This window comes from Dipteris shenzhenensis, chromosome 15 (assembly GCF_047967505.1).
Source record: "Dipteris shenzhenensis isolate YYH24624 ecotype China chromosome 15, Dip_SZ_1.0, whole genome shotgun sequence".
Lineage (NCBI taxonomy): Eukaryota > Viridiplantae > Streptophyta > Polypodiopsida > Gleicheniales > Dipteridaceae > Dipteris > Dipteris shenzhenensis.
The window spans coordinates 8,902,331-9,046,509 of NC_141610.1; the positions used below are offsets into that span (position 1 = coordinate 8,902,331).

Below are 144,179 nucleotides of genomic sequence, written 5' to 3' on the forward strand. Positions count from 1 at the left end.
TAATAGGATTGCTATCAAAACTAAACCATGAACTTTGGGACATTATAGAGGATTAGGATTTCCCGATAGTTTAGGCACTTGTATCCTCATACAGATGGGATTTGGCCTTGACACTTTTGCATGTGGCACAAATGTGGGTTGTTGTACATCAAGATCATGCTTGTTGATACTATTGTAGCCTAGGTTGTACAACTCTCAGGTTTTAGAAACATGTGCTTACATCATTGCCCTTAGCATTACAATAGGACACCATAGCCTTGAGTTTACACCTCGGGATTAGGCAGCCATTTGTTGTATGTTTGGTGATATAACAAGGGCATCACACATTTGACCTTTGTGGATATGTAGGCATTGCGGATTGGGACACTCCGAGCTTTTATTCAATGGATTGCATCATTTTTTCTTATAGCTTTATAGACATTTCTTTCACTCGATCTTTATTTGTATGATCCTTGTGTGTAATTCTTCCCCTTTAAAAGACTTATCTTCATGTTTGCTAGAATTATTATCATGAGTACCCATGTTAGAGTTGGTCCTATCATCCTCAATATCTATTGGTACCTTGTGAGCATCATTATATGGTTGCCTCAAGAGCATCAGTACAATGCTCATAGTTGCTTACCATTTTCATTTCTTTTTTACGGGCTTTTTTAGGCTAGAGATGAACTAGTCTAGTAAGGGGTTGGGGATCACACTGTGAAGAGAGTGGGAGAGAAGGAAGGAGTCTCACTTGCAGCTTTCTCACATACACAATGGGGAATATACACAAAGGTGGAGGCTGAAAATAGTTTTTCTCTTCTTAGTTGTGAAAGCCAAAAGAACTCTAAGTACAAAAGAATAGGTGAACCCTATATGTGGGTCTCAAACCAAACTAAACTAACTAAGGTGGCATACTAACTAGAGTACATAAAGATAGTTGTCATCCACCTATTATTCATGGGCGGTGTACCAACTGCATCTACAGCTAACAAGTCGGTGACATGAATGCACAACAGTCACCCTGGCATATCATGAGTGGAGCTCGATATCTCAACACTCACCCTCGAGCTCAATCCCAATTCCTGCACACACCAAGCAGGTCTCTGAACTTGCGCAGCTTCTCTGCATCCAATGCCTTCGTGAATATGTATGTCAGCTACCTGATCCTCTGTGCTGACATAAACTAGATTAATAAAACCTACTAAAACCTTCTCTCGCATATAGTGATAATGCACCTCAATGTGCTTTGTTCTAGCATGATAGACTGGGTTATTTGCCAAGTGTATGCTGCTCATGTTGTCACAATAAATGACAACTAGCCCATCTGTAGACTGATGCATATCATAAAGTAGCTTATGCAACCAAGCTACCTCACATGCAGCCATTGCTGCACCCCTGTACTCAGCCTCTGTGCTTGACAAGGCAACTGTAGGCTCTTTCTTGCTGCTCCAAGTGAGTGCAGCACTCCCAAAAGAGAACATATATCCACTTGTAGATCATCTATCAGAAATACTACCAGTCCAATCAGCATCAGTATATCCATGCAACTGTATCTGAAGCCTAGTCTCATAAAATAGTCCATATTGCAATGTGGACTTCACATACATCCATATGCGTCTAGCTGCATCCAAATGCGGTTTCCTTGGGCATAAATTGACTTACCAACCCAACAACATAGCTCAAATCTGGCCTGGTAGTAGTCATATAAATCAAACTTCCTACTATGCGTCTGTACATAGTAGGGTCTTCCAGAAGCTCACCTGCATCTACGCTCAACTTCACATTCTACTCCAAAGGAACTGAAATAGGCTTACAGCCTGTCATCCCATATTTGGATAGCATGTCCAATCCATACTGCCTCTGCAAGAGCCATATCCCACTTGTGGATCTAATCACCTCAATGCCCAAGAAGTAACGCCGCTCTCCCAAATCCTTTATCTCAAACTTCTGCTTCAATAGCATTTTCATATGAAGGATATCTTCATCACTATCACCTGTAATGATCAAATCATCAACATAAATGACAAGCAGCATAATACCTTTCTCTGTTTTTCTCACATAAAGTGAGAAATCTGCCTTGAAAATCTGAAAGCCAATAGTGACAAGATACTGCCCTATCTTGTCAGACCATGCTCCGGGTGCTTGCTTCAAGCCATACAATGCTTTCTTCAACCTGCAAACAAACTCAGGATGAACAGCATGAACATAACTTGGTGGCTGCTCCATATAGACCTCTTCTTGCAAATCACCATGCAAGAAGGCATTCTTTACATCCATCTGATGTAAAGACCATCCCTTTGATGCAGCCATAGCAATGACTGCTCTTATGGTTGCCATCCTTGCAACCGGACTGAATGTTTCTTCATACTCAATGCCATATGTCTGTGCATACCCCTTGACAATTAATCTTGCCTTGTCTCTGTTCACAAAACCATCTGCATTGTGCTTCACCTTATAAACCCACTTGCAGCCAATTGCATTCTTGTATTTAGGCAAAGGCACCAATTCCCATGTAGCATTTGCTTCCAAGGCATCCATGGCTTTCTCCCATTTTTCATTTCCCATGGCTTGCTCAAAAGAAGTGGGTTCTGGTTCATGTATCACTTTAACCATATAGGCATAGTGAATGGTTGTAAATCCATCATATTTCAACCTATCCACAAGATACCTAGCTCTGGTAGACCTGCGCAAAATAGGCTCTCTACTAGGTGCTCTCAAAACATCCCTTGTCTTCCTTACTCCAGGTGTAACAACAAAAGGAATACCCAACTCATCATCAAGGCTCTGTTCTGAGCCACTGGATTCACCATCCACATAAGAGTGACCTACATTCACATCAACCACGGGCTGATCTACTTTCTCTTTTCCTTTTCGTGATACTTGCATACCACTATCTGCATTGCTTTGAGGAGATCCTCCTGATCTCAATCTGCCTGTCCATGGCAAAGTATGTGAACTACTGCTAGAGGACACTACAGGTCCACTAATATTTTGTGATTAATGCTGTGAATTCTGTGCAGCATTACCATTTTCTGCATCTACATCATCAATCACATTTATTGGTTTATACCAGCTGCTCATCTCATAAAAAACAACATCTATGCTCACTGTAAACTTACGAGTAGAAGGGTTATAGCATCTATACCCTTTCTGCTGCAGAGAATAACCAATAAAGATGCTCTTCTCAGCTTTTGGATCCAACTTGGATCTTAACTCATCTGGTACATGAACATAGGAAATGCAACAAAAAACTTTCAAATGAGAAATATCTGGTTTCCTACCAGCATACTTCTCCTCTGGCGTCATGCCATGTATTGCTATAGTGGGAGTCCTGTTCATTATGTAGACTGCTGTAGCAACTGCTTCAACCCAATAATAATATGGCAAGTCTTTTTCGTTGAGCATGGCACGAGATACCTCTCCAATCTGCCTGTTTTTCCTTTTTGCAAGTCTATTTTGTTGTGGGGTATGACTGCATGAATATTGCTGCTATATGCCATGCTCCTACAGGAAACTTACAAACTCATTTGAGAGGTACTCTCCCCCTCCATCTGACCTTAGATATTTTATTTGCAGGCCTGTTTCTTTTTCAACCATATCTTTAAAAGCTTTGAAATGCCCAAACCCTTCACTTTTCTTTTTCATAAAATACACCCAAACTTTTCTACTGTAGTCATCAATAAAAGTGACAAAATAATGACAGCCTCCAATAGATGCAGCTTTAGTAGTCCACACATCAGAGTGGATTAATTCCAATGGCCTCTTACTCTCTTGAACATGTCTAGGAAATGGTTTCCTTGCCTGTTTTCCAAATTGACAGGCTTCACATACCTTATGCATTTCTGCAACCTTGAACTTAGGCAATCCTGCAACAATGTTTTGGGCCTGCATTAATTTAAGTCGCTGTACATTAACATGACCAATGCGTTTATGCCAGATATTAATATTTGCAACTACACCGGTCCCATGTGCAAACATTGCTGCACTCAATTCAAGCATGTCCGCATCCAACGTAAACATCCTGCCCTTCTTCTTCCCTTTTGCTATCAAGTGACCTTTATTTTTCATATCCTCAACAAATCATCCATGAGGATTTAATCTGACCTGCAAGCCCTGCTCAACCATTTGATCAACAGAAACGAGATTCTTGGTGATATTCGGGACATGAAATACATCAGACAGGTATTTCTTTTTTCCATCCTGCATAGACAAAGGAATTTTACCAATCTTCACAATAGGATGTGCAGTATCATCACCAGTCTCCACAAATCCTGGTCTTTCCATTTTTCTTGCATCCCACATCCATTCTGCATGACCTGTCATGTGGTTTGACACACCTGAGTCAACATACCACACATCATTGCTTTCTTTTGCACTTGTCACAGAATTGGTCATGTGCTGCACCATAAACAAATGCTTATTTCTGTCATCACCTTGTCTACTAGAGGATGCATAATTGCCTTGCTACAATTTTTCAGTCATGATGTCATTCTACTTTTTATAGCAGTCCTTAACCATATGACCCATTTTACCACAGTAGTGGCATTCAACATTGCTGTTTGCATTTTGGCCTCTCTGCCATCCACCATGACCTCTTTGGCTCCCCCTGCCTCTAAAGTTACCACGTCCTCCTCCATATAAGTGGTTTTCTTGAATTTGCTGCATATTCTAATTTCTGCCATGACCTCCAAATCGGCCTGCTCTACCTCTGCCTCTATCTCTTCCAGCATTTGAGTAGAAGACAACTTCTTTTGAAGTTCCTCCTAAAGAAGATGCACCACCATTTCTCTGCTCTTTAGAAATTAGAAGAGCAATCAACTCCTCAAAATCAGGAGAATTCTCACAAACGGCAATGGATGTCCGAAATTGTGCATAATCCTTTCCTAGACCATTCAAGGTCATAGAAACTAAATCATCATCTTCCACTAGCGACCCAAGAGAAGCAAGTGCATCTGCAATCTTCTTCACCTTCATGTGGTAGTCATTGATGCTCATATTTTCTCTTTGCACATTATGCAACTCCTGCTTGAGCTGCATTTTCGTGGCTTGCGTATTTAAAGTATCCCATGCCTCCTTCGGCGTGCTTGCATCCTGAATATGCACAATCATAGAATCTGAAATACTAATAGACAGCTAGTACAGAACTTTTCTGGCTCTCTCATGTCAGCCTTTAAATGCCTGCAACTCCTGTTGATTGGGAACATTAGGAATAACTGGTTCTTGTTTAGCTCCACTAATGAACTCCCAATAGCCTTTTCCCTTAAGGAAATTCGTCATTCTAAACTTCCATGCTTGGAAGTTGTTCTTGTCAAGCTTTTCAGTGACAATTTGTGAAAGAGCATCAGACACCATTATAGAACAGTGCAAAATATTCTGTCACTGCAAAAAAAAACACAACTTCTGCCTCACAAGGGCAAATCTGCAAAACTGACGAGAGTGGTATTTGACCACACAGTCACTTCCTAGTGATGATTATGCATCAACAGGCAATAAGAATGATTCTGTCATTTCCCAATATCTCTGCGCACAGGCATACAATGTACTTTCTGTGATAACTTTTCACTAACCTGCAGAACAGTGGTCGCACAACAAAAACAGGGCACTTTCTTGAGTGCCTGCGGAAAACTTCTGCCACCAAAATGGGCCCCGAAATGGCCTCAAATCAAAAAAATAATTTCACTAAGGGCTTCGCCTTTGCCCGTAGCATATACTGCCCTCTTGCCACACCGTGAAGGGCGTCCTAATATGAGAGTGCACTCTTGCACTTTTCGGCCGTGCTACCTGTAGAGATTTGGTCCCAAACTCGAAAAAAAAGGAAAGCAACACTGATCCTCTTACTAGGACACCGCGAACTTGGTTTGCTCCCTTGAGCTCCTTACCACGAACGAGCTCTGATACCACGTGAACAGAGTGGGAGAGAAGGAAGGAGTCTCACTTGCAGCTTTCTCACATACACAATGGGAAATATACACAAAGGTGGAGGCTGAAAATAGTTTTTCTCTTCTTAGTTGTGAAAGCCAAAAGAACTCTAAGTACAAAAGAATAGGTGAACCCTATATGTGGGTCTCAAACCAAACTCAGCTAACTAAGGTGGCATACTAACTGAGCCACTATCTAGAGTACATAAAGATAGTTGTCATCCAACTATTATTCATGGGTGGTGTACCAACCACATCTGCAGCTAACAAGTCGGTGACATAAATGCACAACGGTCACCCTGGCATATCATGGGTGGAACTCGATATCTCAACACACACTTGGCTATCACACACTTCATTTTCCCAACATATATTATCACCTTTCATTTTTTCCCATTCATAATCTTTTATAGTTGTATCTTCCAATCTTTTTGTTTGAAATCTCCACTTAAAATGATTATAGAGGAGACTTTGGGAAGCTCTCCCATCTACCAATACATCTAGATACCATTTGAAAGCCTCATTCACACTAAGGTATTGTGAACCAAGCTACTTTGGTGTCTTTTATGTTAAAGAGTCATGGCCACCTTCTCGAGTCTCATCATCCATTATATTTTGGAAATTTGAATTTGATAAAATCTCCTCCCATTGATGTTGTGATTTTTGTGCAGTCGTCAAAAGCATCTTCATGTATTTTATCTTCATCTAGTTTTGATCTACCAGTAATTTGTCTTCATCCCCATTTTGATCTGCCACTTTGTTGCTAGTAGACGGAGAGACCTTATAATATTTTATAGTGCCAAGTGTACAAGGAATTCCTAAAAAAGAAACAAGATCTAGTATTTCACCTAATCACAAGTGCATGAACGATATTGAAAGGTTCCCTAAGTCCTTTGCTCATGTAAAGTTTATTGATATTATTCTTTGAACCAAGGTATATGAGATCCTAGGTTGTGACTAACCTATCATTTGGAGGTTGTATGTAGTATTAATTCATGTGGAGCAGATCTACCTCTCAGATTTTAACATTTAGATTTCATGATATTATCTTTTTAAGTGATGTGGCTCTTAAACTGTTCTCTTTAGATTCCTACGCAAATTTGGACCTAAACATATGTTCAACATTATCCAAGTTTTTACATAATTTGTCAAGATTTCAATGAAACTAGGTAGGAATTCCAACCTTGATGGACCAAGTTATGGTCCAAAATGTGAGATTTTTGGGTGGCTAGAACTAGCTTTTTCATGTGGATGACTAATGGAGTTCAAAATATAGGATTTTGAGCCATGAAAAATGAGATATAGTAGTGTGCAAATTTTGGGTCTATTACAGCCTCTACAAAAAAGGTTAAAATTTGTCAAAATTTTGCCAAATAGATTCCTAACTTTTTTCCATTTATTTTTATAGTTATAATTTTTAAAAGAGTGCATATTAGGTTAGGGCTAGTTTATGTTAGAGGCATTAGTGGGCACCCTTGCATCACTTGTTGGGGAAGGGGAGGGGAAGGGTGGTGCTGGGTACAATGATGAGTCACAAAGTGAAGCAGAAGTAGAGGGAATTAAAAACAAATAGGTAGGGCCGAAAACATAGGAAGGAAGGAAAAAAAAAGGGGAGGAGAAGCATACATGAATAGGGAAAAGAATCACAAGGGGGACACAAAAAAAGGAGGGGAAGGAGTGAAACACAAGGAGGGGGAAGCCAAAATAGAAGGGTATGGATCGAAACATAAAGGAAACAACGAACACAAGGGGGTAAAAATGAAGGAAGGGAGGGTGAGATACGAGAAAGGAAATGGAAAAGGGGGCATGGGATGAGAAGGGGAGGATATAGATAAGTAGCCAAGAGTGGGTGACATTGCCAAGTAGGAATTCAGGGGGGTGGGGAAGAGAGGGTTGATGGGGATGCCCCTAGCTAGCTATGCTAGCCGCCTCACCAAGAGGAAACGGAGAGGGAATAAAGAGGGACTAAGAAAAGAGGGCCGGGGGGGGGGGGGGGGGGATTCAAGGGGGCAGAGAAGAGATGAGTGAAGGGAAGGTTAACTGACTACCGACTAAGGGAAAAGGGGCATGGAGTGAATTAAGTGGTTGGGAAAAGCAAGCTAGGTGGTTGCTTGGAGAGGGGGGGGGCATAAGGGAATGTAAGGGGGTAGGGGGGAGAAAAGAGGAATAAGGGATTACCTTGATTGCAAGAGGGCAGAGAAAAAAGAAATAGCAAGAGGAATGGTGGTGAGATGGTGGAGGAATAAGGAGGAGGCAGCACTAGATCACTCGATTTAAGTCTAGACTCATGCACATCTAGTCCTTCATGGATTGCTATAATGGGAACAACCAAGTGATGGTCAGGTAAGAAGATCAATCCACAACCACGTTTGTCCATGGCGGGGAGCTTATACATATTGGATGATGCCATTTGGTCTATGGAATGCCCTTGACAATCTTGCAATGTCTAGTTACATAACTCTTTGAATAAATCTTGGGGAGATTCATTGAATCTTTCAATTTTACACTATGGGAACCTTGCACTTCAATCTTAAAGTGCATCTAGATCATCTTTTGAGATGGGTTTTTGTGAAGTATAGGGAGGCAAGGTGGTTCCTTAATCCAAGCAATTTATTTTTCTTAGCACTCATAAGGATTCTTGTTTGACGACTTATGTTTGCAAATGGTATTCCTATAGATCTAACTAAATTAGAGGTGATTATCAACCTCTTGAATATATGTGTACTACTTGGGATGCTAAGTCATTCTTAGGGTGTGGGGAACTAGAGAGTTTATGCTGAACACTCATAGAATTGCTTCACTAAGAGAGATCCTTTGTTAGAAAGGGCCCACAATAAATATCATTTGAAAGGTTGATAAAATCATGGATTCTATGTCAAACCAATCGTGATATCATCTTTCATGCCCATTCATAATGTGAGTGGTCTTGCCATTGGTGGAGTTTAACCCCAGCCTAATTTTACCATAAGGCTGACTTGCCATATACTTTGTGAGTAGACAACTTGTATAGTTTGGAACTATAATACCATAGGTTGAGAGGGCCTAGCAATGGTATATGCCATAATAAAAATAGGCAACAACTCCATCATCATTGCTTACAATTATGCCCTAAGTACGTATTGAATCAGCCCACACAATCAGCTCTGATGGAATCTTTGCTCCACAACTTTGATTTTGAGATCTTAGTGCATCCTAGGAGGTTACATCAACTAGTGGATCAATTGTCATGAGTATCTTTGGTGTGAATGGTGCATTGCTAGTGGATATATTTTCTAGGTAATACTAGAACAGGATACATGTTTGTTTACTATGGAGTGCTCTCCACCTTGGTAAAAGACATAGTTCTCAACCTTGTCTACTAAATAACATATAGATGAATTGTCTACAAAGCAAGAAGCAAAAATTCATTATTTGCACTATTATGCCCTTCAATTTGGTTGTTAAACAACTATACAAGCTAGGAAAGAATGACCTTTTCCATAGGTGTGGTTTGCCAGTAATCCTTGAGGAATCTCATGGTGTAGGCAGAGGAAATGCAACCCCTAAAGTGACTATCATAATAGCAATATTTGGTGGACCGACCTATTTTGAGATCCTTATCGATATGTGCATAGCTACAATGGATGCCAACATGGGGCTCTCAAACTCACAAAATGGGAGTTCTTGCCCTATCGATACGTGCATAAGTGTGCATTGATGTAGTGGATGCTAACATGGGGCTCTCAAACTCACAAAATGGGTGTTCTTGCCTCTCAAACCCTTCATCCCATTTCTAGCCTTTAATCATCAAGGTCTACACTCTATGGGACCAATTAATCTCGCTAAAATTAGTACATGTTGGTGGTGATAGACTATGCTAACAAGTGGGTGGAGGCTCAAGCAGTTATAACACGTTTTGCAAAAATGGTGATTGCATTTCTATATGACCAAATCATTTCTAGGTCTGAATGTCTAGTAGAATTTATGATAAATAGAGGGACAACTTTCTCTATGGAGATGATTGAGTTAGCTCATCAACATGAAATAGTTAATAAGACATCTATACCATATTATCAGGGTACTAGATTGGTTAAACCATTTTCAATGTCTTGACCGAGTTCTACATTACACATTCAACATGTGTCTCAAGGATTTGCATGTGTTACTATGCCTTTTTTGCATATCAAACAATGGAATCGAGCTCTCTGTCGCTTTCTCATTGATGCCACCACCATTTTGCTCCTATAATATGTATTTTTTCCTCATCCCATCACATATTCTACTTGTTTATTTACATTTTACCTCTTCCATTGTCACCACTTCCTACTACCTTGCATATTCCTACTCCACTCTTGGGATCTTCCTCTTCCATACTTCATTTATTATTACTTCCTTGATGCAAATTGTTAATTCGATGTTGTGTCCATGGTTTGTGCCATCTCTTCCCATTGATCCAAGCTATCCTCATGTTGGCTATCTCCTGCTCCTCTACTTCACACTGTATAGGGGTTGACTCAAATGCACAGAAGTGTGTGACACATTGTTGCGCATGGTCTGCCTTTTGTGGCAATGCGGGGGCACCATCACCTCCTACTGTCTAATAAATCATAATAAAGTCTCTCTATGTTGCCACATCTCCATCAAATAGAGGCCAACACAAAGCTGGTCATGAAATGGATCGGCCAACATGAGAGTGTCCCAAACCCGCGCCCCTCCTGAAAAAGGTAGTGGTATTGTCATTGGGGATCATTGTGGACAAGACATGTGCATAAGAAGTGCTCCTCTGTCTCTACCTCTACCAGTGCACATAGCCTACATGTCCTCTACTTCCTGGGCATGCTCATGGCCCTCCTTGCCTCGATCATCAGCTAATGGCATGAGACCTGCATCTATTCGATGGCAACCCTCAATGTGTGTGAGATCATCTATCCTCTTGATACTAGGGTCTGACAATCACCCCATCCTCTGATGCTAGTAGAACTAGACCTCGGTGCAGAACTCTTGGTCCACCCCCCCCCCAGTTTGTGATGTGTAGAGTTGGAGTAGATCCAACTGTATGATATGATTGATCTCATCTCTGAGATCTGGATGGGGCATCCAAGTTGTATTGGAAGGGGGGTAGGTAGTCCACCTTGACTATTAAACCATGTGGATTTGCGTGCATACCAAGCCATGCGAGCCCCACTCTCAACCAGTCTACTAGATGACTTTAGGGCCACCCTTTATTGTCTCCAGCTAGGCAAGGCCCACACCCTATGGAGATATGTCTTGGTCTGGAGGATGGAATCAATCTAGAGTGGTGTCATAACAAACAATCTAGAGTGGTGTCATAGCAAACTTTTCCTATATGATATGATGAGAAAACGAGGGCTTACTCCAAATCATCCAAGATCCCATAATCATTTGTAGACACTCGAATCTTTGCCACTTAGTTTTGCAAAATGGTTAGTCCCCCAGAAGGGTGCCGCAACATGGTTGTCGGCCTCACAAGTGTATCAGATAGCCATCCCTTTGTAGGAGGGTCCTTGAAGCATGCGGCATGCCTAAAAGCGTTGTTAATTTAACCGAGCCAAATCTCCTTAGCCGTGTGTGAGTCATGGCCTAGCTGCATGAGTCATTGTGAAAATTAAACCTATAAAGGTTGCCCCTGTAAAGATGTACGACTGCACGATCTTGACTAGCTCCCCTTGGTAAGTGAAGTAGTACAGCTTGTGAGGTGTTGAATATCATAACCTTGGTCTTGCCAAGGTTGGCTGTCAAGTATCTATCTCTGCAAAATACGTCTAGGGCCCTTAGGTGTCTGTGTAAGCCTACTGCTGTGCTGGGGAGGATAAGAGGACTATGTCATCTACATACAACAATGTCTGGAGTATCGAGTTAGCAAGCAATGATCCCTGAGAGAGAGAGAGAGAGAGAGAGAGAGAGAGAGAGAAAGGAGCTTTTGAGTTGAATTGAAATAGAATTGAGCTTCTATGTAGAAGGGAAATAAGAGATTGAGGTCATGGAATGGAAGATTGGGCATGTTACTACACCTTGGTTTTTTAAAGCAAGCATCGTTAAGTAACAAATGCAACATGGCATCACTCTAAGCTCTATAACTAAGGTCTAATTCTTACAATCTTAGTGATGCTACAACCGTACTCTACATGTGCATGTTTTGATGAGATGCCAAAACCATAGATACATTGCTTGAGAAAGCAAAGTAAATCATGGTGAAGATTGTTCTATTTTGCCAAGACATTTAGGGGTGCCACAAATAATTATTTGTTAGGACTCATTAGGAAGTATAGTTAGTGTGCATGATGAACATCTTTCTATTTTTTCGAGACATTTAGGGGTGGGACATAGAATTATTTCAAACCATTTATTGAGCATTTAATAGGAAGTTTACTTTCTAGTTGGTGTGTTGGATTAACCTAAATTATAAACCCTTAAAACTTAAACCCTAAACCCTTAAACCCTAAAACCACAAACCCTCAACCAGTTTGTAGATGCCATTAGAGCTCCACCTCATGCTTCTATGAATGAAACTTACATGGTAGGTTGAAAAAATGTATGGATTGTACAAGTCTTTCCATATCTAACATTTTGTATGAATGAACTAGGGTAAGGGGAGATTGATCCTTGTGTAGGGTGTTATTGTAGGTCTTAACCCAAAACATCTTGCTACACTTACGAGAATGTCTTTACAAATGAACTATGATAAGGGCAGGTTGATCATTTGTGTAGGGTATGTCTTTACAAATGAACTATGATAAGGGCATGTTGATCATTTGTGTAGGGTGCAATCATAGGTCTTAACCCAAAACCCTATCCTACATTAGATAGATAGACAGACAGACAGATAGAGAGAGAGAGAGAGAGAGAGAGAGAGAGAGAGAGAGAGAGAGAGAGCGAAGGGGGGGGGGACAGAGGAAGTGCTATTTGAAAATAGTTGAAAGACTAGGGAGAGAGGGAGGGGAGTCAAGGAATCAATGGATTTTCGAAAATAGTTGGAAAATTAGGATGGAGGGAAGTAACTCAACAATGATATGATCTTTTGGTCGACTTTAGGATTCCTCAATTACTCCCCAGTGTTGTAGTTGCAATGAGTTTATATTTTGACCACCAACTTCAGATTACTCCACATATCTATGAATGTTGTCCAAAGAACAAAACGAGTAGTGGCATTGGGACTCTACTTGGTCTCCTTAACACCGTTCTTGCTTGTAAGGTGGCCTTCAACTCGCTAGTTTGGTGCGGAAGCTGTAGCATTTTGTAGGGAGGATTTGGTAGGTGGGCAAAAAGTCAATTGGGCCTTCTCTAATAAAAATTACCTCCATCTTTATCAACGAGCCTTCAACGCTAGAGGTGCATTTTGATTGTTACTTTGGGCAAGGGCGTATTTTGAGCACCAGAGTTGCGCTAGCTTGTTCCAAGCACCACACCAAACGGTGCACATGGTGCATATGGGGCTCTATCAATTTTGATGCTGCTCTTAGATGCGCTTTGTAGACATAGTTACCACATGGTAAGAATGCTATGAATATGTGATGACCGAGGACTATAGTTCTACTTAGACGCATTGGGGTACAGGTGCTCTTGGATGTGGTGAATATTATGTGTTTGCCTTTGCTTGTCCTATAAGCTATCTTTAATGTTGCAATTGGCTATTACCATAGTCATGTGGATACCTTGGTGTCAAGGTGTCCATAAGTTTGTCTTTAATTCTACATATCATGATGGGGGTTTGCCCCAAAGTGGGGGGGAGTTCTTACCTTTAGGACTACCATTGTGTAAATGGAGTCTAGGACATCTCATTTTTCTTGAATAGATAGTATACAAAAAACAGAATTTTGAAGATCCACTATGCCCATTGTTATTAATTGACAATTATTTGACTGAACAATATAATAGATTGGGCCTTGAAAATAGCGATAGAAATCCACTATAGGAGTTGGTATTGGAATTGGATATGATAGTGTGCTTTGTATACATTTGCAAAACATTAACACTTTTAGAAAAAAACAATATGTATAGGGGAAAAATAGAATGGGAAGTCGCTTTCACATACATTTTTGAGGAAGCTTATAGAAAAATTGATATGGGCATTGATTTCAAGTAAAAAAGAGAGAACCACTATAGTTTAGAATTGTCATTTAGAGTTTCTATCAAGAAATTCATAATAAAAAAAAAAGGTCCAAGGAAAATTTTATTTTACAAATGGAAGCTACGTTATTGGAAGTTCATATCGAACTTGTTTCCATAATAAGAAAAATTTCCTAAGATCAGTATCTTTTAAAAGTACAAGACTCAATTATTGTGGTTTTATTGAATTTTAATTACACAAAAGTGGACCAAAATCATGATTCATAGTCCATGGCCAAAAGGCGAATTTGTGTTGGTTCCATGACGTATCCTATAATGCGCATGGAATTTAGGAGCTACTTTGAGGTCATAATTTTGGTGAGCTAGTTGCAAAGATAGATTGAGCTTCCATTACTCTCGGGCAGCTCCTCTTTATTGGAGTCAGGCAACCTTCCTTGACAAAGGAAGACACGGTGGATTTGTAGGGGAACACAATACAATTGGGAAAACACTTGAGAGAGTTTCCCCATAGAACGTACTCCTAGGATGCTATTAAGTGGTGCCACCTTCCGGTTGCAAGATCTCACATTAAAGAATATCAAAATAATCGCATTCCTCACAAGCAATTCTTTGGGAGTGAGGGGTAGTGGATCAACCATCAAGCCAATGGCCATGCTTGCAATTGAAGTGTTCCCTTTGCATGTCATGGCTACCACCTTGAACCCAAAGAGACACACCCACGGGCTACCGGCATCGGGGTTGTAACACCCTCGACCTGGAAGGCGTTAGTAAAGGCACGGCCCGTTGCATTTCGTTTTTGTGTCAACTTATGCCATAACGCGCGCTGGGTAACGGCTGTTTTTTCTTGCGTTGTCAAATCATCACAAATGGAACGACTCTAGCTTCCCTGGGAAGCAGGCTCCGGTTAAAGGTTCTGAGAGGTTAGGGGGAGGCCACGTCTTTGTGCAGGGTTTATGAAGTGCAGCTGCAGGGTTTATGAACCCAAAACCTTTGCTACATTTACGAGAGAGAGAGAGAGAGAGAGAATCTTCAGTGAGGAATCAGAGGGTTCGCGAAAATAGCTGTAGCATTAGGAGGGAAATGGCTTGGCAGCATGCTAACTGTGGCTTTTGATGCTGAAGATTTAATCGTTCAAACAACAAGAGAAGCAGACTTACAGAATTATCAGATCATCCAATCAAACTCACAGAATTATAATATCATCCAAATGGCTTTCGAGGAACCTCTCCATGGCATGTATGATCCGCGCTTGAAGCCTCGACTGCTCTCCTCCATCATGGCCAATCATCTTCCTGACGACAGGCAACCACCGAAATCCCCAGCAGAGCTGTCTCTAGCTGTCTCTATGATCCGCAGCAGCCACCTCTTGTTCGAACCTGCCACAAACGACAGCACTGCAGCACGAACTTCAGGGAAGAGCTTGGATGTTTACAAGGCTACTGTCGATACGTGGATCGAGCGCTTGACGGTTCTGATCTCAAGCGCTACGGTATAGTTCAGTTTTCTATCTCGCAGATATTTTGGAAGTCGTCGCTGTTGCTGAAGATTACCAAGGAAGACTTACACGTTTCTTTCTGCTAATAGACAGCGTCGATTTCTTGATCACTTATGCTCGTTCTCATTCAAAGTTTTTATGCTTTCGGCTCGCAGCAGACAGAAAAGTGCTGGGCGGGAATTTGTCTTCTTGGAGTAACTTGCCAAGAATGTACTCGTCAAAGATTTTTGGAGTCATATTCTTCATGGTTTCAGAAGCTTTTAGTGCATATGAAGGTCACTTACTAACCGTTGGGCACCTATTCTGCTTTTATAGTATGCTCTACTCCAGTCCTACTATCACAAGGCAATGGGAACCTTGATTTAGAGTTGAGGTTTCGTGCCGTTATGCCAGTTATCCAGTTATTCAGAATCTCTTTCATATTTACAAGTGAACAGATGAAAGTAGAAAGCTGGGTTTTATACCATTGATTGACTTTATTTTGGAATGGCTTCAGCCAACTGGTGCATTGTTTGTCCGCGGAGCAGCCTGCGCCTCTCTTACAGACCTTCTAATAAGGTATGGCCTTCTGCATATGTGTAACGCCGTGGACCTTTTTGCAAGTTTTCTGACATGACCAAAATCTGCATGTATTGTACAGTCAATATTGCCTTGTACGGCTTTATAACCAAAGGTACCTCCTCCTGCATGTCAGTAATGCGGTGGGGGTTTTTGCAAGCTGTTCTATTCAATATTGCTTAGATTTTCATTGTGTGTGATTACTAAGCCTGGTGACAACCCAACGTAACAAGAGTAGCAAGAGACAAGTCCACTATAACTTGTCCTGGCTGTGACAAGGAGGGTCACTATGATTGAGTGCCCCAAGCATTCTCACAAATATTGTCCTTTGCAGAAGAATATTGTGAAACACAGAAAAATGCAATGACAGAGTGAATGCAGAGATAGGCAAATGCCCCTCCAAATTAAGAGCGTAACGTGGCTTGACTCCAGGGAATCCTTCTTGGATTTATTAAGGGGATTGAGGCATGCCCCATGCGGCACTAAATGCAGCCCACTCTCGTGTGTGGAGTCCATGTAGGGTTGCCCTTGGATGCCCAACCATGGGCTATGAACGAGCTGCAATATAGGCACCATGGCGACTGCCATTTGGGCAGCAAGGGTGCCTGCCACATCAGTGTAATATATCCCCAGCTGGATGGTCTGGGCCAATGCCCCACATGTGAGCCTCCAAATTAAGAGTTCAATGTGGCTTGAGACCACGGGATCCTTCTTAAATTTATTAGGGAATTGATGCATGTGCATTGTGCCCCATGGCACTCAATGCAGCCCGTACATGAGTGTGGAGTTCATGTGGACAGTGGGATTGCCCATGGATGCCCAACCACGTGCTATGATTAAGTTGCAATATAGGCAAAGCACAGGGTCCAGATACAAAAAAGAATAGCTCACAAGATGGGAAAGGTTACATATGTTTTTTAACACTTCAAAACATTTACTTCCAACCTTTTATGGCTGGTATAAAATGATGCAACAACAGTGCACTCAATCTGAAGTTCTTTTCATGTTTGGAATGCTTGCATAGGTGCTTAACTGTATAGAAGCATGGAGACAGCCATTTGGGCAGCAAGAGTGGCTGCCAGATTGGCATAATAGATGCCCAGCCTTGATCCAAATTTGTGCTTCACTATTCCATACGTTGTGGAGCATGGTAATGACATTTTAGAGTTGCCTAACTTGCTGTGTATTATTCCAGATCCGAGTGTGCAGATGTGAGATCTGAGAGTACTTGAGACCACATATTCTGCTGCACTTTGAGAGGATGCTTTGACACTTAGTCCATAGCGTCAATTCTCTCTCAACGTAATGTAGAAATCCACTCTCATACGACAGGCAATATTCGCAGCCAGATGAGTCTCATACAAAGTCCCCTGCTCCCCCTGAAATAGGCCCAAGGGCCTAAATTATGGGGCCAAGGACCAGCCAACCAGGTTAGTTCTAGCCAACCTGTCAGTTGGCCTATGGCTGGCTGGTTGACTGGCCCTTTACCCCGTCATTTTCTCATTCAATCCCAGCCTTCAGCAGCTCCTCTCCAGCCCTCTGTGGAGCCCCTGTCCTCCCCTGTACAGCAGCAGTAAATCAGCACTGCAGATCAGCCTCTCTAGGAGGGTGTACACGCAGCACTTCAGCAGGGTTTGGACCAGGAAACGGAGGGAGGTTTTGTGTCTGTTTCTGCAGCTCTTTTCAGTTTTATTTTACAGTTTTCTCAGCTCTCATCTCTCAGCGTTCACTCAGCTCATCTCAGCTCTTTTCGTCCTCATATTGTAGGGATTTAACTAGGCCAGGAGTTGCTCTACAAGAGACTTCATACCTTAATGAAATTAACCTTAAAAAATTGGGATTCTTTGATATAATGTTACTAAAGATGATTAAGAAAACCTTGTAAGTGGTCACAATTACTTGGTCTTTTGGTGTATATTTAAAAATCCTTGGAAGAATGTTGTTTTTACTAAGCTCCTCCTTTTCTAGAAGAATTGGTATGCTTTACTGCATTCATTCTCCTTTCACTAATCCATGTTGTACTGCAGACTCACAATGCAGAGTTATCAGAATAGCTTTGTCTCTAGTTGGAATTACATTAATATTGAACCATTCACAGGTGATACTCTTGAGAATGGTTTTGACATGGATGTCATTGATTGCATTTGCTTGATTTTCATACACTATATAGTCTGGATCGTTCACACCTCTCACTCACGCAGTTCTACTGCCTGCCCATGGACAGCACTAGCCTCTTTGATAGCCTCGCACGGTGGTCTACAATGTTAGTGTGGGCAGCATTGAGGCCTTGGTTGTCGCTCGTGCTTTGTGGGTCAGCTCTCCATGTTCAAGGTGTCAGCCTCAAAGTTGCATTCCGTGAGGAGTGTCTTTTGTATTGTCAAGTTCTTCAAGTCTAAAGCAAATTCTCCCCTATATTGGGGGAGGGAGCCCTCATTGGGCACAGGATCCCAATTGGTTGTTGACTTCATTTCTCTAATCCTAAACTCTCTCTCTCTTCCTCTTTGTGGTGCATACACAAATATGCCTCGCACTAAGGTTTAAAGGTGGTCTCGTTGCGATTACACGATCATTAACCGTTGCATGTTACACTCCAAGAGCTTTGAGTAATCAAGTCAGCCACCTCAATAGCCTGAGAAATACTCATCAAGACTTAACTTTGGCCCAAAAATGCTTAGACACTTTTGCTTACCCTCTGGCTCAATTATGAATCACTCCAAAATAGGGTATACAATGTTTTCAGGAAATGACAAGATCTTATTAAATTATCTAGGATGTTAAAAATTTCCTAAAGGCAAAATCTTTAGGTTGTTGGGTATACCTATGGCTTTTGATGTCACAATGAAGGAGAGGTGGGGACTGGTTCCTTAAAAGATTTAAAAGTTAAACTTGAAGATGGAGGAGCTTCCAAGCTAATTTAGCTAGAAGAAGGGTGCTCATTATGAGGGGGACAGCTGGAAGATTGTGGCGTTTGGATTGCTCAAGTTCGAAGGTGGGAACGTGATTGAAGGTGGTGGTGCCAACGGGTGCTACTGTGGATGGACCTGTGTACTAGAACAGTTTGCTCTTGCAGGACCGGACCTGGAGGAGCAGGAGCCACTGGTTGAAAAGCCAGGAACTGGAATTGACACTAGATTGTGCCAAAGGGTTTCATCATTGGAGCTACTGGGTCAACGTCATCGACGTGTAGGCATTGGGCCGAGATGTGTTGGTGAGAGGGGGTGTTGGAAAGGTCACCTCCCCATCTGTAAGCCCCCATATGAGGAAAGAGTGGGGGAGGGAAACCTAGGGAAGGATGTGCCCAAGAGAAAAGAAAGAGTTGGGGCTGCCTGATTGGCAGCACTTCATCAAAGAGAGTAAGGTACCTGGAGGGACCACCAGCATGGTTGCAATAGACAACCTCTGTAGAAGGAACAGATGTCGGGGACAGAAAACCCTAGATCTAGCCTGGCCGGAGGCAGATCTGGAGCAGCAGCATGGCGTGGTAATCGAGGAGAAGAGGCGCCTATTTGCTGCAGGTCTGGAGGGCCAGATCCAGGAGAAGAGGTGCCTATTTGCTGCAGGTCTGGAGGGCCAGATAGAAGGTGCTACAGGATAGAGAGAAGAATAGGAGTGGTGGCCATGGCAGGCCAGCCACCTGGCCTTGGAACGGCCCAAGGAGAGGCAGTATATAGGCCTCCCTTGGGCCCAGCAGCAGCCAACTAAAAGTTGGCCAACCAGGGCCTGCAAGTTGGCCAGCAAGAAAGGCATAAAGTGAAAGTTGTCAAACTCATGTATCATCATAAATTCTGTCGTCGTGAAGGCTTGACAGAATGCTGCCCAAGTACGGAGCGTAGAAGGCTTCACCTTCAAACCTTTCCACCTTCTCTTGGTGATACATCTCTACAAGGGTAGCATGAATATGATTATTATGGCAAAATGATGAACACATTTTTAATTCAGTTTCGTACTTTTTTCGGAGTCCACGCAGCGCGCTTGCAGGCTGTATACAATGTATATTTGCCTTTTTTTGTGTGTGTGGGTAAAATTAGGGTCATGTATGATTCATCCCTAGGGGCTGAACCACACTTTAATCATACTTCCCTACTTGTACGTGTTAGATATCAATGCTCCACTCTCATGTAACTACGCGGGAACCAGCTAACTCTACTTGTAAGCCCCCCATATGAGGAGAAGGCATTTGAGTAGCTCGGTTATCCGTAGGTCCTCGTTTGGACACCAGATGGGGGCCATGTGTGGCCTGATGGCTGGACGGCTTCAGATAGAGTTGGCACACCGCCAACTAGGCTACATGGAAGTGCGGGAAGGCATCCCTTGACTGACCGCACTGAGGGTAGACGAAGCATTTTCCAGGGCAGCCCACTTTCGGGTTGCGGGGCCCGTTTGGAGCCTCAGATGATCCCGGATGGCTGTGGGCCAAACGGAAACCGTACGTTAGTTGCTCTGTTTTGCGCACCGGTTCTATCGTATGGTCGGTGGCCTATTTTGGGACCGACCCCCAGTCGACCGTTTTGGGCGGACTGGGTCGGCCACCCAATTGAGCCTAACCGACTACGTCTGGTGGCTATATAAGAGCAAGTCGGTGAAGCCCATTTCATCACTGGCTACAGCAACCCTGATTCCTTAGCATCCAGCCTCCGTCTTCTACTGTTTCCGGCATGCCATCGAAGCTTCTTTCACAAGAGCGCACGGTTGGGAGGCAGCGCCATCTATTGTATCAGTTCTACAGTAATCAAATTTTTGATTCTTCATACTATCTTGTTTTCTCTCTTGCGTACGAGATCCTGTTATCTGTTGAGCACAGACGTTGTATTATTTTCTTACATGGTATCAGAGCGTGGACTCTAGCAAGAAGATTTGGTAGTGTGTTTTTGTTTGCGAGCAGATTGTGAGAGATGGCCCAGCCCGCAAGACTGCGAATCCCACCGTTCGGCGAAAGCGAAAAGTTAGACGGCTCTAACTATCCTCTCTGGAAGTTCAAGATGAAGACCATCCTAAGCGCATATGAGCTTGGGACATTGCTACTGGGGTGGACGTGAGGCCGGTTCTGAGACAGGATCCAGCCAATGCAGGACAACAGATAGTACCAACTGCGGATGAGATTCTCGCGTGGACAAGAAGAAATGCAGATGCGCTGTGTTCTATTGTCTGCAGTGTTAGTGATTCTGTCATGGCGTTAATTCAACATGTCACCACAGCGGAGGAGGCATGGACGGTCTTGAAAAATTAGTACGAGACCATGAATCAGACGCGGATTCAGAATCTAGAGACTCAACTCGCGAATGAGAAGTTGTCTGAGTCTGAAGCGGCAGAGAAGTTCATCATAAGGGTGAAGAATCTGCGCGATCAGATGACTGCGATTGGCATCACCATCACCAGCGAGAATCTAGCACGAAGGTGCATACGGATTCTCCCACCAAAGTACGACGGTCTTGTTACGGCGTTGAATACGGAGAACAGAAATCCATCCCTCAACTTTGAGAATTTTAACGCGATGCTTCTGGAGGAGGAGATGCGTCAAAAGACGAGGATTGGAAAAGACTCGGCTTTCTGGACCGGATCAAAGAAAGGTAAGGGTAAGGACTCTGGTAACCCATCTTCTTCTGATGATAAAAAGAGAAAGAAGAAGATCAAGTGCTTCTATTGCAACAAGGTAGGACACAAGCAGAATGAGTGCCGAAAGAAGATTGCAGATGAGAAGAACGGAGTAAAGAAAGAGTCGAGCAACAGCGCGCAGGCAGTACCTATAGAGCTGTTCATGGCAATTGAGGAGATTTGCACGGAGGCAGTTCATGTACCTGCGGATGAACCTTGGATCATTGACAGTGGTGCATCGCGCCACATAACTCTGTCCCTCAACTTTGAGAATTTCAGCGCGATGCTTCTGAAGGAGGAGATGCGTCAAAAGACGAGGATTGTAAAAGACTCGGCTTTCTGGACCGGATCAAAGAAAGGTAAGGGTAAGGACTCTGGTAACCCATCTTCTTCTGATGATAAAAAGAGAAAGAAGAAGATCAAGTGCTTCTATTGCAACAAGGTAGACACAAGCAGAATGAGTGCCGAAAGAAGATTGCAGATGAGAAGAACGGAGTAAAGAAAGAGTCGAGCAACAACGCGCAGGCAATACCTATAGAGCTGTTCATCGCAATTGAGGAGATTTGCACGGAGGCAGTTCATGTACTTGCGGATGAATCTTGGATCATTGACAGTGGTGCATCGCGCCACATGACCAGTCGGAAGGATTGGTATACCTCTCTACAGTCGGTAGGGAATGACATCATGATAGCAGTCGGCAATGATGCAAAATGTCCAGCAAAAGGAAAAGGTACGATTGCTCTCAAGTCAGATGGAGTTGTAAAACAATTGTCCGATGTTCTTTATGTGTCAGATATCAAGAGGAACTTGTTGTCTGTTTCTGCGATCACGGATCGGGACCTCAAAGTTCAATTCGATAAGAATGGTGCATAGATCCTGGATCTTCAAGGGAAGGTCGTTGGTAAAGGTACACGGCGCAACAACATTTACGAACTCTCAGCTTTCAGTGCTCGAGCGGATGTGAAGAATACTAAGCTGTGGCATGAGAGATTTGGTCATCTAAACCTTAGTTCTTTGAAGGAGATGCATAATAGTGGAATGATTGCAGACCTACCAGAAATTTCAGATCTGCCCGATGTATGTGAAGCTTGCATGATGGGCAAAGAGCATCGACAGTCCTTTCTTAAAGAGGCCAGCAAAGCAAAGGTTCCTCTAGAGCTCGTTCACACGGACCTCTGCGGAAAGATGGAGACGGAAGCTTTGGGTGGTTCCTTCTACTTCATGACGCTGATCGACGATTACATAAATTTTAGATCTGCCCGATGTATGTGAAGCTTGCATGATGGGCAAGCAGCATCGACAGTCCTTTCTTAAAGAGGCCAGCAGAGCAAAGGCTCCTCTAGAGCTCGTTCACACGGACCTCTGCGAAAAGATGGAGACGGAAGCTTTGGGTGGTTCCTTCTACTTCATGACGCTGATCGACGACTACAGTAGAAGGATATGGATATACTTCCTGAAGACGAAAGACGAGGCTTTCAGTAGGTTCAAGGAATGGCATGTAATGGTCGAGAAAGAATCGGGGAGGAAGGTGAAGAAGCTGAGAACAGACAGATGTGGAGAGTTCACATCGATTGAATTCGAAAGTTACTGCAAAAGTCACGGAATCAAGAGGCAGAAACCCTCTGCAGAAAGATGGAGACGGAAGCTTTGGGTGGTTCCTTCTACTTCATGACGCTGATCGATGACTACAGTAGAAGGATATGGATATACTTCTTGAAGACGAAAGACGAGGCTTTCAGTAGGTTCAAGGAATGGCATGTAATGGTCGAGAAAGAATCGGGGAGGAAGGTGAAGAAGCTGAGAACAGACAGATGTGGAGAGTTCACATCGACTGAATTCGAAAGTTACTGCAAAAGTCACGGAATCAAGAGGCAGAAACCCTCGTCACATACATCACAATATAATGGAGTAGCAGAACGCAAGATGCGCGTCATCTGCGAAATGGACCGATGTATGTGAAGCTTGCATGATGGGCAAGCAGCATCGAGAGTCCTTTCTTAAAGAGGCCAGCAGAGCAAAGGCTCCTCTAGAGCTCGTTCACACGGACCTCTGCGGAAAGATGGAGACGGAAGCTTTGGGTGGTTCCTTCTACTTCATGACGCTGATCGACGACTACAGTAGAAGGATATGGATATACTTCCTGAAGACGAAAGACGAGGCTTTCAGTAGGTTCAAGGAACGGCATGTAATGGTCGAGAAAGAATCGGGGAGGAAGGTTAAGAAGCTGAGAACAGACAGATGTGGAGAGTTCACATCGATTGAATTCGAAAGTTACTGTAAAAGTCACGGAATCAAGAGGCAGAAACCCCCGTCACATACATCACAACATAATGGAGTAGCAGAACGCAAGATGCGCGTCATCTGCGAAATGGGTTGGAGTATGATGAAAGGAAAAGATTTGCCAAAGACTTTCTGGGCTGAAGCATGTAACACTGCAGTTTACATCCTCAATCGTAGCTACACGAAGGCTGTGAACGGGATGACTCCACTGCAAGCCTTTTCTGGTAAGAAACCTTCATCTGCACATTTCAGAGTTTTTGAATGTGACTGTTTTGTGCATGTCCCTGATGCTACCAGGACCAAATGGGAACCGAAGAGCCGGAAGTGTTTTTTCTTGGGCTACAGTAAAGAGGCGAAGGGTTACCGTCTCTATAATCTTGTTACCAAGAAGGTAATTGTAAGTCGCGATATGTGGTCTTCTCAGAACAGCTGCATCAATTGGAGGAGGATGCTTCCTTCCCAGACAACCAGGACTAGGATATCCATCCAGTGCCGCCACCAACAGCAGACCGAACTCCCCCAACGGTGCTTGGGAGGATTCAAGACAAAGAAGTCGAAGAAGAGCCTACAGTAAAGAGGCGAAGGGTTATCGTCTCTATAATCTTGTTACCAAGAAGGTAATTGTAAGTCGCAATGTGGTCTTCTCAGAACAGCTGCATCAATTGGAGGAGGATGCTTCCTTCCCAGACAACCAGGACTAGGATATCCATCCAGTACCGCCACCAACAGCAGACCGAACTCCCCCAACGGTGCTTGGGAGGATTCAAGACAAAGAAGTCGAAGAAGAGCCTACAGAATCACAACGGCAATGGCCATTCCCGAAGTGGGTAAAGCAGCTTTTGGACGGCAGAGAACCTCCAGCCATTGAGGAGGAACCATTCGAACACCGTTGGTCCAAGAGATTAGAGGAGCAAAGAAGGGCACAGTAACACTTGGTCAACTATGCTTTGATGACAGAAGTGATCCGTGTTGATGAACCCAAGTGTCTTGAAGAGGCACAGGGCGATGATAGGTGGATGGAGGCTATGCAGTCGGAGTATGGCTCCATAATGAACACCACTTGGGACCTTGTGGATCGACCACCGAAGCGCAAGATAATCGGAACCAAGTGGGTGTACAAGATCAAGTACAAGTCCGACGGTACGTTGGATAAGTACAAGGCTCGGCTCGTGGCAAAAGGATTTGCACATGTACATGGTTTTGATTATCAGGATACTTTTGCTTCCACAGCTTGACTAACCACAATTCGCAGTGTTTTGGCTTTAGCTGCCCAGGGAAGTTGGCCCGTGTTTCAGATGGATGTGAAATCCGCCTTTTTGAATGGAGATCTCAAGGAGGAGGTATACGTGGAACAACCACCAGGTTTTGAGATCCCCGGTTCAAAAGGTAAAGTCTGCAAACTGAAGAAGGTACTTTACGGGCTGAAAGAGGTCCCACGAGCGTGGTACCAGCGAATTGATACCTACTTTCTGCAAAACGGGTTCAGGAGGAGCCCATCTGATGCAAATTTGTATATCTTCAAAGAAAGAGGCAGGTGTATGATCGTAGTCGTTTATGTGGACGACCTTGTCATAACAGGGAACCATGAAGAGAAGATCTCGTAGACGAAGCATTTGCTAGGAAGAGAGTTTGAAATGACAGACCTCAGATTGATGCATTTTTGTTTGGGGATTGAAGATCTCGCAGACGAAGCATTTCTGATGCAAATTTGTATATCTTCAAAGAAAGAGGCAGGTGTATGATCGTAGTCGTTTATGTGGACGACCTTGTCATAACAGGGAACCATGAAGAGAAGATCTCGTAGACGAAGCATTTGCTAGGAAGAGAGTTTGAAATGACAGACCTCAGATTGATGCATTTTTGTTTGGGGATTGAAGATCTCGCAGACGAAGCATTTGCTAGGAAGAGAGTTTGAAATGACAGACCTCAGACTGATGCATTTTTGTTTGGGGATTGAAGTTTGACAGGAGCCGAAACAGATCTTCATTTCACAGTTGAAGTATGCTGTGGAGAGATACTGAAGGCATTTGGCATGGCTGAGTGCAAGACAGTTGGTGCGAAGCTCTCGAACGAGGATTCATCACCACTGGTGGACGAAGCGAAGTACAAAAGGCTTGTGGGCAGCTTAATTTACCTGTGCAACACACGGCTGGATATCAGCTTTGCGACTGGTGTACTTAGCAGGTTTTTCAATAAGCCCCGGGAGAACCATTGGAGGGTAGGGATGCGGGTGCTGAAATACATCAAAGGCACACTTGATTATGGCATCACCTATACCAAGGGCAACATCTTGACCGGATTTCAATAAGCCCCGGGAGAACCATTGGAGGGCAGGGATGCGGGTGTTGAAATACATCAAAGGCACACTTGATTATGGCATCACCTATACCAAGGGCAACATCTTGACCGGATTCTGTGACTCAGATTGGGCAGGAGACGTGGACAGCAGGAGATCAGTGACATCGAAGTTGGCTCGTGTTTCAGATGGATGTGAAATCCGCCTTTTTGAATGGAGATCTCAAGGAGGAGGTATACGTGGAACAACCACCAGGTTTTGAGATCTCCGGTTCAAAAGGTAAAGTCTGCAAATTGAAGAAGGCACTTTACGGGCTGAAACAGGTCCCACGAGCGTGGTACCAGCGAATTGATACCTACTTTTTGCAAAACGGGTTCAGGAGGAGCCCATCTGATGCAAATTTGTATATTTTCAAAGAAGGAGGCAGGTGTATGATCGTAGTCCTTTATGTGGACGACCTTGTCATAACAAGGAACCATGAAGAGAAGATCTCGCAGACAAAGCATTTGCTAGGAAGAGAGTTTGAAATGACAGACCTCGGACTGATGCATTTTTGTTTGGGGATTGAAGTTTAGCAGGAGCCGAAACATATCTTCATTTCACAGCTGAAGTATGTTGGAGAGATACTGAAGGCATTTGGCATGGTTGAGTGTAAGACAATTGGTACTCGAAGCTCTCAAACGAGGATTCATCACCACTGGTGGACGAAGCGAAGTACAGAAGGCTTGTGGGCAGCTTAATTTACCTGTGCAACACACGGCTGGACATCAGCTTTGCGACTGGTGTACTTAGCAGGTTTTTCAATAAGCCCCGGGAGAACCATTGGAGGGCAGGGATGCGGGTGCTGAAATACATCAAAGGCACACTTGATTATGGCATCACCTATACCAAGGGCAACATCTTGACCGGATTCCAATAAGCCTCGGGAGAACCATTGGAGGGCAGGGATGCGGGTGCTGAAATACATCAAAGGCACACTTGATTATGGCATCACCTATACCAAGGGCAACATCTTGACCGGATTCTGTGACTCAGATTGGGCAGGAGACGTGGACAGCAGGAGATCAGTGACAGGGTATTGTTTCTCACTTGGATCTGGAGTTGTGTCATGGGTCAGCAAGAAGCAACCCACTGTTGCTCTTTCTTCTACCGAGGCCGAGTACAAATCTGCATGCTTTGCTTCTTGCGAAGCAGTGTAGTTGAGGAGGATTTTGAGGGACATGGGTGTAGTGCAGAACAAGCCTACGCAGTTATCATGTGACAATCAGAGTTGCATGGCGATTGCAAAGAACCCGGTGTTCCACGCTCGCACAAAACACATTGAGATTCAATATCACTTTGTACGCGAGCTGATCATGGATGGAGAGGTCGACTTGGTGTATTGTCCGACTACAGAGAATGCTGCGGACATCTTCACGAAGGCTCTTGGAAGAGACTTGCTGGAGAGGCATCTTCATCGACTTGGCATTGGGCGGAAAAAGTAAGTTCACTTGCGGGTGGACATTGAGGGGGGGTGTTAGATGTCAATGCTCCACTCTCATGTAACTACGCGGGAACCAGCTAACTCTACTTGTAAGCCCCCCATATGAGGAGAAGGCATTTGAGTAGCTCGGTTATCCGGTAGGTCCTGGTTTGGACACCAGATGGGGGCCATGTGTGGCCTGATGGCTGGACGGCTTCAGATAGAGTTGGCACACCGCCAACTAGGCTACATGGAAGTGCGGGAAGGCATCCCTTGACTGACCGCACTGAGGGTAGATGGAGCATTTCCCGGGGCAGCCCACTATCGGGTTGCGGGGCCCGTTTTTCCGGTAGGTCCTGGTTTGGACACCAGATGGGGGCCATGTGTGGCCTGATGGCTGGACGGCTTCAGATAGAGTTGGCACACCGCCAACTAGGCTACATGGAAGTGTGGGAAGGCATCCCTTGACTGACCGCACTGAGGATAGACGGAGCATTTCCCGGGGCAGCCCACTCTCGGGTTGCGGGGCTCGTTTGGAGCCTCAGATGATCCCGGATGGCTGTGGGCCGAATGAAGACCATAGGTTAGTTGCTCTGTTTTGCGCACCGGTTCTATCGTATGGTCGGTGGCCTATTTTGGGACTGACCCCCAGTCGACCGTTTTGGGCGGACTGGGTCGGCCACCCAATTGAGCCTAACCGACTACGACTGGTGGCTATATAAGAGCAAGCCCGTGAAGCCCATTTCATCACTGGCTACAGCAACCCTGATTCCTTAGCATCCAGCCTCCGTCTTCTACTGTTTCCAGCACGCCATCGAAGCTTCTTTCACAGGAGCGCACGGTTGGGAGGCAGCGCCATCTATTGTATCAATTCTACAGTAATCAAATTTTTTATTCTCCATACTATCTTGTTTTCTCTCTTGCGTACGAGATCCTGTTATCTGTCGAGCACAGACGTATTATTATTTTCTTACAGTATGCATTTGCCGTATGATAACATATGGAAAAACCTATGTTCTTCCCTGAGTACCCCTCGGAAGAAATTATGCACAAACTGTACCTCTTTGAGTTTGTTGCAACAACAATAGCTGTTGTTGCGTACTTTGCATTTGAGAGAACAAACCGCGGGGTAGAAGGTCCAGGGGTATTATAATAGTAGACAGAGTTTTATCGCTAGAAGTTTGCGAGGCATATTTTGGTTGTTTTTTTTGAGGTACCCCTCGCCTTTTGTTGCTTCTATATTTTAAGAAACCAAGCTTCGGCAAGAAAATGCATATCATTGTATTGATCTACATAATAAGAAAGATATCTTGCTAGTTGCTTATCCATTGGAGTTTAATAGGATTCTGCTAATACATATGGTTTTTTGAAATGCTAACATTCCGGAAGAGCTGGGGTATATGAGTTCAACTAAAATGGAAACTCTTTAGGAGCCTTGATTCATGAACGCAGAATCTTTTCATGAGAATAATGATTCTGAAATCACACACTGTCTGTTTTATCAATTTGCTTAAATATGCTTTGACCCTTTGGTTCAGATTATAAGCAATGTGCTAATGAAAGCCATGTGGATATATATGCTGATGCTTTTATTTTTGTTCTTGATGTTTTGAATATCTGTTCTACCCATGAGTAACTTGCACAAGGAGTTATGATATGTCACTGAAAATTGGAAATGCTTCTGGTTGTGGGGCTGCTTGAGAGACAGAGATAAGGAAAAAGAAGGGGGAAGGTCACATCAACATGAAATTTAGGCACAATTAGTTTTGGCAAAACTTGGCAATTCAAGGATTATATATAAACTTATATGTGAGGTCAATACCTTGTTTAGATATATTAAATCTAAATCCATTGTCTTTAGGTTGGGAGCACTCATTGAATACACTGGTGTGAGGCGTGAGGGAACTGGTCTCAGTGCAAAGTTAGCCCAACCTGTTTTACAGCTATTGGGTGAAGAAGCGTCAAAATCTATATGGGTCAGTCATTTGCCTGACTCGTTTTTTCTTTTTGTAATGAAAAAGAATGGGTTCTCTTGTGGTCTGTGGAAATCTATTGAACTGTTATGGTATTGGTGGACTTGGATTGTATGCAAAGAATGATGAAGTTCATGTGATTCCTACAGAATGATGGCATAGATCTTCTTTGTACAATCCTCAAGTATTTCCCAGCCTCTCTGAAGCAGCAATCTGCCCAGGTATGTGTCTCCCTTCTTCAATAAATGTAGTGAGATTTCGAAGATAATAATAGGACAGATGGGGTGAGCCGTAGATATACATTACTGCCAGTCAGAAGTGTAGAACTTTGAGGCTCTGTTCTCAAGGTGTTGAACTGGATGCCTTGGAGTATTGTTCTAGAACAGGATTGCAAAGAGTAATACATTTTGGTCTGGTTGCTGTTTCTTGCATTGGATTTCATGCTCTGTTGTGTTTTTGGTATCTATCTACGGGGACTTGCCTGAAGAAGTGTATGCGAGTCAGCCTGTTGGTTTGCAGATGCCTGGTTAGGAAGACAAACTATGCGAGCTACGTAAGGCACTTTATGGGCTGAAACTGGTATGAGAAGGTTCATACATATTTGATTCAAAGGACAAGAAGGGTTTATTCTTAGTCATCTTGTATCCGGATGATATACTGCTCACAGGAACAAGTGAAGAGAAAATTGCAGATTTTGAGAATGATCTTGAAGCTTCATGTGAGATGTTTGATTCGGGGCTCTTACACTATTATTTTGGGCATTCTGTTTATGCAATTCGATGAAGCTGTGCTCAAAGAGTCAAAATACATTCAAGGACTGTTAAAGAGGCTCAATTTTCAGGATTGCAAGCCTATTTCAACTCCCATGGAGCAAGGGTTGAGGCTGTCCATGCACAATTCAAGTGAACCTATTGATGCTGTTATTATAGTCAGGCTGTTGGATGCCTTATGTATCTCTGCAATACCTGTCTACATATTCAGTTCAGTTGAGCAGGTATATGCACTGCCCAAAGACACAACATTGGAGCGCTTTAAAGCGTGTTTTCAAATACTTGTAGGGTACTCAGTCCCTGGGTGTGTTTCAGCAAGAAACTATCTAGTGTGGCTACATCATCTTGTGAAGCTGAGTATAGGGTAGACTGCACAACTACAATATCACGGAGCCCCTTAAAGCACCACATTGTCATCATATAATAGAATCTGGAGCAAGGAGCGGGCAAGAGAGCATTCAGCTTGCCCTAGGATCCCCATTAAGGACTTGAGCTCGTCTATATAAAGGCCAAACAAGGTTGGAGAAGCGGGCAGCCTTGTTTGACCCCAATGGTTCTTCTCATTTGTCCACCGATTGCCTATCCGAACCCTGCTGGAGACCCTCTCGTATAACGTCATAACAGCCCAGACAATCTCTTGGCCATAACCTAGCTCCTAGGAGTATGAAGTGTGCCGGTGGCATTGTATTGAAGGCTTTGCATAAATCCACAAAGCAGCAATAGACCCTCTGCTTCCGTGCCCTGGCCTTCTCAATGACACTCTTGAGTGTAAATATGTGGTCCATGATCTCATGATCACGCTGGAACCCTGCCTGCCCTCTGCCCTGAGTCCCTACATCTCTGCAAAGCGGTTGGTCTTCGTGTCATGTAGTGAGGCATATATCTTGGACATGACATGCCCAATCATAATGGTCCTGTAGTTTTCCGGACTCATGGGATCCCCTACCTTGTGAAGATGTGTGATGGTGTTGAGGGTCCACGTGTGTGGGAAACCGAGGCAAACTGCGTCATTGAAGAGCTTTGCTAGGATCGGGGCTAGGAGGCAGAATAGGATAGGCTTATATGTCACATCAAAAAGTGCTACATGAGTAGTATGTTTGGACATATATATTCCCCTCTACTATCCCCTCTAAATCTCACTAGAGTGAACCTGAAATAGCCCCTTTTCCCCCTTCATTACAGCCATCCTTTCCCATAGAATTTTGCCTCAAAATTACATGTTCTGGCTGTCGCACAAGGTGCTGAGACAGCAGGTGATGCTGATCAGCCTGGTTAAAGATAGGGGTACTCCCGGACAATGCTCTCTGGCTGCCATGATTGTTGAACTCTAGTAGTCTTTCCATCCGATGAGGTACTCAATGTATACCTTGCGGAGTATACCTTGTTGAGGATTACTCTATCTTTGAAACCCACAATGCGGTTAGGGATGAGACAGCAGGTGATGCTGATCAGCCTGGTTAAAGATAGGGGTACTCCCGGACAATGCTCTCTGGCTGCCATGATTGTTGAACTCTAGTAGCCTTTCCATCCGATGAGGTGCTCAATGTATACCTTGCGGAGTATACCTTGTTGAGGATTACTCTATCTTTGAAACCCACAATGCGGTTAGGGACATAGAGAATACGACCCAATACGACCCTTCTCGTCCAAGGTGTCAAGTCTGGGAGACACGTGTGGTTTCAGCAAAGAAACGCGAGACACATTTTTCGATCTTGGAGGTGCTCAGTAGCTCCAATTGATACGCTACCTCCCCAATCTTGCAGATGATCTTGTAGGGGCTATAAAACCGATGAGCAGCCTTTATGTTGGTATTACCCTTAAGCGAAGCATAATGATTTTTATGGAGACGTAAATGCACATAATACCCTTCCTTGAAAACCAAGTATCTCCCATGCTTATTTCTTTTGCTTGGCTTGGGGATCTTGAATAGTCTTTTTAGTCAATTGTAGTAGAGCCTCTATGTGCTCCGCGTAATCTCGCACCTGCTGATTTTTCCCAATCATGTCTACAATTGAGGAAGGCATTTTCACTTTGCTCCCATACATTGCCTCAAATGGGCTCGTTTGAAGAGAGAGATGCTTGTGCTATTGTGGCAAAATTGAACAAGTGCGAGCCACTTATGCCATGACCTTTGTGTGTCATGGCAAAAAATGCCTCTACCCATTTGTTCACACTTTCAGGTTGACTATCAATTTCAGGGTGCTATGCAGTGCTAGGGGTAACGTACCCACTCCTGTAATTAATTCCTGCCAGAAACGACCCATAAATTTCGCATCTCTATCACTAACAATTTCTAGAACAATTGCAAGCCACTTATTCCACGACCTTTGAGTGTCATTACAAAAATGTTTCAGGTATTCCTCTAGGGTACGTTACTCGCCCCTAGCACTGCATACCACCCTGAGGGCGACAATGAATCTGAAAGGGTAAACATATGGGACTCTTGTAATTAATTCTTGCCAGAAATGACCAGATGCTGGTGTTGATTCTTGGGATAAATGTGATCAAGGGCTTGCTCTAAGGTGCATGTGTGAATCTAGGGGAGTCACGTGTGTGTGTGTGTGTGTAGTAGAAGCACACCTAGTGCTATGAGGTGTCTAGGCCATGACATAAGTGATGATGTAAGTGCAAAGGCCCCCACATGGGAGGTTCCTTTGATTTAGGAAGTCCCCTTGATATAGGGGGTGATTCCATTGATGTAGGGGAGGTGCCTATGATCTAGGCCACTCTCTCCCCATTTCTATAAGAGAGAGTCACCTCTCTCACAATCAATAGAACAACACATTTGGTTTTGCATCTTGTGTTCTCACTTCTCTTCCAAAATGTATCTCTTCTATCCCACTCACCTCTTCATTTGGTATCAGAGCTTTAGGTTCTAGATCTTGCCTAGCCTAGCATTAGATGCTCTCTCTAGCATGAATTCCTCGTTTTTTCAAAGATTCCTCATCATCTCCATTTTCTCCTTTCCTTCCAAAATTTTGTGAGAGCTGGTTCTCTACCTGTAGTCAACCTTTTCCCGAACTCTTCCTATTGGAGAACCATCTCGCCTAGGCGCCCATACACACCAGAGGATTTGGTGAAATTGTTATTGTATCACCTGCATTCGTCACTTTCACGCTCGGCGCATGTTCTTCGAATTCTCTCTGTGGGGAGAACTATTTCAAATTCCTATGAGCACAAGTTGGGCGACACTACAAGCAAGCTGCTGATGAATTTTGAGCTTGTTTGGTCAAGTATTCGAGGAGAAACAGACAAAAAACCAGTCGAACTTGCGAAGCTTAGCTATGGCGACCTGGCGCAACATTTCGCTCTTTTGGTTGAGGATAATCTCTGGTATACGGCCTTCATTTCTGCATAAAAATCCCCTTGGATAGAGCTACGAGTTGTGCAAATTTTGGTCTCCAACTTGCATGTTTGCTGTTTGGAGAATTTTGACAATTTTTGTTGAAGAATCCATTGCATTGACTTTGAGCAAGTGTTGGAAGTTCAAGACTTTTATTCATTTGCAAGTATTTGACTAGTTTGAAGTGATAGTTGAAGGGAATATGCTTGATTGTTGTTGTTATTGAACGAAACTCTAACTACATCAAGAAGAAGAAAACAGTTTTTTTTTTTCCCCCCAAGAAATAGACTTCTATTAAGTAAGAGAAAAAACCCGCGAGAGCAAGCTTTAAGCGGAATACATTATGAAATCATGAGGATAAATAAACCCCCTCAAAGTGAGGTGGAAAACAACCAAGGCTGAGGCTGAAAGTGCCACCTCAACCTTGTAGGAGTCTCAGAGAAGAAAGGAGAATCCTTCCATTCCTTGGCAGAGAGGCAACGAGGGCAAGTAGGGTCGGCTCCGAACTTGGATCTCCAAAGGTTCACTGCAATCCCACCATGGATAGAAAGCCAAAAGAAGAGAGTGATCTTTCTATTCCTGTGGGATTTCCAAAGTCTCTTCCAGAAGCACCTCTGCAAATGTGCAGTGATATGAAATGTCTCCCAATGAGGAACTTTGGAAGGTCTCCAACCTCTACTACTGAGCTAGAATCTCCTGGCATTACTGACCGTGTAACAAAAGAAGGGGATGCGATGCCCTGCGTCAATCCACTCCCACTCTCCAGGGTCCCACTGCAAATACCTAATGGGAACTCCCCTGTAGAGCCAAAGCCTCCAAGTCCGGTGGAGAGTAGCCGGGGGTTTGGATCGAGGAACCACTCTGAACCTGATCCCTGCACAAAAAGCCCTACAACCCTGATAGGCTGAAAAGCAGACTCAAGCAAGATATTCTCTATGGACCTGAGGAATCTGCCACCATCATGCACACTAACGACTAAAGCATCCTCATGTGCATCTCAAAAGGCCAAAACCTGAAGGGGAACACCGCCTTCCGTAAAAGTACCTGCCCAAGTGGAGCAAGTGAGTGGCATATTATCTGTGTCTACCCAATCTGCTGGAAGGGCTGCCTCAATCTGCAAGATCCTCCTTGCACTCCCTCTGAGATGTCCTGTCAACTGAGATTTGGTCTCCTCTGGAAGCCTGTGGAAAGCGTTCCATGACCCCAAAGATGATGCGGGTCCCCTCTCCCACCTGGACCACTGCATGTAGAGTGAGGCACCAAGTGGTCTGCCATGATCATCCAATATATTGTCATTCCACACGATCGGTTGCCTATCAATTTGTTCACGAGAGGAAGGAGGAATCCTCCGAAGAGTGCTCTTGGAATTGGCCCATGCTTTCAGTATGGCAACCATGAGAGGGGATGAAGGTGATCTGAGGTGTGCTATGGTGAAAATCCACCTAATACTACTCATCCAGTCTCCTCCTGGAGAAGGTGTGCACGTCTGTATGCTGCTAAAAAGAAATGCCTTCCACAGCTCCTGCCCTGGCATAAGTCCCGCACCACCATCTTGCAGAGTAAAGCTCTGCACTGTAAATCTGGATCAATGATATTGAGACCCCCTTCTTGTGTAGGGAGGATGAGGGTCTCAAAAAGAAATGCCTTCCACAGCTCCTACCTTGGCATAAGTTCCGCACCACCATCCTGCAGAGTAAAGCTCTGCACTGTAAATCTGGATCAATGATATTGAGACCCCCTTCTTGTGTAGGGAGGATGAGGGTCGCCCAAGCCAGCCTGGCTAGGTTTGTTTGTAGTTCCTAGAATGGCACCAACATGAACAAACAAACCAGGCCGTGGCCAAGAGGACTTGGTTGACCACCACAACTCTAGAGGCAAGATCCAGCTTGGCTGAGCTCGAAAAAAGGAGCTTCCTCCTGATGCTCTCCAACACGAGAGCAAATTGCTGCGTGGAAGAAATATCTAAGCTGACCTGGCAGCCCAAATATCTGACAGGCACACCCCTCTGAACCCAAGTGAATCCTAAGTCAAGCCCCCAAACTGGAGTGTCCTCATCACTGATCCAAAAGCCATTGGATTTAGGCCAATTTATCTGCGCCCCCGCCCAAGCAAAATAGTCCAATGCTATCCTGAAAGAAGTGAGCGTCTGTGGTGTGGCATCCAAGTAAACTGCCGTGTCATCTGTTAACTCACTGTCAAGTAGCTCCTCTTCCCTTCTGATGGGAAGTCTCAGCCCAAAGATGTCAGCTTGAGATCTAACATAGATACTCATAGCTTCAGCCACGAACAAAAAAAGAAAAGGAGCAAGGGGGCATCCCTGACGGACTGATCTGGAAATTTGAAATCTCTCACCCCTTAACCCCACCAATAAGTACCCTGCTGTGGGCTGATCTGTACAAAGAGGAAACACCTTTGATCCAAGCGTCAGTAAAGCCAAAACGTAGAAGGGTGCCCTCCAAAAACCCCAATCTACTTTGTCATAAGCTTTCTCAAAATCCAAGAGTAGAATGGCTAGATTTTGGCCACTCTGCATGGCCCACTCTGAAGCTTCCCAAAAAGAGAAAATGTTATAAAAAATGCTTCTGCCATGCACAAATCCCGTCTGAGTGTCATGAATAAGATCTGGGAGAAGGGGCTGCAATCGGAGGCTGATTGCCTGAATCTTGTAACATGTCCTTAAAAGTGTGATAGGCCTCCACTGGGACACTAAATTTCTGCAACCTTCTTTCGGGATAAGGTGGATGAGACCCTCTGTGAGCGTCCCGAGCATCTTGCCAGAGTCCCAAATGCCTTGCAGGGCTGATGTAATATATTCTCCAATCATATCTTAAAATGCAATGAAAAAAGAAGGGGTGAGGCCATCCGAACCTGGGCACTTGCCCTTGTGAAGGGCTGAAAGTGCAGTCCTGAACTCTGCGTTGGTGAAAGGTGCATCAAGCAAAACATGCATATCCGGTTTCACCAACAAGGAGATGCTCTGCCAAATAACCTATCTAGCATCCTTTCTATTCTGTGTGTCAGGATCTGCAGTAAGAAGGGCGGCATAAAAATCTGAAGCTCTGCGCATGACATCATGTGGATCTGTCTGTAAAACCCCATGTGAGTCAATAAGCTGGGATACACTCTCTCTACTATTTCTAGGGCCAAGAGTAGAGAAAAAGTGTTTATTGACTCTGCCGCCCATCTGAATCCAGAAGGACTCCCTGCATGAAAGGCATACTTTGCTCTCTGATCAAGCAATATCTGCTGATGAGCCCTTGCTGCAGCAAGACGCTCTTGAATCCAAGCATCTGAAGGCCGTTTTTGCTCTTCCCTTTGCAAAGCTGCTAATTGCTGGCGAACACCAATCTCATGTCTGAGAATATCTTGTCTCCTGATACAAGCAACTGAGTGCTAGAAGTCGTTAATACCAGAAAGGGCAATAGCTACATGTGATGGATATGGCTGCCCACCCTGGACATTAGAAACCCATATCTGCAGGGCTGCCTCTGTAAGGTCCTCCTCTGTGTACAAGGCATCTGGAATCCTGATGCTGGCAGACCGGCCTCTCAAGTGAGGCTTTGAGATAGCCAGCACAACAGGAAAGTGGTCTGAAGTGGAAACCCCAGCAGCAATGCATACCGATCTACCTCTGTCTAGTGCCCAATCATCTACATAGAATCTGTCAATGCGTGCATGAATAGGCATCTGCTGCCTCCTGTTCGACCAAGAGAACAGGAGGGACTGTGGCTGAATAAGAATAATAGTGAAAAAGGAAGGCATTCCAAGCTGCTCTCTCCAAAGAGTGAAGTCCTCCTTCTCTATCCCATTTTTTGTCTGACGGTAACTCAACCATGTTAAAGTCACCTCTGTCTAGTGCCCAATCATCTACATAGAATCTGTCAATGCGTGCATGAATAGGCATCTGCTGCCTCCTGTTGGACCAAGAGAACAGGAGGGACTGTGGCTGAATAAGAATGCATCGTCCAACTAAGTATCTCTGCCACAGTAGTGAAAAAGGAAGGCATTCCAAGCTGCTCTCTCCAAAGAGTGAAGTCCTCCTTCTCTACCCCATTTTTTGTCTAACGGTAACTCAACCATGTTAAAGTCACCTCTGTCTAGTGCCCAATCATCTACATAGAATCTGTCAATGCGTGCATGAATAGGCATCTGCTGCCTGCTGTTCGACCAAGAGAACAGGACGGACTGCATCTGAATAAGAATGCATCGTCCAACCAAGTATCTCTGCCACAGTAGTGAAAAAGGAAGGCATCCCAAGCTGCTCTCTCCAAAGAGTGAAGTCCTCCTTCTCTACTCCCTTTTTTGTATAACGGTAACTCAACCATGTTAAAGTCACCTCCAATCACCCATGAATCCGCAATGGGGGCCCAGGAGAGGAAATCCTTCCACATAATGACACGTTCCTCTCTAATGTTGGAGGCATACAGGTTAAGGAAACCAACCTTACGCCCTCCAATCAAGAGAATAATCCACTGAGCCCTAGAGGGAATAATGACTCCGTATCCAACAACTAAGGGAAGAACCTTCTCTACTTCCTTTTTTGTATAACGGTAACTCAACCATGTTAAAGTCACCTCCAATCACCCATGAATCCGCAATGGGGGCCCAGGAGAGGAAATCCTTCCACATAATGACACGTTCCTCTCTAATGTTGGAGGCATACAGGTTAAGGAAACCAACCTTACGCCCTCCAATCAAGAGAATAATCCACTGAGCCCTAGAGGGAATAATGACTCCGTATCCAACAACTAAGGGAAGAACCGACTGCGAAACTGAAATAGAAGTGCTCCCCCTAGTGCCCAAGGCAAGAGACCAAAAAGTATGGCCAAAAAGCAACTTGCCTGACTTGGCACAATCTCTAGAATCCAGTTTGTGCTCCTGAATAAATAAGATATTAATGGAACCCCCAGTAACACCTGGATGAAGCTGATCTTGGATCAGCTGTCTGCGGCGGCGATGTGGGACGCCACCTAGGCCCTATATGTTCTAGCTAATAATCCTCATCGACGGGAGGATGTAGAGTGGAACACCTTACCCGACCTAGTGGCAGAAACAAACCCCTCAATAGGGGAAAACCACCTGCTCAAGGAGCGAGGAATGGAACCAAGTGGCGGAAAATCAACAGGGGAAAGAACCCTGTCACCTAACGAAGAAGCCTTGTCAACAGGAAACCCAATCACTAGCTCACCTAAAGTAGAGGGCACAAACTCCTCCTCTGGGAAATTTGAAGCATCTGCCAAAGGTGAAAATGAGTTCCTGTGAATCAGGCCAGAGATCGGAGTGCGAAGGATCCCTTCTGAGGGAAGATGATCAATAGTGTAAACCATCCCCTTCCCCCTGTCCAAGGGAGGAAGTGAGGACTGCTCTCGATCTTGTGTCTGCCCAGCCGCGGAGACCTCTGTTGCCTCGAGGAGAGTGTCTGGCACCGTTGGTTCTAGGGGAGAAGCTGCAACCGGGGAGGAGGTTGTAGCTGAAGCGTCTCGGACTGCGTGAGGTGAGACTGGAGGGACAGCTTGAGGTGAAGCAGAGTCCACTAGTGTATCCTCGTGAACTGAAGGAGGAATCTGCACACGAACCGGAACCCACTGGTATGCATCGGGTGCCCCTAAGGTAGAAGGTTGAGAGGCACCTAAGGTAGAAGGTGGCGGTATCAAAGGAGCACTTAGTGGAGGAGCACTCCGGCGAGTAGGAGCTATACCACCATCCTGAGGAGGACCGCCATGTGGAGGTCGAGGAGCAGGTGCTGGACCTGTATTAACTCCCTGTCGAGGCTGAGGAGCAGGTGCTGGACCTGTACCACCCCCTTGTCGAGGCCGTGGGGCGGTAGCTGTACCAAAGGGCTTTTGGGCCTTTTCTTCTTCTTGGGGCACTCCCTAGCAAAGTGTCCAATTGTTTAGCATATCCTGCACTGGTCCTGCGTGCCTGTAATCTTTACTGTCTGGCGAAAAAAAGAACCATCCGGGTGCTGGATCATAATATGGTTCATCGTGAGGTTAGGATCCTTACAGAGGACCCTAACTCTAGGTACCCCATCAGCCTTGGTTGCCTCTGCTGCAGTCAATGGCAACCCAGGGAGGGGAGGGATCTGAGAAACCGCAGCGAGCTCCCCAATAACAGAAAGAAGTTGATGGTAAACCCAGGGAAGCTCGGGAAATCTGATGAAGAGCGAAAAGATTTCCTTATCTGCCTCCACTGGGTCAAAACTAATATCAAAGGCGTCAAAGAAGATCTTCCTGTGTCCCAGGTGTAAGAACTCAGCTTTGAGCACTGTGTGCTCGCAGCCTCTGAAGTGTCAAAAACAACCTGGAAAAAATCTCGTCCTAGAAGACGAACATGTAACAATCGTGGAGTGAGGTTTGGGGGGAGAGCCGCAAGCATCTAGTCTTTGGCTTGGGATCTGGAAGGGTGAGAGTCGAAGATGCGTGCGAGCAACGTGGTAGAGCATTCAATCTCTACGTCCTTCTTGAGCTGTTGCAACTTGTCTTTAGAAAAAGTAATAGTTTTCGCTGCCGGTGGAGGTGGAGTAGGATTGGCTGACGGAATATCCATCGCCAATCGAGGTGAGGAGGCCGACTCGGACATTTTTGAGGCTCCGTCCACTCCAAAAAACGCTGCGGTAGAAGGAAGAGAGGGGAGGCAGGAAGAAGGGAAAATGCGACGGGTAGGGAGTGGGGAAGAGGGAGGGTTGAGGCAGGAGCGGGGGGAAGGAGCGGGGTAGAGGGAGCGGGGTAGCAAGGAAGGGGGAGCGGGCCGAGAGGGGAGGGGGCAGCTGATCGGGAGAGGATAGAAGGGGTAGAGGAGAGGGAGGTAGAGGCGGGGTAAGGGAGCGGGTAGAGGAGAGGGGTGGGAAGGGTAGAGGGAGAGGGGTGTAGAGGCGCGGGAAAGGGTAGAGACGAGGGAAGGGTAGGGGAAGGGTAGGAGGAGGGTAGGGGAAAACGGTTTTGAGAGGTTTCATGCTTGAAATAAGTGCAAATGTGTGTTGAGAACTTGAGGTTGATGCATTGATAGGGGACTTACAGTTCTAAAAGCTTGAAGCATTGTAAGAGAGTAGAAACTACCCTACTTGTGGGTAAGACCCTCTCATGGCTTTCCTATGCAAAACATGTGAAATGACAACTCATGGAGAAAAGCTTTGTTATGCCGAGAAGGAAGAGAATACCAACATGGTATCATTCTCATATTGCTCTTTCAATATTGAGCACTTGAAGGACCACGGAGATGAAACCAAGAATGAGCTCTACATCAAATACTACACCCGCTCTAATGCAGCTGAAGAGAAACAAGTTTTTGTATAAAACAAGAAAAGGGAAAGAGCCAAAGATGATAGACTTTTTGAGTTCTATCCTCCATCAACAAATGAAGAATCAAACTTTGTGGTAGAAGACAAGGACTATGCCTTTTGAGCACTTTGTCTTTAAAATTTTATTTATCATCACTTGGTCAAATTTTGAGGTTCTCTGGCTAGAGTAGTACTCCAAAAAGAATGTTATGTGTTTTGTCTTTGCAAATCACCTCTGGTTACCATATGATGTAGGCCATGTGATATGTGTTTGGTCTATCCCATTTTTGTAAATCTTGACCCTTGGGCACCTTTGCTAGCATGAGATCCTAGCCATAGATTTATCCTTGAGCACCATGAGATGGCATGTGTGACCACCATGAGATGGCATGATAAACTTTGTGAGTAGATGTATTCTTGACATAGCAAGAGGCAAACCCTTGAGGGGGGGTATGTTGGGATAAATGTGATCAAGGGCTTGCTCTAAGGTGCATGTGTGCATCTAGGGAAGTCACGTGTGTGTGTGTGTGTGTGTGTGTGTGTGTGTGTGTGTGTACCTAGTGCTATGAGGTGTCTAGGCCATGACATAAGTGATGATGTAAGTGCAAGGCCCCCACATGGGAGGTTCCTTTGATTTAGGAAGTCCCCTTGATATAGGGGGTGATTCCCCTGATGTATGGGAGGTGCCTATGATCTAGGCCACCCTCTCCCCATTTCTATAAGAGAGAGTCACCTCTCTCACAATTAATAGAACAACACATTTGGTTTTGCATCTTGTGTTCTCACTTCTCTTCCAAGATGCATCTCTTCTATCCCACTCACCTCTTCAGATTCCTCCCCTATGGCAAGACATATAAATGTCACAAAGACGTATGAAAGGGCAAGGCAGAGTTTCTTCTGGGAAGGTCGTGGAGAGCTATAGTCAAACATGTTGCTGAATGTTTGCCATGCAAGCAAAATGAAGTGGACAGCAAACTACCAGCTGGTTTGTTGCAGCCATTACCCATTCCAGAGGGCAAGAAATGGACACACATAGCGATGGATTTCATCACAGGATTGCCTTCTATAGACAAGGGATGGGACAACATCTATGTAGCGGTGGATAGGGTAACCAAACAAGCCCATTTCGTACACACTAAGACCCAATATTCAACATCACAGGCAAACTATCAGCTTGTTTTTTGCAGCCATTACCCATTACAGAGGGCAAATGGACACACATAGCGATGGATTTCATCACGGGATTGCCTTCTAAGACAAAGCATGGGACATCATCTATGTAGTGGTGGATAGGCTGACAAAACAAGCGCATTTCATACCGATATTCAGCATCATAGGTTGCTTGGCAGTTCACTGATCACGTGCTTAAGCATCATGGATTCCGTGTTACTATATTATGAAATCAAGTAAATTTTGTTTTGTAACCACAACAAACCTTTATGCAATTCAAAGTCAGGATGATCCTGGTATGACTATTCTCAAAGGATGGCTACTGTCTTTGAATTCAGCATGTACTTTTCTTGAACGCTATTTATCCAATCTTGATAGATGGTAGAAATTTCAGACAATGTACAAGCCCACATCCTAGACAAGGCATTTGCAACCACATTTTCTTTCCCCTTCCTGTATTCAATGTTGAAACCATAGGAGTGCACTGAAGCCAACCAACTCTTTTGCTTGGTTGACAAGTTGGGCTGTGTGAGGAAAATCCGAGTATCCTATGATATGTTTTGACTTTGATTTTGCTCCTATACAGGTATCAATGCCACTTTTTGAAGGCATGTAGGATGGCCTAGATTTCCTGATCAACATGGTAGTTGAGCCCTTTGGCATCAAATTTTTGGCTTTCAAAAGCTATTACACCGTGCTCTTGCCGTAGAACATCCCCCAAGCCTTTGCCACTAGCATCTTCCTCCACAATTAATGGCCTTGAGATGACAGGACATACCAATGTAGGGGTATGAGTCAATGCAGATTTCAGGTCTTCAAAACCGAGCTGCGTTTCTTTTGACCACAAAAAGGCATCCTTCTTCAAGAGGTCCGTAAGAGGAGCTTCCTTTTTGGCAAATTTCCGAATAAATCGTATGTAGAAGGAAGCTAGAGCACAAAAAGGCATCCTTCTTCAAGAAGTCTGAAGAGGAGCTGCCTTCTTGGCGAATTTTGGAATAAATCATATGGGTGGGGTTTAGTTGCTGTGGCTATTTCCTCACACATTTCACTCTAGGAGAGCCGCCCACTTCCATTCTTCACTCTCCCCGTCTCTTCCATACTCCCTCCCCTCCCTTGCTCTTCTCCTCCTCCATCTTCATTCTTGTGGAGTCACATTGTCACAACTTGGTTATGCGCTTACATGACACAAGTGATGGGTGGGTGCTTTGCAAAGCTCTCATAAGGAGTTGTTCGGGAGAGGAATCTCCATCAACATTCCTCCAAGATTCACATGACACGTGGAGTCACCGCCGGACTATACATTTTGGTTGCCATTGTCGAGGAGTTAGAGGTATGCTTTTGCAATGCATAAAAATTCTTTTGTTAACCGGTGAATTGCTCATTGTTTCTATCTTAGCTAGGAGCTTTGATAGTGGATTATAGATAAAGTGTGAGTGGATATTGACTAAGGGAAAGAAGAAGCTGCCTTTTTAGCTTTGCAGTCCACAAGAGGAGAAGCTGAATGTTCAACAAAGATTACATCTCTACTGACAATAATCTTCCCAGTATTTGGTTGGTATAACCGATACCCTCTGCTCTCCTGGCTGTAACCAATAAATATGCATTTGATTGCCTTGTCATCAAGCTTATGTCTCAGCTGAGATGGTACATGAACATATGCAAGAGACCCAAAAATTCTCATGTGTGAAAGTGAAGGCTTCTTGCCTTTCCATGCTTCATAAGGTGTAACAGTCTTCAATGCCCATGTAGGTGATCTATTCAGCACATAGTTTGCACACATTACTGCATCAAGCCAAAATTTATTTGGCAAAAACTTGGCCTTAAGCATGCATCTGGCCATCTCCATTGTGGACCTGTTTTTCCTTTCAGAAACAGGATTCTGCTGAGGAGTGTAAGGAGTAGTACATGAGTGAATAATGCCCAGTGAAGAGAAATGCATCAAACTCCTTAGACATATACTCTCCCCCCCTATCCGTGTTGAGGGTGACAAGCTTGCATCCTGATTCATTCTCAACCATATTCAGCCACCTCTGAAAACATAAGAAAACTTCAGATTTGGCTTTTAAAGGATATACCCAGCAATATCTTGTGAAATCATCAATGAGAGTCATAAAATATTTGTATCCCCCAATGGCATTTGTCCTCATGGGGCCACAGACATCACTGTGTACTAGCTGCAATTTCCTTTGTGAGAGTTTTGGACAATTCCTTTGAAAAGGAAACCAATGCATCTTACCCAAAAGACAACCCTCACACACATGTTTGGAAACTGTGTGAGTTTGAGGTACATCATTTGCCATCTGCTGTGAATGTAGCTTTGCAAGAGCTCTATAATTGAGATGACCCATTCTCTCATGCCAAAGATGAGTTTCAGCAAGTTGTGAATCTGAAATCGCAAATGCTTCGATAGAAAGTGCAGCTGAGTGATGATCAAGGTGATAAAGCCCTTTTTGCAAAGTGTCAGTGAGAACTATAGCATTGTCATCACGAAGATCATAAACTAGGCATCTGTAGCCATCAAAAATAACTCTAAAACCTGAAGTGGCAATTGCTGAAATTGAAATCAAGTTGACTTCAATTCCAGGCACAAAAAGAACATTTGTCAAATTAACAGGATGGCTTGAAATGGATGTGAGCTGCACATCTCCAATTCCTTTAACAGCATATGAAGCATTATTAGCACATGTGACAGTCCTTCCTCGAGGTGCATCAGCTAAAGAATGAAACAACTGTCTGCAAGATGTGACATGCTTGGAAGCACCACTATCAAAGTACCAGGACTGAGCATCATTAGCAGTAAAGAATGCATCAGCTTTGGAGGGATCAAATGAGCAATGGACAGCCCAAGCTCAATCATCCTGAAGAGCATGTGCATGTGAAGCATCTTCTGACTCATGGGATTCAATAGCATGAGAGGCATTAACTGTCAATCATGCTTTCTTTTTCTCCGAAGCAATGCGCTTCCTGCATTCTGAAATGTCATGTCCAAGCTTGCGACAATAGTTGCATCTTTTCTTCTTTGACTTACTTGCTGTATTTTTAGATGCATGGGTGGAATTGCAACTACTATGCGCAGATTTTGGCTTGCCCATAGGCTTGGAAGCCTTGCCTCTTCCTGTCTGCCGTGAAGCAAATGCATGATCAAGAATAATGGCTTGTCTATTAGCTCTACTTTGCTCTTCCTGCAAAAGCAAAGTAACTAGCTGATCAAAAGAATAGTGGTCTGAATTACCCATGGCCACATCGAAGGGTTGTAGCAAACCCTTGATATGTATCTGGCAGACCATTCAATGTGGTACTGACAAGCTGTGAATTTGGCACCACCTCATCAATGTTGGCAAGTTGTTCCATGAGGTCCTTGACCTTTGTCAGGTATGCATTCATAGAGTCACCTTCATTCATGCTGACTTCCTGTAATTGCCTTCTCAAATATGCAACACGTGCCTCATTGCGAATCTGATAGAGAGAAGCCAATTTAAGCATCCTTTGCTGTCCTGCAAGACCGAATGTGTGGAATAATGATTCTCTTGCATGATAAAGCAATACATGAATGTGCATTTGCATCTCTTGCATCCCATCTTGTCTGTTCCTGAGTTGGAAGAGTAGTAGTAGGAGTGCTAGAAGATGAGGCATCAGGAGTACCCCCTGCAAAGGGACCAGCAGTAGAGGCAACCACTGTAGCATTGGCTGGCCTCAGATCAACCCCAGAAACAATATTCCACAAATGCTTTGCAACAAGAATATGTTTCATGAGATAAGACCACATCGGATAGTTGGTGCCATCCAACTTATCCTCTTCACGAAGAATGCCAAATAGATCTTGATTGTTCCCAGTCATAGCAAATGTGATACCCTGAAAGAGACCTGAAAACCCAAAAGCCTCAAGGCTATCACTGCAAAAAGCTGGCTGTCCAAAAATGACAGCAAACATCTGCAAATTTCCGACCCAAATCAAAGGGCAAATGCAGATCTGACCCAAATGTGACTGTGGCAGGCAATGTTCACTGCAAAAACAGCAAATCTGGCAAAAGCCCCAAATTTATTGAGGGCGAATAGGCCAAAAAGAGGGCAAATGCAGAAAAGCCCCAAATTTTGCTTAAATTTTTGCAAATGTGACCCAATGTATAGCCTCAAGGCTTGAAACTGCAAAAATATGAGTTACTATCCCAAACACCAGTTGAAATTGAGCTCCCAACACAAAAGCCCCAAATTTTGTTGACCTGAGTGATGACGTGGCACAATGTGACAGTCGTGAACCTGAAAGTAACTGAAAACTTCAATTTTTAGAAGGATTTCAGTTGTCGACCTTGTCAAAAGTATTGTATTGACAGGTTGACGGTCCAGATGTCAAAAGCCCTAAATTTTTCTGTTGGAAATTAGGGTTTGACAGTAAAAACTATCAAAAAACAGTAAAATACTGCAAGAAATTTAACACGTGCCAAATGCTGTACCAAATCCTGGAGTAAACACAACTGTACGGATGCCAGTACGATAACATGTACGATGCCTGTACGGAGGCTGTACAATGCTTGTACGGAGGCTGTACGATGTCTGTACGGAGGCTGTACGATGTTCGGAACAGGTGCTGAGTACGGTACGGGGTAAGTACGATGTACGGATCATGTACGACAGAAGTACGGCGTACGGCGTAGGTGCAATGTACGAAACGCAAGTACAAAGCTGTACGATGGCACAAGTACGGAGCTGTACGGCGATGTACGTCCTGTGTGCAAGCTATGTGTACGGGCGTTCGTACAGTCGTACGGATTGTACGGATGAAGAAGTAGATGCAAATCCGGAGGCAAGATACAAGTCCAACGAGTCTGTACGGCGAACAGGCTGAAGCAGTGATGACCAACAGAGGAGCAGACTCCCAATGAGCAATGGAGGACTCGGGAAGCTGAGGAGAGCTGGAAGACAAGTGTAGACCCTTGCTCTGATACCACTGTAGAATCGATTGAGAGAGAGAGAGAGTGCAGGTAGCAAAGCGTCGCACAAGTCTTAGCCCTTACATCAAACTTGGATAATGAAAAAGAAAGAGTACAAGGTACAAGTACTTAGACCTAGGGACTAAGTGTCCTATGTGGCCTAAAAGGCACTAACACTACAAGTGCCTATATTTATGCCTACAAGGCACATACCATGATTTATAGGGCATCACTAGAACCACCAGGAGATGGCCTACAGGTGGGGGTTCATGGGATTCCCGGATGGGGGACGGGGAAGAAATAGGTACACCTCAACAATGAAGCAGTAGATTCCTACTAAAATCATATACCTAGATGAATCTAGGAAGATTCCCAAACTCATCCTCTAAAAACACAACATAGTGCACTTTCAATCTCACGATAGTCACTCATAAGATTGAAAACCATAAACTCCATCATGCATAGCAGGGACTAGCTACTATGACATCCCCACTGACATCATCAGCGCCCAACAGTGGGGGTAGACCATAGTATAAAAATATGCTCTCACACATACAAATCCACACACCCACACATACTTGAGCATCCATTTATACAAAGTCTTCGTACTAAGTTTCTGTCGGCACTCTGGAGGTGAAGGGCAGACTCAACCATGACGAAGGCTAGCACTAAAGGAGAAGGCTAATCAAAAAGTAGTCCAAAATCTCTTCATTCAAGCTACAACTCCTTATGAAGTCTAAACGATTTCATTTTAGTCTCTCCAAAACGAGCATCTAAATCTAGTTGATAGGGCAACGCACCATTTAAGATAGAAAGAATTATCGCAATATCAACAGGCCGCAACTTGGATGAAAACTTCACTAGGTGAAATTTACATGTCCGCTAATACGGCAAAAGCATATACCTAGATGAATCCAGGAAGATTCCCAAACTCATCCTCTAAAAACACAACATAGTGCAGTTTTAATCTCACGATAGTCACTTATAAGATTGAAAACCATAAACTCCATCACACATAGCAGGGACTAGCTACTATGCCACTAAAATCATTACCAGAATTTGGTCTCAGCTCTAGACAAACCGTCACCCAAGGAGTATTTTCTATTTCATTTGGCAATTGGCCATGGGGGCCTACCCATTAGCCAATGGTGGTTAGTACAGATGCATAAAGATGGGACGTATATTAAGCTCCAATCGAGATAGCATGACCTTGTAAGGATCATTCGAAATTATCCTTTCGAGGACAAGCATTTATTTGCATTGTGTTTTATGTATATGGTCAAAAGGTTTTAATGCCAAAGTTGTCGATGACGGTGATGGCACTAACAAGATCTATCTAAAGCCAACGGCCTTGGTGCACCTAATTCTGAAATGTGCCAAGGGGCATATGCCTTAGAGATGTAACATGTGGCATCTAGATCCATCTAGGCATTTGGGACTTTGCAGCTAAAACTAGAAATGAAATAAAAAAAATGGATTGACGTGAGTTTTGCTACAAGAAACGGTTGGGAGAATAATAATCGTGCCATAGCCCATTATCTTGACGCAGAACTCACAAGATTGACTAGAGCGTTTCATTTGGTATCAGAGCATTTTAGGTGCCTAGTTCAATGTAGATTACAATCGTGTGGGTGGTCAATGGACAAGGGAGCAAGCAGCAATTCCAGTAAAATTGAACGTCTGGAGTCAGTGACAACCAATGCGTAGTAGTCTGCCGTGGAGGTTTCATGAACTCGGAGCGGAGTGATTAGGATTGAGCTAGTATTATTGCCCAAGCGTCAACTTGGGAAGATAAAGAGTGTTGACAGTGGAGGTGTTCAACCGTGCAGCAGAGGTGCGTGGAATGGAGTGGAAGACTCCGCTTAGGAAGAACGTGTTGGGGCAGTTGAATATACATCAAGAGTGACGAAAGAATTCGACGTTGTTTAAGTAAAATTGTTGAGGTTCAAGGTGATGGTCAAATCAGCAGCACGTTGTGGTCATCCTTGTTAAGCGGTGACCAGCTATGATTGTTGGTGTTAAAATTATAGCAAGTGCACATCTTGAAAATAAGGAGATTGATCAATATTTTTCTACTCGAAAAGAAATAGAGGGTTGATGTCTACAGATTAATTTGCATCATATTTGTCAAGCCAAACATTTTACTAGGAGTCTGAAGAATAATGTCTACGAAACAAAGGAGAATCTGCAAATTGACAACAAGCACAGGAAAAAAAAACTATTGAGGCAGCTGAAAAAGAATTTATACCAAGAAGCTTCTACTCCTTTACGATTCGGTTCTATATAGAGCTTTAAAGTTCCTTTGGTTCTTAGTTATGATACTAATTTTACATCCTCATTGGCAACCTCTAATACGAGGGCTCCTATCATTCACCACCCAGCCTTCAAACCCTGAGAGAGTTTCCTTGTACGTGAACACGAATATCCCCACGAGTTCCATCCACCCTTTTTCTCTCAGATGGACCTACCTTTCTCTAGAGCCTTCCCCCATGCCTAGCACTTGCCATTTGGCCTTCCCCTTTGGTGCCATGTGTCCCACAGGGGACCTTACCATAAGGCTCCTTTTTGCACCTTCTCAATATTACCTCTAAACCCAAGCCCTCTAGGCCTCAAAAATGCCCCTGCCCCCATCCCCCCAGGTCGTGAGCTCCAAGCCCTCGCGGGGGGCTGCTGCAAGTCGCGCCTCTGCACCAGGCCCTCTAAGGGCAGCTGATGCTATCGCGCCACCTGCCAAGCCCTCTAGGTCCCCCGTGGTTGCTTCTAACCTCCTAGGCCCTCCCTTGGGCTGCTGCAATATCGCACCATAGTGTAGAGCTAGTTCCAAGCTGTGCCCCTGCACCCTGCAAGGCCACCGCGGCCTCAAGAAACAAGTTGAGGGGCTGCTTGGCTATCCTCTAGGCTACGTGCACCTTCTCAGCCACCTTCTAGGCCACGACAACCTACTCAAAAACCCTCCAAGCCACAATGACCTGCCCGACTATCTCTAGGTCTCTGCAACCATCTTGGCTACCTTCACACCTGATTGCATTTAGAGAAGAACACACGGGGGCTACTCTCAGTCCCCACCTACCTACTTGGAGTCTCATCTGCACCAAGCCCTTCCATGGGCAGCTTCAAATGCCACGACACTCCATAAAGGAAGGAGGACCGGCAAGCAAACAAGCAAATCGTCAAAGCCAAGCCTACAAAGATCCTAAGAAGCACAAGAAAAGATCAAGAAAGAGAGGGTCCTGCAAGCTGAAACAGATCTGCCATTATTGTGTCCACCAGAATGAAGATTCCAGCCCACCAACACCTCAGTTCTCAGTGCGCCTTGCACCAGACAAGAGCTAGAAGTGAGGCGTCCAAGAATATGGCCTCAGATGCAAGAAAGGAAGACTTTTGTCGTGAAGAAAGTCAAGAAAACCTCCAGAAATGGCCCAGAATGGAGGCGTCCAGGTCCAGGAAGCATGTCAGCAACAGAGAGCACCAAGGGGAGGAGAACTGTCCAGAAGAAAGCTCCAAAATCGACTGTAAGAGGGAGGCTGTAGCAATCCGCCATCTTCAGAATGAGGGACTTCTGGTAGGGGTGAAAACTCAAAACAGCATGGAAAGGAAAGGAAGGGCTCTTGGGCCTTCCAGGGGCTTCCAGAGGTGACACCCAGGTGCCACAAGAGGCAAGCAGAGAGGCCACACTAGCTCCACACACAGACACATGGCAAAATGAGGCGTGGGAATTTAATGCCCCTAGGGGGGTCAGTTGGCAAACCATGACCCTAATGCTTGAAACCAATGAGCCTACTTTGTAGGATCTCTAGGGGGTCAATTTTTAAAGGATGAGCCCACTAAACCAAACCAACGACCTTAGAAACTGAAGCCAGTCTAATAGCACTAGGAGTTGCACTTATTGCACATGAAATCAAAGGTACCTTTGGGGAATTAACTAAGGCCCCTAGCCTAGCACCCTAGACTAAATTCAGTGACAGTTAGTTTGGACACTTCACCATCACCACCACGTCCCCGTGACAGTGATCACAGAGTTCTTCCAGCCAGAGCATACTGTCCGAATGATCACAGATAGCACGCAAGACAAAGAGACCCCGAGATCGAGACGCGGCACACTCAGCAGAGGACAGATGCACATATCACACTAGCTGACATTTCATCTATGTTCAGACCCGGATACGGTCAACAGGGGTTACTGTGGCGCTTGTCAAGCGTAGAGCTGCTACCATGAGATCACGATCAGCTACAATTCCAGACAGTAGACAGCAAATCTATCACGGGTTTTTGCATGCACACCGTACTTTGTCACTACTTTTGACATTTCATGTCGCTTGTGTGCTATATTGTATTGACTATGGTGACATTGACTATGTCCTACACAGTCTTCTAGCATGGGTTAGGATGCTCGTTTAGTAGCTCCACCCTTTTGCTCATTGTATCAGGTTTTCTATCAGTCTCATAGACACATCGGTCTTTACTAGACTTTAATAAACTCTCTCTCTCTCTCTCTCTCTCTCTCTCTCTCTCTCTCATGTATGAATGAAAGAAAGAATGACAGAATGAATGAATTATTTAAAACATAAGAAACTAAAGGAACCACTTACATTTATGTACCGCTTCCTACAATGATGCAATATTAGAAAGCACATGCAGTCTAACTAAAAAGGGTTCCCATCACATGTGGCAAAGGGGACAATGTATTAGTCCCATATACGACGGAGTGCCTAAACTTCCTACTTAAAGGCACAGGTGTCAAGGCCTTAGAGTATCCACCATGGGGACTTTCGAATGCCCTCCATCTGCTCCAGCAATGCTCCCTCCCCATCTGCTCCAACACTGCTCCATCCCACTCCAGCCCGTTTGCTCCAACACCGTCTGCTCTACCTACTAACCCATCATAGCTGCACCTATTCATCCACTGCTCACTCACCTATTCACCCACCTGCAAATCCGTCTGCTCACCTGCTCTACTCCACACTTGCTCACCCGCCATAGCTCTGCCTGTTTCTTGCTTGCTACCAGACTCCCAACCATTCCCACAAAGCTTGCCACATTCCAGCCAGCCATTCGTGGCCAACCACTCCAATCACTCAGTTGCGACAGCTCCAAGTCCCAAGGAACGCTTGCTCCAGATCCGCTCGGGACTGCTCCAGCCTCCAAAGGGCCAATTTGCGACAGCTCCAACTTCTAGAGCATTTGCTCCAGGTTTGATACTGTTGCAGCTGCACCTCCATCAAGTAATAATTCTGCTCCAACCAGCCAGTTGCCTAAGGTAATGAAGGGGAAAAGAGGCTAATTTAGAAGTACTCTAGAGGGGATAGTGGAGGGAGGTTTTGATGTGACATCTAATCCTATCCAACCCTCCCCCTTTCCTCCTCCTACGTGCCTACTCTCCCTCCCTCCCTCACCCCCCCCCATCCCTCTCTCTCTCTCTCTCTCTCTCTCTCTCTCTCTCTCTCTCAGAGTTAGTGACATAGAAGATGCTACAAAAATTCTGGCAAGACCCAAGAGCAAAATACAGTTCTACAAACAGGAAATCAATCCACTGGACAGCTATGGGATGCAAAACTACCTGGGGAAGACATAGCAATGTTTAAAAGGCATCTAATATGCACAATGAGAACCAGCTCACATGATCTAAAAGTGGAGAAGGAAAGGTGAGCAAGACTTAGGGTCCCAAGAGAAGAAAAAATATGCAAAATCTGCCCCACAGGGGAGGTGGAGAAATAAACAGCATGTACTCCTAAGATGTCGGGCCTATGCACACATCAGAGAAAGATATGATGATAATAGAGGCAAAAATGTACTAGATCACCCAACTACAAATCTAGGAAGTTATATAAAAGAAGTTTTGGAAGATCGCAACAAGATCTTTCACAAGCACACAAGCTAGCTCAAGAAGTACTAGCTACACAGCAAGTCTGGTATTTTCTTTCACCAGATGCAAAAGATCCAAACCCAAAGACTCACTGTCTTAAATTGATGTAATGAAGGCCACCCTATGATAGAGTCACAGTTGTTTGATATAATAACTTCGAGCTGAGATGTCATGTGCGCTCATCGACTCTCTAATACCCAGAAATGTAGTAGCTACTCTCTCTCCTACCCCATCTCCTTCTTTCTCCCCCTTCCTCTCTCCCCCTTCCGCTCATTCTATTTCCTTTCTCTAATCTACCCCTGCTCCTTCTCTACATTCGTATCAGAGCACCTTCCTAGGTCCCTTATGCTTTGTTTTCATTCTGGAATATGGTCTTTTCTTGCTAGGTATCATAATTGTGAAGAAACACTCTCTTCCAACCACCACGAAATTCACAAATGGTTCGGGGCTCATGAGCCCTCAAGATCAAAGGCTAGGGACCTGAATGAAAAGGAAAACTCTCCAGAATCCTTGCAAATACTCCTGGACTGTGCCCGTGTGTGATAGTGCATAAAAGTCTGCTACGTACTGCTCCAACTAGCAGGGATACAAATGTGGTGGCCATCAGCTTTCTAAACTCTACCCATGTGGTTGGCCTTTGTGGAGAGTCCCTTGTGTACCGCCACCAAGTGTGAGCATAATCCTGTAAAATTTAAATGCATCCTTGCAAATATAATGCACTCATCATGTTTGGGATAAAAGCGGAAGTAATCTTTCAACTTTGTGAGCCATTTCTCCAACTCATTGGGAGTGTGTGTGTCACCTTTAAACTTGTGCACTGACATTTGCTGATGTGCCATGTTACCTCCAAAGAGGGATGTTGATGACGCCATAGTTTGGGAGCCTAGAAATACGACCATAGACAAAGCTCCATACCCACTCTCTACAGTGGAATAGGAGGAAGTGACAAGATAGGTGTCATATTTGCTTGAGAAGAATTTCATTTCTCATAGCATTTCTCCCTTTGCCTCCCCAGTGCTCCTTGCGAGAAAGAAAGATGATTCGTACCGCATGAGCATTGATTACAACGATCTCAACAAGGCTACTATAAAAAACAGATTTCCAGTTTCAAGATTGATGATCTGTTGGGCGAAAGGGTGTTCAGCTCTTCACAAAGATAGATTTGAGATCAGGCTATCATCAAATCAGAGGGAAAGAGGGTGATGAGCACAAAACAGCCTTTCATACGAAAGTCTATATGAGTTCAAGGTGATGCCATTTGAGTTGACTAATGCACCGGCCACCTTTCTGACACTCATGAACAAAATCTTCCAGTCATTTCTCTTCCAATATGTGTTGGTCTTCTTTAATGACATCATCATTTATCAGCTCTATGTAAAAGCTAGCAAATGTACCTTTATGTCAAAAGGGGTTGAATACTTGGAGCACATTGTGAGTAGAGATGGGATTTGGGAGGACCCACATACCATAAGAGCCACTAAGAAAACTCGCCTTTGTAGGATCAATTGCCCAGCTCTCCCTTGTATGACAAGCACTCCGATCCTCTACCACTTAAAAGAGGCCAAGGCACCATCGTCCTAGCTTGCATTGGTTAGTTTGGATGAGGCGGGTGGAGAGGTGTCGCGCCACACCCTCATCAAGCTTTGTATCAATGGAGATCGCTTCCCCATTTAGAATGGTTTTTTTGAAGATCCACGTGTAAATTTGGCCTTGGTGGAGGAGTGTTTCTTAGAAGCCCTTGTTGAAGCAAGAGATTCCAAGGCTTTGTGCTAGAGTGAGTCCTCTAAGTGGGATTAGCTCTTCATATCTAGATTATTAATGCTCAACTACCCCCTTGCTTGGGGAGGATTCACTACTTACCAAGCCACCATCGATTTGGTAGTCCTTGTGCCATCCAAGCCTGCTCATAGGAAGTTTTGAAGCAACATCTTGAGCTATCCAGTACAACCTTTGTGGAAGCACTAGCAAGACGCTATGTACCACATGCTTTGGTTCATCACAATTGCTTTGCCTCTGAGTGAGAGCTTGGCAGATTTCTTGTGAAAGAGCTTCATGTGTACGCTCTCTAGCACTGAGGCTATCTGCTGAGATGTCCAAACACACCGGCTGGCCTAGGTAACACACTGTTTGGCCTTCGGGGCATCCATCTCGTATTGCAAGTCATGAGGACGCTTTGATTTTGCCTACCTTTCTCTTGCTTTCCTTATTCTCCCAATGCGTTGAGAGCATAACTATCATAGCTAAGATTGCTTTGCCTCTGAGTGAGAGCTTGGCAGATCTCTTGTGAAAGAGCTTCATGTGTACGCTTTCTAGCACTGAGGCTATCTGCTGAGATGTCCAACACACCGGCTGGCCTAGGTAACACATTGTTTGGCCTTCGGGGCATCCATCTCGTATTGCAAGTCATGAGGACGCTTTTGCTTTTGTCCGCCTTTCTCTTGCTTTCCTTGTTCTCCCAATGCGTTGATGGCATTACTCTTGTAACTAAGGCTGGATGCCAAGTATAGGAGAGCTAGACTCACAAAAACAAGGAGAGCGTCATTGTATAGGGGTATTAGAAAATGTAGATTTCAAGTGTATAAATCTGATAAGCTAAGAGTAGCTGCGTTTGATAAGGTCATCTATAATTACATATATGTAAACTTAACATATTCATTGAGCTCTATTTTTCTGTACAATGAGAATGGACAAACCAAATGAGTGAAGCCGAATTTTTCAAAATGGTGTTGTTCAGGAAGATGGTGCCTTTCTCAAATGGTATTTGGCATATGAACCCACAAAAGCATTTTGACATTTCTTAACCGCATTCCTTTATGCTGTAATCCATGGACATCTATTTATTGTTGCAATAGATTTATTCTTATGAATGGTCTGCGTAAAGCTGGGTAGCTGCCCAGGCTGGCTAGAGCTAGCAACCAAACTCCACTGTTAAGGATTATGTCACATAATTGCTAGAGGATTGGGCGAGGGGCTTGTAATTCATGGAGTCTATAAAATCCATAGAAAGGTCATAGCAACTCGTCATGCTAGCCATGCGAGCCATGGGTTTACACAAATATAAAGAAAGCAGTAATTATTAGGAGAGAATATTTCTTTTTTAAAGGGTGGCAAGACATTTGAAAGACAAGACTTGTCTGTAAATTGATTGTGTTTGCATAGATCTTTGTATTTCATGTATAGTTAAATGGTTAGCGTATACGATATTATGTCCTCAAGTGATGCTGTAATAGTTTTCAGATGCTGACTGAATTTTGTAAAATGCTCGTCTTTTAGTAGGCGTGATGACAAGATGCCTCATTTAGGATGTAATAGAAAGTTAGCTCTTTTGGCAGTGATCTCAAGCGTGCTTCATCTCAGTTATATTTATGTGATATTTATCTCAGCACATACAAATTACAAGAGGAGCTTTCTTATATGGATATGAGCACCATGGGTGGTCAACTGAAACTAAACTGGCTCGTGTTCAGATTTCTGTAAAATGAAGTTTCTTTTCATGTAAGCATGTTCTTGTGAGATAACAAGTGGTACTCAAACTTTCACGTTTACATGCAATTGTTTTTTGGGTAGGTGGAAGCAATACTCGTGGCCAAACTGATGGAAGTGGATCTGAACGCCTCACTTTCTGAGGTGGATTCTTGTGCTTCTTGTTTCTGACTTCATTGAATCTTGTACCCATAATTTCAAGAATCTATGAGATTGTTACCATAATTTCAAGTTATGCCTGAAAGTAAGGATTGGTGTCTAGTTTGTTGGGTATGTACCTTGTACATTGTGTCATAAGCACAAGGTTCACAATGATGAAGCACAAACCAGGATGCTTTCATGTATGTGGTTTTAGTCGTGATTCTTATCATGAAATCGTTTAGTCTTCACAAGCGGTCGTAGCTTGAATGAAGAGAATGTGGACTAATTTTTTATTAGCCTTCTCCTCTAGTATGCCCTTCACCCCCGGAGTGCCGGATAGAAACTCAGTATGAAGACCTTTGTATGAATAGATGCTCGAGGATGTGTGGGTGTATGGATTTGTATGTGTGAGAGCATATGTTTATACTATGGTCTACACCCGCTGTTGGGCGCTGATGACGTTAGCAGGATGTCATAGTAGCTAGTCACTGCTATGTCTGATGAAATTTATGGTTTCAACCTTATGAGTGACTATCATGAGATTGAAATTGCACAATGTGTGCTTTTAGGGGATGTTCCTGGATTCATCTAGATATATTGATTCTTATCACGATCTATTCAACAGATTCTGAGTCATCTTATCCTTAATATTTTATTACGCTCACTTAAGACCTTTGTATGAATGGATTCTCGAGTATGTGTGGGTGTGTGGATTTGTATGTGTGAGAGCATATGTTTATACTATGGTCTACACCCGCTGTTGGGCGCTGATGACGTCAATGTGATGTCATAGTAGCTAGTCCTTGCTATGCCTGATGAAATTTATGGTTTCAACCTTATGAGTGACTATCATGAGATTGAAATTGCACAAGTGTTTTTAGAGGATGGGTTGTTCCTGGATTCATCTAGATATAATGATTCTTATCATGATCTATTCAACAGATTCTGAGTCATCTTATCCTTGATATTTTATTACGCTCACTTAAGATGTTTGGGACAATTATGTCTCGTGAAATAGAAAGCATACAAGTATTGAAGAATGCTATCTCCATTTAGATGCAATGTGACATATTGCACGTTTCCTTTTATAAATATGTTGTTGGTGATGTCAGTGGGAATGCCATAATAGCTAGTCCCTGCTTTGCATGATGAAACTTTATGGTTCCAACCTTATGACTGACTATCACACAATGTGTGTTTTTAGAGGATGGGCATGTTCCTGGATTCATCTAGATATATGGATTCTTATCATGATCTATTCAATAGATTCTGAGTCATCTTATCCTTAATATTTTATTATGCTCATTTAAGATGTTTGGGACAATTATGTCTTGTGAAATAGAAAGCATACAAGTATTGAAGAATGCTATTCCATTTAGATGCAATGTGACATATTTCACGTTTCCCTTCTATAAATGTGTTGGGATGAAGCTTTGTGTGCATACCTAAAATGAATTTGTCCAGACCTAAAATGAATTTATTTGCCACTTCATTTAGATTTGGTTGGCTCACATGTGTACAGATTTGCAACAGATATCTTATCAGGTGAAACAGTATGTTATCATACCAAAATTGATAACAAAAATTTGATCGCAAATTCTTCCCCTTTAAATGAAACATTCTCCTAGATGGTTTTCTATCAGTAAGTTTTTTGGTCTCGCATGTAATAACAAAAGGAGGACCTTACGAATCAGTCTTTCTGTGATCTTGGCAGTCACACAAAGTGGGTATCTGCCATTTATGATGCAGTCATGTTTATATTTTTTGTAAAGTGTGATGTTTGTTTAGAATTTTAAAAGAATTAGTGTGGTTTGAATGTTGAAGAGCCTGTTTAAATGATAGTGTTTTACTTCCTCAATTGGACTATGTTCTGTTCAATGACACGCTGGTCTGGTCCCACTCTGTCAAAGAGTAGCTCCATCAGTTCCCATGGAGAAGCTCTCAAGAACACGTCAAAGATGTTTCATCATCAGGTCCATGATTCCAGTGCCTCTTGATCTTGCTCGTCATTGTACACGAACAACTGGAGCCACCTCGGAGTATGGTACAATCAGAGCATCTTTCTTCATTGGGCACGCTGGAGTCTACAAGATATCGTACCACCTACGGGTCCATCGAATCGCCCCTTGAGAAGTGAGGAACATAGTAGATATTGCAAGGTACAAAGTATCTTGGGTCCTTTTCAACTCGAACATCATCCAACTGTATCTGGAACCTTGATCCTTGAAACCTGTATAGTGAGATCTTTGTGGCTTCTCCACATAGATCTCAAGTAATTAGTCCCTTTCTAGAAGCATTGGCATTGCTCCCAGCTGCCTTAGAAACCATGGACTCATTGAGCTCCTCTTAGGTTAAATTCTTGAGCCCACTAATATTGAAGTCTGTTTGGGAATTTTCCAAATGAAATCTGTTTGGGAATCTTCGAAATGGATTGTAATCATTTCTTAAAGAGCTTGGTTGGATATGTCTTGCACAAGGCCCTCTTCTTTATCCAGGAAGTGCCTGGTATTGTCAGCCAACCAGATTCAGCTTTTGTACTGGTGAGATTTCAGAGCAAAATTCTCCTTTTGAGAATCATCGAGGAGAGGTGAACCTACGTGACATCAGTACTATCAAGCTGGAAAGCTACAAACAGCAGAGACTGGCCACCCTGCCTCGTTAGCATATGCTTTGCTTGCATCTTTTATTCCAAAACCATCCAGAATCTAGTCATTTTTCTAAAAATGCATCTACCATCCCTTGAAGACCTCATATGGCCTTCGGAATAGCTCTTGGATGCTGGTCCATTTGGCTTTATGGCTTTTGACATAGGGCGTTGTCACATTGCCAGTGGTGTCCCATGTGTGTCAAGGAATGCCTCATCTTACGTGTCTCTTAACATTTTACGTTTGGACACCATGGACACCCCCTATTCTGGCTCAAATCCTGCGTGTGCTATAGACACACTCTTAAAGTGGGCACACCAGCATCTTTAACACTTCTGATGCTCAAGAATGATGATATCTTAGAAGAAACAATAGGGAGCATTTTCACAAGCTGAAACATTTTCCCAAACAAAAGCTGCTTGAGAACTATCCTTCTGCTTGGATAGATAGATACATGTATTGTACTCTTACATCTTTCCTTGCATCTTTGACCTTGCCCTTAATTCACATAGGTAGAGATAGCTTACAAAAACGTTATGAGCTTTCTCAAGCACCTTGAGTGGGCCAATTCCCTTTGAGTTAACCTTGCACAGTAACTAATCTCTAGAGAACAAAAGAGTGATGCACTTTCAAGGAGTCTGTCTGTCTAGAATGAATGTCACTTTTTGTTCTACGTGGAGCTACATAGCCGTTGCCTTGATCTTGAGTGCTCTTTATTATTTTCTTAGACATTTTAACCAAGGAAAAGCTACAAACTGCCTAGAGAGACCCCCGCTACACCCCCTCCTACCCCCCCCCCCCCCCCCCCCCCTTTCTCCGGAGGGGGGAATAGACAATGTTGAGCCAGATGCAGTAAAAAGCCAATGAGAGGCACTGCACAACCACTTGATACCTTACCTATGAAATGCCAAAAAGTGCCTAGAGAGATCTGGAACAGCCCGAAAGAGCAAATTATAGGGACTACACAACCACCGAATATCTCAACTCGTGAATAAATGTCCTACAAGGTCCTCCTTGTCCTTGCTTTTAAATGGAGCCTGTAGGCAAGATCTGTGTTCAACGCTGGCTGAAGCTGCCTAGGAGAAGTCAGAACCTCTGCAAAGGAACGAGCCTCAAAATCATGGCTAGAATTGAGAACTGTTAAGTAGACCTAGGGAGCTGCATATTTGAGGCACTTCGAGCTCCAAAAGATAAGCTAACTGGTTGGGTGCGGCAGGAAAGGTATGGCCAAGTACGGCCCAGCTGTACAGCCCAAACAAAAATGATCTCAATTCCTGGCCTGGCTAACAGCAGCAGCAAGGGCGTGAATTTGAGCAGCAGCTGATGAAGAAGCAGTCGAAGTTGGAGCAGCAGCTGTACGGTTTGCTTGTATGGCCTAGTGTACATGGCGTACAGCCGAAACTATGTCAGTTCAAATCCGAAGTGTGCCCTGAGGATATTCGAATATGCTGGAGGAATCTGTACGGAACAGTGTGGCCAGTGTACGGCCTACTGTATGGGCAGAAATCATGATTTTGGCAGCAGCCCAAGAGGCAGAATCAGCAAGGAGGAACGGGGGGGGTGATAGAGGCTAGAGGGCCGAAGGAGAAGGCAGGTGGGGGGGAGAGGAAGGCACGACAGGGAGTTGTTTTCTTGGAAAAAAACTACAAGGTTTGATCAATACCTTATCCAGAAGAACTACTAGGTTTGATCAATCCCTTATCCAAAAGTAAGCAATTTATTACTCGATTTCCTCCACGTCAATGCGATTATTGGTAGGGAGCTGTATATAGAGCTATTATGATGAGATTCTAGCTCAGCGGAATGGTCCTTTGGTTGATTAATTGTCATGGGCATCTGCATTGCAGGCCATGGCATGGCTGCATTGCTCGCATCTTTGCAACTCCCTGCAGTCCAGGCAGATGTACAGCACCGTACTTGTTGACATAATCTACAAGTACAGGCTCAGACTGCTGATGTTATTCATGCTGTTACTGGTCAGCAACCAGTCCAGTCTTGCGACGTGGCCCGTACAGCAGGCAAAGCAGGTGCAACAAACACCGAACTGCCATGTGGCAAGTTGGGGTAGGTGACAGCAGCACGATACGAGTTGGGGACCGGTACTCCCGTCAGCTGTTAGCAGGAGGGGTTCCAAACCTATATAAGGACTTCTCTTCCCCTGTTCAGGGATAAGTCCTAGGAATTCCCCTGCCAGCACTTCAGCCCAGCAGGTCCTTGGCCTGGACAGCAGCAACAGGGCTAAGGAGCAGAGCCTCTTTCCATTCTCCAACCTCACAGGAAGGGTTTCCTTCAAACAGTTGTATCTCACCTATAGGACACCTTTGCAATCAACCTTTTGGGTTCAGTAAGAAACAGTAAATAATTTTTTTTAAAAGAGAAAAGAAACTTCTCTTAAACTTGACAATCGACCATACAAATCAGCAATCCAAAAGGTGCTGATCATGGGGAAAAGAAAAACCAGAAAAATCACCTATGAATGCTATATTGGGTTTAGTCTCCAACTTAAGAACAGTCTTTAGTGTGAATGGGCCTTAGAGACCATTAAGCATATATCTACTCTCTTATGAAGCGAAGGTTGTTATAGCAATCTTGACTCATTGAAAGGTTGTTGAGCTCTCAAGTCACGTTGAAGAACGATCGTGTGTCTCTTGGCAAGGAAAAAGAGGATTGCTCAAATCTTAATAGAAGGCAAGAGAGGGTGTTTGATGTTTGAAAGCGGATTTGAGATCATTTTACAAGGTTGATGCTCATTTTGTTGGAGGTCAAGTAAGCGTTCATTGCTCACCCTCAGACCTCTTGCCTTCAACTTATTTCTATTTTGCAAAAAGTTGGCATAGCCCACTGTGGGTAGCATGGTGGTTGAGATTTGCCGGGGGATAGCATTTGTTGCAGGAATTGTATGCCAAAAATCAGAAAATCAAAATTTAGAAAAGCGCTTGATACTAGAGGTTATATGCCTGGTTTGTGAAGCGTGAATGCACTTGAGTACTTGAAGTAAGGTTTTGCGAGTAAATTTCAATTGGAGGATCCATGTAAGGGTGTGTATGCCCGAAATTGGATGCGTTTGATGCCCAAAAGAGTGGGATAAATTTTAGTTTGGCAAATCATTGCAATAGCAAGTTTGGAAAGCATTTGGTAGCCGTTTGATGCCAAAATACACACATTTACAGAAAGCGGAAAATGCCATAAGTGCATTGATACATGCTTAATTAAATTGATGTCCAAAAGTGGACTGGTTGATGCCCAAAATTGAAGCTCTTGGATGCCTTAAGTAGAGAAAGCACTTGAGAAGAGGGTGAATTCTCAGATTTGGATACCATTTACCTCACGTGAAGTGAGTGTGCTCAGAAAAATCAGAAAAGTGCCATTGAAATGAGGTTTGCCAAGTTGCATTTGGAAGCAAGTATTGACAACCAAGCATGGCTGAGACCTTACAAGTAGCCCAAATAGTGGGTGAAATTGACCAAGGATAATTATAGCACGTGGTCTTATAGAATGGAGAATTTTCTCATGGGAAAAGGTGTTTGGGCATTAAACACGGTCGAAGATGAATACCCGGAGTTGCCATGGGATGAACCAATGGATGAACAGAAATAGAGTGCAAAACATGGTAGGAAAAATCAAGAAAAGTATTGCATTGGATATCTCTATGGATTTTCGATACACTCATCCCTCACATCAAGAAGGCTAGTATGCCTAAAGAAGCTTGGGATATTATTCACGAATTATATGTGGTACAAGAACGGAGGCAAGGAAAATTCAGCTCAAGCAGCAGCTCCACGGAATGTGGAGAGGACATAGAAGCATCATGGACTGTGTGGCTTAGATAAGGCAAATTACGGAAGACTTAGCCTCTATAAATTACAATGTGGAAGATGACGATTTTTGAATTGTTTAGGATACAAATCATTGGACACTTGCCCTCAATACAAATCGTTGGACACTTCTATTTCGGTCATAGTTACCAGAGAACGGCGTTCCGTCTTCTTGAAACTTGGGAACGCTGTTCCCAGGTGGATGGGAGTGTGGGAACGTTTGGGAATGCTTGGGAACGTTCCCAGAAGGGGGAACGCCTGGGAAACGATCCCTAAGTTCCCGAAATGTTCCCGTTCCCTGGTAACTATGATTTTCGTGCAAGGCACTATGCCCGGTTTTGAGGAGCTGGTTGCATTATGCATGAAGGAAGAGGTAAAGCTTGGGCTCAAAGCCTCCACAAGTATTGGAAGGGATAATTTGTTTTATCACCGGGGTGGTAGAGGTGATTTAAGAGGGCGAAGTGGACTCTCAAGAGGCCGTGGGAGAGCCTCATATGTCCATCAAAATACTATGGACATAAATGAGTTTGCCCGAAGAGGACGTGGTTATATGCCAAGAGGAAGGGGGAGAGCCTAAACTCGTGAAAGAGAAAGGGCCACTCATACTTCACAAGCCACTTTTGTGGTAAGTTTGGGCACTATGAGCGAGACTTTTATGCAAAGCATAATGCCACACACAAACGGTGTGGTGGAAGACCACAATACAATCATTATGTTGGTGGAAGAGAGTATACACATGAGCATGGATATGGCACACACCTCTTCAGTATGGAGTGTGTTATGAGCAGCATGGAAGAGCCTTCATTTAGTGATGATTGGTTCATAGATTCCAGAGCCACAAATCATATGACACATCATGGTGAGTGGTTCATTCACAAGGATGAGATGTCCAGTGAAGAGTTTGTTTTTATGGGGGATGATAGCATACACAAGATTACTCATATATCATGGTGAGTGGTTCATTCACAAGGATGAGATGCCCAATGAAGAGTTTGTTTTTATGGGGGATGATAGCATGCACAAGATTACTCTTATTGGTGATATTCCCTTGAGGGATAAGTATGATGTGGAGAATAAATTGGGAGATGTGGTATATGTGTCCACAATCACAAAAAATCTTGCTTTCCTTGGTCAAATGGCTGATCAAGACTATCAAGTGCGTTTTAACAAGTTTGGATGCTTTGTAGAGGAGTTTCATAATGGCAAAGTGGGCAAGATTGTTGCCAAAGGTAAAAAGAGAAAGGTTATTCACATTTGATGCAGGAAAACCCTATTTACAGCAAGGTATGTATGCCAGTAGTGCTTCTAAACAAGATCAAGAGGTTGAACTTTGGCACAAAAGACTTGGGCACATTAATTATAGACGCTTGAAGGAGATGCAAACCAAAGAATTGGTGAGAGGGCTACCTATATTTGACCATTTAGATTTCAGCCATGTATGCCGTGCATGTCAATTTGCAAAACAAACAAGATTGCCATTTTCAAAGAGGGGGAGATTAAGCAAGTGCCATTTGGAATAGTTCATTCGGATATTTGGGGACCTACGGACCATGCAACACCCGGGGGAGCAAGATACTATATCACTTTTATAGATGATTACAGCTGGATGACATGGGTCTATTTGTTGAAAGCTAAAAGTGATGCATTTCAAGTGTTTGCCAATTTAAGAGAATGATAGAGAAGGAGCTTTGGGTGTTATATAAAGTGCTTTCATATGGACAATGGCGGAGAATACATGTTCTATGAACATGATGAGTTTCTATATGGCCAAGGTATTAAGAGATGGGTCACTTGTAGAGATACTCCTCAACAAAATTCCGTTTGCGGAAAGGAAGAATAGGGTGATTGGTGACATGGCTAGAGCCATCATGGATGAAATGAACATGCCATTGATTTTTTGGACTGAAGCGGTGCATATGGCTATTTATATCATGAATAGAACACCAACGGATGCCATACATGGATTGACACCTTTTGAAAAGCTTTATGGGTAGATGGCTTATTTGAATGTGTTTGTTATGTGCGTGTGCTAAATGAGATAAGGAAGAAGTTGGAGCCAAGGGCTATAAAAATTTGTACGTTTGGGATACCCATATGAGAGAAAGGGATAAAAATGCTATGACCCATCACGAGACAAGTATATGAGAGTTGGGATGTGAAGCTTAGTGATGAGCATGAAGCGTGGTATCAGCGTACACTTCATGAGGAAGTTTATATGCATCAACCTGATGGATACACACATCCCAAATACCCTATGCATGTATGCAAGTTAAGGAAAGCCTTGTATGGGCTGAAGCAAGCTCCAAGAGCTTGGTGCGAGATAGTAAAACCTTGCTGAATATGCACTTCAAGCAATCTAAAGCTGATAGCTAACTATATGTGAAGCAAGACGGATCAAAAATCGTGATTGTGATCATATATGTGGATGATTTGATCATCACGGGGAGTTTTGATGCAGAAATTACAGCAACTAAGAAGAGATTGCCATGTGAATTTGACATGAAGGATCTTGGACAGCTAAGGCACTTCCTTGGGATTGAGGTAATTGATTCACCTCATGGTATTTGGATGCTACAAAGGCAATATACTTTGGACATGCTGGAAAATAATGGTATGGCAACATGCAAACCGATTGAAACTCCACTTGAGCACAATGCTAAGATGGTTGATGATGGGTACTAGCAGGATGTGACTATGTTCTGGAAGGTGGTTGGAAGTTTCATATATCTTACCATCACTAGACCAGACTTGAGTTATGCTTTGGGTGCTGTGAGTCAATTTATGCAAAAGCCTTGCAAGAGTCACCCTGATATGGTGAGAAGAATACTTAGATACGTGAAAGCCACAATAAATGTTGGCATGTTTTATGCCAAGGAAGGAGGAATACGCTTGGATGGTTATACTGATGCAGATTGGGTTGGCAACATTGATGATAGAAGGTCAACTAGTAGGTAGCAACCCACCATTGCTTTGTCTAGTATAGAAGCGGAGTATAGAGGGGCTGCCGTAGCGGCATGTGAAGAAACTTGGTTGAGATTGCTTCTTCATGAGATGGGTGTATGCATTGATGGTCCAGTAGTGATCTACTGTGACAACATAAGTACCATCATATTGGCCAGGAATCCCATTTACCATGCAAGGACAAAACATATAGAGGTCCACTATCACCACATCAGGGAGGAAGTGATAAGTGGAGAAATTGATTAGAGATATGTGAGGACAGATGTCCAGATTCAAATATCTTTACCAAGTCTATGGGTAAAGATAAGTTTTCTCTTTTTAGAGATGCTTTGGGTCTATGTGATGTACAAGCTCATGCTGGGGAGATTGTTGATGTATAGGGCATAGATGTATAGAGTATGTAGAGTTTGCATATGTGGGTGCATATGCATAAAGGTTTGATGACGTGGTTTCTTGTAAGTACGGGTGTCAAAGGTCTTGGTACCTTCTTGTATATGTTTGGAGAGGTGTAGAGTGGTGTTGTTGGAAATTCGGCATCCTGAATGAAGAAGCGGCAGTTTCATGTGCATTGTGTATCTCTCTTGCCTTTGTACCTACACGTCTTACCTACAAAACTCTATTGAGAATGCTTAAGCACGAGGGATTGTATTTTCAGCATCTTCTGTCTTTTCAGGAGTTACATTAATTCAAAACATTTATTTGCATGCAGAAATTTGCACGTTGCTTGGCTTTGCTTCCAAAAGCTCATGGCGATGCTGCTACTTGGAACTCTTTATTCAGAAGAATTTTACTCACAATCAATTCTCATTTGGATGATGCCTTCTCTGGAATGGAAGACGGTAGATACTTTGCGCACCCATGTTTCTAATGTAGTTCATGAGAGATTTTTCGAGGTTACCTATTTCTTTGATTATGTTGAGCATTTCTTTTTGTTTTTCTAGTCACATCACTTTAACTTGCACTGTTTGGGTCTCCTACAGGTGCTATGGCAAAGGATGCTGTATCTGCCTTAATGCCTAGGGGTCAAGAGCAAGCTTGGTTTTTAGGTGGTATTTCTGTGGCAGCAAATGCAATGACTGAAGGGGCCAAGAAATTCTGGCAGTTACTGGTTCCAAGGATATCGGTCCTTATGCAGTGTTGTTATTTTCTACTGGTTAATACATATCCGGTGCAGGTACATTGGAACTATTTTCTATTGCATTGCTTATGGGGGATGGTCCCTTGCTGTGACATTTTTCAAAATTTTAATACTGAGGTCTTGCCTGGGCATGCATGAAGGTACCAGTCCCTTTGAGCGCTTTGTTTGCTCTTGTGATGAGAATATTATCCATGGATGGGTCTCCACACCGATCAGCATCTGTGCTTGGAGTACCAGTACCAAGCGCTCAGCAGGCATCTCTGTGCTGTGAACTTCCAGCATTACATTCTTGTGCTTTGGACCTTCTCTATGCAACGCTGTGTGGAGTACGAAGGTACATGTGGATACCTAAAGCTGTTTCTACATTGTTTGCAGATATCAATCTCAACTTTCCTCGATCATTTGCTTTAGTGTTTCCCATGTAAATCTTCTCTGTTGTCTGTTAACAGCCAATTACTACCCCGTGCTGCTGACATTGTACGCCTATTATCAAAATATTTTCGGCATTGTGGATCACCAAAGTTGCGAACGAAATTGTACAACGTATCAAAGCATCTCCTCATATCTATGGGAGTTGGTATGTCTAAGACATAAATTTGAGTTTCTACTTTAAAAAAGACCTGAGAAGAACTTGATGAATTGCAAATTATCTTGTTGAATTGCGAGTTGAAAGAAGAAGATTCGAATTTAGCATATGTAATACGTCTGGACTGACCGGTAATATGGATTGGATTTAAGATGGGGCATGAAGTCTTCGAGACATCATTGGGTAATACAAAAGTGCCATCATCTGATGTAAATAATGTACATTTTCTGGGTCAAGTATGGCCTGCAGTCATTGCCTCTGGATAAGCTACAAACAAGGGAAGCTATTTAAAGAAGACATCAAGAGAGGTTGGGAATGCTAAGCTCCTTCTAGAGGCGGTCTGCAAACTCATGTTATTATCGTCAAGTTAAGACCTGATTCTGGCCGTGCTGCTTGGGAACAATGACAATGGTGCTCAACCATTCTGCAGAGCTCAAAAAACCTGGAAAGTGAAGCCATGTGTGGGTTTAATGATGCTATTTTAAATATTCTGCTTGAAATTTATTAGAAATGCCCACAAGGTACAAACCAAAATGCCCCTGAAATGGTTCAAGCAACACACCCAAGGTAATAAAAAATACATATGCATAGCTAAACCATTCGCCCTACAAGCACATGAATACAAAAGGCATCAAAGTACTCTCTCTCTCTCTCTCTCTCTCTCTCTCTCTCTCTCTATCTCTCTATCATTCATAAAAGATGTCGAAAAGTTTCTCACATCCGTACAAGTACTTAACTTCCATAAGGTGGCCTACTTGCCTACTTGGAATGCCTGCTGCTTGCCTACTTGGCCCGCTCACTGGTAGCTGATATTTATCAGAAGTGCAGATCTATATACCTTGGCTATCAGATGGCCTACCATGATGGTACGAATCACAATAGTGGCCAATGTCCATAGGATCTTCTGCTTTGGGATGATTGTATTGATGGTCCGTACTACTGGAAGAGCTTCATTAAACAACTTGGCTAAGACTGGTGCAAGTATCTTCCAGCCATGAGTCGAGAGCTTGGTTTGGAGGCATTCATGGACCTTGGCTTTGCCATTTTGAAGCTTCTTGATTGCTTCCTTCACTTGGGAGGTAGTGAAGAGAGTAGAGCTAGTGTGGCAGGGGATGTTTGAAACCTCTAGTGGAGGCTGATTGAGGATCAGGTTATTGTCATAGCTCCTTCAAACAACAAGGTTCTAGATGAGGCATGGTGACTTTTCTTCTAGAAATTCATCCAAAGCTCCTTCGAGTTGATACTCTAGAGGATGCTCAAGAGTCTTGCTCATAGTAGACCAGAAACAGTTGTTCTTATACAGCCTTCGACCGAAAGGGGATGAAGGGTGTAGAGCTAGGATATTTGCAATCTATAGTGGAGGCTGATTGGGCATATGGTATGAACTTACTGTTATAGATCCTCCAAAGAGTGAGGTCTTGGATGGGGCATGGTGACTTTCCTCTAGAAATTTCATCCAAAACTCCTTCGAGTTACTATTGTAGAGGATGCTCAAGAGTCCTGCCCATGGTGGGACAAAAACTATCGTTTCTCAGGCTGCACCAAGCGTCAGTCCTTTTTGCTTTTTTGCTCCCTTTCAAAGAGCTTTTGCTTGGTCTCAGAATGCCACTGCCGCCCTCCATTGTCCAGCTCTTTTCTTTTCTCAATGAAAGACTTCCATTAAGTATAAAAAATACCCCAAGAGCAAAGATCATGGCATAAATACGTCATGTAAGGCATGAGAAATTAAAAAAACCTAAGTGGGCAAAAAGCCTGCTCTTCATAGAGGGCAAGAAAAGCACCAAGGTTGAGGATGGAAATGCCACCTTAGCCCTGCGGTGGGCTCGCGGCGCCTCTCCACTCCCCGAGGAAAATTGTGCTTTTGGCAGAAACTTCCCTGGAAGACCCCTGTATGTATTCTAACCCCAAATGGCCATCAAGGTGTGTACAATATTTGTCCAAATGCTAGCCAATGTGTGTGAAGGGTGGATCTGGGAGCCATCCAAATCCTCTGTGTATCTGGATCTCCAAATATGCCATGCTGAAATGCTTGCAAAATCTCTCAAAAAGTCTCCACAGAGGCACGTGCAGGTTTGTAAGGCAAGTGGGGAATATCATTGAGAGAGCAAGATTCAACTAAATGCCATCAAACCGAAAGAGTTCAAGAAGAGTCATGTCCCTCACAAAAGACCTGAGGCCTTGAAAGAGAGAGCCAAGCCACTGAACCCGAGGTCATGAAGAAAGAGAGAGGAACAAAAGGCCCAAAAGACTAGCAATTCTGTTCCATATAAATGCAATCCCGAAGACAATGCTGCAGCAAAAAGGCAACGAGGGCTGCCCTGAATGTGACTTCCATTAGTTCACTGCAATCCCTTCGTAAATAGAAAGCCAAATGAAAAGATTGATTTGTCTATTCTTGAGGGACTTCTAGAGTCTCTTCCAAAAAGATTTCTGCAAGTCAACAGAAAAGTTTTCCCAATGAATAGCTCTAGTGGGCTTCCCGCACTTGAGGCTGAGCTAAAATCTCCTGGCATTATTGACAGTGTACCGAAAGAAGCAGAGGCTACTTCTCTTGGTTTCCTGCATCAATCCACTTCCACTCCTTGGGGTCCCACTGCACATACTTGATGGGACACCTCCATAAAGCCATAACCTCCATGAACCTAGGGGATTGTGATCCGGGTTACGGTTTAGATACCAACTTGGAAGGGTCAAAGGCAACGTCCAAAAGGATATTCTCATCCTTGGACCTTAAACCCCTACCCCTAGAAAGAACTTAAAAAAAACAAGGCATCCCCATCAGAACCTCGTCACAATCCTATGACCTGAAGTGGGATACTTGACCTCGTAAAAGCCCCAAGTCAAGTAGAGCAATGGTGAGGTCTGTCACCTATAACAACCCAATCCAGGGGTATGGTTGCGTCAATCTGCTCAAGTGGTTTTACTTAAAGTTCTCATGTTTGGACAGCTTCTAGCTCGTTGCCATATTGCTCGTGCCACGTGTTGCCGATGTAAGTCTCCACAAGAGTGTGTGGCTCATATCTTTGGCATTGCCTTGAATCTTACGATTTCCTTTCATTGCTAAGGCAAAGGTTTCTGCTTTTCCCAGTGCTTGTTTTGACAAGCGTTTCTAGCTATTTGGTTTTCACCCTGTAAGGCGGGCGGGGGTATGATTTTTTCTTTTACTTGGTTCGTTATTGGGCACTATGGACTCTTTGGAAAGACCGTAACCATCGAGTCTTTGGTGATCCATCTCTAGCATCGTAAGGCAATCATTGTATGGATTGTCTACATGTGCGGGATAGAGATTATCCTACCTTCTTGCCATATAATGATATCTTTTGAGAACTTGTAATTGGTTGTCCTTTTTCATGGGACTGTTCTTTGTAATATAATGACAGATGGATTTCACACAAAAAAAAGCGAGTGTGTGTGTGTGTGTGTGTGTGTGTGTGTGTGCGTGCAATGTATAGTTGTCATATAGTGAGATCTTTTGTTGATGTACTCTTGAGCTCCTCATTCAGGGGAAGCTCTTGTGTAATATAAAACATCAAAATTTCACCCCAAAAAAAAGTGTGTGTGTGTGGATATTTGGCATCTATCCACCGAGGCCAGACTTTCATCTTTTCTTCGCTTGGGTTCGATATTGGGGCCTCTGTGGAAGGGCAGAAATCATAGTGTCTTTGGAGACTCCACTTTCTCCAAGTTTTCCTATTTCTGGATGTCACGAAGGCAATCCTTTTACGATTGCCTCAGTGTTCTTCAGATAGATTCCTCTATCTACTTGTCCTATATCGACATCTTCTGATCTTTTGTAATGGCAAGTTCTTTCTTTGGGAACTGCTGCTTGTAATATAAACAAATATGGATTACACCCCCAAAAAAAAGTGTGTGTGTGTGTACACACACTCACGTGCTTTTTTTTGGGGGGGGGTAAAAGAATCTTTCATTAAGAAGAGCGTACATTTATAGCTGTCTCGACTCTCAAAGTGAGACAACTACTACTCATATGCTTTAAAAAACTGAAAAGAACACACACACACACACACACACACACACACACACACACCCCCCACATGTATGCATGTACGTTCTCCCATCCTTGACATGCTATCCACCCAAACACTCTTTCTCCTATTTATATTTTTTGTATTCCACATTGATTGTTTTGAGAAGCCTTGCATTTTGGGGATCTCATTGTCTTCATGCTCCCATTCCTGACACTATGAGCAGATCGGTTTCTGCTAGGGCCTTGTCTAAACCCACATTTCCTGAGGTTCTCAAGTCACTATGCTGGTTATTTCCGCTTTTGACTTGCTCTGCTATCTCTTCCTGCTCTTTACTTGGGCAGCCATCCTGTCCTGTTTTTGGGATTTCCCTGCGCGCCCCGCCCGCCCCCCCTTCCCCCAGCAACACACACACACACACACACACAATACCCATTCCTTTCCCTTTTCTCCCTCCCTTCTTGTTATCCTACATACCCATCTATGTATGCCATTTTACCCTCCTCTGCATTTCATATCATCTTTAGTTCCACAAGCATTTGCGAGTGTTGATTGCTCATGAGATCTTCATTTATCTAAATCGAATGCCCCTTCAGGTGTTGTTTGTGCTTGAGGACCTTTGCTTGTTTGTCTTTAAACTACTCGACCAAGTGCCTTGGCCTGTCTCCTCTCCTTCTTACTTTGAAGCCTATTTGCTAGTAGATTTTTGAAATGTGCATTTTGTCCTTAAATAGATCAGTGAGTGATGTTTTCTCCTGCATTTTCTGCAACTCTCACTATTCTGAGGTTAAGTTCGTGATCCTTCTGGTCATGTTGCTCTTTGAGGGATGCGGTGATTTCATCCATCTTTGCTACTTACCAAGTCGTCTAGGGTGGTTACAAGGCCTTGGTCTGTCCCTCCCCCCAACCTCCTTAGTGCCATGCATATTCACTTTTTTGTCTTGATCCAATTTGCTGTCCACTGCTTGAACTTTCTGCTCCATTGAGCTGGCATTCCCTGCATTGATGCTCTCCTCTACTGGATGCAGCCTCTGAGACATCTCCTTTATATCTACTAGTTCCTGGTTTTGTGCTTTTAAATTTGTCTTTTCCTGCTGGATCCTGAGCATTGAGTCTCTTCCAGATCTATAGGCTCTGGGATAGGGTGTTAAGATATTTTATTTTGCCTTCGGAGTAAGCAATGCTGTAAGGCACCTGTTGACTTCTGTGGGGAGTTGTCATAAAGGTTTAGGGCCTGGTTTTGTGCTTTTAAGTCCATCTTTTCCTGCTGAATCCTGAGCATTGAGTCTCTTCCAGATCTACAGGCTCTGGGAATCGGGATAGGCTGTTAAGATATATCATTTTGCCTTTGGAGTAAGCAATGCTGTAAGGCACCTGTTGATTTCTGTGGGGAGTTGTCATAAAGGTTTAGGGGGTTATGGGAAAACATTCAAGACGACAGGCTGCTGGAGAATTTGTGAGTGGAGTGGAAAGCATTGGAAAATTATTGTAAAAGTTGAGGGAATAGTGTGAAAATATTCAATGCTGTCGCAGCCTTTGAGGGGAGGACAAGGGCTTAAAGAGCAGGAATGTTGGGCAAGGAGGTGGGGGGGTTCATACTTCTATGCAAGAACCAGACTGCAAAATGGAGAGAGAGAGAGAGAGAGAGAGAGAGAGAGAGAGAGAGAGAGAGAGAGAGAAGGGAAAAGCCCTCCTGCTGGGAAAAACCTCCACACAAAGAGATGATACAAAAATGGAAAGGGGCCCTATATATAGCCTCACCCCCCTCCAGTTGGTCTGTACTAATGGGCCGACCAGGCTGCCCCAAGGGGGCTGACTAGACAACCAAAGGGGGGCCGACCAGCAGGTCAGTCCACCCCTATGGCTGGCCCAGGTAACAGCCCTGGAAACCCGACCAAACAGGTCAGGTTTGCTACCCAGGGTGTGGCCACACAGGCCCCCCATGCATGCCCTATGTATGCGCAGCCTAAGGGCTGGAAACATGGCAGCAAACAGGCCCCCTAGGGCCCTGATCTATGCCCTGATCTGTGCAGTGGCTGTATCCACCACAAGACCCTGGCAGACAGACATGCGCAGGTATGCATCACATGCCCCTATATAACATGGGGTAGGCACACCCCACCCACAACCTACTCTACATATGATGTATTGTAGACATGGATTTATAAATATTTTACGTGCTGAACTCTAACAGAATCTTGCATTGTAGACCTGGATTTGTAAAGATTTTATGTAAGCCACAGGTAAGTTTCCATTTGAGGCTTTAGATTTGATGTGTAAGCACATTGGAAACAGTATCTTGAAGATGTCGAGTTTTGAACGGTGCTTGCAACACTGGTGTCTATTTTGAGCAGGGATGGCTTCTGAACTCGCACCTGCTCTTATTGAAAATTTTTTATCTGATCTGAGGGGGGTTGCTAGTATTTGTCCGCCATATTCTTCAAATACATCTTGCCATAATGCTCCAGCCTGGGCACCTGGAGTGTCAGGATGGAGTCAGTCATCCAACCCAAGAAAGCGCAAAGATCCTAGCAATGTACAGAGCGATACAGTTCCTGCTACAGGTGCAATTGATCTTGGAGCTGACATTCAAGAAGCGAATTCTACAGCTGCTATTCAAATCAGTGCTCTTGAAGCAATTGAAGCCTTATTAACAGTGGTTAGTCATAATGCTTCTATTTGCATATGTTTCATCAATATCTGATGTTTGAATTTCAAAAGTATTCCAGATGCAGTTGGACTTCTTGCAATAATACGTATCGTCTTGTAGGGAGGATCACTACACTCAGATCAGTGGAGGACAGAGGTGGATTCTGTAGTTGCCAATATTGCATTAACTGCATCAGCAGGGGCATTGTCTCCCAGCCTGGTTTTTGAGGACATTCCTTTCAGAGGAGAATCGCTTACCTTTGCTTCTGGGGCCTTTCAATTGGCAGCATATAAGGCATTTCTAGCTTCATTGTTGTCTCCTTGTACTCACCGGCCTCCTTTCCTTTCTCAAGGATTATCAGTATTTCGTAAAGGTTTGATAACTGGCAGTCCAAAATTCCTGTTTCTGTCTGATCATTGGTTGAGTGTTTGTATTCGTTTACCTGATCATCTTGTTTCTCTGTTTGTGTGTACATGTTACTTTTTGTGTATCAATAAGCATCTTATTTGTCCTGAAAGGCCATTAAATTCGCCTTGGAATTGCTGGTACAATAGTCTGAAAGGCTTCTTACAGGTCGACAGGAGGCTGCTGGCACCATAGTTGCGGAATTTTGTGCACATGCTCTTCTGGCATTGGAACCTCTGATTCACCCCCGATCTCTTCCATTTGCAAGCACAGCAGCTACAACTCCTAGCATTGCCCCTGGGAGGGGACCTGCTGAAAAAAAATTGCTGTCTCCCAGCCCAAGGCCAGGCTTACCATTGCAGGCAGTTCCAGGTCCTGTTCCAATGGCTACTATGAGTCGTGAATATCCAACCCAATTAGTCCCTCCATTAAAGGTCAGCCATACAGGTATGCAGCTTGAGGTAGAAGGAGACTCCTATGTTCAAGAAGATATTGAGAGCTGGATTATTGATTATGGAGGGGACCAGAATGTGCTCAACGACACTAGTAATATGATTGTTGAAGACTTTGATGGGGAACTTCAAGCGATGAGTGACACTCCAAGAAATGTCACAATAGGGGCTGCAAATGTAAGTGCACGGCAATCTTTAGCGGATGATGAGGATGCAGTTATGATGTCAATGGTTGGGGATATACTTACTGAAGCTAGAGAAGCTTCTAGAACTATGCCTAGCGAGTTTACAGCTACAGGTAATTTTCAGGTGAATAATGTGAACGAAGTCCCTAGTTTATACCCGAACCAGTCAAAGAAGGCTGGAGTTTCGTTGCAGGTAATTAATGAGTTTCCTGATAGCACAGAATGTCCCTCAGGCTCTACTAAATTATCTGAGCATCTGACATCTATGGAACAAGGACATGATGCTAGTTTTAGAATGGAATCCACCTTGGCTATAGTTGATGATAGGGCAAATGCTGTCTCTGAAACTCGCCAAGACTTTGCAAGAGGAAGAAATGCTTTAGAGTTTCCTCCTGTGGATACAGGCAATGTGTCGGATTCGGATTCGGATGCAATTCCAGATATTGTAGATGGTGATCCAGATACAGACTAAGAGGACCCTATATTTCATCTAATTTATAATCAATTCTTGGGTTTTCCAGCGTAAAATTTTGAAGATATTGGAGGGAAAGCGAAGGCATGCAGTGCAACTGTGAATTGAAGGTCTTAAATGGTGCAAATATCTTATGTCTTGTACAATGCGTCCACACCTGGAAGTAAGTGCTTGCTTTAGTGGTTGCTCCTTGCATGTGCACAGTTTGCTTTCAAAGACCTGCATGCTTAATACACATGCCACGGTCATCAGTCAGTAGTCTACTGGGTCTCCTGTGCAATGTTTCCTTACATTGCCTCTGAAGATCTGATGTTGCATGGATGCATATTGTGAGTAGAGAACTTATGCTACCATCTGAAACAGCTTGAAAGACTTGAAATAAGTGAAGTGCCAGGGAAAAACCTGAATGAAATGGTAATCCTCATGGGAAAGAATTATGGAGTGGTTAGTGGCTTGTTTAATCGAATGTTTGGTGGAAGTCAAGTTTGCTTTGGCTACTTTTTGTATCAAGAACATGCATTAGAGCAAACAAGCTTAATGTATAAGTCCAAATTAGAATAGGGCAAACTTATTAGTGAATTGCATAAGCATGAATTTTAAGATTATTAGCTCCATTCCCAGATTCTAAGCCGAACTTATGATCCACACAACGATACTTCCCTCTTCTTGTCCATTTCACATTTTTGGGAAACTTTGCTTTGCAAAAAATCCAATGCTTAGTAATGCCATGTTAATATTTCAAACCCAAATACAATCTCTCATAGAAGAGTTAACTCCACAGCTGTTGGGCTGCTGCCCCTGCTCCCGAAGCTGCTCCAGCCCACCTCCGCTCCCCTCCCCTCCAGCCTACCTCGGCCTCGTGTGCCACTCCTTGCCACGCCCCCCCGCAACTCCTCCTGTCGCCCCTTGCAATTCCTCCTCTCGTCCCCCCCCCCGCACCTCCTCGCCCGCCTCTTGTGCCTCCTTCCCCCACATTCTCTCCTTCTCCCCCGCTTCTCTCCTGGCTGCTCTTTGCCCCCCCGTCTGTGCCTCCTCCACCCCGCGTCTTTTCCCACTCCATCCACTCTCCTCCACCCTACTTCCTTCCCACCTCTAGCCTCTCCACCTTTGCTCCATACTCTCCTCTCCTCCCCCGTCGTCTTGTCGCCCCCCACCCTTCGTTTCTTCCTTCCTTCCTGCGTCATTTCCTGCCTGTCGCCCTTGCTTCTTAACCGTCTTCTAAGCTTTCTTCCTTTCTCCTTTTTCACCCCTCCTCTTTTTCTCAAGAAGCTTCGGGTTAATTGGCCTACGCCTCAGAGAAAGTAAGCTTGGTGGTGGCACTTGTCTAGCACCTTTGAATCCCAAAGTCGTCAAGGTTATCCTTTTTCCATCAGTTAAGCAACATGTGTAGCATGCAGTTTAATCCCTCGATTGTCAGTAGAGTTGTGGGCCTCACATCCACAAGGTGACAGGTGCGAGAGTGGATCTAGGTGAACTTGGCACTAGAGGGTGACCACATTCAGGAGATCACTATCTATGGAAGAGGTGTCTTCCTCATCTAGCTGAGCTTCCTCGATACTGCCTTGACACTTGTGGAGCAGAGCCCCATCCTCCTTGGCCCGCATTTGGTGTACCTCTTTCCTTGGTACCATGATTGTACAGTGGAGGACATGGACACGACACACCATGTTCTCCGTTTTTTGGCTACGCTCCGCTTCTTAGGGCTCCCAAAGGAGTATAGAGTCATTCTCCCCTCCATTGGTTGGGCAATTTGGCACTGTGCTGGAGTCTCCGCCAGATTCGGTCGCTTCAGTTGTAGTAGATGACGGGGTTCCTAGGATTAGACTGGTGGTTGAGAGCCCAGAGTCCCTCCCAGAGTTGATCCTCCTAGAGATCCTCAAAGGGGCAAACTTTGCGAGCGAGTGGAGATTTTTGGGTTATCAGGCCAGTGTCTTCTTTGCAGATAGATGAGAGATTGCTCCCGTGGCCAAGGTCGAGACCTTCCCTCCCCATCCCCACAAAGCAGACAGAGTCAGCAGGCCAGAGCCAAGCACCCTCCCAGATAGGACCAACAGGACTCTTAGATTCCCTAAGTGATCCCCTCAGCAGGGGATTGGACCTAGGTTAAAAGAAAAAAGAAACCAAGCAAATAGGCCTGCAAGCATCACGAGCAAAGTCACGTGAGGAGTAGCAGCAAGAGTCCTTACGTGGAGATCCACCTCCCCCAATGGAAGGGGCCATTGTCCAATGAGAGGATCCTCTCGTGATGGAGGTTCAGCATCTGCACTCACCCTTGCATCAACGGCGAGCCCCACGAGCTCTTGACGTTGCGATGACGGAAGCTACGGACGTTAGTCCAACAGTGGCTGAGGAGGAGTAAGTCTAGAGCCCCGGCGAGCCTGATGAGCAAGGGGGCTTGTGGTCACCCCTACTCTCTCCCACCCCCCTCCCTCTCTCGATCCTACTCCCTTTCCACTCCCCTCCCTCCTTCACGGATGCCCCCCGTCCCCGTCCCCGTCCCCTCCCCCTCGCTCCTCTTACTGTGGTCATCCTCACCACCTGCTTGCCTCCCTCCCTCCCCCCTCTCTGTCCGCCCCTCCTACTATGGTCACCCTCACCACCTGCCCACCTCCCTCTCCCCTCTCTCCCTCTGCCCCCCTCTCCACCTCCTCAACAGGTTCTTCAGCCTCCCACATCTCCCTTGCCTCGACACCCCTGCCAACAGGCAAGGGTAAGATGACGTCCCCTTTCGCTTCCTCATCCCGCAACATCCGATCCACCAGTCGGGAAGGGAGCTAGAGGGAAGGGGCTCGTACTTTCGGTTAGCATGTCCTAATCTCTAGCTTAGGCGTCCCTTACCGCGGACTTTTGGAGATTGGGACCCTTGAATTATCTGGAGATTCCGAACTCTTACCCTCTACCCTTGGAGGTAATGCTTGTGGTCTTGTAGTCCCGAAAAAGGGGTTCGATCAGCGGGCTCCTAGACACCTAGTTTGGAGATACTAGTTCGCATCCACATGGTTGGAGAAGTGGTCCTAGTGGTGTTTGATACTATTATGAGAGATCAGATTTCACGCATGATGGACGAGTGGATGGGGTCACAAGGATTGGACCTTTGGCACGCCCACGGTGCGAAGGTGAATTTTCAATTGGCTTCACGCGAGAGAAGCCGATGTGTGGTTTGGCGGTAGGAGTTATCAGATTGCCGCTTGAGGCAAAGGTTGATCATGCATACTACTGGCCACTCCAGAAGCTACGGAGCTGTTCGGGGTGGAAGTCTTCTTCATGATGAAGTGGGCATGGAAGATTGGCATTGAGCCGGTGTCCACCTTAGTACATCGACGTACAGACACGTACTACTTGCCCTCCAAATCCCCAACAAAGTCACATAAGGCAGTCTTTCTGGAACAGGCACCCACTCACAGGAGAGACTTGTTTTCTGCATCCCCGTCCTCATGAGTTGGACCATAGTGTGTTGGAATGTGCACGGGCTCCACGACTGTGCTCGTAGTCAACCGCAGTACTCGATTCTTTGGCAGGAGTTGCAGAGGGCAGTGGGCATCCTTTTGATTAAGGAGCATATGTTCTCAGCATCAGGCATCAGACGGTGACACCACCTCCTCCTAGGGAGAGGTTCGGAGGTGTGGTCCCCTACAGTAGGACGGAGCGAAGGGGTCTGCATCTCCATCTCACAGATAGTGGCTCTAGAGGTCTATGATCAGGGCGAGCTTATCCTAGGACGGGCAGTATGGATGGGAGTTAGGATGGGAGAGTCCAAAATTGGGATCCTGAACGTGTATGCCCCAGTGTGCAGATAGCATCATCCGGCCTTTTGGAGGAGGCTTTCAGAGTGGATGTAGATTCCTAGATTTTTGGAGGGGACTTCAACAACCTAGAGTTTGGGGAGGACAAACAAGGCGACGCTGCCTCCTCTGAGATGCCGCAGCAGCAGAGCGAAGCACCTGGGACTCATTCATTTTCATGATCAGTGGCAAAGACTCGTGGGGCGAGAGCTAGATTTCAAGAGGATACCTAGCAGCCTTCTCTCTTTCGGACAGAGGAGACATGATGGACTACTTGAGAGGCTAGGCCGCTTCTATGTTGGGGACTGGACACTACACAGGCGGCTCTATCGAGATTCTGGTAGGTACCATGATGTCGGTCCACTCTCCAGTAGTACTTCACTTAGAGCAGACCCGCAGAGGTCTTCCCCAAAAGGGGGTCCGCATTCCGAAGGACCTCCTGTAAGAGAAGGAGATTCAATAGGTCATGGCAGGGATTTGGTAGCAGTCAGAGACGGCACCGTGCGAGAGTTGGGCTTTATGGGTGGCCGATGCATTCCAGAGGAGCAATGAGGAGTTGCAGGCTCATGCCCTTAGGCGGAGGAGGAGTCTTTAGGAGCATGAGCGGGCACTGAGGAGAGACCTCACCTCCATAGAGCGGCTCTGGGAGCAGTCCCCAAGATCTCAGTGGCTTAGGGACAGGTCTGAGAGCGCTCGTCTTGAGCTTCAGGACACGAAGATTCGATGGGCTTAGTTCTCCTTTCACTCCTCTCGAGCTCGGTGGGTACAACTAGGGGACAAGATGACGAAGAAGTTTTTTCAGACCATTGGGCCTCGATCCACAGGCACGCAACTGCAGCGTCTCCGAGAACTGCAGGGCATCATGCACACTGACCCATAGGAGATTTTAGACCTGACCACAGGTTTTTATAGCCAGGTCTTTCAGACAGAGAGGATGACTTCAGCTGGTCTTGTGGCCTGGGAGGTAGTTTGGGATCACATTCCGACGGTAGTCTTGGAGGATTTGTGCAGCAATATGGAGGAGCCTTTCACGAATGAGGAGCTCTGGGAAGCCCTCAAGGCTCTCCCGACCCAGAAGTGTCCTGGCAAGGATGGCTTGACTCCAGCCTTCTTCCGAAACTTTTGGGAGATCATCTCCACCCATTTCAACTAGCTTGCCACCAGGAGATTTTTGACATGGGCTCCCTCCCTCAGTCCCTGAGCAGGGGGTGGATTTGTTTGATCCCGAAAGGGGAAGATAGATCAGATATCTGGCAGTGGAGACCGATCACTTTGCTTGATATCGCTGTTGTCTCTATTTTACCCAAATGCAGGTTCTCAGGGTGTTGGTCACCTACAATCGTGTCATTGCTCATTGTAGCATAGGTGTTCACAAGTGTAGCATAGGTCCTCGGGTCGTGTTCCAGTGAGGTGTGTAGGCTAAAGCGTGGAAAGTAGATCTCATGCGTGCGTGAATGAGAAAGAGGGCTTGATTATAATGATTGATGGAGGCTCTCGCCTCCACGGGAGTTCGTTCAAGGGTTTAGATGGGGATTTCAAGGTTAGAAATGGGGATAGGGTTGAGAGAATTAACTAGGAGTTCTAGGGTTCAGAGGGGGTTGCAGGGTTTAGGAGGAGTCCAAGGTTGAGGAGTGGAGAGCTAGTCTCCTTCGCGGATTCAAGGGGTAAGGGTTGAGGAGGGAGGGAGGAGGAGGAGGAGAGAGGAGGAGGAGAAGGGAGGAGGAGTGAGGGAGGGAGGAGGAGGGAGGAGGAGGGAAGAGGAGGAGAAGGGAGGAGGAGGAGGAAAAGGGAGGAAGGAGGAGGAAGGAGAAGGAGATGGGAGGAGGAGGAGGAAAGAGGAGGAGGAGGGAGGAGAAGGATGAGGGAGGAGGAGGAGGAGGGAGGAAGAGGAAGGAAGGAGGAGGAGGAGGAGGAGGGAGTTCAAGGGTAAGGGCATGCTAGAACACGATAGTATAAGAGAGCATGGACGCAATGGAGATCAATTGCATGAACACAATAGTGAGCTTGAACACTAAACCCCAAAGAGTCGGAGCTTCATTTGATTGAGAGATATTTATACATGTTGGTCTCTACACAATCTGTAGGTACCTCTATGATGGGACCTCTTTTGTAGGAGACCTTTTGGACATGAATCCCTCCACTTTTGGGGGGGACCTTTTAAGTCTCTACACAAAGTGGGGGGACCTTTTGGGTCTCTATACGAAGTGGAGGGACCTCCAAAAGTGTAGGCTTTTAGTCTTTCTCTCTAGATTTAGTATTTCTCTCTCTAGATCCTGATTTTACAAGTATGATTGGATCTTTTCTAGAGAGGATTTTGGCTATCCTCATCCTTTAAGATTTATCATACTATCTCAAGATATTACAAGCGGAGCTTTGCCGCTACTCTACACACATAATGCTCTCATAATTGTTGTCCTAGACTGCACTTTTGGCCCTTGTTGCCACACGGTTAACAACTCCCTTGGACCGATTTGATTACCCGTCCTCAGATTATGGTTGGGTCTGCGGACGATGTTGTGATGTGGTTGTCTTTACCCAATGAGTGTGGTAAAGATGGCGGCAGTAATAGATGGAGCGAGCTTCTTGTCGATCTTTTCCTAAGCCACGAACACCGTAGATTGCTTGCTCAATTTTTAAGAAGCCTGTGTCAACCATTTCTTCAAACAAACACACATAATGCCCTTGAAGAGATATGGCCCTTTGAAAGAGGCGACTTGTTGTTTGAGCATCTATTTGTTGATTTGGATTGAAGCTGAGGTTGGGCAAATGGCCATCAATGGTGAGGGACACCTCCAGGATGACTGCTATGGCTTCACTGTATCTTGCACTTTCCTTGAGTGTTTTGTCATAACTGCTTTGCATAATTGATGCATGTCTATCCAAGGCTCTGATGAGTCTTTCCTGGCTTGTCCATTTGACTTTAGAGTTTCTATTGATTAATGGCCAATTGTGAGGAGCATCTGCATTATCTGGATCATGATGATTGGCATCCCACCGGTAGCGACGGGGCACCGCATCAAAGGTGGGATGCGTGCGAAAGGAAGATGGAGCCTGCATGTATTCAAGGAGGTACTTTTCATTGAGCAACTTTGCTCTACGCCAAGCAGGCTATGGCTCCAATTTCATGCTGATGTTTGGAGTGATTTGTGCTTGGCAGATACTCATTGAAATTCCCGAGAGTTCCCATCCTCCTCTTGATTGCATGTTTGGGTATTGTGTCCAAAAATCACCAATGGGATTACCAAGCATGGGAATCCTATCTATATCTTGTTGCAACTCCCTTGTGGTGGGTGTGTGAATTGGATTATCCAATTCTTGAAGTTCATTGATGGAATCATTAATGGTGTCTTCCATTGAAAACTCAAGGGAGATTGGAGGAGCATGTGGTCTTGGGGGAGAGGAAGAGGTTATAGGGGAAAAGCTTGAGGTCGAAGCAAGGAGTGAATTCGAGAAGTTAGAAGTAGGGATGTTGGTGGAAAGTGGAGGGAGAGCAGGACAAATTGTTTTAGCAACTTGATAATCCTCAAGTGATGGATTGTCAAGTGTTGGAAAAAAGTAAGGTGTAATTGGATGATAGGAGTTAGATTCTTGGATTAGCCAATAGTGTTGAGAGGCATGGGCAAAGAGGCATGACAAGGAATATGGATTAGCGTGGATTTCTAGAAAGGTATGGAGGATAGTACTGGAGTTAGGTAGGGATGTGAATAGATCAGAATAGAGAGTGGCAAGATAGGGGAGATTAGATTGAAGGCAGACCACATATTCCTCTGGTAGATCCCTGTCACTTCTGGTAGGCATTGATAGCTTTAATTTTGGATTCTTCTAGGAGTTGTATCCCATGGAAGTTGCTAGTGATTGTTGCAGTAAAGGTAGGAGTCCAGCTAGTACCCGAAGAGGGGGGCTTCCCATCAAGCATTCATATAGTAGTATTGCATCAGCCTTTAACTATATGAGATTTGCATGCACTGAGAGACAGAACACATTCCTCTCATCTTCATCCATGTGTTGGCATAGATCTCGGAGATTCTTTGTGCTTACTGGTCTGGTCCAATCAAGACCAAGTACTGCATGTAACATTTTGATTTGCAAGTGTTTCCAGAGTATGCATATTCTTGCTTCAAGGTGATCCTCTTGTTGGAGAACTACAACAAGCTCTTGGTATAATGTAGTGATATCAGCCTTGTATCAAAAGATCTTATGCTGACCCCTCCGCATCATCATCGGCTTGACCTAGTAGTTGAATTTTCAACTTGGAAATTATTGCTTTTTGATTTTGCCACTCCATGCACTTATCTTTTTACTTACCCAATGTGGAGGTGTATGCAAGCTTTAGACTATTGAATTGTTGAGCTCCTTTTGGATGCCCTAGAAATTGATCATTAAGCACGTGGAGTTGGAGTATCTCTTGTTCTTGAGCGTCCAATACTGCTTTGGTGTGCACAAGTATCTCCCTTGATGCCATGCCTTCCTTCTCTAGTGCTTGAATTTGACGTTCACCCTCTTTGAGGCTGTTTTGCAACTCATTGTTTGTGTCTAATGTGGCATGAAGCTGATCCTCTTTAAGTAGTAATCTTTCATTTAATTGCACCAATTCCTTCTTGATATCATCATAAGTGGCTTGCATATGGGAGAGGGATAACTCCACCTTTTCCTTTTGGTTCAAGGCATCAGATAGCTATAGGTGTTCATCTTGGAGAGAAATCATGGCTTGTAGGGCATCCTTTCTACTTTTTGCTAGAGCATTGTGTGCAAGGAGTTGTTGCTACATTTGTTCTACCATGCTTTCCTTAAGCTTCATAATTTCAGTCTCGGTACTTTGCAACTTGGATTGGAGTGATGGGAGCATGTGTCTTTCCATTTCTCTTTTCTGCTCATCTGACACCATGATATTAAATAATTGAGACCATTGTTGTAACTGTTGGCTATGATGTTGTATGATCTGGAATGTGCTATGGCCTTGCCTGTATTGGACATACAGTTGATTCCCATGTGCCCATGTGGAATTTTGATCTATGTCTTGAACAACAGTCTGTTGTATGGTGCCACTAGAGACATTTGGGGGTTGTGACTCTAGAGTCGTGGAGTCGTCAACATTGGTGACTTGTGATTCCTAGAGAGGTATGCTATTTGGCTCTCTTGCAAAGTCATTATGTGGAATGGTATCCTCTTGGATTTCCATGCTCGAGTCCTTCTGTTGCGGGAGCAAGACTAAAATGAGTTGCAGTATCCTTTGGCAGAGTTCGACATTGTCATTCTCTGGAGTCTGTTCAGATTTTGTTGTCCTTCTATGCTATCCTCATTGAGAGTAGGTGGAAGGTCTAATTCCCATTCTAGCGATAATATCAATGCTTCAAAGTCCTCTATATCTTGTGTTGAGAAGGGTGTAGAGTCATCCTCTTGCTCTATTGCAAACCCAATTATTATGGCCAATAGATGGGCAATGTAGCTTTTGCCATTATGGGTAGTGGTTACATAATTAGTTAGTAGAAGCAAGGATATGTGTTGAGCCCAATCTTGTAGTTTTGCTCTACCAAGGAGTGTAAGTTTTTACTGACATATAGTTTTTTCTCACTCCTGAATGATTGAAAATGTCAGCCAAAAACTTAGCTGCCTCTTTGCATATGGGGTCCAGAATCATATCATGGCGTATTCCCCCGCTTTGTGACTTTGTGTTAGGTGGGAATAAATCCTGAATTTCAAAGAATCTTGCATCCAAATGTTTCTTTGGATATTCTTCTTGTGCATCTAGGAATGAGAAAGCCTCCTGCATAGTGGATCTACTGAGGTAGATCTGTAAGGTATTTTCTTTATATGTTATTGTTCCATACTTATCTTCTCCAACTCTCTACTTTTATATGATGTTATAAATAGACAAATGTATTCTGTCATAGAGCAGGTGTTGGTGAGAAGGATTTTAGCTTCTCAAAAAGACTACCTAGTTCCTTTGACTGCAAGAAGTTGTAAGCATTAGGTAACATGGAGAATGTTGAGACTTGTGGCCATACAAGCTGTATTGTTCCATTTGTTGCTAGCTCCTTGTTGGTCTAGTCCTCAAGGTGTTCTACACCTACATCCTGCATAGTCAATTGCTCTGGCTCAATTTCTCCTACCTCTAGTATCCCTTGGTTCTGTGGCATTTCTTCTTGGCATGTTGTATTTATTTGCTCATCAGTATCACTATCCAGAATCACTAGCCGTGGTCGTTTTGGTGCTAACCTCTCTCTGGGTAGGTGATTCTGGACCGTGTCCTTCTTTAGGTTAGTGATTTGAGGAGGGCTGTTGAGGTTGAGGCTTAGGCCATTTGGCATGGTGTCGCTTTGTTGATGGCATTGTAGACCTTTTTCCCATCTTATTGGATTGTCTTCACCCTGGCATTACACACATGAATCAAGTCCCAGTTTGATAGTGTGAATATAGTGCCATGTGTGAAGAGTGCATGTTTCTTTTGTGAGTGGCTAACGCATTTTACTCTTTTTGTGATGAGGGTGCCATGTGTGTGGATTTAAAACAAGTATCTCTTGGGGCTTTTATTTGTGTAATTTATTTGTGGTGCTCGAAATGTGTGGGTGCACTATGCATGACTAGTGAGGTAGGCATTCCTCTTATATGCTTAATTTGCTAACAGAATCATAGGGCAGCTAGGACTCAGTCATCACCTCTGAGCCCTAGGTTGAAATTGATTGAAACTACCTATATGTGCGAAGGCGTACATATGCTAGTGAGTGCTCGTGAAACAATCTAGTCCTAACTATGGAAGACTTGGGACAGAGGTAGAGAGATGGTAGAGTGGAGGGTGATGATGGGGGGTGGAGGTGGGGGATAGAGAGAGGTAGAGATATGGTGGAGTGGAGGAAGTGGGGGATAGAGAGAGGTAGAGAGATGATGGAGTGAAGAGCGATGGAGATGGGGGGTGGTGGAGGAGATGGGAGGGGGAGGGGGAGGCAGAAAAGGGGAGATGGGGTATAGAGAGAGATAGAGAGATGGTGGAGGGGAAAATGATGGTTACTTTGAGTGGGGGAGATGGGGGATGGATGAAAAAAGTGGAGGTTATGGGGAGGAAGATGATGGGAGGTGGAGATGGAGATGGAAGGGGGGGGGGTGACAGAAAAAGTGGTGGTGGAGGGGGGATTGACGGAAAAAGTGGTGGTGGTGGTGGTGGAAATGGTATATGAAAATTGGAGGATGGAAAATACAAAAAGACGGAAATTATGAAGGATTAACTGAATTTGGAGAAGGAAGTGGCTAGCAAAAGTGTGGGGAAAGAAATGGGGGGGTTGGTGTTGCTTTTATAGGATGTGGGGGGATTAAGGGTTAATTTTGGGTGTTTAGTGTATTAATGTGATTTATCCTTTTGCATCATTTGTTAGCATTTTTTCACTCCTTTGCCTTGAGAGATGTATCTTGAATGGTTTTTCAAAGGGGTTCTTTTCACACATGCAAGCACATGCTCTGCTTTTGCTTCAGGCGCTAACCTCCCCACCAGTAGTGCCAAATGTTGTCTCTGTTTTACCCAAATGCAAGTTCTGAGGGTGTTTGTCACCTACAATCATGTCGTTGCTCATTGTAGCATAGGTGTTCACAAGTGTAGCATAGGTCCTCGGTCGTGTTCCAATGAGAGGTGTAGGCTAAAGCATGGAAAGCAGATCTCATGCATGCATGAATGAGAAAGAGGGCTTGATTATAACGATTGATGGAGGCTCTCGCCTCCACAGGAGTTCAAGGGTTTAGAAGGGGATTTTAGGGTTAGAAATGGGGACAGGAATGAGAGAGTTAACTAGGAGTTCCAAGGTTCAGAGGGGGTTTTAGGGTTTAGGAGGAGTCTAGGTTGTTGAGTGGAGAGCTAGTCTCCTTCATTGATTCGAGGGGTAAGGGTTGAGGAGGAGGGAGGGAGGAGGAGGAGGAGGGAGGAGGAGGAGAAGGGAGGAGGAGAAGGAGGGAGGATAAGGGAGAGAGGGAGGAGGAGGAGGAGGAGGGAGGAGGAGGAGGAGGAGGGAGGAGGGAAGAGGAGGAGTAGGGAGGAGAAGGAGGAAAAGGGAGGAAGGAGGAGAAAGGAAACGGAGATGGTGGGAGCAGGAGGAGGGAGGAGCAGGAGGAGGAGGAGGAGGAGATGGAGGAGAAGGATGAGGGAGGAGGAGGAGGAGGAGGGAGGAAGAGGAAGAAGGAAGGAGGAGGAGGAGGGAGTTCAAGGGTAGAGAGTGCAAGGGTAAGGGCATGCTAGAACACGATAGTGTAAGAGAGCATGGACACAATGGAGATCAATTGCATGAACACAATAGTGAGCTTGAACAGTGAACCCCAAAGAGTGGGAGCTTCATTCCATTGAGAGAAATTTATATATGTTTGTCACTACACAATCTGTGGGTACCTCTATGGTGGGACCTCTTTTGTAGGAGACCTTTTGGACAGGAGTCCCTTCACTTTTGGGGGGGACCTTTTGGGTCTCTACACAAAATGGGGTGCAGACAAGGTGCCCTTGTTTTCTTACACCACACGGATTGGCAGGAGGCTTGAAATGGACTTTTCGATGTGGACCCCTTCGAGGGATAGGCATTGGGTGGTGCAGAGAGGGCCCCAGGATGTCTGTTCTAGGTTTTGGATGCGGTTATGGTCCAGTTTGTGGCCGAGGAAGATATCCTACTTCTTCTGGCTGGCCGCCCACAGAGGTTGCCCATGGTTGGAGCAAATGCGGGTGGAGACGCAGTGCCACTATTGCTTTGCAGGTTCTTTGGAGACGATCTCACATTGCCTATAGAGTTGTTGTACTACAGCGAGGATTTGGATGGGAGCCCTCAGGATTATGACCCACATATAGAGTCTTCAGAGGGACTACACTTCGGGGATGGTGGCCTAGTTGACTATGGGAGGACACGCATTCTAGATTGATGAGATCTCCCTAGCTTACTGGATACAGGGTCAAAGCATTCAGAGGATAGAGCTCCATGAGGCAATCCCTCCTGATATTTTGGCTACTCCTTCTCCTCCAGAGGACAGCGTATGGAGTTTCTTTCAGCCTTTTCCTAGTTTTTTTCATACTCAGCACCTTCGGGGCTGCGAAGTCTTTCAAGCATTAATAGAAGGTTCCTTTCTTTGCAAAAAAGAAGAAGAAGAAGAAGAGTTAACTCCAATTTTATATATAGCTTTCATTAAGGTAGGGGTTGATCATATATGTTATCCTCTTATACGTCTATAATTCTGTCAGACCAACTTGTTTTATAATATGAATTCTTCATAGACATACCTGTCCCATAATACAATTGCAAAGTGTATTTTAAATACCAAATATGCAAAAATAAACAAAAACATGGATGAGCAGTAGGTGTCATAGTATCCTTCTAATCGATGCACGAATGCCTTTGCATCTATGAATGTATTTGAGAATGCATTCTTCGCATCTAGTTCATACATATTTCACGAACTGTGGTAGCCAATGATAACAAAAATTTGATGAAATCTGTTTTTGCAAGTGCCATGTATATTTCACCATAATCTTCTCCATACTCTTGTGCAAGTCCTTTGGCAATGAGGTTGGATTTTGTATCTTTCAGTACTTTCGTCTGCACCATATTTCACTTTGCAAACCCATTTGTTTGCGATAGCCTTTGTTTGTGTTTGAAAAAAATAGAATACTTTGTGTTGTTTGTATATTTGCATTCACTTAATCCATTCTAGTTGGTTCGTCCCACATCTTTAGATTAGATCAATTATTTTGTCTACATTATTATTGTCATTAAAGGAAAAGCTATATTTGTTACCCCAAGTTGGCTTACCTTTTTTAACATATATTAATCTTTGAAATTGTTTCCTTAACTCGATCAATTGCAGTTCTTTTTCTTATGGATTTCCTTTAGAGCTTTTAGTTTTAGCAAATGTGTTTTCCATTACACATCTTAATCAAATAGATCTTTGAAAATAATTCATTTTTTGTTGGATGGATCACATAACTTGTAGACTTTGTCAATCATTGTAACCTTCCATCCAAGGTTTAGCATCCAACTTGTTTTTATGATCATTAATGTCCAAATTCTAGTTTATCTTAGATGAATGCCTCATATGGTGTTGTACTATAAATTGGTTATGTCTATGTTATTAGTAGTGCTTATGGCCTTTGTTATATTGCATTAGCATATATTGCTAGAGAATTTTTTGTTAGTGCATGTTTCTCTTTCAAGTAATGTTCCAAAAAAGATGGATAAAGTAATGTGTGATTTTATTTGGAAAGAAGAGTGGCATGCTATCTCTTGGGACTAAGTCATTGTTGAAAGTTGTCTGCAATCAATCATAGGCAATTCTGGAAAGAAATTGGATTTGTAGGAACGGGTCTTCTGGCATTAGTGAACTGTGGCAGGATCTGTTGCTTTCATATGTGTCCTTGAAAATCCTACAATTTGGATTGCTAAGTAGATTTGTTCAAATTTGAAAATTAAAAGTAAAAGGCTATCAATGGAAGGGTAGGAGGTCTCTATTTGGTGATTGATCCTTAGACAGAACTCTCTGGTTATTAGACTAGGTGTTTAAGGAAGGACATGGTTTGATAGAGCCACCCAAGGTTAGTTAAGAAACTCTTTTTTAGGTTTGAAGACCTTCAGATAGAAATGGGACCCTGTGGTATACGGAATTTGGATTCAAGGTGATTGGCTTGGTAATCTTTTTCACCTCTTTTACAGAGAAAAAGAATTGATGAGATCTCTCTTAAGTAGGATCAAGTATGATTGGGCCCATGAGCTACTCTCTCAGGATGGGGGATTTTATCAAAGGATTTGTGACAGCTGTGGGTAAGCCTTTGCATAAGTATACACTAAGAGACTTTAATGATGCGAATGCTCAATGGATCTTGGCTGAGACACATATGAAATGGAAAATGTATGCTCCTTTGATTGTATTGCAAGGTGGAGGGGTAGATTGCAAAAGGTGTGGAAGGCTACCCCTTTAGCTAATCTGAATTTTCTATTATGGAGACTATGAGTTTGCAAATTACTAGTCAGATCTAGGCTTGCCAAGTAGAATCCGAAAATTTCACCTATTTGCCCTTTGTGCAATCGTTTTAAGGAGACTACGATGCACTTGTTTTAGGAGTGTGTTGAAACCCGAAAAGGTCGTCATAGTGTGATTAACACTCCATTTCGATTAAGCTTTCATGGAGAACAACATTATTGGGAGATAGACGAAAGTTAAATGATGTTTTGTATGGTTATTGGCAACTAGCTAGAGCCATTATCATTATGCATATTTGGTAGTTCAGAAATGAGGTCATCTTCAAGAAGGGTCTGAGGAATCAGATGCTTCAAAACATCATCTTGGAAGATCTTTTAAGTATTATCAAGTACTAGGGGAGGGACCAAACAAGAGGACATAGTTTGTGCCCTATAGCACTGCCCCTTTGTCTACCCACGTACTCCAAAGCCTCACCATTGTATACTGCATCTTCTAAGGGCAACAAAAATAGGAAGTTCCTAGTAGCTAGAGCCCTGCTCCTAATGGGGGAGTGCTAACAAAACTTTGAACTCGAGCTGTAGTCTTCCCGTTGCAGGAGACTGAATATTTCTCTTTTTTAGTTGTATTTCTCATTTTTTTGCCTTGGATTTCCGCAAAAAAACGTAAAGTTGCGAACAAGTTATTGAACTTTTGAAGTATCAGTATATATATAAGCCGTAAGCATTAGTTACCATCCCGTTTCAACTCCCATGCATGCGCGCAACGAGTTACGGAAAATGGGTGAGTCCTCGATGAAATGGACGGACCAACGTCTCCGAAGTACGTGTTCGTGACATCGAAGTTCGAACACCTAGTGTTTGCAATCGTACAGCGAGAACCCAAAACTGCGGAGAGTGGTTAAAAGGAACCGTGTGACCTATCTACAGCCTGGCTGAGATCGCCTTTGCTCTTGTAATGGGATCGTCTCGAGTGCATCAACTTACTAACGCTTATTATGGTGACTTTGCTGAGCTTTTCGTTGGGGGGGAAAACCTGTCTTATCGAGGTGAATAAGATTTGTTCCACGTTTCGACAATTCCTTCGAAATACTACCAACGTGATTCGTATTCTTTTTTAGTATATTGAGTATGTAGTATATCAGTATGTGCCCTTACTAATTGATTACGTAAAGGATCCATAGAGAAATGCCTACCCTATGTATATGGTTTAATTTAGCTTGACATAACCCAAGCTTATTTTAAAAATAATAATTACACATGAAAGTTCACAAAAGGAGAATCCATGCATTTGTTGTGTTCATGTGCTTGAAATATATAATTGCTCTCTTTTAGATAAATTAAATTGATAACCTTTAAAACCCAAGACAAAGAGACATCATGGAAGCACAAGTTGGAACTCATTTTCAAGCATCATAAGCTATGCCACGTGCACATTTGAGAAAATAAGTAAGCATGATGTAAGAGTGAGAGATACTTCCATGAAGGAGAAAAGGAAAAAATCCACTTATAATGAGGCTAGGGGTTCACGTGAGAGTGGGGCAGACAAGGTTGATTTTATTATATAACATGTGCCAAAGATCCCTAATGCACATCTCTACATAGCACTTATATAAATTGGTTCATTCTATTTTTTGGTGTTGCTCACATCACGATAGACCCCACAATCTTGGAAAACCTTAGAGGTCTTCAATCCAAACTATGCCTAATGTGGCGATTCCTTCTTATACGCAACCAAAGAAGGTTGGTAGACGGATTATGTTTTTTCATGATTAAGATTATGCTTTCTAATGCCATCTCCACACTAGGAGTGAATTTGTAGAAAGTTCACATGCTTTCAACGTTTGAGAATAAGTAAAATGTCAAAAAGAAGTTCCAATTAATCCTCCTATCTACACGTGATCACCCCTCTTTCAACATATATTTAAAAGACTTTTTTCCCTTTCATATGCCTTTCATGGTGCATTAGTACTTCTAAACGAAGCACTTTTGTTGAACAATCCAAGGGTGCATGTGATCCCTCGTGCCCTTTAACACTTTCACCCTTTTTCCTCAAGGTGGGGTGATGGGAGGAGGGGGGATGTGATTGTAAGATTATACTTTAAATTGTCTGTTCAATAAGTAATACTGGAAGCCTTACTCACGTTTGGGTGTCCTAGCATCCTTTTTCCTTCTTAAACATTGTTTTGCAAACTCTGCAAAATAAAGTCTCCTTGAGGGTCTACAACCCCAAATATCATCCATGGGTATATTGAGTATATTCTTACCTACCCCTACCTCTCTCTCTCTCTCTCTCTCTCTCTCTCTCTCTCTCTCTCACACACACACACACACACACACACACACACACACATACACACACACACACACGCACGTATGCACGCACACACACACACACGCACGCACGCATACCCACATGCATGCACGTGCTCACACATGCACATCCACACATAGACACACATACACACTCCATACACATGTGCTCGCATGTGCTTGCATGCACACCTGCATACTTATCTATGCATGTGAATGCCATTCCCCCCCATATACATTTAAAATGCCACATTCCATGTTAAACTAGAGGAGAATAAAAACTATTAGGTATTGTATAGAGGGTGGAGATGGTTTTTTGCATCAATTGAGATGCACTAGTCTCCAAACTTCAAAATGAAGAGAGGCCATTACTTTTTTCTACTACTTATACCAGAATGTTGCTTTGCAAAAAGGTATATCCCAATACAATACCCAACAACATGTGCTTTTTAGTTTGGTCGAAAAGAAACCAAAATTTCTATCCATAAAAAATGGACATGCATTCCTATGATAGGCTTTATATGCCATTACATGATTTGAAATCTCCCAAAAATATTTCAATACGAACCATCATACTTCTCCATTGAATGCACCTATATCAATCAATTTCATGACCTTTTTTTGAAGCTTCAAATTTCAATTATTGATTGACTAATTCTAGACTTGATTTCAAACTTGAGAGATCTTGTAGAACAACTAGCAAGATGGCAAATCAACTTCTATAACTTTTCTTTCAAGCTCCAAATTTCAATTCTTGATCGACTTATTCATCTTGATTGGAAATTTGAGAGATCTTCTAGAATAACTAACAAGGTTACTATCCTCTTAGAAGATAACCAATTACAATCAAAGGTGAGGCTTGGAAATATGAATTTCCTATTGAAAGGGAGAAAAATAATAGATCTCATATATCTTTTCTCTTTATAACAATTTACGAATTTCTATCTGCATATTTTGGTGATTTTTTGTATTTAAAACCCCTTATGTTTAGACTACACCCTATGGTATGTATTGGTGCACCCTTGTGAGAGTTCCTCCTTTTTCTCACCATAGTAGTTCAAAATCTTGCTCTATCAATTGGGAATTCATTGTACCAATTGACACCCTACATTGTAGCTATTCACATGAGCTTGGCTACTTCTTCTGGTAAAAATATTTGCAAATACACATTTCACGTCTACCATAGTAACCATTTTGATTCTTTCTTAAGGTTGTATTTGGGATCCATAATTTGCTTAATAGGAAAGTAATAGAAATGCAACACATAGGTGGCAAAGTGGAAATGCCATGGAGTGGTTAAGATGGCTTTCAAATTACATTGAGGTAATAAGTGATAAATCATAGCCTCTTGCTTGTTGGTTGTTCATGAAATCGATAGCACATGCATACTAACAAATGATGTTTTCAAAAAATAATCCAACAAACGATGTCTTGATCGAGAGATGTTGCCTTAGCCCATGTAATTGCATAATGAACAACTACTAAGATGTATTATGTTTTCAACAAGCTGGATGACTCATTTGAAGGTGCCCACAAAATCGGGTCCCCAATATTGAAAATCTTTCCATGGTTGGCTTGCTTAGAGCACAATATTGGCAATGGTTGACACTAATTGAACTTTGTTGCATCCTTGAATAAGGTTTTTCATCATAATCCTACTTGCAACACATTTTGGGGCATTGACTCAGCTCCAAAATATCCTTTTGTGCTATTTAGTGTGCTTCTTCAAGGACTACTATATTTGATGATATTTTTCATGTGGTGATACGTATTGTTGGAGATTTTATTAGCTTCTTGTCTCAATGCAGTTGTCCAACTAACATAAATAATTAAGCCTTGATGAGGGCTAGTTGCCTCTATCGATCTTGGGGCATATCTATACGAAAACTAGTTGTTGATAGGAATGCATCAATTCATCATGTGATGAGTCTACTATTTGAACTTAAAATTAGATGCATCTATAGAGCTTCTATTAACTCCATGGACACACCCATCTTGGTTGGCTATGTTTGTAGTCATGATAGGTAGTCTACGCCACCATGAGCTTTACTAGCTTATGCCTGAGATTGCATTCTTTTAAGAAGAGCATCCATCTCACCAGATTACCTTAAATACTATTTTGTTGATTGTACGAATAGAAGGGATTGGTGATCTATAAGAAGACAAGGGGCTTCCATGTAGATAGTGACTACATTTTTGCTACTATAAACATATATCTAGGACTTCTTGCTCAGTTAACGTATAGATGCATTTGGGGTGCCAATATCCTACTAGCATTGTAGATGGGATAATCTACTTTTCCCTCTAGCTAGGTAAAAATTACTTGATGGCAAAACTTGAGGCATCCACATGAACTTGAAAATTGATATTCGATCTTGGTTGTTGCAATATTCGTGCTCCTCAATCATGAAATCCTTTGAATGCATAAGCTCTCACTTCATTCCATAGGAAGTGAGCTTCTTTTCTTGCTAGCCCATACAAAGGTTCTGCTATTCGAGCAAAGTTCCTTATGAACTATTAATGGGAGTTGATGAAGTCAATGAATTATATGAGCTTTTGGAGATTACATGTTTGGGCATCTTTTTACTGTATCAATCTTAGACCACTTAATCATTACACACTGTCATTTTTTCCTATTTGGAAACGATGCTAGATTTGACACAAAAAACACACTTTGCTAGACTTAATGGTATGCCCAATGGTTTGTAGATACACTTCCCTGGTTCAAAAGTTAAGGGACATTTCTAAGTATGAATGGCATAAATTTACAAGCATATGCTCCCCATTCGGTAATGTTTTGTTGATCTTTTGGTTATCAAGATTTCATTCTTTGATAGTTGTACTAGGTGTACGTGCGTGCGCGTTCGTGCACACACATGCATGTGCGCACATACACACATGAACACGCACGTGCTTGCACATGCACACGCATGCGTGCGTGCGCTTTCACACACACACACATACATACACACACACGCATGTGTGTGCATGTACATGCGCACACAAACACATACACACACGCACATGTGCGCATGCGCGCGCATGTGCGCGCACACACACACACACACATGGAATTCTATTTATGGCCATTGATGCCACCTTAAAGGAGTTCTACCGTGCAGATGACTACCTCAGGACTGTCTTACATGAAATCCTCTCATTTTCTACAGTAGTCGTCTTGATCAACCTTGTTTTCCAAAACTGGCAAGTTCTCTCGCAAAAACATAGCCCTAGCAAGCTGTTGCCTTCCAATAGTTTTGGTCTTCCCTTCGTGGGCATGACTCAAGATTTTTTGCAAACACAGAGATGAAACATGTCTTGGGAATTCATCGATTCTCGCGTTGCTAAGCATGGCGAGATTCAAAATGCATTTGGTCGGGTGTCTAACTCTCATTGCTACCGGTCCTTCGAAAAACAAGCTAGTATTTAGCAACGAGGATAAGCTCGTCAACATCTCGTGGTCAAAGAGTGTAATCAATGTCATAGGGGATCACTCATTCACATCCATGAAAGGCGAACCGGCCAAGAGTATAAGGCAAGTTACGATGATATTTATGAGGCAGAAGGCCTTGCACAAGCACATAGGAAGGGCAGATCTGAGCATGAGAAAATTCATGGAGGAGTACTGGGATGGTAAGGAGCAAGTGACGGTGTTTAAGCGCTACACCTTCTAGTCAGCATGCGAGCTTCTGATGAGTTGATAAGAGAAGGGTGAGGTAGGAGAGATTGTTGGAGCCATTCACGATGATGAGCATGGGGCTATTGCAACTTCCAATCAAGCTGCCATGGATGCGACATTCTAGAGCAGTAGAAGCGGCAGCGAACAAGCTACGGAAGCAATTCCAAAGATGGATAGACGAGAGGAGGAGGGATTTGGAGGAGGACAAAGCGACGACGGAGATCTATTGTCGTGCTTCTTGAGCTTTAGGGATGAGAAGGGGGAGCGTCTGAGCAACAAGGAAGTGAAGGACAATATCTTGGGGCTACTCTTCGCAGGCCACAATGCAAGCACTGCCACCATGATATGCAAGTTCTTGGTCTCATGGGATAGAGGTTGTGTCAATACATGCGTTGGACTATAGTTTTTCCTATTTTTTGGACTTTATGCTTTTTTTGTGTGGCCTCCAACTTTCTTGACTTGTTTTGCAAATTTGGAGCTTGAGCTTTCTTTGAAGGTGCCAAGTGGCTTCATGGAAGGCTTTCAAGTGGCTTCATGAGGATTGAGAAAACCCAAAACCTTCTATAGGCTGCTTTGGGTATAAGCAAATGATTTTTTAAAAGGTGTTGGGTTATTAACAAGGTGAATTACATTCATAAGCCTTATGTCTAATCAAAATTTTTGTGGTGTGAAGAAAGCAATTGTTTTAGCACTTAATGTTATTGTTAATCTATGTTAGTGTAAAGTAGGGAGTGATCTGACCAGTAAATGAAGTTTGTGCCGAAGAGTTTGTTTTGGTTTTCATCGTTTGTCCATATGTGGTCAATAGTTGAGCGTAGTTGGTTGATCAATTAATTGTGTGACATTTTTTCGTTTCATGAAATGGAAGAGTTGTTTGTTGTTGTCGCTTGAATCGGCGAGGTTGATGTTGAAATCTCCTATGATTGTTGTTGGTGTTCCATCAGCTATGTTTGTAAGCATATTTTCTAGTGACTTAAGTAGTGTAGATTTTTTTGACAATGGGGAATTGTATACATTTATGATGGCAAATTTTTTGGATGATTTTTCTTTGAAGATTGTGAGGAAGCATTCTGGACCTTGTTCTTGAATGTAATTATCTTGAATGAGTTTGATGTTGTCTTTGTAACATGTTGCAATCCCTACACCTTGTGTCTTTTGTAAGCATGTGAATCCTGGCAAGGATAATGTTGTTGTTTTGTGGTTATGTAATTCTTGGAGGCAGAGGATTGTTGCACTTAGTAGGCTTTTGTTGTTGCGTATGTTTATGAGATGAGAGTTCAATGCACGGGTATTTAGAGATTGCAATGTCATGGAGGGAGCACAAGTGTTGGGAGAGGGGCTGGGTAGGGGTGAGGAGTGTGGGGAAGAGGCTGGAGGAAGGTGAGGTTGCCGAAGGTGAGAAAGGAGGAGAGGTTTTTTCTTTTCCCGTAATAGAATTGTGAGGGGCAATGATGCATGCATGGGTTTCGGGTTTTAGCTCCCAGAGTCAGTATATACCGACCATGTTCTGTTAGTATATACCGATTCTATATATCCCTTAAAGGTCGGTATATACCGATGGAACAGGGCATAAAGTTGGTATATACTAACGGTATGGGAGTCCATTGTCTCTTTGTTTTGAGTCTTTCCATTTCTTTCAAAACGTTGTTGTCAACTTTGATGTGCTTGGGTTCCAATGGTTTGATGATATAAAGGTTTTCACGGTTTCTTATACGTGATAGTGCCGTGTATGTCAATCCATGTGTCTTTATGAGTGATGGGTCAAATGCAAGGTAATCCATTGATAGCCCTTGGGAACGGTGGACTGTTCTAGTAGCTGCAGGTTGTATGGGAAATTGTCTTCGTGTAATTGAATTTAGATTGTTCTTACCAATTAGGAATTCTTTTGTCATTTGATGTATTGGTGTCCATTGTTTTTGAATGTGTAGATTGTAAAGGGATGAGTTATTGATGCGAGTTTGTGTCCCTATTGTTGGATTGTTGAATAAGATCCAAACAACTTCTTGTTCATGGGTTATGTGGGAAGTTTGGAAGATGCCATCTGCTCCTTTCACCAAGCCATCAGAGATGTCAAGATTTCTAGAGCATATTTCAACTATCATACCAAGCTTTAGTTGTAGTTTCTCGTGTAGTCCTGATGTGTTTGTTTGGTTTGAAGGGATTGTTATTGTTTTGTTGCATGTTTTGTGTTGTTTGTCTATTGCATTGAGAATATGAGGAGTATGTTTGAGTAAGTTCTATTGAGTATTTCAATGAATTGGTTATCTGTTTGGCGCATTGGTTTTATCAGCTCATATTGCAGGATGTCGTCTATCCAAAAAGATGTTTGCATTGATGTTTGTGTTGATGGGTTGATAAATAGCCATGAATCCTTTGTTGGAATAGCTTGGCATAGGTCTCCACATAGGAGAACATCAACATGAGTCGCAGACGACGAGGCCTCACAAAAAGGAGGGATGTCCAAATATATTTGTTCACGACCCAGTGGGTCTTCGCTGTGTAGAGATTTTCTGTTAGAGACTTCCCATGCCACTCATCTGGAGGAGGACGCGGAAGATAGAAAGAGATTGCTTCTATCTCTACAAGAGGATGTTAGTAGAGCTCCAAAAGTCAAGGGTAGATAGATACATGACGTTTTACGAGCTTATGTCATGGAGGAGAAAGGGAGGGTGGGTAGGGATGAGTAAATTTGAAGTGTTTTGCCTTTTTGCATGAAGGGAAAATGAGAGGGAGATCAATTGTTGTGAGGAGCATGAGTATTGTGTACTTGGTCTCAATTTCTTGTGGAAAAATTGTGGAGGGTGAAGTTTCGTGTGAGGTGAGATGAGTGATGGGCCCGGCCCCTTGAGGAAGAATTGTGGAGGGTGCACGTTGGTGATGAAGTCTGATGGATCCCTAGAGGAAGAGCATTAAAATTTTAGGCATGATATGATGTAAGCCCCTTATCCATGATTAAAAGGCGGAGGGGTCCGGATGACAGGGGGCGGATGATGCTATTCCTACTCATCACCTGACCTCACAGTTGTGCTGTGCCACAAGAGCGAGCTCTTTATGAGTGACGCGCACAAAACATCCTTCAACAATTCTTCCATCCTCTGTCAGATCATATATCGCCCCGCATCGAGCTTCAGACTCCAACTCATCGTAGCCCAGAATCATGGCTTCCCTTCCTGGCGCTGCTTCACTCTTGTCTCGCGTTGCTCGCACTGCTTTTTCCCGATCCGCTCACCTTCCTGCTCGTTCAGGTACTTACACAGGGCCACCAAAATTCGTGTCCAAAACTACAAGCTCTTTTGACAATGGTCCGAGAGCTGGTGCTTCGTATGTTTTCATGCGGAACGTTATGCCGCCCAATGCCCCGCTTCTCTAACTTGGAGAAAGCTTTCTATAGTGTGTAATCAGACGGTTGCCGGAACTTGTTCATGAGTGTTAAACAAGACTTTACTACGACGACCTCTCTGTTGTGTTCGCCCACCAATGACAAAGCCAACAGAAAATTGGCGTTTTCAGTTTAACCCAGTGATTTGGACAGGCATCGGCTCTCCTTTTTCGATCTGAAAAATATCTTTAGTGAGAGTGAACACTCCTGTCGATATCTTCCCGGAGAATGTCCGTATTTTCAAGTGAGGATTTCTATCGTTGATTAGCTGCTTCCGGCCCCGCGTTCTTTGCTGTTCTAGTAATAGCGATTCGCATCAAACATCTTGTGCGAGACGGAATGTATGCATGGCGCCAATTGCAGCGAAAAAGGAGAGGAAATAAACTGGGAATTTACGCTGTCGGAAAAGTGTCTTCAGCGAGAGGGAGCGATCCTTCTGTATATAGCTGAGAATTTTCATATCTGCAAGTTCAAGAACGACAGCCAGAACATCGTGCTAACAGAGTTGCTACATTTAGAACTTACAAAGAGTGATCGAGAGGATGTGTAAGGTAACTGAATGGATTCGAAGTCGTGGAGCTATTCTCGATCTAGATCTCTGGTGGTGTGACTGAGGGATGCAAACGACATTAAATTTTTTTTGAAGGCAAGTAGATAAAGGTAAAGCTAGTTTTGACAAGCAAGCAATGATGGCTAGTCGTACTGACTAATTCTGCTGTTGTAGGTGTAATAGCCGGTAGCAGACAGGAGGTTTGCCGCATGTATGGTATTGCAGCAGAGGCACTTGATGAACCAATAAAACCGTCTGTTTCCATCAACCATACACAGCTCCTTATTGACGGAAAATTTGTAGACGCTGCATCTGGTAAGGATAATGATTTTTCTTGCTATGCTGAGACGGATTTACGTTCCAAGGCGTCCTTGTCGAGGAACTGTGGTAACTTTCCGCACTTCCAATCACGTATTCAAAAGAAAAATATGAAAATGTCGGAAAATCTTAAAACCTGAGGTTAGGTGTCAGGTTTTAGTTCTTGTTATTTTGTGGCTGTCGTCATATGAGATTGATGGGTAGCTTATAATCGATCAAATTTTTCCTTTGGGATGGCTGACCCATTGCTAGGGGCTAATGGGGTTTGGCGTGTAATGTGTGAGAGAAATGAAGAGGTGACAAGCACTTGAGAGGGGGGTCTTTCAATTGGGCTGATTGCTCATTATGGCTTGTTGCTCATTAGGGCTGTTTTGTAAGATCACTGTCTTGAATTTCGTTGCCAAACTAATGGTTAGAGCTTTGACCAGATGGATAATGCTGGATAGAACACCATTCCTAATAATAATGGTCTTGTGACGGTGCTCAGGCTGATATTTGTGCTGGATCTTTTGCTACATACATTATAGATTGGGCATGCAGAAAGACATGAGATTTGGACTACTTTTTGATTAGCCTTCTCCTTTAGTGCTAGCCTTCGTCATGGTTGAGTTTGCCCTTCACCTTAGTGCTAGCCTTCGTCATGGCTGAGTTTGCCCTTCACCTCTGGAGTGCCGATAGAAACTCAGTACGAAGACTTTGTATAAAAGGATGCTCAAGTATGTGTGGGTGTGTGGATTTGTATGTGTGAGAGCATCTTTTTATACTCTGGTCTACACCCACTGTTGGGGGCTGATGACGTCAGTGGGGATGTCATAGTAGCTAGTCCCTGCTATGCCTGATGGAGTTTATGGTTTTCAATCTTATGAGTGACTATCGTGAGATTGAAACTGCACTATGTTGTGTTTTTAATGGATGAGTTTGGGAATGTTCCTGGATTCATCTAGGTATATGCACAAAGACATGCGGTGACATTTCATCTCATTTAGTTTCATTGCATGTATGCCATTGTGTTTAGCTTTTCCACATGATTTGAGCAGGTTGATATTTATGTTAGATCTTTTGCTACATAGATATAGTTTGGGGACACATCAATCTTGATGACAGCATTACCAACCCTTTTTGCTGGCATCATTAATGCTATTTGCAATTTTTCTTTCCGTGCAGAAAAATGTTCAGCCTTGGGTATTCATCATCCTTTTGCTGTGCTTTTCTAGTCTAAGCCTTTGTTAATTATGCTTCAGATCATTTCTCGTTTGTGCTTCATGGGATGAGGGAAGTTTTTCCTCAACTACCTCTCTGCCCATCAAGATGATGTCTTCCTCCATCCTCCTGAACTTTCTGTCCTGATTTGTGTCTCCTGCTGGCCTCTGTTCCCCCCCCCCCCCAAAAAAAAAAAAAAAACAAACAAAAAAAAAACAGAGAGAGAGAGAGAGAGAGAGAGAGAGAGAGAGAGAGAGAGAGAGATGATATGATATGATATGGTTGTATAAAAGTCCGTGTGAGACCCTTCAGGATCTATGGGATTGGCGATCACTTAAGTAATCCCTTACATCCAGTGTGAAAAAACATTACAAACTGGTTATGTAGTGAGTACTTGTTGGGCTAGCTTGTGTGCTAGCCCCAAGATCTCTTTCAAGTCACTCCCTAGCTTTTTGGCTTGCTGCTCCAGCAGATTTTTAAAGTTATCTATGCTGCCCTCAGATCTTTCTCTGATGTGTGTGTAAGCTCTGCATCTTAGGAGTACTTGCTGCTCATCTTCTACCTCCCCTGTGGGGCAGTTGCAGATCTGTCATGTGCACGGATTGGTATCTGACGTGTACTGGGTACACAAGACTACCTCAGGTAGCCTATGGAGGCTTAGAGCTAGGCAGGCTTGATTCTCGGGTTGAGTAGCAAGGGTACGAACTATTTATAGGTCTCCGCTATTTTTGGCGCTTGGGGCCCGAGTCTATAAAAGGGGCCCAGGGGGTTCAGTTCTCAGGGAGCCGATGGGAGCAAGTTTCATTCCCAGGTGCTAGGTCTGATCCTGGATTGAGTCGCAGACGCGCACCTGCATCTTAGCGTAGCCCAAGGCCCAGTGGCAGATCCCAAGCTTCACAACGCCACCTGGTGGTATGGGACACCAGGCTGGTTTGGATCTGATTGGAGTTCGTGCCAGTAGCTCAGCTCGTGGCTCGGAGGGGACATCTCCTGATTCGGGATCACATCCCGTAGATGTCATGGTTGGGTGGTGAGCAGCCTGCTCAGTTTCTCACGTTGTGTGTGTTTGTTTGCAGATCAGAGGTTTCAGGAGTGCTGGGACGTGTCAGTTGGTATCAGAGCTAGCTCCTGAGGTAGGAATTTCTGATGCGAGTACTTTGGACGATTTCTTCCTCCAGGTATGCCCTAAAATTCGAAATTTGCTGCTGCAAATTCTGGTTGGTTTATGGGATATCAGGGGTGGTCAGGATGTAGGAAAAAGGTAGGAGAAAGAGAGAGTGTGTTTCGAATTTACTGAAGGGTCTAGGAGAGAGAAGGATGAGCATAGCTGGGAGAGAGCGGAGGTGCAGGAAGGAGAGGCGATAGAGGGGCTGAGTGACAGGCTTGCAGATCGGGGTTGTGTGGGGGTCGAGAATGCAGAGGCGTGAGGCTGTGTTGGTGCGCCATGGCTGGAAGGAGATTCGGCCAGGGCAGGGAGATGTGCAAGGAGTTGGAACAGGGTGCGGCCACCCTGTGGGAGGTGCTGCTTTTTTCGAAAAAGCACCACCCTCCAAAGTTGGGAGGGTGAGCCTTTCTGGGAAGCAAGGCTTCCTAATTTGGCTGCCCTATTCCCTATATAGCTAGGCAAGGTTCCAAGCTCAGCCATAAGCCTTGCATGAGGAGCCCTCTTTGCCCAACGTCTTGATTGCGCCATCGGGATTCGGGACAGCCTGCGACAGGCTGCCGTACAGCCCGCATCATCGGCCGTACACCTGCGTCAGCTACCGTACGCCCACGTCAGCAACTGTACGGATTGCGTCAGCGTCCATACAGATCGCGTCAGCAACCGTACGGATCGCGTCAGCAACCGTACGGATCGCGTCAGCAACCGTACAGCCACGTCAGCCATCCGTACTGTTGCGTCACCTGTACGATCAGCAGGAGGATACCGTACAGTACGGTTTGCTGCAGAATTCCGTACACTGCAGCCTGCAGCGAATTCAGCAAGAGGAAGACTCCGGGGTTTTTGCGCCCGCGGTTCGCTAGTTTTCAGCATCTTCTTCCGTCAGCATCTCTTGGGACAGTTTTTCTCTGCTCCACTCTCCTTTCAGCTTCGATTCCCTCAGTTATTTATCTCAGTTTATATTCGTTCAAATCAGATTTCAGATATGTCTGATCCTGCAAATCCCGAGTTCACCATGGGAGATCAGGATTTGGATTACACTCCTGTGGGAGAGGAAGATCAGGGTCTTTATGATGATCTGATTACGAAGAAGGCCTTCAGTGAATTCACCACTGCTCTGGATGGAAAATTCGAGCAGGTTAATGCGAATCAAAGGGGGTTGACACAGCAACTCCAAGGGATTCAAGCGACTCTCACTCTTCTGGCTAGCACTGTGCAGGCACTCACGCATGTGGATGCCATGGCTTCAGTGCTAGGCCCGAACATAACTCCAGATCCTTTTTCAGGAGATCAAAAGTCTCGAACGAAGGAGGTTGTTGACACTTGGTTACACAAGTGGCAGGTACACTTCTAGTTCCACCCGTACCCAGATGAGAAGAAAATCCAGCTTGCAGTCGGTTTCATGTCAGGTAAAGCGTTGCTATGGTGGAAGGAACTCCAACCTAAGCTGGATACATGGACAGATTTTGAAGGGGTCTTCAGGAAGGAGTTCCTGAAGAAGGAGGACGATTATGATATGGTTGGCAAGCTTAAAGCCCTCGATATGTCAAAGCTGAACTTGTCATTTGAAGTCTATCTTCAAAGGTTTCGAGATCTGCAGACGAGGGCCACAAAGATGGATCAAGTGACCTTGTTAGGTTTCTTTGTGGATGGTTTGCCAGATTCGTACAAGTTGCAAATAAAGAACAACAAATGCACAACGTTGCAAGAGGCCATGAACTACGCGCGTATTTATGATGATACCATGGCCGGTGCAAAAGCAACTACAATTTTCGACACGAGTGGAAAGAACAAACGCAAGTTCTTTCAGCCTACGACTGGTACCGGGGAGACGAAGTCTACGGACAATGCCTCCAAGAAACGCTTGACTCAGGCAAAGAATGGTCCAGCCCATTTCCTTCGCACATTGAAGCTTAAGAAAGAAGGATGTTGCTTCTACTGCGAGGAGCGGAGCCACACCAAGAATGAGTGTCCAAAGCGCAAGAATCAAAAGTTAGCGCTCGGACTGAAGCTCCAGGCGGGTCCAGGAACCAAAGCCAAGGGAGCGAACCAAGTTTTGATGATAGGTATTTCTGTAAATGTCATTACCTGCCCACTCTCTTGTAATTGCACTTTTAATACTTCGTTGTTTGGTTCCCATGATCTTTTCCGAGTTTATGGAGAAGTTAGGAACCAACAGGTTCACATTCTCTTTGATACGGGCAGCTCTCACAATTTTGTTAATTACAAATTTGTGCAGAAGATGGGGCTGTCCACAGTACCTAGCGATCACACCTATGAGGTGCAGCTTCCAGCTGGGAAGCAATTTTGGGATCGCAAGGTCACAGTACCTAGCGATCACACCTATGAGGTGCAGCTTCCAGCTGGGAAGCAATTTTGGGATCGCAAGGTTGAAGCGCTGCCTATCCGGATTCAAGCCTACACAGGGGTTCTTACGTGTTATGTTATGCACCTGGAGCATGTAGACTTGTTAATCGGAATAGAGTGGTTTAAAACCCACAATATTCAGATTGGATGGACGGAGCGTACCCTTTCTTTTGTAGATAAGGACACCCAATTTTGTATTCAGTGTGATAAAATTCCCTCTTCTCAGGGACCTATTGTATCTGCGATGCAGCTTCGGAATATATTAAACACTTCTCATTATGATGTCTATCAGTGTGTTTTGATTCCACTTTCTTCATTTGTTGTCTCTGTAATTAACAAGAATGATTTAAGTGTGTTTGAACACCGTGAATTGAGAATGTTGTTAGATAGTTTCAAGGATGTATTCCCTGCTCAACTGCCGGAAGGTTTACCTCCAAAACGGGCAGTAGATCATCGCATAGACTTAGTCCCAGGGGCTCAACCTATTAGTGTACCACCTTATAGGATGAACCAGCTAGAGGAGGATGAGCTAGCTTCACAACTACAGGATTACCTGAATATGGGCTATATACGCCCAAGTAAATCACCTTGGGGTACACTTGTCCTCTTAAGGAAGAAGAAAGATTCCACTTGGAGAATGTGTATAGATTATAAACGATTAAATAAAGTGACAATTAAGAATCGATACCCTCTACCTCGTTCTGATGATCTGATAGACCGTTTGGCCGGAGCGAAGTATTTCACTAAGATTGATTTGCGTACGGGTTATCACAAAATCCGTATCTATGCTAAACACATAGATAGAACCGCATTCCGAACTAGGTATGGTCACTACGAGTTTCTTGTATTACCTTTTGGTTTGACCAGTGCTCCTGCCACCTTTCAGCAGATGATGAACGATTTGTTTCGGGATTTTCTGGGCAAATTTGTTGTAGTGTTCTTAGATGACATCTTGGTATATAGTCGAACGCTTGAAGATCACATAGGACACCTCCGGCTTGTCTTAGTTATTCTAAGACAGCATAAGCTCTATGCCAAGATGAGTAAATGTGACTTCTTTATGAAGGAGATCATTTACTTAGGACACAAGATTTCTTCTGAAGGTATTAGCATTGATCTGGATCGCATCCAGAAGGTTTTAGAATGGCCTATTCCTCAGACTGTGAAACAACTTCGTTCTTTCCTAGGATTTACGGTATTTCTTCGGAAGTCTGTGCGTGAGTATTCACATATCACGGCACCCCTGACAAACATATTGAAAGGTCGTGGACGCAGGTCTACCTAGCCGATCTCTTGGAATGATGCAATGAACAAGGCTTTTGAAACCTTGAAGTTCTCTATCAAGGAAGTATCCGTTCTTGCATTACCTGATTCTACCTGGCCTTATGTTTTAGAGGCCGATGCGAGTGATTATGCGATTGGGGCAGCTCTATTCCAAGAGGGCAGACCTGTAGCTTTCGAGAGTAAGAAGCTAGACGACACTCAATATCGTTGGCCCACACTCAAGAAGGAACTTTATGCTATAGTGTATGCTCTTAAGGTTTGGAGACACTACTTGTATGGTTCAAAGTTCCTTGTATTGACTGATCATCAGTCAATTAAGTATGTGTGTGATGGATCTGAATTGAGGGGACGGAAAGCTAGATGGGCAGAGTTAATGCAAGATTTTGATTTTGAAATATGTTATTGTAAGGGTTCGTTGAATAGTGTGGCGGATGCCTTAAGTCGAGTTAAGTTTGTAAATGCTCTGTCATTTACGGAAATATCCTCAGACCTATTTCAATCCTTGAGAGGGCTATACGCAATTGATAGTCATTTCAGTTCTTATTGGCAGAGAGTCTAGGATGGGAGCTCCATGGTTGACCAGGACTCAGGGATTGTGCCACCTATGGTACAGGCAGCGGGAGGTCAGTGGATGATTAGGAACGGCTTGTTGTTCCGGAATGAAAAGATTTGTGTGCCTGATGTTCTGGACCTTAAATCCAAGATTCTGTGGGAGTGTCATGATGCTCCTAGTGCTGGACATCCGGGTATACATAGGACTCTGTCTCTTGTGAAGCATACCTTTTATTGGCCTAAGATGCGTGCATTTATTGAGAACTATGTAGTAGGTTGCCGGGTTTGTCAGGTTACTAAGGCAGAACGCCTTAGAAGCGCAGGCTTATTACAGCCATTACAGATTCCAGGTAATAAATGGGAAAGTATTTCCATGGATTTTATTACTGGTTTGCCTCGAACGCGCAAGGGTCATGACTCCATTTGGGTCATAGTCGACCGTTTGACAAAAATGGCTAGATTCTTACCTACTAGAACAACTATTTCAGCTGTTCAGCTGGCTCACGAGTTTGTGACCACTTGTTTAAGCTGTATGGTTTGCCATCTGACATAGTCAGTGACAGGGACTCAAAGTTTACAAGTAACTTTTGGACACTTGTTTTTGAGAAGTTAGAAACTACTCTAAGTATGAGTTCCTCGGATCATGCACAATCCGATGGTAGTACAGAGAAGGTTAACCAGTTGGTTGAAGACATGCTTCGGGCATATGTATCTAAGAGATAGTCTTCATGGGAAGATTATCTACCTATGATAGAATTTGCTTACAACAGTGCAAAGCATTCTAGTACTGATTACAGTCCTTTTATGCTTATGTACGGGTTTCAACCTAAGTCACCAGTTTTGGTTGGATTAAAAGGGATTCAAAATGATGCTGCTAAGAACTTCTTGCAAGACATGCAAGAAATGTTGCAGTTTGCCAAGGAATCTATTAGAAGTGCCCAAGATAGGGACAGATTTTATGCTAATAGACATCGTTCACCTATAGAGTTCTCTGAAGGAACGATGGTATATTTGCGAATTCCCAAGGAATCCAAGAGCCTAAGTACTGGTTTGGTTCCGAAATTATCCCCCAGATACCGTGGTCTATTCAAGGTCATTAAAAGAATTGGACCAGTTGCATATCGCCTAGAATTGCCTCCTGATGTTAAAGTCCATCCAGTCTTTCATGTCAGTAGACTGAAAGAAGTCTTGGGTGCGGATGATCAACTTGTTTCTCCTCACGAGATAATAGAAGTTACAGATTTGACTTTTATTCCACACGAACCTGAGTGTATTCTTGCATTTCATGACAGACAGATTCGTAATCGATCTATCACGGAATACAAGATCAAGTGGAAGGATCGTGTTGAGGAGGATGCAACATGGGAGACATTACAAAACCTCCAAAGAACATTTCCGGGTTTTTTAGCGAACTCAGGAGTGAGTTCTTAGAGGAGGGGGAGTATGTCATGTGCACGGATTGGTATCTGACGTGTACTGGGTACACAAGACTAGCTCAGGTAGCCTGGGGAGGCTTAGAGCTAGGCAGCCTTGATTCTCGGGTTGAGTGGCAAGGGTACGAACTATTTATAGGTCTTCGCTATTTTTGGCGCTCGGGGCCCGAGTCTATAAAAGGGGCCCAGGGGGTTCAGTTCTCAGGGAGCCGATGGGAGCAAGTTTCGTTCCGAGGTGCCAGGTCTGATCCTGGATTGAGTCACGGGCGCGCGCCTGCATCTTAGCGTAGCCCAAAGCCCAATGGCAAATCCCAGGCTTCACAGCGCCACCTGGTGGTATGGGACACCAGGCTGGTTTGGATCTGATTGGGAGTTCGTGCCAGTAGCTCAGCTCGTGGCTCGGAGGGGACATCTCCTGATTCGGGATCACATCCCGTAGATGTCATGGTTGGGTGGTGAGCAGCCTGCTCAGTTTCTCACGTTGTGTGTGTTTGTTTGCAGATCAGAGGTTTCAGGAGTGCTGGGACGTGTCAAGATCCTTTCTTTTGTCTTGCCCAGCTACCCCTCTCCAACTCGAGATCATATGAACTAGTTCTGAATTTGCAGATCAGATGTCATTTAAATATTAATATGTCTTCCCTGACGTATTTCTGCATTCCATAGCTGTCCATTGAATTAATTTGTTGGGTTTCGCCGTAGTTTCTACAGCATTTTCTGCATCACTAGCTCCCTGATTTCACATGCATCTTCTGGTAGAGAGAGAGACAGACAGGGAGGGAGCGAGGGGGCTCTTACCTATACATTTTGATATTTAGCTCTTTATTTTGTTGCTTGTGTGCCAATGTGATTCTGCATCCCTTTATTGTGCCTTTCATTCGCATTAGCTCAAAGCATAGCATTTTGTCAGATCAAATTACCATTAGTTCTTTTGCTTCTCCACTCATAGATAATGAAGGTTGCGGGAGGCAAGTAGGTTGTCTTGCGGGTGAGTTCCTCCATGGATATGACACTCTACCTGAGTGTAACAGGTACACCCTGTCACGAGGATTCTGTATAGTATATGGCACTTGTAGGTTGGATGAGGAGAATGCGTCATTCATTGCTAATGTTCATATGAACCTCCAAAGTTCTGACAGAAACTCAGTACAAAGAAGAAGAAGAAGAAGAGTTGCATAGCCGATGAGAGGGTAGTCTCTGCTGCTCACCTGCCTGTATCCAGCTGAATTGTCAGATGCGATCAAGATAGGTGATGATCTGGATTGAGGCATCTGTGTTGAGAGGCTTTGAACTCTACTAGAATGATATAGTGTAGAGTACATCTCTTTGCCCAGATCATGCAAGACAGCATTATGACTTGTATCTCTCAAAGGCAGTCCATGATCATCTCTGAGGTCTATTGTCCAGAAAGCTCGTGCATAGAGGGCCAATGGCCAAACTAGAGAGTCAAACAGGAGTGATTTCATGTTCATGTGCTGGAAATGTGCCTGGAAACACACCCTCTCTAGTCTCGACAGAGAATATGGTTTGGTCAATCGTGCATGTGCTGCCGGTTGTGAAAATACAACCTAAGTATACATAGGATCTGACTATCTCAACTGGCTTTTCTGCAACTGTGAAGGCCTCATGCTGTAGCTAGGTCTCATGAATGTTGAAAATTATTGGTCCTAATTATGGGCGGGTTAGAAGGATCACAAAGAGTGTCCACATACACTTTCAGAAGACTGGGATTCTTGATTGGACACGGCAACATTCTTTCCAGTAGCTTCATCCTAAATTCTTTGGAGTTACTGCTATATAGGAGACTTAAGGGTTCTCGTTCACGGTGGACGAGAAATTATCGTTTCTTCGACTGCACCAGATGTTGATACTCTTCCTGTTCAGGTTGTGCTTTTGACACTCGTCATCATACCAACTATTTAAGGTATAGACCTTTTAGGTGACTTTCTTGTGTTTTGGGTTGTTTACGGGAAGCAGTGCCATGTCGCAATGTGGATGGAGTTAGTAAGGAGGAGAGCTTTGATATCCTTGTCTGGTTGATCATTTATGTGCTCTAGTAGGGTGGTGAGGTAACTACCATAGATGTGGTCTAGTGAATGATCAAAGTTGTATTGGTAGTATGTGGGGGAGGCGGGCCTATAAATGTCTTGTAGCAGTTGGGGGAGGGTCAAATTGAAAGATAACATAAGGGGTTTCTTGAATTGGATCCGCATATAGTGAGCATACTAATCCGTGCCAGTGACTGTGATCCCATCTGTGGTGGTTGGAACTCCTGACTCGAATTTGATAGGTTCGTCCTTCGGGGCCACCCTGGGCTCTTTCGTGCTGGCAGAGGTGGAAGGGCCACTAGCTGTGACTTCTGACATTGCCTGCCTAAAGATTTGATCAGTAGAGGACTGCTACTCATTCTGACCCATGTGTACCTATGTACTATGGGTACTCTTCTATCTGGACTCTAGTGTGTCTTAGAGTACACAATCAGATCCGCATATGGCCCTTATTCTGGCCCTTAACAACTTGTGACCAGGATTGAGCCACTCCTCTATCTTAGCTGTCATTTTTTCCTTCCATCTTCTTGGATTCCTCCAAGACTTGTCCGCGATTCATTTTGAGCTCCTCTAGGCATAGTTAACCACTGCATTTTCACTTTTCATTTTAGATCCAATGTCTTGGAATCCAAGCTTAACGGGCTGCCTTGTCCAAGCTCCTGCATCTCAAGCTGAAGGGCTTGCACGCTTGAAGCTTGGTTCTCGATCATCTTTCTTAGGCCCTAATTATCCTATTTTATTCTCATTCTGTGAATGTATTCTGATATTCAGCTGTTTATCACTGTTGCTTGTTTTCCAATACCAAGCCCTTTATTGTACCTTTCACCAGTATTACTTCAAAAGCATAGCGTTTATATGGTTAAATCACTTTGGGCTCTTTCAAGTCTATCCGATGAATTCCTCTATTGACTTGACAGTCTATCTTGGGGTGACACTCACCTTCAGGGTTCCATCTTTCTCACCTCATCCTATTTATGCATGGCAGAATTCTCTAAGTCCTGCAATCAGGTGGGTTTCACTGTCTTTGTACCATGCCCTTGACTTTTGTTGAGCCAGCTTCAAGATGTCAAAGACTTTGTGCTTGTTGTTGGTACTCCTCTTGCAGCAAACTGTTGTGCTTTGCAAATTTGTGTGTGTGTGTGAGAGAGAGAGAGAGAGAGAGAGAACACTAATCTCATTTGTCCTTTTAGGCAAAACATTTTGAGAACACTAATCTCATTTGTCAGAGAGAGAGAGAGAGAGAGCACTAATCTCATTTGTCCTTTTAGACAAAACATTTTGAGAACACTAATCTCATTTGTCCTCTTAGGCAAAACATTTCCAACAGTAGATCCCCGCACAGAAGAAATCATTGCCCATGTAGCAGAAGGAGATGCCGAGGATGTGGATAGGGCAGTGAAGGCTGCTCGGACAGCATTTGACAAGGGACCATGGCCAAAAATGCCTGCCTATGTAAGAATGTCATTTACCACTAGCGCTGTAGAGCTTGTACACAGCTACCCCTTGGATGAATTGTATTTTAAGGCTTATTTGGACTTTTCTATATTTGTGTAAGTTTGTCATTGGAAAATTTTGTGAAGTCCTAGGTCTTGGACTAGGTTGACATGAAGCACTATTGTTTCATTTGCAAGGTCCCATACAAAGGACAATTAACAACTTCCCTTCATGCCCTGTTTTGTTTCTCAGGAAAGATCAAAGATATTGCTCCGTTTTGCTGACTTAATTGACAAACATAATGATGAACTTGCGACTCTGGAAACTTTGGACAATGGCAAGCCCTATGATCAGGCTCGTGCTATTGAGGTTCCAATGATGTCAAGATTGTTTCGATATTATGCAGGTTAAAGTCTTTCTATATTAATTGTATGCTTCACACTTCACCTCTAGCATGGAAAACGGTTGTCCCTATGCTCTATTCTGTGAGAATTTATATATTCCAACCTGTCATATTTAGGCATAGGATATTCCCTACAGCAAACCCATTGAAATGAGTGATCTTTTATATAAGGAAATTTTTTCACATGCATTTTTTTTTGTGACTGACGTTTGAAAACATTTTTGGGGGGAGGGGATGAGATATCATGCATCTAGAATGGATCTGCAATGATACTGAAGTGGTTTGAGGTGTGTTATGTTCAAACAAATGTTGCCAGTTGTTTCCAACACATACTTTAAATGACAGAATCATTGATTTTAAAGCTTTTGGCAGTAAATTGCAATGCAGTATAGATATCTGAATTGATGAGCGCTCTTAGCATTTTCAAGGACACGTAAATATTCTTTGAGATATCACTGCTGCCTGCTCAATGCAAATTGACTTCATCTTAATGAACCTCTTGGAAGGAAAAAATGCAAGAACACCAGAAGATAGTTAAAAAAGGATGATGGCACAATAGTTGGATTTGCAACAGTGTAGTATGTGTTTGTCCCAAATGTGTGTTGCTGCTGAAATTTTCAGTTTATTTCAAGGATAACTTTTCTCAGGTCTACGCATGATGAGCTGTAGGTAGCCCTGCTGGGTTTTTTGCTGCTTTATCTTATGCTGGGCATATGCTCTAGCTAGATGCCATAGACTTTGTGCAGAAGCCAGTTGTTTAGTTGTAGGTCCCCCACGTAGGACTCAAAGAGATAAGAATGCCACTGTCTTGCAGTAGTAAGAAACATTGTTTCAGAACTGCTACAGAGGCGAACCATCAAATGATGTTCCAGATTCATGTTACCTTCTCCCCTCCCTTGGTTCACCTTGACTCCCCTCCATTGCTTTGATTTCTTCTCCCTAGCAGGGGTTATAGAGGTATTTACCACCTTGTTTTAACAGCATGCAAGTCAAGGGTGCAACCATGATCAAACCCCTTTGCTACTAATCTGGTTTGCTTGCCAGGACATTTTGTATATTCAAATGGATTGATCAAAGTACATGTTCGTCAAGATGTCCTATTGACCTTTTCCAAGAATCCAAGAATCCTAGCACAAATATGGGGTGGCTTTATCTTAACATATCCTTATAACTCGTAAGCAGGAGAGGTCCACATTATACCTGAACCTCAACATCTGGAAGCCTCCCGTAGCTTGCACACATATTGTGCCTAACTATGCCACAATGATTAACTTGCCTCAATGTGGCACCTTTGTCAGCAACCCAGCTTTCAATCCCTAATTGTGACAATGATGCATGCAGATGGTGCATCAGTCAGACCTGAGCTCATACATTTGGTATTCATATGCATGCATTGCACAAAAGGTTGCTATTGACAGGAATGCAACAGTTGAATCTCAAGCTAGATATGACATATATATGATTCATTCTGTTTTAAATAATTCATTTATTCTGTAAATTCTTTCTTTCATTCATACATGAGAGAGAGAGAGAGTTTATTCTGTAAATTCTTTCTTTCATTCATACATGAGAGAGAGAGAGAGTTTATTCTGTAAATTGTTTCTTTCATTCATACATGAGAGAGAGAGAGAGAGAGAGAGAGAGAGAGAGAGAGATCTTTATTTATTGTTTTCTTTCTCTTTTGTTTAATTGACGTATTTTAGTAAGCACTTGGTTTACCCAAGAGACTCCACGGGTCTTTAGAAACCCAGTATAGCTGGGCACTGATGAGGACATAAGCTTTGCTTTGCTTGCTAAGAATGTTTTACTTTTGTTTTTCAAAAATTTTGTTACCTCATTTCTCTTCTTTTTCGTTTTTTTATTTTCTTTGTAGATTTTTGGACTTTAGAACAACAAAAATCTGAATTTGTACGATTGAATATATTCTAGTCTTAAAAAAGTATATATATGACATATATATGATGCAAGAACTCTATCGGGAGAGAGTGTCTTATTATATTGAAGACCTCACTGTGCTATAGTCTCTCAAAGGTAGGAAAAGTTAGCTCATACAAAGAGATCATGTTGAAGACCCCAAAGTTATCTTGCCTTCTTTGTTCATAGACCTATGGAGATTCTCTAAGAGCTGACACATTGCTGCCACCTAACACGGCTGAAACCCAGAAACGCTTCAAAGTCTTTTCCTTTTACAGCCTGCAAGAGTCAATCTAGCTGCATAACGTCAATGCTGAGGTCAAGTAAGTGATCTGTACACGGGGCATATTCCCTACACTGAGGGGCTACATTGAAAAGAAGAGAACTTCCTTGCCCACCCACTTTCCAAAATATGCATCTGGACTTATTTAACACTAATCGATTGGTTCTATCAGAAGTTATGGTATGGGACAGTGCTCCATCGAATGTATGCCTTCTCATACTTGTGCTACATAGTTCCCATGCAGTAGAAAAGGTGAGGTTTAAAGACTGTCAAACTGGCTATACCCTCTTATGAAGCACACCTACTGCCCTCTTCCCGTTCTCCTGCTGCAAGTCTCCCTCCAATTCTTAATTTTGGGTTTTAAAAATGAGGATACCAAACAGGATATATAGGGAAATGATTCAGGATTGCAGAGTGAATTGATTGTAGAGTAGAGTAATCCCCTCAGGCGTAATGTTGAGACTTAATGCATGCGGTCTTCTGTAATGGTCCTTTGTAAGAAGTCTTCTGTAACAGTTGGTTGGTTATAGCCTGCTGTTATTGCTTGTGGAATTATTGTAAATTGCTTAATGTTCTGACAAGCTGTCACAAGATGAACCCTGGAAGAGTTGGATGTGTCTAACATGTTATAGAAAATAATAATTTTTTACTCTGGAATTTTGTTTAAGACCTACCAGATAGGAGGCCTGTGCATAACTCAAGGGGGAATTCTGTTTAAATATTTGGGTGTTTAGGCTTGACATGGATTTGCAATTCACAAATCTTTATTGGATATCTCTGGACTCCGTCTGTTTCTGATGTCTTTTCAGTTGGTATTTTGCCATGTAGGATGGGCGGATAAGATACATGGGCTGACTGTCCCTGCGGATGGACCCTATGCTGTTCACACTTTGCATGAACCCATTGGAGTGGCTGGACAAATAATTCCTTGGAACTTTCCATTGCTAATGTTTGCATGGAAAGTAGGTCCCGCTCTCGCTTGTGGTAACACGGTTGTCTTGAAGACAGCCGAGCAGACACCACTCTCTGCCTTGCTAGCTGGCAAGCTCTTGCTTGAGGTATCTTTTGATATGCAATGCATAGATAGTTTGCTATATGTATCATGATGGAAGGTTAGATCCAAATGAGCAAGCAATTCATATCATTGAGCTGTTGCATGCAGGTCTCTTTCTGAAATGGACGTGTAAAAACAGTGTTAATAGCTTTGCTCTAAGCTTTTTAACCTTTAGATTGGTCTCTGTTCATCTTTGTCAGGATTTTTTGTTGATCTTTCAAAATCATTTATTATTTAGCAAGCATCTGCCCCCTATGTAATGCCCCATTTTTTAAGAATGGTGTATTGTATGCTTGTTTTTTGCAATCTAAATCCAGCTTTGAATAAGGAATTATGCAAGCTGCTCATTATTAAGGAGCTAGCTTTCTATGTGCTGTTCTGTCATGCAATTTCAGCTCTTGTCCCCAAAAGAAGAAATATAAATTGCAACTTTTGAAAACATCCATACAGTGTACATGCATATTCAGTATCAAACCATCCACTTGCTTAGAAAAGGCTCTTTATGTCTGCTGCAACTGAAATGAAATCCAGACAGATGGAATTTCAGTTATACCATGCTTTTGTGACCCTAGATAGAATGCCTTGGGGGGTGACATGAATAGCTTCATCTATGCTACCATAACAGTCACTACCGGCCAACTTGCACAATTTCCATGTAATCTTGCAAGTATCATGCTGAGTTCTCTCGAACATAAGCACTAAATATGTGCATCGCAAAGATAAGGTCCAATTACCCCTAGCTCACAAGGGTTTTTGGGTCTAACAAACATCAAGCTGGATAATCTAAAGGAATGAATCTGTATATTCTATTTCTGGACTAATAAGCACTTTGTGCTTGGACCATTATCTGCAGGCTGGACTTCCTCCAGGTGTGCTGAATATTATTGCAGGATTTGGCCCAACTGCAGGAGAAGCTATTGCTAGCCACATGGATATTGACAAGGTTAGCTTTGATCTCATGGCTTAAAACCCATTTTGTCTTTGTAACAATGTATGGAATGGTATAAGAAGACCTTCTATTTGGTAAGCTGTAGAGTGCTTGCTGCTGAAAGGAAAATTCAAAACTTGTAACTCTGATTGAGACGGAAAAATCGGACAGTGAGAATATATTCCTTTGAGATATTTAGACCCTTGTACATACTAGGGAATCGAAGACCTTTGTATAAAAGGATGCTCATGCATGTAGAATATGCATGTAAGTGAGAGAGAATATGTTTGTACAATGGTCTACTTCCATAGTTGGGTGCTGATGGCATCAGTGGGGATATTTTAGTAGCTAGTCACTGCTATGTGTGATGGAGTTTATGGCTTTAAATCTTGTGGGTGATTGTGAGAAGCTTAAAACAGTACTGTTTATTTTTGCTTTAAGAGGACAAACTTGGGCATGTTTGTTGGGCCATTTCCATAAATAAACAATGAATAAATGAATAAGTGTGTAGCGCGCACATGCATGTAGATATATACATCCATATGTATGTATGTATATACATATATGTACATGTGTGTGTGTACATACATACATACCTACGTGTGCGTGTGTGTTGAGAGAGAGAGTATCCCCCTGTCACGCACGCACGCACACATGCACACAAAAATGTATGTTGCATGTGTACATTTTTACATGCTGTAATGTTTCCCTCCTCTGCCCCAAAAAAACAAATCCAAAAAATGGAAAATACAGAAGTAAAGCAAATATTGTGAAAAGAAGATCCATAGTAAGTGATAGCTAGATTGCTACTATATGCTAATTTATTACTTTGGAAAGAGATAAATCTATATGAATTTTTTAACTTCATGTTCCAATACAATAACTAGGACACTTTTAATTTTGAGCTTTCTGTAATAGTCGAATTTCCTGCTGACATTCTTCCCTTCCCCTGCAGAAGGGAAAATAGAATGCTTTTTGATCGCACCCTTTCTCTCTCAAAAAAATGCTGCATGTGCCCCTTATTGATGCTTAAGGAAATTTGGGCAGGCAAATTCAAAAAACTTGAAATCGTTTCTATTTTGCTTGGTGTTAAGGGCCAAGGCTGATGGTTGGGTTGAAGGAAGGAGTTGGAAACAATTTCTGATTCTGATTCTTCTGTTTATCAGCTTGCTTTCACAGGTTCAACGGAGGTGGGCCAGCTTGTCTCTCAGTCTGCCGCAAGAAGTAACTTGAAACCTGTTACTCTAGAGTTAGGTGGCAAGTCTCCATTCATCATCGCAGAAGACTCAGATATTGACCATGCTGTGGAGCTCTCCCACTTTGCTCTCTTTTTCAACCAGGTTTGAGGTGGAGAAAGGAGTAGTGGCTTTTGACATAAAGTCTGTTGAAGAAACAAAAGAAGCTCAAAATGCTAGAGTGAAATTGATAAAATGAATGGGGCTTGATGTAGGGACAATGTTGCTGTGCTGGGTCAAGAACATTTGTACATGAAAAAGTATATGATGAATTTTTGGATAAGGCAAAGGAACGTGCTTTGAAACGTGTTGTTGGTGACCCTTTCCGAAAGGGCGTGGAACAGGGTCCTCAGGTCATCCATGGTCCTTTTCCACTTCTGCAAAGTTCAGTCTCGGAATTCTTCAATTTATTCATTTTTTAATTTCTTTTTCTATACAGTAGAGAGTTAATGGTTAGATTAGCTGGTTCACCTTTCAAATCAGATCTGGTTTAAAAATGATTAGATGGCTTGAAGGGTGATTGATGCTTCTAATAGTTAAAAAGATTGTACAAGAATTGTATGCTAAGTAGAACACATAGCAACATAAAATAAGTAAAAACAGGTTATACAACAATATATAATAGAACCTGCTTAGTGTAAGAGCACGGACCATGCACTCTAAAGAAATATTTTTTGTAAATGCATTTGGCCCATTTGTAAATGTTTAGATTAGGATCCAAACTTGATTTTTTGTTGCTGTAAGATCCATGGTGTAATCACAAAGTGTGATGATGTTAATGTTGCCTGTGCCCTAGCAATGGCTCAAAATTACTTCAAGAAGGCTTAATTGTCTGTATCGCACTTTAGAGGCCTACCCTTGAAAGTTTTTACAGGCTGTTTTCAAGAAATCCTCTCTGGAGTTGTGAAGGTGTTCTGATAGGGAAAGGGCTTGTACATCTGGGTAATCTTTTTGTTGTTGTGTTATGCATCAGATTAATGATGAGCAATTTGACAAGGTGATGGGTTATATCAAATCAGGCCAGGAAGAAGGTGCAAGATTGCTTACAGGTGGTAGCCGTTATGGCACCAAGGGCTACTACATCAAGCCGACTATTTTTGCAGATGTTCAGGTAAGTTATAGTTCTACATAAATAAATGCAATCTTGGGTGGGATTTGTTTCCTATGTTTGCATCTGTGCAGGCATGCAATATGTGACTGTAGGCGAGTACAGGGCCTATAGACATGATCAGCTAAGGGGCTTTCAATGCATGCTTTTTGAAGCAATCTATAATCGTATAGCTACTTGTCTGCTATTGTTGAGAATTATAAAGAAAGAAATGTTTATGGGGATGCATGGATATGTTGCTTTGGTGTTGGTTGGAGGCAACACTACCATCCACCCTGTCTTTCCATGCTAGGAAGTTTGGTCACCAACAATAGCTCTCAGTAACGACTTGCTCAAGAGGATTTAAGAGACCCAAACCAAATTCTTGCGCAAAAGAACTGAAGCACTATCTGGGTCCAGACTCCATAGAGGATGTCAATGGCAACCAGAGGACCATGCATGGGGATTGAAAAAACACACATTCATTACCACTTGGAGATACCAGAGCGGCAGAAGTTGGTGCTGGCAGACACATTTAGAGAGATAGCTGTTCTTGGAGAGAGACCTGTTACCGTCTAACCTCTATGAAGAGGACTGAATCCATGAGAGAGAGAGAGAGAGAGAGAGAGAGAGAGAGAGAGAGAGAGAGGGGTGGGTGCTTTGAAATGCTTTATGTTGTTGGTAGGTCTCGTTTGTAGTGTGGTTCCAATATCTGATAAGGTTTACATGCAGGATGGGATGAAGATATCAAAGGAGGAAATCTTTGGACCAGTACAATCTATCACAAAATACAAGTGAGTTTTTCCTTTATGAAGCTGTGGCAGAATTTCAAAGCCAAACAAAAGTTTTCTATACAACTTGTCAAAGAAGGATGCCATCAATTGTGTTTAATAAATACTTCTGGTCACAGGACATTGGATGAAGTAGTGCGCAGAGCAAATGCTTCAACATATGGATTGGCAGCTGGTGTCTTCACTAAGAATCTAGATACTGCCAACACCCTTAGCCGTGCACTTCGTGTAGGGACTGTATGGATTAACTGCTTTGATGTTTTTGATGCGGCTATACCGTTTGGAGGATACAAAATGAGTGGCCACGGGAGGGAGAAAGGCATCTATTCCCTGCAAAACTATTTACAGGTGAAGGCTGTTGTGACATCCCTTAAGCAGCCAGCTTGGCTTTAGGTACTGATAAATCAAATGAGCTAGCTGATCACACTTTCCAATAGCTTAGCTATATGGGTGTTCGAGCATATGTAAATGTGTCCTCAACTGATTTGAGGCTGTTGCACCCAGCAACCAGTATAGTTGAATGTACAACTGTCAAATAAGTTATCCTTGAGTGCTTCAATATGAGGAATAAACCACAGCTGGCATCTTGGAGGGATTCTCAGGTTTTAAGTTTAAAATACCTGAACTAAATCTGTGTAACAGCAATGTTTTTCATTCCTAAATTCACAGATGGGGGGGAAGAAAGGTTTTTATTGTTAATTAGGACTTATCACGCATATATGATTGCAGGTATAATATCCGTATGCATTGCTAACCTTTTCTTGGCACTGTCAGCATCTGGAAGGGGATTCTTAGTAATAGCGGTACCATTCTGTTACGTTATTTTGGTATGTTTTTTTTATACATCCTACATTATGGATACATTTTCCTAGGCCCTGCATCTGTCATGTTCATTACGGTATAGTCCCAGTGTACTCCTCACATGTTTCCAGAATGCAAAAGGTTTTGATTTCAGTTACACAGATTTACCTCTGAATGATCTGGACAATACATAGTTAATATTTTCTCCTTCCTTGAGCATAAATGAGCAAAAAATCCATCTTTGTGCCAATGGATGATTCTTCAAACCTGAAGTAATCGCACAGGAAAAAGTTCAGAATGGAAACGCACCTCTGTACGTGTGCCTACAGTTGAAAATTACGTGTTGGCCAAGTATAGAACCATGTAGGGCCTCTACTTCATGGGAAACGATGATCTTGTAATCCCATATCTTTTCCAAATCAAGACTTCATGTCTTTTGATGTGCCAGGGCTTTGTTTTCGCTACCAGTTAGCTTTGAATGGCCCTTGGCTATGTGATGCATTGTTCTATTTCTAGTGTTACGTTCTCCCATCAGCTACCCTTTCTAAGCCTCTTTTGATATGGTGGAGAGGCTCATATGGAATAATCTCATGTTCACAAGAAGTCGTGGCTTGGATTTGGATGGAAGAGTGTGGGCTTCTTTTCATTAGCCTTCTCCTCTCATACTAGCCTCCATCGTGACCTTCATGTAGAGCCCTGATGAAACTCATTACGAGCTCATGTATGTGTGTCTCTGTGAATTCATGAGACCATTTGTTCATAGCCTATGCATGACTACAAGTTGGTTGGTAGGGTTGAGTAGGGGGATATATACACCTGATTAGTAGGAGGATAATCCAGTAAGTCTTTGCCTGATACAAAACCCTCTGGTGGATTTCACAACCCACCAAAGTCATGTCCTAAAAATGACTTGCCACTACCAACCAATGTGCTGTGCAGATTGCGGAGAAGGGTATATTGCGATGAAACTGTGCAGCCAGTCGAAGAGAACCATGGCACATTTAAACGTGGATTCCACATATGGCTGTGCTTCACCAAGTGCCATCAACATGCGTTAAGACTATACCTCCTTTCTCGACACTCAGGAGCACCCATGGTAGAGAAGAGGAAGAAGACTGTGCAACATGTCTTCACATTTAGAAGGCAGCAATCGAACGAATTTTACACAGTAAAAATAGAGGAGAGCTTCCCAATAGAGAGATCTTATAGGGGTCAAGATTATTAGATAAAAACTACATGAAATGTGTTGAAACGTTAAACAAGGTCCCTCACCATACTTTTTCCATGCTTGTTTCTACAGTTTCTCAGGCCATCCTTCCCTTGGGGAAAGGGAAATGAAAGACTAGGCCAAGCAAAGGCAAGACCTATTTGACAAAGATTCCCCCTAAGGGAGCCCAGGAGTTTGATGCTTATATGCCAAGAAGACAAAGACGTAGATCTATTACGATATTTTGCAATGTCATGCAAAATGGAGAAGGTAGTTTAATAGAAGGGCACTAAGAAGCTTGTGGAGGAGGAAAAGTCAAAGTTGACAAGTAATGCAATGAAAAATGAGCTCTTTCGTTCCATAGAGCAGCACAAGACTTGCATTATCAAGCTTGTGGAAGAAATCTAGGGTGTTAAAAATTGGCGTGTCTAGTAAAGGATTGCTATGACACCATGAGAGCGGCAAGTCCAAATGCCAAAGCCACCTTGGGTGACCAAAGGGTTGTTCTTTTAAAAGGATAGGCACCACTTCTATCAAGGCAAGTCAAGATGAAAATAATTTCCTCTTTAGTGTTCTTTTGGTACCCACTTGTTGAAAACGTTACTATATATCCATGCTATGTCAAGGCACAATGGAAAGTTGAGCTTAATGATTGAGAGAAGGTAGTGATATTAGATGACACTAGCCAACAATAGAAAAATGGATTTGTAGCAGTTGGTCCTCAGATTGTCACTACTAGATGGGAATTTCTAGCTTTGGCACAAATAGTTTGGGCAGGTTAGCTTGACCACATTGTCCCAGATACAAAAATATCCTATGGTGTGAGAGACTGAACTCTTAAATTTTATACAAACCATGTGCATGCAAGGAAATGAGATTTTTTCTCTTATGAGGCAAGATGTTGCATTGACTTAAAATTTTTAAGGGGACTTGTGGTCAACAATGGGGATCCAGCCCTTCAAGAAATTAATGCTATTTGGGAGAAACTCATTAGTGGGTCCTAGTAGGACACCTTGCAGCTATAGCTTCCTTCTTACTCTTGTTTGACTAGGGATGTATCATAAATGGGGGATGCGTCAATATTCAAGCATAAACAAACATGGTAAGTGGTGCGTTGCCCTATTAGCTAGATGGTCTAATGCTTGGATGCTCGTTTGGGAGAGACAAAAATGAAATCATATAGTCTTCACAAGCAGTTGTAACTTGAATGAAGAGATTGTGGACTACTTTTTTATTAGCCTTCTCCTTTTATGCTAGCCTTTGTCACACCTGATTCTACGCTTCACCTTCGAAGTGGGTGGAGTTTATGGTTTTCAATCCTATGAGTGACTATCGTGAGATTGAAATTGCACTATGTTTTAATTTTGGAGAATGAGTTTGGCACGTCCTTGGATTCATCTAGATATATGGATATATAGACATGGTAAGTTAAGGGTGTATGAGGAGTGTGTGTTTTACAAACATGTGTAAGATAAGGGTGTACGAGGAGTGTGTATTTTGAAGGATTAGCCTATATAAGAAGGCTTTTTGTACAGGTACATGATGGGGGCCAAATATTATAAGTGAATCCTTGTTAATACAAGGACTAGCTGAGGTTTGCCTCGCTTACATAAAGGTCGATACATTCTTGAATACGACTACATATGGGGCTAAGAGAACGATAGATTCACTGAGAATTTAGTTCAAATTGAGATATTTGAAAACATGAGAACTATATCAAAGGCATTTACTCAATTCCCTATATAACTACAACTAAACGATCTAGTGTACAAGAACTTGCAAGTTCTAAACATTAATGTAGGCATACGAAGATGAGTGAAGATGTACAAAACACATTGAAGTTGAAAACTCTATTCAGATGCTTTCAACAAGAATGCAATAAGTTGGTTGTCGCCACCACAATCGTATACTCTTGGCGTTGTTGCACTACAATCGGTTCAAGTTGTCCACACACACGCACGCATGCACACATACACGCACGCATGCAAGCACACACACACACACACTTACTTTTACGGTATTACTTAATACATTGGTGGGAAACCTCATAAGAGGTGAAAAATGCACTTCATGTAAGTATGAAAGACAAAAGTAGCACAATCCTGGTCTCATAAATGAGAGGCAAAGAGTGTAAACTTGGAAATGGGAATATTTAACAATTTGAAAAGAGTGGAGGCTAGAATAATCGATCCATCCTCTATCCATTAGGGGAGAATTGGGGTCTCAAAAGGGCCTCATAAGGAATGGATTAAGAAATAGATTAAGCTAAGACTAAGTGAACCCACTATGGTAACCCATGGGCTAAGGATCCCCTAGCATTTGCTCAACTGGCATGGTACCTTTATTTTGAAATTGATCAACCTTGGCCCTTAGATGGAGGTGGATGGTGAATGAATCAAAGGCCTAGGATGCTCAAATTGGTGGGAGGCACCTTTGGTGGGCTCCAAACTGGCAAAGGTTGACAAAATAGAGGTGTAATAAAGAGGGAGAGGTCGCCATTTGTTGTGGACCATTAGATCTTGGATAGATCTAATGGTGGAGATCAAAAGATCAAATGAAGGGCCTAGATTGAGGCGCATTTTGGAGCGTGTAGATGGAGGCATTGAGATCAACGGTTGAGATTCAGGCGCATAATGGACGGTGCGGATTTGGGTGCCTTTTTCTTCCATCTCCACCCTGGATTCCAGCACCTTTTCCTTGCATCTCCACTCTTAGATCTATTTCTAGATGGATAGCCTAAAATGAGCCCCCTTCTCTTTTGATCTCATCCATTAGATCCTTGCCATTTTCAAGGGTTTAAATTTGATTCTTCTATCCTTTTATGTTATCCATTGGATCTACACCTTGATCCAATGGCTTGGAGTGTTCTACCACAAATTTGAATGTATCCCTTGGATTGTAGATAAGATCAATGGGTCTAAACCATGGGTGAGAGGTCTCACCACCCATGAATGCTCAACATGTCCTTTTGTACACCTCAATGTACCATTGCCCCACACAAAGGAGCACTCTCATTGGTACAACTCAAATCCCACTCTAATCCCTTGAAATTAGGAAACACTAATTGGAAGCCCTTTTGAGACCCCAAATCTCCCGTAATGTTGTAGGGGGCGGAAGGCATAGGCTGCAACAAGAAGTCTGCCCACAATTCAAAAAGAGTGGAGGTTGGAATAATCGAGCCATCCTCAAATGCCGAATGTGCTATCTTATATCTTGTAGGGCGGAAGGCATAGGTTGTAGCAAGAGGCTGCCCTCCATCATTGGCCAACCATGTTTATAATAGTCTTTGATGAACCGAAGGTCACGTTAAATTTTGGGGCTAAAGACAAGTTTTTGCTTGCTCTTGAGTCAGCGACATAACACTAAGCTTGGTCATCAAAGCACATATGCTACAGATTCTGTGCACCATTAGTGCCATATCCTCAACAACACTATTAGCATAGTTGCATGAACATGTATGGACATATGTACAAAACAATAGAAGTAGTAGAAACAACATCATCTTGGGGAGCAATAACATGTAGACGAGATATTGCATATGACCAAAGCCTTCAAACTGCAAGTGGCACTTGAAACACCTCTTGGGGGACATTGACAATGTTCGAATGCATGACAACAGAAGGTACAAGTGGCTGTACCAAGGAGGATCTCTATTCTACCATGTCACAAGAAACCTGCAAGCTCAAACAATAGAAGCAATGGAAACAACATCATCTTGGGGAGCAATAACACGTAGATGAGGAATTGCATGTAACCAAAGCCTTCAAACTGCAAGTGGCATCTTGAAACACCTCTTGGGGGACATTGACAATGTCAGAATGCATGACAACAGAAGGTACAAGTGGTTGCACCAAGGAGGATCCCTCATCTAACATGTCACCTACAAGCTCAATACCTAAAAGGGATTAGAGGCTACTACAAGTGGCCTTTCAACACAAATATCTTCTTCTCAACTTTCTTCAATTGCTTCTTCGTAATCTAGAAGGCCAACTTTTCTAGGAAACCTATAGGAGGTATTGTAGAACACATCGCAATAGGAGAAGGAGCTCAATTTCCTTGAGGAGAGCACTATCGGGCATAATGACCAAGCACTTGACATTTATAAGGTGCATTTAGAAAGCATGAACTCTGTATGTAGATCAATATGATATGGAGAAGACATATCGAAGCCGATATCCAAACAAGTAGGGATGGGCATCTTCCTATCCTATAAAATACACCCTCAGACTTCTCTTCTTGGGATGAAAAGTTTGTTGTGGAACAAGAAGAACCATCCCAAGCAAATGCAAGAGTATAAATATGCAAAAGGGAATGAACCAAAAGCGACTTCAACCTAACCCATTCCGGGTAGTAGGACATATTTTTTAGCCAAGTTGAAGTGAGGATCCCACTGCATAACAAAGAATGACATGAAGGGGCTGTAAAGTCTTTCATTGATGATTTGGAAAGCCCAGTATAACCAATCACACTGACCTTTCCACTCACAAACTCGAGTTTGGCACCATCTTTTGCATCATTCAAAAACTTAAAAGTAGCTCCTGAGTCCTCCATCAATAGGTTGGAACATGGGACAAGTGTTTAATTGATTATCCCAATCAGATGGGGCCTTCAGAGCATCAAGCATCTCTACGGATTTACTGCCAATGCTACAAAATTTGGAATCGATCTAGTGATTTGCCTCCAGCTCTACTCCTTCAAGCTACGATAGTTGATTTTATTAAAGCTTTTCCTTGCTATCCCTGCAAAATGTCATTTCTATTCAATGATGGTTTCAGACCCCTCTCTAGCTTCCTCTCTAACCTAGATAAGAGATGCCTTGACACCTTCATCCATGATATCATCAGACATAAAGAACACTAGCTTGAGGTGGGGTCTACCCCACGTGTGATCATGGAGCTTTTCTTGCTAGGCCATATGGAACAACAAATCACAGGCCAAGATTAAGAGCTATTGACATGATAGATTGGACAACGTGTTGACAAACGGATCATGCATGGGGATTTTCCCTCCATGTTCACTAGATTGGGGACAGTATCGATGGGGATTATGGTGGCTCCTGTCAAGTGTAGGGCTGCTACTAGGAGACCACAATGGGTTACATGCACAGAGCAATGTTAGCGCTCTATTGCAGGTTTCATGGCCTCATTCATTTTCCAACCCTACCTTGAGCTTCCACCCTGGCCCTGGATCTAAATTTCTTCCATGTACTAGATCTGATATGATTTGATTATGTTGTACTCATTGCATGTTGATGCTTGATCAGAGACTCCACCCTTTTAGCTCATTATATCAGGTCTCATATACCCTTTAGTCTTTCAAAGACTTCTAATAAACTCTCTCTCTCTCTCTCTCTCTCTCTCTCTCCAAGTTTGATTGAGAACATGGGATACGCCACACTTGCTAAGATTGAACAATAGAGCTTTCACTCTCATTTCTAGGATCCCTAGACCAAATCTCTAATTTCTAACTCCTTGGCCCACCCAGTGGCATGTATGGTAGTCCTTGCTAGGGGGGTCTGACCTATTACACGTAGATTGGGCTCAAGTGGAGAGGGCCCAAGTTTCTCTTGTTCTCTTGTCATGATGATCCATAGTAAGCTCATTATATTGCTTTGGCTAAGTTTGGGGCACCTCCACTATAGCCTCGCACAACATTCCAAGTGATCCAAACATTCTTGGTGATCCATGTAGGTTACTGTGGCTTGCCTTATCTTGATCCATGACTGTAGCAGTTGAGGGTGATCAAAGGTGTTGGTACACATGTATACACATAAGTTCAAGAGTTCAATTACCCCCCTTTCAGTATAGCCTTGAGGTCCCCTTCTACTACCCACTTACCATGAGTCTAACTAGGTTATCTTGGACGATGTCTTTATAATTACACAAATTTAGGACCATGTTAGCCCCTACCAAGCTTCCTGTGAAGCTCAGCTTCTACAAGCACCACTGCTTAGGGATATCATAGGAGGGCTTCATTTTATGTCTCATCGCATTGAGAATGCATTGAGAGTGGGTGGGCTAAGGTCATACCTAAAGAGGGTCATATGTGCACTCTATGTGATTGGTAAGAGATTAAGTCGGAGAGGCACACTGCTTTCAAATGCCCTGCATACAATGAGATATGAGGTGGTTACCATTCTCTTTTTAGGGATGGGTTCAGACCCCTCCCCAGCCTCTTGTCTTACTTGGGTCAAGAATGTTTGATGAATTTCATTCATCAGGCTATCTGGCAACACAAAAACCATCTACTCAAGGCACGTAGATAAGATGAGGATGCTTACCCATATTCCACTCAGAGTGTGATCACTCAGTTTTTCAACCAGATAACATAGACAAGCAAGCCCCAGGAGATGGCATAGCCGATGCTAGCTTGAAAGATACAACAAACTTGCTAGCTGGTCGATGCATAATTTAGGCTCAAGGATCTTCCCTCCATGCTCGCCAGACTAGAGGCACGGCCAACAAGTGTGACAATCCTTGTACATATTTTGGGTTTACTATAGGATTGACCCCTCTGCCAACACCCAAAGGATCATCGCAATGATAACACATCACACCTTCCATCCTCTCCATGGATCAGACATTTCATGTACTAGTGTTTCTATGTTTATGTTGGAATTTCCTTGGGTGTAGATGCCCATGTAGAGGCTCTATCCATTTAGCTCATTGTATATGGTATTATTAGTCTCATAGACCCTTCAGTCTTTTGAGGACTTTTCTCTCCTTTGCATGCCACATGTGCACGTGTGCATGTCTACATGTGTATGAATGTACATGCACATGCATATGTAGGTTTGGGCATGCATGTACTTACACATTTACGTGCACATGTGCATGTGCACATAGGTAGCAACGTGCATGCATGCATGTCTAGCTGTTGTGTATTCTGATGCACTATCTCTACTAGTGAGAAGTTGGGAGACCCTACAAATTCCTAATCCTTATATGATTATTGCCTCAAGAACCATTAAAAGCTATTACTTGTCGAAGTATGAGAAATTGAAGATATAGGGAGGCTTATCAAGTTCTACTCCTTGGTCATCGAGGTCTTTGAGCTCCCTTTTTGGGGCCTAATTTCTCTTGAATGTCCTTGAATAAGCTCTCTCATGATTGGCTCTACTTGTTGGATGATGAAAGTTGCTTAATTATGCCATCAGATCTCTACAAGTGCCACTAGTTTGGTCATCCACTTTTGGAGAAAGATCTTGAGAGGTGGATGTAGCTTGTGACTTGCTAGGGCATGGATACTTCTTCAAATATGGATGCTTGGTAGAACATAACACTATCTTCTTGATCAACCTAGATGCTTTCTTAGTTGAACATGATGCTTTCTTCTTGGTGTTGGACAAAGCAGAGGTAGTAGGGAATGAGATAAATCATCAAACAGGGGATTCCTCTATGGACATAATCAATATGTGGGCTGAAGTGGCTATTACCACTACTACTATTGTTTTCATTGGAATATCAATTGTACTATCTATAAGTAGCTTGGACCAATCAAATGCTTCATTGATGAGTCTTTGTTGTAGTACCAAGTTGCATTTAGTAGATCAAAGGGGTACTGAGGAGCCTTGAGTTCACCCAAGCACTTGATGCAGCTCTGATCTCAACATCAATATAGGTTACTTTAATCCAAATTCCAGTCAAAATTCCAATCAACATAGATTATTTTAATCCAAATTCCAGTCAAAATGCTATATGGGGAGTAGTGTCCTTATCAATTGTTGCCTTATAGGCTCTAAAGTGATGTGAAGATTATGGTCCTAGTCGGTTTGATGGTCTTCATTGTTTTGATTAAAATGGCTTTTAGAATTTTTTCTAATGACTTATGACCATTGCACCTCAAGTAGTATGTGGTGGCTATCCATGGATCACCATAAACTTCCATGTTAGCACTAGTCATATAGGTTTATAGCTTAATCACTCACAAACTTATTAGGGCAACCACATTAGCAAACAATGTACTAATGTACATTGTTTGCTTATTAGGGAAACAATGTACTAAAAAATGAATCAATCCATTCTACAAATTGAATTTTGTGTTAGGGCCTTAGTCTCATCTGTTGCATATATGGATGTTTTAAGAATCTACCCATTCAAGTAATTCTAAGTAGATTATTTGAACGACCCCATGAAATCAATTTCCCATTTTAGAAAGGGTTCTAATGGCTTGCTCAGATATAAAGGCATGTAGTTGCTCAGGATTGTTTGTCCCACTCACTCACTTACATTAGACTATTTGCAAAATTGGGCTACTACTTGGTATAAGGTTTCTCACCATAGGCTTGCATCATCTTATCGGTTATTAACTCATCTTTGGAATTCTTGTGACTCTTTGGTGTGACCCTATTTAAGGATTAAGCATTGTTCATGTGTTGCCACACATCTTCAAAGGACAACATCTACCCGCTACCTCTAAAGTTCAAGAATGAGGGAGTACTTCCAAGCTTTTAGTGTTTCCTATTTGTATCAATCAAGGGGCATTTTCTTTGGGAAGATGATTATAGATAGATGTTGGAGAATATCTGCATGCTTTGGGTGCATTAAATAATGATGTGTCTTGCAATCCCAAAAAAAGTCTTATTGTTTTCCTTATTTTTCTAAAAATACTCCTGGTTTTCTTGTGATGGTCACTTTGGATAGATAATTTGTATGACAATGGTTCTTCTTTAGCATATGGAAATTGATATGTTGTAACAATAGCATTTGGCATCCTTGTATTATTACTTTCTTGATAAGGTCCAATAAGGCTCAATGGTTGACATAATGTCAATAGCAGATTGTGCCAAAGTTTTTGAACACTTAAGAACACGACAAAGTAAGATCCTTCTCCATAAAATGGAAGTATTGATGACTGTATTGATGGTGGCATCTATGCTATCCAATGCCTTCTCCTCATATAGGGGGGGTTAAAAAGTAGAGCTAGCTGATATCTATGTAGTTACATGAGAGTGGAGTATTGATTTCTAACATTACACACCTTGTCAAAACTTGGCCTTTTCCCATTTTATATAATTTTCTTACTACAATAAAATAATATAGGGATGCTTTTGGGATCTATTTCCTATGACCTAGAAGTTTTAGGTTGGGGGTGGTCTTCCCACATAAGAGATTCTATGATATTTGTACACCATCTAGGAACTGCATATATTTGAAAGAGTAGGTCATCACCACTCTAATTGCATCTTCTCATTACTGACATATTATCTGCAAAACAATGTTGTTCCCCATTTTGCATAGTGATCTTGAAATCCAATTCTTGTAAAGTTAAAAGCCAGTCGATTAATTTATCTATTTTATAAGGTCAGCCACCCAGATATACCAAGGCTTCATACTATATACCATTGCTAATGCTTGAGTTTCAGTGGTGGTATAATTTACTTCTACATAAATAGCTTGTAAAGTAGACTAGGTAATATTTTTTACATCTTGGTTAGCAAAATTACAGTTCTTTAGTACTGATGTAATGCCAATCTCTACTTCAACATTTTAAGAACTTGTTCACATTCATCAATCCACTATAAATTAAAGGTTCATACACCCTCCATTCAATGGGTGGTAATTCTAGTATTACTTCAATCTTGTTCATGCCTATGCAAGGCCATGTCTTGACATAAGGTGCCCTGAGAGAACACTATATGTTACCAAAAATTGAAATTTGATATAATTTAATGAAATCCCATATTCTCTACAAATTTCAAGTCTTCTTCTAGGCATGTTAGATGTGGCTATTTATATGAAAGTACATGCAAATCACTGAGGAGCACTTGCAATAATTTGTTGAGTAGGGTCCTCATTGCAATCCTATAAAAAGTGGTTGATGCATTAAGTAACCTAAAGGGAATTATTTTATGGGTAAACACTTTCCATGGAGTTGCAAAGCTGAATGTGTAAGCATCAAGTTTGTTATATTTCACCAAAAGCCAAAATAGGTTACAATTCACACAAGTTACTTCATAAGCAAAATAGTAACGAAAAATGGTTGTACCTAAGCTCGCTTTTTCTTGGGAAAGAAGTTGATTTTTCATGCTACAATAAGTGAGGGATTTTACCCACTTGGGTTGGCCAAATCAACAAAAAATAGCTTAACACATTGAAGTGCACTAGCAGTTCATTAAAAAAGTTCTAAATGCAGGATTTTTAAAAGAAGAAGAGGTTGATGTCATCTTGACAAATGGCACAGAGCAATGTTCTAGATCAGAGGAAAGAGATCTTGTGTCCACACGAGAGTAAAGTTGTGAGAAATGTGTAAGGCCAGAGAAAACAAGGAGTCCTAACTCATCATGCACATTTGATCGAGATCAACGTGTTAGAATGGAGGTAGGTAGATGGATCCCAAGGTTGAGGCATGCACACAATGGCGAGTGGAGGCACGCATGTGCAGAGACCAAGTTGAGCCCAAAATGGAGGCTGAGATTTAGTCAAGAATCTAGAGAATCAAGAAGCCCAAGCCAAGAGAGACCTAGCTCCAAGAATCTACAAGGCAAGTGGAGGGAATGCTCAGGAAACCAAAGCATGAGGAGCCAAAAATACCATGTCCAAGAAGCCCCAACCATAGTCCAAAGGTGCCTAGCTCTTCAAGGTAAAGTTTTAGAACTTCAAAGGGACCAAAGAGGAAGATCCCTACATTCATTTACAAATCTTTCTATGGGTGTGCATCAATGGAACCACCACCAAGGAGTATATGAACTACTTCCCATGTATCTTGGTAAAGATTGCACATCAATAGTTCGACTGGGTACTTTTTGTATTGGCAACATATGCTTAATCTTTTCTAAAGTGATTTTGGCAAGAAATAAACATGGAGGACATCCCCACAAAAGCAAAACAATTAAGGTAGAAGAAAAGTGAGTACATATAGGATTTATGCTTCAGGTGAGCGTCATGATCAATTAATTAAGCACCCATTTGGACAACAAGATGATGTGTACTTGGTTGTTACATGGATCTACATCACTGGAGATAGTGAACGCATCAAGATGTATTAAGAACTCCTCAACCAAGACATCACCATGGAGAAAAGTGGGATGGTCAAGAAAGAAGAAGACCAAGGAGAGTGAGGCAGAGGAAAGCTCAATTCCAAAGAAAGACACACTTACAATAATGCAGCTCAAGGAAGTGCTTCAAGAAGTGGGTGTTTGAGGTAGGCTTGGAGCCAACGAGAAATGGTGCAACAGTGTTCATGACATGGGTACACCAAGGATCAATGTAGCACCAAATACTGTGATGCTTGTATTAAGTACAAACATGATCGCTTAGGCTATTGGTACATTAATGAGGGCATGGCCTACAAAGTGTAGTTCTCGGCTTCATTGAAGAAAACATCTCTACTAACAATCAATTTTCACGTGACTAGATATCACAACCTATAGCCTTTGCTTGCATGGCGGTATCCAACAAAGGTGCATTTAGTCCCTTTGTTATCCAACTTAGACCTGTTTTTGTCTGAAACCAAAGCATATGTCACTGAACCAAAGATATGAAAGTGTCTAACCTTGGAAGGTTTGCCATACAGTGCCTGAAAGGGTGCGAAATCTACGAAAGACTTGGTGGGATATCTATTAAAAATTATGCAGTTGTGAGAAAGCATGCAGTGGGTCATCTCCAAGAGAGACCTATTTTTCCTCTCCGCCATAGGATTTTGATGAGGATGATGTCTCAAATAGCCATCGAAGGCATCTGACACATACTCTCCTCCTTTATCTGAAAGCAATGTTTTGATCTTGGCATCCAATTTTTTTTCCATCAACTGCTTATATTCTTGAAAGAAATAAAACACTTCATACTTCCTTTGCATCAAGAATACATGTGCTACATGTGCAAAGCATGAGAAGTCATCAATTAATGTCACATAATGTTGATGGATCTACACCTAGACCATTGGATGATCTAACCACCAATAGCTCTACTCCACCTGATGTCATAGCATTAGCAGTGGGATCTATAGCTACACAAACAGTTTTTGCACCTGTAGCAGATCTTGCCATTGCTCGAGCTCAGGCAGAATGGGATAAGAAAGACAAGTATGCATATCATTTGATCAAGTAGAATGTGCAAGATGTCATGCTAGGACAGCTCAACACAGCCAAGACATTGAAAGAAGCATGGGATATGTTCACAACTCTCTACAAGTCAAAGAACACTTCCAGGATTCTCACATTGAGATACCAAATCAACCAGATTTTCCGCAACAACAGCAAAACCGGTCATGCTTATGTACTTCGAATAAAAGACTACAACAATCAACTCGCAATAGTAGGAGAGACCATGAACCTCACAGAAATGGTTCAAGTCATCCTGAATGGACTAGGAGAGGGATGCAAGAATTTAGTCCAGAGTATTGCCATCCAACGGCAAATTCCAACACTGGAAGAGCTCCAGTCAGTCCTACTTGGTGAAGAACTTAGGACAAGCCATTCATGCACACACAAGTCATTCTAATGATCAAGCATTCACCGCTTCAAACAGAAGCAGAGGCAGAGGTAGATCATTTCAAAAAAGTGGTCATCATCATCAACAAAATCAGTAAAATTAGAATCGGCATCAGCATCATCCTTAGCAACATCAGCATCAGCAAAGAGGAAATCATTCCAATCGAGGAAGATTTCAAGGACGAGGGAATGCATCCACCAATGTGTCAAACATTCAGTGCAACTACTATCATAAGTGTGGACACTATGAAAGAGATTGCCGCAAGAAGCAGTACGACCAAGGCGGTCAATCCAGTAGTAATCGAGGGAATTTCCATGGTAGAGGAAATCATCGTGGTGGACATTCTAGTCACAGTCATTTTGCAAATGAACATGGGAATATGTTTCTTGCAAACGAGGAAATGCAGCAAACTGATACAGTGTACCTAGACAGTACCTAGACACAATGATTTCAATTCAAAAGAGGATTTCAGCTATCAAGTCAACCAAGTAGAATAGGATACTTGGTACATCAAAAACGGTACATCATCCCACATGACAAATCATCAGGAATGGTTCACAGAGATGAAACCATCAGAAGGTCAGAAAAATGTCATCTACACAGTAGATTATACATCGAATCCAGTTCAAGGGACAGGTGTTATCCCTATGAATAATTTCACTGGTACGAAAGGATTGGTAAAATATGTACTCTACATTCCGAAGCTCAACAAGAACCTTTTGTCAGTAGGTCAAATGACGGAACACAACTATCGAGTCATCTTCGACGAAGATGAATGCACTATCAGAGACAAATCCAAAAGATGTCAGCTAGTAGCAAAAGGTGTCAATGAAGGACGATTGTACAGAATGCTAGCTACAATTGCAAATCAGCATGCCATGTCAGCTCAACTGCAACAGATGCCACTATCTGCAAAATGGCACAAGAGATATGGTCATGTCAATTTCAAGTACTTGTTAGATCTCAGGAATCAGAATATGGCAATCGGGATTCCAAAGCTACAGTTTTTTGGAAAATTTTGTGAAACATGATGTTTCGTCAAACAAAAGCGAACCAATTTTGGCAGAAGCACCTCTCGAGCATGAGGTATTCTTGATTTGATACATACAGATGTATGGGGTTATGCCCAGACCCGCAGCATAAATGGTTCACTTTACTACTTGACTTTCATCAACAACTACAATAGATATTGTTGGGTCTACTTTTTGAAAGAGAAATCTGAAGTGTTTTCCAGATTTCAAGAATTCAAAGCCATGGTAGAGAACCAGATAGGCAGAAAGATCAAAGTCATGAGATCAGATAGAGGAGGTGAATACATGTCTTCAGCATTCATGAACTTTTGCAAAAGTCATGGCATACGAAGACAATTCACTTATGCAGATACTCCTCAGCACAATGGAAGAGCTGAAAGGAAGAATGGAACTTTAGCAGATAGTGCAAGAGCAATTCTTAGTGAGAAGCATCTTCTGAATCAGTATTGGGTAGAAGCAATAGCCACGGAAAACTACTTGCTTAATCGGCTTCCAACCGAACTGATACAGGGTATGACTCCCTATGAAGCATTCACTGGACACAAGCCACACATTGGGCATCTCTGCATATTTGGTTGAATAGCGTATGCCCACATACATGATGATCATCATAGGAAATTGGATGCGAAGTCACACAAATGCATCATGGTTGGCTACAGTGAAGAAAGCAAGGCATACAAGTTGTATGATCCCATCAACCGCAAGGTCATTATCTCCAGATATGTGATATTTGATGAGGAATCAGAATGGAAAACCTCAAACACACAGGAGATAAACACACCAATTTCACAGTCATCTACAGAAAAGGTTGATGAAGAAGAGCAAGAATTGCCAGAAACACCCCAAGCAGAGCCACAGCAACTCAGATGGTCTACTAAGGAAAGCAAACCACCAGCTAGATTGACATTGCTCAGAAAGGCAAAGCATTTCAGGTTGAAACCACCAACTATGCTCTTATGACTACCATCATGGCTACAGTGTGTACTTCGAAGATGCAGTAGACAAGCCAAAATGGCAAACTGCTATGAATGAAGAAATGGATGCTTTGTATAAGAATAATACTTGGGAATTATGCGACCTTCCACCAGAAAGAAGGCCATAGCAAACAAATGGGTATACAAAGTGAAGTACAATCCAAATGGCATTATTCAAAGATACAAAGCCAGACTAGTTGCAAAAGGATTTGCACAGCAATATGGTCAAGATTATGATGAGACTTATGCTCCAGTAGCAAAGATGGATTCCACATGGTTCTTGATATCACTAGCGACATTCAGTAGATGGAATGTGTACCAGCTCGATGTCAAGAATGCATTTCTCAATGGTTATCTAGATGAGGAAGTCTACATGCAACAAGTAGTAGGTTATGTTGAACCAGGAAAGGAGAATAAGGTTTGCTATCTCAAGAAAAGTCTATACGGCTTAAAGCAAGCACCCAGAAGTTGGTACAGCAGAATCAACAAGTATTTTGCTGATCTGGGATACATGAAATCCAATGCAGATCATACTCTCTACTACAAAGTTTAAGGGGAAGACATTACTATTGCACTTTTGTACATAGATGATCTGATTGTGACAGGAAGCAAGGATAGCTTCATCAAAAAGCTTTATCTACAAAGTTCGACATGAAAGATCTTGGACTTATGCACTATGTCTTGGAATTGAGTTTTGGAGAGATTCAGATAGCACATTTATGAGTCAGCTCAAGTATGTTGACAGTCTCTTAAAGAAGTTTCATATGGCAGATTGCAACCACTCCCATGGAGTAGATTTTGAAACTTACTAAAGATTTAGAAAAGCCTACAGTCATGACAGGTGCTACAGGTAGCTCATCGGATCTCTCATATATCTGACTATTACACGGCTAGATATCTGTTATGCAGTAAGTTTACTAGCATAGTTTATGGCAAATCCAAAATAGTCTCACTGGAATGCAGCTAAAAGAGTCTTGAGATACATTAGAGGTACAAGTCAGTTTGGAATAGAATACAGAGAAAGTCATCCACAGTTGCATGGATACTGTGACAGTGACTATGCCGAAGATCATGAGACCAAGAGATCGACATAGGGATATGCATTTTTCCTTGGTCAAGGTGCTATATCATAGTTGTCAAATAAACAACCAACTGTTTCTTTGTCTTTGACTGAAGCAGAATATAGAGCACTCACTACAGGTGCATGTGATGCTATATGGCTTAGAAGACTATTGTTAGAAATAGATTACTTTAATGAGTTAAAGCCAACAACAATATACTGTGATAATCAATCGACTCAAGCATTGGCCAAGAATCCAATATATCACTCTAGGACAAAGCACATTGATGTCAGAGAGCACTTCATTAGAGAAAGAGTGTTACTTGGTGACATCACACTACAGCATTGTGATAGCAAAGAAAATGTTGCAGACATCTTTACCAAACCACTAGGTAAAGAGCTTTTCGAGAAACACTGACTAGCTCTTGGTTTGACGCAAAGGAAGGACATTCCCATTAAAGGGGTGTGATGGAATGTAATGTTTAGTCCTTCTTAGATTCCCCAGAATCATCCTCTTGAGGGAAGGCCTACTTCATGATGTTGATCTTGAGGGAAGGTGTTGAGAGTTCACACTCAACATCATGTGATCATGTGTGCATAGCACCATCATGTGATCATATATGCATAGCACTAACCCAATAGAGTGCTATAAAGGAAAGGGTTAGATGCCCTCTCTCCTCATCTCCACTCTTCTCCTTCCCCTCTTCATATTTTCTCACACACCTATTCAACCACTGAACTGGAGTCTCAAAGATGACGTTGACTCTTGATCTGCCATCCACAATGACTTTTGGATGTTGTGGAACTTTATTTTGACTTTGATGATGGTCACCACCACTTTGAGCACAAAAGTATTGACCACTGGGATGGTGACCTGTATTGTGATATTCTTTAAATCTAGGGTAAATTGTTTCACAAAGTATTCTCTACAATATTGAGCCAATTGCAAGAGCTCAGCCATGGTTAAGATTACCTTCATCAGTTCGAATAATTTTCAAGCTTTGCTTGCTTCACAGCTTGGCTCTCTACCTCAGCTTTGGCTCGGGGTCAGTTGGGCTTAATTAAGCTTCTCCCTATACAAGGGCTTTCTATAGAATCAAGATTGGCTTGGTATCGTGCAGGAGCTCAACTACAGGGGATTTCCCCCACTTTAGATGTTGGATCTACCCCTTCTAGTTGACGTCTCAGTGTTGTGGTTGTCACCTTGTCTTGGCCGGCAGTCACTAGTCCTTTTGAGCAGCTCACCGCATTGAGGTCTTCAATTTTGGTGATCTACATAAGGATTTCATGGCATTCAAGATCTACCTCATTCCATTAGGAATTTCTTTTGAGAAGTTTGATGTGTTCCTACCATGGGGACATTTTATGTCACTCGTATGGACATGTAGGCTAGTCTAGACTTGTTCTTGTTATGTGACTCTGTGGGTCATATATATACCCAGTGGTCATTAGATGTATGTTAACTCATTCTAATGGTCATTAGATGTATGTTGACTCATTTGTTCTGATTCCTGGTTCTCTCTCTCACATATTTTCTCTGCATGCTCATGCTGATGTTCATGTTTCCACATATGGTATCAGAGCGAGGTTGCCCAGGTTAGACGTAAGACTTGCTTAGCTTACGAGTCAGGAGAAGAGGAGCGCACGTTCTCTTGCTTGGTGCAAGGCTCAGCCCCTGTAGCACCTGTCTGCTTCTCTGTGTCTCTGAGCCAGCTTGGTGGAAGGAAGTTCATGGAAGAACGAGTAGAGTCGCACTACCCATGCATTGCTTCTTCATCGATTCATGCAAGGGCTGACGAATGTGATGAAACCATCTCTGTGGAGGTTGCTTGCACGTGAAGTGGGAGGAGAACTCATTTCTTGGAGAAGACAACCCACACAAGGAAGGAACTTCCATCACCCTATTGTCTGACAAGTTTGCACTTGACTAGGCTCATCAGATTTTGAGGAAGGTGTGGCAATTTTCTAAAGGAGATATTTCTCCTCGTGTGAGCTAATTTCAGGAGAGGCGAAGAAGCATAGGGAAGACTTGTCAAGCAAGGCACGTAGAACAAACATAGATAGGTGGTGTGCAAGTGACGGATGGTGCTTTGTTGTTGGCTGTATAGCTTCTGAAGCTCCTAACATGCTTCTGTGGTGATTGCGACTTCCGTATTGTTTGCCCTATTATATCTTCAAAGAAGTGTTTGTCGATAGCATAAAGCATGAGAAGTTGTTTTGGAATCCTGATTATTAGCGCATGCAGGTCCTTGCTTTAGCTATGCTTTGTGAACCTCGCCATTGTAACTGAAACAAGAGAAGTACTGGCATCGCACAACTGATGGAGGACAAAGCCTATAAAGTGATTCAATTTGTGCAGATACTTGGCTTGCCTAGTAGATGGGTATAGGCATTTCTATCTACAGGTGCTTGAACAATCATGTCACACGAGAGTTCCTTTCATTTTTCAAAATCTGACAAATTGAATGGGACAAATTATGCCATCTTGGCATTCATGGTTAAGCGTATTTTAATTGGCAAATGCCTTTGGAAAGTAGTGATAGGAGAAGAGACTCATCCCCTTGACATACCTGTAACTCCTATGTCATCTGCATCTACTACTACAGCTGTCACTTCATCAAAGTAGCTAAGGCACCATATAGGCAAGATGTCGGCTTGAGTTTTTATTGCTAGAGGCTTTAGTCGTTGCTCATCGTTGTTGTACTGTTGTGCCTTAGCTTGTAGATAGAGCTAGCTAAAACCTTGCTTCTTGCGGGGCTGGTTGGGTGCCTTGGGTTGCCCGAGCTATCTATCTGTTGCGCCTTCGGTTGCCCGAGCTATGGACCAGAGGGAAACTAGAGGAAGCTATATCCAGAAGGGAGCAGCCCAAGAACATATATGAGGCCAAAACTAAAAATGGGTGCAGGAACCTTTTCTCTCCCGGAATACCTTTGAAAAACTCTCTCAAACTTCTCATTCTTGACCTTTTGGAACCAAAGTGAAGACGAGAAGGGGCTCTATAAGAAGAGCTAGAAGAGAGATAAAGGTGCCTCAAAGAGAGTCCTTGTATAAGCCTTGACTAAAGCAAGGGCTTACACACTCTCTAACGAAAAACTCTCTCATGAAGGATGAACCTCACGAGAAGATCTCACAAGGTTTGGAGATGGAGGATGCCTCGACACAAGCCAGGGCTTGACACTCATGGAAGGAGTGTGAGCACCATCTGGAATGATACCATGATAATGTGTGGAGAGAATAGAATAGAATAGAATGTTGTATTATCGTCCTCTGAGGGCCGAAAAATGACCCATGGGACCTCATCTGATCAGAGAAGATACAAAAAAGGAAGTCTCTGTCCTCCAAAGAGGAAGGGGTGATAAAGTAACACAATATCATTGCTTTATAGCCTACAACATCGTGCATTGTTCTCTATGCTTAAGAATCCTACCAATATATGTGCCCAAGATAGGAGGATGTACATGCGTGAGTAGGCTCACAAGATTTGAGTGCCTCTCTACGACATTCTAAAAATCTTTCCTTAAGTGGGCATATTGTGGGCATGTCAATAAAACATGTGCTTCTGTCTCCATGTCCTGCAAATCACACATTTGGCAAATTCGTCGATCTCTTGAAGTATCTCCCCAGGCTCCTCTCTCCACCTCTAGCATATGAGAACGGGTACGCATACTTGCAATATTATGCTTGACATTAATAGGTATGGGCATGCTTATGTATCATTGAACATTGTCCTTTGCTTGAGCATATGTGCTCCAATAGCTGGGACTAATATGTTGGCAATAGTATTCAAACTTAGCTCTTTTCTTAGCTGATTGCCATTTGTGATGCAATGCTTCAAGGAGAGGCAACTTCCCACCTTTGGAACCAGCCATGAATATCTAGCCACCATCCTGAGGATAGTATCTTACTCTTATTTGTTTTTTGAAGTCTTCTACTTGCTTCCCATGCCTTTCTTGGTAGTCTGTGTATGTCCATGGCCTTGACCTTCTTGATGTATTTAAAAACTCTTTCCAATGCCCTTATTTCAATGGCCTTGACCTTCTTGATGTATTTAAAAACTCTTTCCAATGCCCTTATTTCAATTGGTGCCAGTCTCTAGAAGCATGATTGAGTAGGGTGTGGTAATTTTGATTCCCAAGTGCCTTCTGATGAATGATTTTTGCATCTTCTCAATATCATCCCATTTTGATGCTGAGATACTTCCTCCCCAAACTTCCACCACATATAACAGTGTCTGTACATATGCATCAAAAAGGATTTGTCTAATACCCCATCTTATAGTGTCACTATTCCTGCAATCATTCTCAAATTGATAGTACTTACCCCACCCTACATCAATCCTTCTTTGAACACAATCACTCCACCTGTGATTTGTTGGTATATCCACCCCTAGGTATTTGAAAGTTTGCACTCTTTCAATTTGCTAGCCATTGTACATAATATTTGGTGTGTTTGCTGGCTGTACTGTTTGGATTATCATCATCTTTGTTTTGTTGACATTAACAACAAAGCCACTTTCCACACAAAATTTATGTACATGCATCATCCATCCCACCTTTTCTGCTGTGTGTGAGAAGAAAACAACATCATTTGCATACAACAGCAGTAATACAGCATATCCTAAGATTTGAGGGCTGTCTATGCTCTTTTCTTGTAGTGTCTCCTCGACCGATTCTTCTAGTCTATCAATGCATAAGCCAAACAATGTAGGTGACAGTGGGCATCCCTGTTTCACCCCCATATTGCTGTAGAACGCTGTTGATAGCCCATTTTTTCCCTTGAGTTGGCATGTTACCTTCTCATATAGCGTGAAAACTGCTATCTTGAGTTGGTGTGGTACTTCCAACTGCAACATTCTCTCCCATAAACTGTTTCTGGGCACCATATCGAATGCTTTCTTAAAATCTATAAAGCAACAAAAAAGGGTTTTGCCTTGTAGCCTACTCTCCTCCATTAAAACTCATATAGTGACCAGATGATCCACAGTGCTATGAGCTTTCCTAAAGCCTGCTTGTCCACAATGGCCCTTTTTTTATGCAACTCTGCCCATAGGCTGAGTTCTAACTCAATTATTGTGCTAAACAATTTTGCCATTGTGGAGCACACCATTATGGTTCTATAATTGGTAAGTTGATTGCGGTTCCCTCCTTTGTAAAGTGGCTTTATCCAATTCTCTTGCCATTCGGGTGGAAAACCATTGAGCATTGCATCATTGAGTAGCCCTACTAGGCATCTTCGTGTGTATTCATTTGTCCATTTTATAAGTTCTGCACTCAATTGCACTGTGTCCGATGCTTTTCCATTAGCCATCTTCTTCAGCCCTTCATTCACATCATCCAATGAAAAGACGTTTGGGCCATTATAATGAACTATCTCTGCTGTCATAGGTGGGGCTTGGGTGTGCACATACAATTGTTTGACATATTGCAGCATTTCTTCCTCTGTGAAGTCCCCTATTATGTCTCTTGGTCTACCTTTAGTGCGTCTCCATGTCCCCTTTGGGTTTTTAGCAAAATCGATAGCGTCTTCCCATTCCTTTTCCAGTAAATATTTCCTCTTCTTTCTTCGAGTGAGTGTATGGAAGAGCCTTTCTGCTCTTTTACGTTCCTCATCATCTGTCATTAGTTTCAACTTTATCCTGGCCACTTTGCAATCCTTATCAAACCATTTATTTTGTGGCAGACCCTTAATGCATGCTTTACCACTCTTTTTCTTGCCTAACACAATTTCTCTTGCTGAGAGCAAAACCCTTCTTGTTTCATCCCAATTTAATTTGCATATATCCTTCATTAATTCGTCAACAACATCAGCATATTTCTCTCTTTGATCTAGGCATAGTCGGAAGGTCCAATGTTCATCTATTTGCTTTGCAAGTTATGCTTGATGGGGCATATGCATCTCAACATAGAGGGGGGTGTGATCTGATTCTGGGTACTTAGAACCGATTGTAAAATCAGTCACAAGATGTATTGCATCGAGCGAGATCAATGCATAATCTATTACACTAGATCCTCCACTAGGTGGGAAGCATGTTGGTACCCCTGTTTGTGGGTATAAACCTGCCCCATTCATCACGATCAAACGGAGGCCATTGATCATGCTGGTTAATGCGTCACCATGTGCATTGTCCTTCTTATCATGTGAATGACGGCACCAACTATGATCTATGTGCATTTCCTCTTCTTTGTTGTACTCATGCTCTATGAGGGGCTGAAATTGTGTGTCCCCTATACGCGCATTCATATCACCCAGCACCATCACGTGTCCTTCAAGTCTGAGATGTGCCACATCCAAGCATAGGTCTCCATATGGATCTGATGCATCTTTACCAAACCTTTGGTAAAATGGGGAGTCTTGATGTGGGATATAGCATCCTGCAATAAATAGTGGCATTGACTGCGTTTTGACCTTGATCCATATATACCTTTTATGTGGATCATCTTTGCATATACTCACCATGTCTTCTAAGTGCTCTTTGCATAAGCATGCCACCCCTCCTTGCTCACGTTTACCAACATTTGATTGCCATAGAGAGTGCACTTTGTAACCATGAATTGGGGGGATTCTGCATATGTCCCTTTCCCATGTCTCAGCCAGAAAGATTATATCAGCATTTTCAAGCACGTCATTAAGGCCTGCCCCTTTTTTCCAAGGGAAACCTTTGC

At 43.1% G+C, this 144,179-nt stretch overlaps 2 protein-coding genes across 3 annotated transcripts; both read left to right on the forward strand.

The window, feature by feature from the left end:
- Window positions 1-14,601: 14,601 nt before the first annotated feature.
- Window positions 14,602-76,010, forward strand: LOC147893312 (proline-, glutamic acid/leucine-rich protein). 2 transcript variants are annotated; one of them, XM_087386217.1, is made up of 13 exons: window positions 14,602-15,453; window positions 15,615-15,734; window positions 15,956-16,017; window positions 29,509-29,623; window positions 29,770-29,841; window positions 56,541-56,600; window positions 66,728-66,857; window positions 66,999-67,192; window positions 67,297-67,490; window positions 67,606-67,733; window positions 74,083-74,387; window positions 74,499-74,751; window positions 74,952-76,010. In XM_087386217.1, the coding sequence occupies exons 1-13, from the start codon at window positions 15,058-15,060 to the stop codon at window positions 75,890-75,892; spliced, it is 2,970 nt and encodes a 989-aa protein (XP_087242343.1). In that variant the 5' UTR covers window positions 14,602-15,057; the 3' UTR covers window positions 75,893-76,010. The 2 variants fall into 2 exon arrangements, with proteins under 2 accessions (XP_087242343.1, XP_087242344.1); XM_087386218.1 differs by having other exon boundaries at window positions 15,618-15,734.
- Window positions 76,011-99,640: 23,630 nt separating this feature from the next.
- On the forward strand, window positions 99,641-120,630 carry LOC147893313 (aldehyde dehydrogenase family 2 member B4, mitochondrial-like). Its single transcript, XM_087385472.1, has 11 exons — window positions 99,641-99,839; window positions 100,698-100,838; window positions 112,194-112,336; window positions 112,571-112,724; window positions 115,747-115,976; window positions 116,826-116,915; window positions 118,067-118,240; window positions 118,351-118,488; window positions 119,109-119,246; window positions 119,955-120,016; window positions 120,133-120,630. The coding sequence occupies exons 1-11, from the start codon at window positions 99,752-99,754 to the stop codon at window positions 120,404-120,406; spliced, it is 1,632 nt and encodes a 543-aa protein (XP_087241598.1). The 5' UTR covers window positions 99,641-99,751; the 3' UTR covers window positions 120,407-120,630.
- The last annotated feature ends 23,549 nt before the right edge of the window (window positions 120,631-144,179 follow it).

Excerpts from the sequence above, each read along its gene's own strand:
- LOC147893312 (XM_087386217.1), top strand. The coding sequence starts at position 15,058 with ATGCTAACTGTGGCTTTTGATGCTGAAGATTTAATCGTTCAAACAACA. Across the intron at positions 16,018-29,508 it reads CTTACAGACCTTCTAATAAG|GTTGGGAGCACTCATTGAAT; the intron begins GTATGGCCTTCT and ends CATTGTCTTTAG. Across the intron at positions 67,491-67,605 it reads ACGCTGTGTGGAGTACGAAG|CCAATTACTACCCCGTGCTG; the intron begins GTACATGTGGAT and ends GTCTGTTAACAG.
- LOC147893313 (XM_087385472.1), top strand. The coding sequence starts at position 99,752 with ATGGCTTCCCTTCCTGGCGCTGCTTCACTCTTGTCTCGCGTTGCTCGC. Across the intron at positions 115,977-116,825 it reads CTGGCAAGCTCTTGCTTGAG|GCTGGACTTCCTCCAGGTGT; the intron begins GTATCTTTTGAT and ends CATTATCTGCAG. Across the intron at positions 118,489-119,108 it reads GCGTGGAACAGGGTCCTCAG|ATTAATGATGAGCAATTTGA; the intron begins GTCATCCATGGT and ends GTTATGCATCAG.